This window comes from Pelobates fuscus, chromosome 5 (genome assembly GCF_036172605.1).
Source record: "Pelobates fuscus isolate aPelFus1 chromosome 5, aPelFus1.pri, whole genome shotgun sequence".
Classification (NCBI taxonomy): domain Eukaryota; kingdom Metazoa; phylum Chordata; class Amphibia; order Anura; family Pelobatidae; genus Pelobates; species Pelobates fuscus.
In genome coordinates, this window is record NC_086321.1 from 382,949,912 (window position 1) to 383,062,999 (window position 113,088).

The 113,088-nt window shown below is 42.9% G+C and overlaps 4 protein-coding genes and 2 long non-coding RNA genes across 8 annotated transcripts; 2 read left to right on the forward strand and 4 right to left on the reverse strand.

Moving 5' to 3' along the window:
• Positions 1–308: 308 nt before the first annotated feature.
• LOC134612332 (uncharacterized) lies at positions 309–6,604 on the reverse strand. Its single transcript, XM_063456670.1, has 4 exons — positions 6,585–6,604; positions 5,953–6,085; positions 3,532–3,702; positions 309–1,118 (listed from the first exon to the last, which is right to left on the reverse strand). The coding sequence occupies exons 1-4, from the start codon at positions 6,602–6,604 to the stop codon at positions 411–413; spliced, it is 1,032 nt and encodes a 343-aa protein (XP_063312740.1). The 3' UTR covers positions 309–410.
• A 1,979-nt stretch (positions 6,605–8,583) lies between these two features.
• Positions 8,584–13,026, reverse strand: LOC134611968 (uncharacterized). The gene is made up of 3 exons (XR_010090921.1): positions 12,937–13,026; positions 10,275–10,402; positions 8,584–8,626 (listed from the first exon to the last, which is right to left on the reverse strand). It is a non-coding gene; the product is annotated as an uncharacterized LOC134611968 (long non-coding RNA).
• Positions 13,027–27,654: 14,628 nt separating this feature from the next.
• LOC134611967 (uncharacterized) lies at positions 27,655–34,445 on the reverse strand. Its single transcript, XM_063456345.1, has 5 exons — positions 34,296–34,445; positions 33,656–33,766; positions 33,059–33,132; positions 30,349–30,713; positions 27,655–28,730 (listed from the first exon to the last, which is right to left on the reverse strand). The coding sequence occupies exons 2-5, from the start codon at positions 33,709–33,711 to the stop codon at positions 28,623–28,625; spliced, it is 603 nt and encodes a 200-aa protein (XP_063312415.1). The 5' UTR covers positions 33,712–33,766; positions 34,296–34,445; the 3' UTR covers positions 27,655–28,622.
• An 11,988-nt stretch (positions 34,446–46,433) lies between these two features.
• Positions 46,434–76,152, reverse strand: TMC6 (transmembrane channel like 6). 3 transcript variants are annotated; one of them, XM_063456347.1, is made up of 21 exons: positions 76,094–76,152; positions 63,497–63,586; positions 62,133–62,227; positions 60,054–60,131; positions 59,652–59,798; positions 58,936–59,041; positions 58,747–58,825; positions 58,384–58,638; positions 57,445–57,632; positions 56,495–56,639; positions 54,736–54,885; positions 53,496–53,668; positions 53,295–53,376; positions 52,767–52,864; positions 52,584–52,679; positions 51,284–51,359; positions 49,973–50,106; positions 48,148–48,324; positions 47,103–47,181; positions 46,829–46,924; positions 46,434–46,616 (listed from the first exon to the last, which is right to left on the reverse strand). In XM_063456347.1, exons 2-21 carry the CDS (start codon positions 63,544–63,546, stop codon positions 46,590–46,592), a joined length of 2,331 nt encoding a protein of 776 aa, XP_063312417.1. In that variant the 5' UTR covers positions 63,547–63,586; positions 76,094–76,152; the 3' UTR covers positions 46,434–46,589. The 3 variants fall into 3 exon arrangements, with proteins under 3 accessions (XP_063312417.1, XP_063312419.1, XP_063312416.1); XM_063456349.1 differs by lacking the exon at positions 76,094–76,152 and adding an exon at positions 75,831–75,954; XM_063456346.1 differs by lacking the exon at positions 76,094–76,152 and adding an exon at positions 64,751–64,952.
• On the forward strand, positions 65,704–65,994 carry LOC134610474 (uncharacterized). The gene is made up of 3 exons (XR_010090859.1): positions 65,704–65,741; positions 65,812–65,851; positions 65,972–65,994. It is a non-coding gene; the product is annotated as an uncharacterized LOC134610474 (long non-coding RNA).
• A 157-nt stretch (positions 76,153–76,309) lies between the features above and the next one.
• On the forward strand, positions 76,310–93,788 carry TMC8 (transmembrane channel like 8). Its single transcript, XM_063456350.1, has 16 exons — positions 76,310–76,455; positions 78,002–78,094; positions 78,318–78,469; positions 81,304–81,450; positions 81,953–82,023; positions 83,439–83,578; positions 83,924–84,071; positions 84,470–84,643; positions 84,723–84,874; positions 88,278–88,398; positions 89,913–90,010; positions 90,668–90,851; positions 92,084–92,214; positions 93,105–93,263; positions 93,540–93,618; positions 93,702–93,788. The coding sequence occupies exons 2-16, from the start codon at positions 78,012–78,014 to the stop codon at positions 93,786–93,788; spliced, it is 1,926 nt and encodes a 641-aa protein (XP_063312420.1). The 5' UTR covers positions 76,310–76,455; positions 78,002–78,011.
• The last annotated feature ends 19,300 nt before the right edge of the window (positions 93,789–113,088 follow it).

Genomic DNA, 113,088 nt, shown 5'->3' on the forward strand with positions numbered 1-113,088 from the left:
TGGTATAAATTTTGCAGTTGATTTGTACATTTTGTACATTTACACTTTAGTTTTATGTATTGAAGGTAAAGGCAGCTGCTGAAGGTTTATAATGGCGGCGATTACACTCCGCCCATGGAATTTGACTCCTCCCCATCTTGGCATGGCAGACATAGTGATAACGCATCTCATCGCTTTGGTTAATGTAACTTTCATTCTCATTATATTAAACACACACAGTCTAATCACAATGCACGTTGCACACGATGACTAGGCACTGAATGCTTAACGTAATGTGAATGAATGGTTCTATAACGTAATGTGACCGGTCTTTGTCCTAAACACTAGAGAATAGGGCAGACTCTCTCAGTATAAAAATGTCTGTGAGAGGAGGCAAAATAAATGTGTGTTTGAGGTGAAAGTGATTTGCTTTAGTCTCCCATGTCTATCTGGAACAAAAGTGGTCTTTCTTGGATTCTGATATTCCGTGAGTCCAGGAGTTCTTTGAGTTTAGCTGACTGTATCTCCTCAGACCTCCTTCTGAACGTGTCCTCAATCTGTGTGATATCCATTTTGCTGCCATCTTTGTCAATTTCAGTAGAAATGCTGTTTCTTAAATCCTGGCATCCCGATATGAGCTTGCTGATCGATTCGTACTCTGCACAGTTTCCATAAGGCCACGTCTCATCCTTGTCAATTGTCAGACCCACGGGGTTAAATTTAACATTTGGGAAAGTCTTGTTACAGTTTGAGCAGGGAGGAAGCTCTTTGAAAACCTTGTTTTTCTGATCAAACCTATAGGCTTTACAGTGCACCTGATTTGGGAACACAATTGAAGGGCTGTCCCCCTCCTGGCACACAGCATACGAGATAGCCTTGGCCCACACGTGCAGAACAGATATATGTATCATGATCCTCCGCTGAGCGAGCCCTTTGCAAGAAATGGATGAACCGTGCGCTGTCTTCAGAACTTTGTCATTGGCGTCCTTGTAGTCGCTGTGAGCAATAACTGAGGCTGTGAAGTCATTGGCCACCGCCTGATTTGCTGGCTTTTCACTCAATTTCTGTAATGATATATTTACAGCCAAAAGCCGATTTCTGAGGCTCTCCGGGTCTGTATATTGCAAATTCTCTACAATCTAAGGAAACAAGCAAATATGTAATTAGAATATGTGGCATTGGATGACACTAGAAAACAAAGCTCCGAAGAGGGCAGCCACAGATTTAAACAGACACCATCAGATGCTCTCGCATTGTGCAAGCCATGTGAGAACGTCTCAACAGTATTCAGAAGTGCTAGCTCCAATGACAAGCCCCTTTGTATCCCAACCATTGGGAGGTTTGCTTACTGCACTAAGGCAATGTCTGAAGAATTGAACCACTCCATGCTATCCAACGCAGTGCTTGTGACTAAATGTGCATGTATTGTTCGTTTCAATGCTTCATTATAGAAATCATCTACACAGCGCTGTAACGGACCGTTTCACTCACAAGAGGATAAAAATCGTTTAGGCGATAATCCCCTTTTCCATAGACCAGCAGCTACTGCAAGCACCAATCTCCCGAACTGCAAACTGTACGAATTCACCAACTCCCGAACTGGAAACACACGAACCCTGGAATCAGCCGCTTACACTCCTGGCAGTCAGCATACAATCCAATTCCCCCAAAAACGAGACGACACATCGGTTTGAGGGTCAAGCAGAATCTGAGGTGCTGGCACACCCAGCCTGGTTTTTATTGCAGTTGTTACAAATACAGGTCCGCCCACAGGGAGGTATAAAACAACCACTCACACATCAGTTACATCCCACATATTCCCTCCCCTTATCCTGAGAGGAAACTCAATTATACATACAGTTAAAACATACTTTCTACCCAACTTTCATAACTCTAAAACCATACATCACATTCACATAAATATACATATCACAATCAATCCATTCAGGGGAACAACATATTAAAAAATGGCATGAATCAGACCAGGGGTTCAAAAGTTAGTAAAGTATCTTTTAAAACCCCTGCCAGCATGGCTTTCCGGCTCAGACCGGTTTTACAGAGCCCTCTCTCCTGGAGACAATGGAGAAGTAATGCAATTACCTCCCAGGACAGAGACAGACTCCATTGAGCACATGGGGACACAAAGACAGTAAAACACTTTAAAATACATAAAGTCACCTTTTACACATAACACACAGACATTTCACATATCCCCAGATAGCTGGGATCTGAGCGCACAAAACTATCGAATAGCGCGCAGATCCTATTCACACAGTTCAATTGCCATGGAGCCAAAGTCTTTAACTACACTAATGGGCTCCATGGCATAGCTATCTGGGTTAACACATGCACATAAAGTCGGGTCCATAGTCCAAAGGCAAGAGGCGGGCAAGCAGCCCCCTCCAAGGACACGTGGCGAGGTCAGTTTCGCCACAAGCGCTTTGTTGATGTTACTGTGACCCCTTTTAGGGATGCCATTAGTAATTGTAGGCTACCTAGGAAATCATTTTCTGACACACACATATTCACAAACACAAACACACTCTCATACACACTCTCAAAGATACACAAATTTTCATTTCTAAACAAACCCAGAGACATTTATTTACAGACACACTCACACACAAATACACACTGCCAAACATATACAAAGATTCATATGCACACTGCCAGACACACCATCACAGATACACACTGCCACACACACAGAAACACAATGACATACACACATTACAATTATTAATAGCATATATTAGGCACCAGCCTGTTTGTATAACTTTTGTGTGCAGAAGGATGTCTTTCCTGGGGTCTATTATTAGAGTGAACTGAACACAGTGATGGTTTATTTGTGTGCTGGGAGGAAACTAATTTAAACCCAAACACCCCATCTGAGTGATGCAACTCGAGGAGTTCCATTCTTCTCAGAGACCTGGGCCAATGCCGCTGATAAAATTAATCTGGTTTGGGTGATATTTCTTTCTCCCAAACCACATTATGTTAACGGGCTTCAAGAAAGTGCCAGTGCTTCACTGTGCCCCTGAGTAGAGAATGGTCTTTAATGTCCTTCGAGTGACCTTCCATCTTCACATGTTATGTAAGTACGCCTAATTGATCTTGAGTTTGGGAAAGTTCAATCTCACAAAACACAGAGGTATTAAACCACGACCCCTGCGGGTTCAAAAACATTGTTACTCCATTGGTTCATTTCCAATCTGTTTCTCAAAAAAACCATGGCAATACGGTTACTAACACCTGATGATGTAACCCATGGATACAAAATAGGAAACCAACATTTCAAATGAAAAAAAGTTAAAACTATTGCTATAGCTTGTAATTCTCATCAACATTAAAATATCTCACACTGATCACATGACAAGGTTTGGGGGACTGTCAGACACGAAAGAACATATTGTAGAACAGGTTGTAGAATTATCCCGGAATCTGGAAACCACATGAACACTTCTTTCCTTGAGCTATGAGGAGCTTGTTCAGAATCTGAAAAGGTTTTGGTGCCATTTCTTGGCTGGTGAAAAGGCTGAATGCAATACTTACAAACTCTAGCAGGATGGAATAAGGTGCCTGGAGGGGAACGTGGGTACAATATTCATCGAATGGCTGTGGAAACCGATTCTTGAAGTATTCCAACTTGTCTGAAGGAATAAAAGCCTCGGGTGGGATGGGTGGATTATTAATGTATCCAAAAAAGAAGATGGAATGCAGAACCTGAGGGAAAAAAATCAAACACATATCAGAATAGTTGGATAAAAGGAGCTTGTTCTAACCTAGTGAATGAGAACACTCATGGATATAGCTTATCGAGGTAACCAATATTAATGGATCAGCAGTACATGGAGCGATAACAACATCTTCAGGACTTACACTACAGCACAATGTACGTTAGGTTACAGTTAGTTATACTGGGTGGGTTTATATTATTAAAGGGACACTCCAGGCTCCCACACACGTTAGATGCACTGTGTAGGTTAGGTTACAGTTATACTGGGTGGGTTTATATTATTAAAGGGACACTCCAGGCTCCCACACACATTAGATGCACTGTGTAGGTTAGGTTACAGTTATACTGGGTGGGTTTATATTATTAAAGGGACACTCCAGGCTCCCACACACGTTAGATGCACTGTGTAGGTTAGGTTACAGTTAGTTATACTGGGTGGGTTTTTATTATTAAAGGGACACTCCAGGCTCCCACACACGTTAGATGCACTGTGTAGGTTAGGTTACAGTTAGTTATAATGGGTGGGTTTATATAATTAAAGGGACACTCCAGGCTCCCACACACGTTAGATGCACTGTGTAGGTTAGGTTACAGTTAGTTATACTGGGTGGGCTTATATTATTAAAGGGACACTCCAGGCTCCCACACACGTTAGATGCACTGTGTAGGTTAGGTTACAGTTATACTGGGTGGGTTTATATTATTAAAGGGACACTCCAGGCTCCCACACACGTTAGATGCACTGTGTAGGTTAGGTTACAGTTAGTTATACTGGGTGGGTTTATATTATTAAAGGGACACTCCAGGCTCCCACACACGTTAGATGCACTGTGTAGGTGAGGTTACAGTTAGTTATACTGGGTGGGTTTATATTATTAAAGGGACACTCCAGGCTCCCACACACGTTAGATGCACTGTGTAGGTTAGGTTACAGTTAGTTATACTGGGTGGGTTTATATTATTAAAGGGACACTCCAGGCTCCCACACACGTTAGATGCACTGTGTAGGATAGGTTACAGTTAGTTATACTGGGTGGGTTTATATTATTAAAGGGACACTCCAGGCTCCCACACACGTTAGATGCACTGTGTAGGTTAGGTTACAGTTAGTTATACAGGGTGGGTTTATATTATTAAAGGGACACTCCAGGCTCCCACGCACGTTAGATGCACTGTGTAGGTTAGGTTACAGTTAGTTATACTGGGTGGGTTTATATTATTAAAGAGACACTCCAGGCTCCCACACACGTTAGATGCACTGTGTAGGTTAGGTTACAGTTATACTGGGTGGGTTTATATTATTAAAGGGACACTCCAGGCTCCCACACACATTAGATGCACTGTGTAGGTTAGGTTACAGTTATACTGGGTGGGTTTATATTATTAAAGGGATACTCCAGGCTCCCACACACATTAGATGCACTGTGTAGGTTAGGTTACAGTTAGTTATACTGGGAGGGTTTATATTATTAAAGGGACACTCCAGGCTCCCACACACGTTAGGTGCACTGTGTAGGTTAGGTTACAGTTAGTTATACTGGGTGGGTTTATATTATTAAAGAGACACTCCAGGCTCCCACACACGTTAGATGCACTGTGTAGGTTAGGTTACAGTTATACTGGGTGGGTTTATATTATTAAAGGGACACTCCAGGCTCCCACACACATTAGATGCACTGTGTAGGTTAGGTTACAGTTATACTGGGTGGGTTTATATTATTAAAGGGACACTCCAGGCTCCCACACACGTTAGATGCACTGTGTAGGTTAGGTTACAGTTAGTTATACTGGGAGGGTTTATATTATTAAAGGGACACTCCAGGCTCCCACACACGTTAGATGCACTGTGTAGGTTAGGTTCCAGTTAGTTATACTGGGTGGGTTTATATTATTACTCCAGGCTCCCACACACGTTAGATGCACTGTGTAGGTTAGGTTACAGTTAGTTATACTGGGTGGATTTATATTATTAAAGGGACACTCCAGGCTCCCACACACGTTAGATGCTATGTGTAGGTTACATTATAGCTAGCTATACGAAATTTAACTTTTTACTATATACCGTAATTAATAATTCAGATCGGCCTATGAGGCTCCCAACCTTGAAAAATACTGCTGTACTGGAACTTGTATTTCAATATCTTTTATATCAGACATAAAGAACTGAACTACAACATACAGGAAACTGCAGAATGTGGGATACTGTTGCTGATGCAGGCTGTCTGCTGCTGACTTACCTTTTGCAGATACTCTGAACGAATTTCCTTGGAAACATTTACACTTTGAAGCAATGTAACAAATGTTTCTATGAAACGGTTTCCACTCTTAATTAAATGTGCTTTCTTCTTTAGCTTAGTATTTTTTTTTTTTCTGGAAGACACAAAAATTCATTATAAGAGAGATTTATCAAACGTAGTGCACAAATAGTCACCAATGGAATGTGCTGGTCGCTTGCGCTGGTTTCCATGGTGATAGGCCCAGCTTTAACACTTTTATGCCACGTTTTAGAACAAAACTCCTGATGTCTTCCCGCAGCTCCAAACAAAAATGGATCCTCAGGAAAAAAACAACAGACTCTGTAGGCACCCAGATCACTTCAGCTCATTGAAGAGGTCTGGGTGCTGTGTCCCTTTTGCACTTAGTGCTGCAATGTAAAACATTGAGTTCCAAAGAAGCTCTGTTTACATTGCAGCTCTAAGTCTGCCCACAGAGGATGTCTACCAAACAGCCACTGGGGGCGCTTCCGGAATTGAAATATATCTTTGGTCCAGTATCTGACGCTGGACGTCCTCACGCTCTGCATGAAGACCTCCAGCGCCAGATTTTTCCCCATTGGAAAGAATTGAATAATGCTTTCCTATGGGGAAACCCTAATACGAGTGTGGCCATTGCCGCGCATGCACATTAGGTCTCCCCTGCCAGCTTATGTCGGCGGAGAGGAGCATGGGCGGAGCCTGACCCAGTGCCGATGGACATCGGTGCTGGATACATGTAAGTGACTGAAGGGGTTTTAACCCCTTCGGCGTCGAGGGAGGGGGGTTGCAAGGCGGGGGGGGGGGGGGGACCTAAAACGTCTTTGTTTTCCTGGCACTATAGGATCCCTTTAAAAAAAAGACAATAACTTGCTAAATGTATTATTATCCAGCTATAGACACATATACTCCAGCTAGAGAGATTATTATTATTATAGCGCCAACATTTACAGCAGTGTTTCCCAATTATAGGGAACAACAGGTAATCAGCGTATAGGATATAACAGAGAGAAGAGGTGAAGAAGGCCCTGGAGCTTACAATCTACGAGGAAGGGGTAAAGACACAAAATGGATATCACAGCGCGTCACAGGGATATCACAGGGATTGATGGATAAGATGCCCGCGTTGATAAACGTGGTGTGTGGAAGAACCGACCAGCGACAGGAGAGAGAGGGGGCTGGGCTATGGAGGCGAGGGAAGTGATGGAGCAGTGAAATGAGAGAAACGTCAGCTTTACTAAATAAGTGAGCTTTCAGGACTTCATGCCTGGAGCCTAGGGGAGAGTCTGACGGCACAGGAGAGCCAAAGGAATGGGGCAGAGAAATCTTGTAGATGGGAGCTAACAGAGCGTGAACGAGAAGGTGACAGGAGAAGATAGCTCGCAGAGTGAAGGGAATGAAAATTTGTTAAAGAGTAAATGTAGTGAGGAGGTAAGTTAGGGAGGGCTTTGTAGTGAGTGGAAATATAGTGAGGAGGTAAGTTAGGGAGGGCTTTGTAGTGAGTGGAAATATAGTGAGGAGGTAAGTTAGGGAGGGCGGGAGGGCTTTGTAGTGAATGGAAATATAGTGAGGAGGTAAGTTAGGGCGGGCTTTGTAGTGAATGGAAATATAGTGAGGAGGTAAGTTAGGGAGGGCTTTGTAGTGAATGGAAATATAGTGAGGAGGTAAGTTAGGGAGGGCTTTGTAGTGAATGGAAATATAGTGAGGAGGTAAGTTAGGGAGGGCTTTGTAGTGAATGGAAATATAGTGAGGAGGTAAGTTAGGGAGGGCTTTGTAGTGAGTGGAAATATAGTGAGGAGGTAAGTTAGGGAGGGCGGGAGGGCTTTGTAGTGAATGGAAATATAGTGAGGAGGTAAGTTAGGGCGGGCTTTGTAGTGAATGGAAATATAGTGAGGAGGTAAGTTAGGGAGGGCTTTGTAGTGAATGGAAATATAGTGAGGAGGTAAGTTAGGGAGGGCTTTGTAGTGAATGGAAATATAGTGAGGAGGTAAGTTAGGGAGGGCTTTGTAGTGAATGGAAATATAGTGAGGAGGTAAGTTAGGGAGGGCTTTGTAGTGAATGGAAATATAGTGAGGAGGTAAGTTAGGGAGGGCTTTGTAGTGAATGGAAATATAGTGAGGAGGTAAGTTAGGGAGGGCTTTGTAGTGAAAGGAAATATAGTGAGAAGTGTTGTTGGTAGAAGGTGATAGGTTGGGATCGCTTGCTGATGATGTGAAGATCAGACACAGCGTTTCGGGGGGTGGGGAGACATGAGGCGGAGGTGGACCCTTGGCTGAGAACAATGCTCAGATATTCAGGATTTGAGAAATGTGAAGCACGTTCTAATGCAGTAAGCGGTGGGGGGTGATTATTTAGCGCTGACCAGCTGCTGAAAGTGATGGGAGACAATGACAGACAATGACTGACAATGACTGACAATGACTGACAATGACAGATAATGACAGACAATGACAGACAATGACAGATAATGACTGACAATGACAGACAATGACAGATAATGACAGATAATGACAGACAATGACAGGTATGACAGATAATGACAGACAATGACAGGTATGACAGATAATGACAGACAATGACAGATAATGACAGACAATGACAGACAATGACAGACAATTTACCTTTGCTCCTTTTTGTTCTCCTCCGCGGTAACATTATTCTGTGTAGAAATAGAAAAGTGGGAATTTATCAGACTGAATCCATAGACGGTAATGACCCCTCTCACTATCTCTACAGCTGAGACAGGGCGTTAACTGATGGGTATAACAGAGAGAGGCGGGGACATAACATAAAGAGGTGGGGTTATAACACAAAGAGGAGGGGACTTAACATAAAGAGGTGGGGTTATAACACAGAGAGGCGGGGACATAACAGAGAGAGGCGGGAGCATAACACAGAGAGGAGGGGTTATAACACAGAGAGGCAGGGACATAACATAAAGAGGAGGGGACATAACACAGAGAGGAGGGGTTATAATACAGAGAGTAGGGGACATAACACAGAGAGTAGGGGGCATAACACAGAGAGGAGGGGTTATAACACAGAGAGGCGGGGACATAACACAGAGAGGCAGGGACATAACACAGAGAGTAGGGGACATAACACAGAGAGTAGGGGACATAACACAGAGAGGCGGGGTTATAACACAGAGAGGAGGGGTTATAACACAGAGAGGCGGGGACATAACACAGAGAGGCGGGGATATAACACAGAGAGGCGGGGACATAACACAGAGAGGTGGGGACATAACACAGAGAGGCGGGCACATAACACAGAGAGGCGGGGTTATAACAGAGAGTAGGGGACATAACACAGAGTAGGGGGCATAACACAGAGAGGAGGGGTTATAACACAGAGAGGAGGGGTTATAACACAGAGAGGCGGGGATATAACACAGAGAGGCGGGCACATAACACAGAGAGGCGGGGTTATAACACAGAGAGTAGGGGACATAACACAGAGAGGCGGGGTTATAACACAGAGAGGAGGGGTTATAACACAGAGAGGCGGGGATATAACACAGAGAGGCGGGGACATAACACAGAGAGGTGGGGACATAACACAGAGAGTAGGGGCCATAACACAGAGAGGCGGGGTTATAACACAGAGAGGCGGGGACATAACACAGAGAGGCGGGGACATAACACAGAGAGGCGGGGACATAACACAGAGAGTAGGGGACATAACACAGAGAGTAGGGGGCATAACACAGAGAGGCGGGGTTATAACACAGAGAGTAGGGGACATAACACAGAGAGTAGGGGCCATAACACAGAGAGGCGGGGACATAACACAGAGAGTAGGGGACATAACACAGAGAGTAGGGGCCATAACACAGAGAGGCGGGGTTATAACACAGAGAGTAGGGGCCATAACACAGAGAGGCGGGGTTATAACACAGAGAGTAGGGGACATAACACAGAGAGTAGGGGGCATAACACAGAGAGGCGGGGTTATAACACAGAGAGTAGGGGACATAACACAGAGAGTAGGGGGCATAACACAGAAAGGAGGGGTTATAACACAGAGAGGAGGGGTTATAACACAGAGAGGCGGGGACATAACACAGAGAGGCGGGGTTATAACATAAAGAAGGGGAAAAAAGAGAGGGGAAAAACAGAAATAAACGCTGGCTGTTCATGCGCAGAAAGTTTATTTCCTTTATGTAACCCGGATTCCGTTTTATATGTAACCCTTTCACATGTGATTGAACTCAAATAAAACCAAATAAAGATTGTAAAAACACAATACTATCCATCACCATCACAGTAATTAAATTTCTACGTCCAGCAATGGACGCTACTCACTCCGTTCTTGTCTTGATTTCGGCAATAAATCACAGGGCCCAATGGTTCCCTTCCAACAGCCTCCATTTCCAAGTTAATCTGGTAATTGTTGACGTATTTAAAATGGCTCCCAGGAGACACAAGATGCCCTGAATCAGAAAGTCACGGTTATTAGTGAAAGCACAGGTAATCAACGCTGGCTTCATGGACACTAAAGTGCACCAACATTGCGTGGTCCTCTGGCCCACGTTTTACAAGGTGCCATTCATCCTAATATGGGGCACATTGAAAGATAAACATAAGTCAAAGTAGATTATTTATCTCATGTATGTCTCGGGAAATGGAAAAACTTGCTGTCACTTAACTGATAGAAAAGATGTCTATCCGGCCATTTGCAAGAAGACATGTGAATGATGCATGTTATAAAGATTAGGGGGTGGGGGGGTGGAGAGGAGGCGGAGGGCAGGTGGAGGGTGGAGAAGGGGGTAAGCGACAGAGCCACTTTAAATACACATTACTGGGATTATTATTGCTGGGGATCTCTGTTATACACACAGACACATTACTGGGAGTATTATTACTGTGGCGCTCTGTTATACACAGACACATTACTGGGAGTACTATTGCTGTGGAGCTCTGTTATACACTCAGACACATTACTGGGAGTATTATTGCTGTGGAGCTCTGTTATACACTCAGACACATTACTGGGAGTATTATTTCTGTGGAGCTCTGTTATACACTCAGACACATTACTGGGAGTATTATTTCTGTGGAGCTCTGTTATACACGCAGACACATTACTGGGAGTATTATTGCTGTGGAGCTCTGTTATACACTTAGACACATTACTGGGAGTATTATTGCTGTGGAGCTGTTATACACTCAGAAACATTACTGGGAGTATTATTGCTGTGGAGCTCTGTTATACACTCAGACACATTACTGGGAGTATTATTGCTGTGGAGCTCTGTTATACACTCAGACACATTACTGGGAGTATTATTGCTGTGGAGCTCTGTTATACACTCAGACATTACTGGGAGTATTATTGCTGTGGAGCTCTGTTATACACAGACACATTACTGGGAGTATTATTGCTGTGGAGCTCTGTTATACACAGACACATTACTGGGAGTATTATTGCTGTGGAGCTCTGTTATACACTCAGACACATTACTGGGAGTATTATTGCTGTGGATCTCTGTTATACACTCAGACACATTACTGGGAGTGTTATTGCTGTGGAGCTCTGTTATACACTCAGACACATTACTGGGAGTATTATTGCTGTGGAGCTTGTTATACACACAAACACATTACTGGGAGTATTATTGCTGTGGAGCTCTGTTATACACTCAGACACATTACTGGGAGTATTATTGCTGTGGAGCTCTGTTATACACTCAGACACACTACTGGGAGTATTATTGCTGTGGAGCTCTGTTACACACTCAGACACATTACTGGGAGTATTATTGCTGTGGAGCTCTGTTATACACTCAGACACCCCAACAATAACATGGAGCTCCTAGAAAAGAGAGACAGAGGGATCTGGTCCCAAAATAGGGACTGTACCTCCTTTTATAGGGATACATGGGTGGTTTGTCTCTTCAATTTGATTAACTTGATGACCCTATACAAAGCCTGTGTGAGGGGTCTAGAAATTGGGCATTTTTTCAAAAAAGGCCCCAATACCTTAACATGATTAGTTTCTTGGCCTCTCAGCAGCGACTCCAGCCATTGATATAGGGGGAAGAAAACTGCAGATAATATAATGAGAGACGCAAGATGTGTGTTTTGTTTTGTGTAGTTCCTGTAGTTATTGTTTGGCCGGTATTCAGGGCTGGATCAGTCAGTAAGCAGGTACCTACAGGGAGCTGCCTGTATTGCAAGCTAGCATTTATTCCATTTTACTTATATCTCTATCTTTTCTTTCATTAGTTTGGCAATGGCATATTTTTATTGTGGGGGTGAAGGAGAGGTGCACATGTGTACCTTCACTATATATATATATATAATTCCATTGTAACCAAATTATAGAAAAATACTGCACACTGTAACCACAACCACTGAGCTGTGTGCACGCAGGACTGGGAGGATGGACTGCAACTGCCATCACTCTTTCCTGAATGAGAATTAATGGGGTTTGCACACAGCGTATTGAGTACAGAAGCCTAGCTGAACCTACACTTCACATAGTACCGTATACATACTACTAATAATAATAATAAACAAGTTTCTACTTCCTGACATGCAACAGATAAATAATAATAATAATAATAATAATAATAATAATAATAATAAAAAACAAGGTTCTACTTCCTGACATACAACAGATAAATAATAATAATAATACGTTTCTACTTCCTGACATACAACAGATAAATAATAATAATAATAAACAAGTTTCTACTTCCTGACATGCAACAGATAAATAATAATAATAATAATAATAATAATAATAATAATAAAAAACAAGGTTCTACTTCCTGACATACAACAGATAAATAATAATAATAATACGTTTCTACTTCCTGACATACAACAGATAAATAATAATAATAATAAACAAGTTTCTACTTCCTGACATGCAACAGATAAATAATAATAATAATAATAATAATAAACAAGTTTCTCAGTCAGACAAGCTCCTGCCACACAGTAAGTGTTACTTTGTTACCTGTCCAGGTGGCTGCAGGTGAGGCTGTGTTGTCCCCTTTTCAGAGAGATACAAAGTGTCAGTTCAGGCAGAGCTGTCTGGAATATAAAGAACTAAATGGATAAAGAAAAGTGAAACTGCCTTAATGATGTGAATAGCTGCGCAGCTTGTACTTGGGGAATTCCCATTCTGTTCAGATTGTCAGTGTACTCAGCACTGTACTCTCCATGCAGTAAGACCCCCATTACTTTATAACCCACCCATCACGCCCATCACGCCCAGCCTTGCACTGAGCTCTTTGTTGGCTGTTTTTATTTAGATTGAAAGTGTTTATGATCAGCCAGGCTGGATGTTTTTGTCAAAGTTCAGTTATTTTTGTCTGTGTTTTGCAGTCAGTTCAGCACAGCTCACTGTTTAGTGAGCCGACCCCCTGGGATTTGTAGGATTTCTGTAAATAATCATGTTTTAACCCTTTAAATGGCAAGCCTCGCTTGTAATATGCAAATAATGCATTAAACAAATATCCAAAAATCTTATAAATAAGATAAAGCCTCTTAAAGGGACCATTCTGGCTCCAAAACCATTTGATGTCAATGAAGTGGTTATAGTGCAGAATGTGTACAGAAATATGGAGATATCGCCATGGAAACCAGCACAGATCTGATGGTCCGAGTTCTAGAACGTTCCCCCAGAATGATCTTTTATTAATAGAGAAAATAAACGCAATGAATGTTAAACAGCTCGCACCGCGGTCCACGAGTCTATCAATATACCTTTCGGAATTGAACTTTTGTTTTTTGGGACAGTAAGAGGGTTAATCACTAAAGTGAGAATTCAGAGAGATTTCGCGATTTATTCACTTCGCCTGATTTGACTTGGGGTAAATCACCCAGACAATGTACAGGCTACCCCTCTATTGGGTGCTGACTCTCTATACAGAGCAATACGGTAAATACTGGGCTGGGGAGGAGAGATATTACAGCTCTGATTTACTGGGAGTATTTTACTTTCCTTTCATCAGGAAACGAAACCTATTGCACTAATTGACCAGCAGGGGGCAGCTCTGAGCTGCACTGATATAATGCATTGACAGACATACCAAGTATCAGTTCTATGAAGGAAACATAGATACACACACAGAGAGATAGACACACACACACACACACACACACACACAGACATATATACTAGGATAGACAGACAGAGACAGACAGATATACTAGGATAGACAGACAGAGACAGACAGATATACTAGGAGAGAGAAATAATGATAGATAGATAGATAGATAGATGGATAGATAAATAGACAAACAGAAAGACATGTAGATACTAGATAGATAGACAGACAGACAGATATACTCACATAGACAGACGGATGGATAGATCTATAGATAGACAGAGAGAGACAGGCAGGCAGAAAGAAATATTGTTAGATAGAGAGAGAGAGACAGACAGAGAGAGAGATTGATTGATAGAGATAGACAGACAGATATAATCATATAGACAAACGGATGGATAGATCTATAGACAAAGAGAAAATGATAAATAGACAGCAATATTTGGACAGTGATACAATTGTCACCACAATGGATTTGAAATGAAACAACCGAGATTCAATTGAAGTGAAGACTTTCAGCTATAATTCAAGAGGTTGAACAAAAATATTGTATGAAACGTTTTGGAATTGCATCAATTTCCATACACAGTCCCTTTATTAAAGGGGCTCAAATGCAATTGGACAAATTAACACAATAATAAATAAAATGTTGGTGTTTATTACTTTGTGCAGAATCCTTTGCAGGCAATGATTGCTTGAAGTCTGGAACGCATGGACATCACCAAACGCTGGTTTCTTCCTCTGTGAAGCTTTGCCAGGCCTTTACTGTAACTGTCTTCAGTTGCTGTTTGTTTGTGCGTCTTTCTGCCTTAAGTTTTGTCTTCAGTTAGTGAAATGAATGCTCGATCGGGTTGAGATCCGGTGATTGATTTGGCCATTGCAGAATATTCAACTTCTTTGCCTTAAACTCCTGGGTTTCTTTCACAGTATGTTATGGGTCATTGGTCGTCTGTAAAGTGAAGAACCATCCAATCAACTTTGCTGAATTTGGCTGGATCTGAGCAGACAATATGCCCCGATACACGTCAGAATCCATCCGGCTGCTTCTGTCACATCATCCATAAACCCTAGTGACCCAGTGCCATTGGGTGCCAATGCCATCACATTGCCTCCACCGTGTTTTACAGAAGATGTGGTATGTTTCTTATCACAAGCCGTTCCAAGCCTTCTCCATACCTTTTTCTTCCTATCATTCTGCTACAGGTTGTTCTTAGTTTCATCTGTCCAAAGAACTCGGCTTTTTTACATGATTTTTGGCAAAATCGAATCTAGCCTTTCTATTCTTGAGACTTATGGATGGTTTGCACCTTGTGGTGAACCCACTGTATTTGCTCTCATGAAGTCTCTTCTCTTTATGTCAGACTTGGATAATGATATGCCTACCTCCGAGAGAGTGTTCTGCCTATGGCTGGACTCTGTGATAGGGTTTTACTTTACCATTGAAAGGATCCTACGATCATCCACCACTGTTGTCTTCCATGGGCGTCCAGGCCTTTTTGTCTATTAGAGCTCGCCAGTTCTTTTTTTCTCTCAGAATTTACTAAAGCTAAAGTGCTAAACCTTGTACGGTCAGCTCATTGGCTCGAAGTCCTGCCCTGTCAGGCTTACATCAGAGAGGTCCCGGCTCTGGCAGATGAAGAAGAGGCAGGAAATGGTGCCAGGCAGCCCTCAGGTAAGAAGTCATTTTAAAATATCTGACTAGTAACAGAGGAGAAGAAGGTGGGGGCACCAGTGCTCTCCTGAAACCATAACCACAACTATGTGCTGTAGCAGTTAGAGAGTTTCTTTAAACAAAGCTGAAGCGAATATAACCATTATACATAAAAGCAAGGTTTAAAAGTGAATTGAAGATTATGCTAGCTTCCGTGTACTAATAATCTTGATTTTAGTAATGACAGGAGACGGGTATTTTGCATTATTTCTCTTTACTAGCTCCACACAGCAGCATAGAAACATATAGAAAAAAAGACCCAATCACAAGAGAGTAGGATGTACATAAGGCATAGTGACCTCATCATTTCCGCTTTCAGAAAGCGACATCAAGCGGAAGTAAACATATAACAAGTAGTAATAATAATAATAACTCCTATAATAATAATAATAATAATAATAACTCCTATAATAATAATAATAACTCCTATAATAATAATAATAATAACTCCTATAATAATAATAATAACTCCTATAATAATAACTCCTATAATAATAATAATAACTCCTATAATAACTCCTATAATAATAATAACTCCTATAATAATAATAATAACTCCTATAATAATAATAATAACTCCTATAATAATAATAATAATAACTCCTATAATAATAATAACTCCTATAATAATAACTCCTATAATAATAATAATAACTCCTATAATAACTCCTATAATAATAATAACTCCTATAATAATAATAATAACTCCTATTGATGTAGAATTATTAAAAATCTTTATTGAACTTGTATTGAATTATTGCACTAACTCCATTTTAACCTCATACTGTGACACATCCTCCATTTTGTCCTCATAACCTGACTTCTCCATTTCAAAACTACATTACATGACAGAATTTCCCAGCACATCTAACACAATGGACAAAGACTGTATTTTCTATAAAGACATGACTAACTCAGGAACTGCTGAATTTCCCCTAACTCGCAACATAGTATAATTTGAAGGCCATGAGAACACTGTAGTAATGAAATGTTCTATTCATAAGAGACCTTGCACCTGACCACAAGACCTGACATCACTGACTGTGTAAAATGACGCTCAAGCCCCCCTTTCCACCGAGTAAACCTCATGCTAGGGAAGATGGCGCTTGAGCCCCTTGTCCCCACCCGTGTCCAAAACAATACCACCTCTCGGTGGGTGGACACTTAGCTAACCACTTAGTTTTTGAGCCAATTAATTATATTGATAGGTGGACACTAACCCAGACACTTAACAATTAATCCAATTAATGATGTTTATTTACTGATATCTTGATAATCAATGATGACGCAAAATGCCTCTTAAAAGGGCCTGCGAGCCGCTCTTGCTTCACTTGCCAATAAATTTCCTCGAAGTTATTTTAACCTGAACTCCGTGTGTCAGTCTGAATTACTTCAGCGTATATACGCAATTCAATTTTCTCTAATTTGGACAGGAACAGATAGACATTTAAACATTTTGGTTTACTGCTAAAAAAGTACCATAACACTATAATAATAACTCCTATAATAATAATAATAATAATAATAACTCCTATAATAATAATAATAACTCCTATAATAATAACTCCTATAATAATAATAATAACTCCTATAATAATAATAATAACTCCTATAATAATAACTCCTATAATAATAATAATAACTCCTATAATAACTCCTATAATAATAATAATAACTCCTATAATAATAATAACAACTCCTATAATAATAATAATAACTCCTATAATAATAATAATAATAACTCCTATAATAATAATAATACCTCCTATAATAATAATAACTCCTATAATAATAATAATAACTCCTATAATAATAATAATAATAACTCCTATAATAATTATAATAACTCCTATAATAATAATAACTCCTATAATAATAACTCCTATAATAATAATAATAATAACTCCTATAATAATAATAACTCCTATAATAATAATAACTCCTATAATAATAACTCCTATAATAATAATAATAACTCCTATAATAATAATAATAATAACTCCTAAGTCCAACATCCGACGGAGCAAACTTCTCGTGAAGTCCACACAAACAACCAAATGTCTTCAGAGACAATCCATACTGAAAAGAGAATGTGTGACAGGTTTAGACACATAGTCATGAACGTGGAAATCCAAGTAACGTACCATATACATCATCCCATAGAAGAAAATTGTAAATTACAATCTGATAATTGAATAACTATTATGTAAAATTCCAATGACAATTCCAGATTATTGGAAATACAATCTTCAATGTAAACACAAAACATGAAAGCCAAACCTACCTTAGACCCGTGATACATTCAAAGAAAACGAACAGAAAGGGTGGGAAGGGAAAATACTTGCCTCCTGTCATTAGTAAAATTAAGTTTATTAGTACATTAAAGATAGCATAATCTTCAAGGATCACTATACGGTCGGGAACACAAACATGTATTCCTGACCCTATAGTGTTAAAACCACCATCTAGCCCCCCTGTGCCCCTCATGCCTCCCTAAATATAGTAAAAATCTTACTGTATTCAAGCCTGAAGCTGTAACTCTGCATGCTGTTTGACTCAGAAAATCAAGCAGTCTGCTGACATCATCAGAAGTGGTAGCCTGATGCAATCATAATACTTCCCCATAGGATTGGCTGAGACTGACAATGAGGTAGATCAGGGGCAGAGCCAGCACAATTCAAACACAGCCCTGGCCAATCAGCATCTCCTCATAGAGATGAATTGAATCAATGAATCTCTATGAGGAAGGTTCAGTGTCTGCATGCAGAGGGAGGAGATAATGAATGTTTGGATGCATTTTAGGCAGCCATGACCCAGGAAGGATCTCTAACAGCCATCTGAGGAGTGGCCAGTGAAGTTATCACTTGGATGTAATGTAAACACTGCATTTTTTTTTTTTTAAAAGACAGTGTTTACAGCAAAAAAGCCTGACGGTAATGACTCTACTCACCAGAACAAATACAATAAGCTGTAGTTGTTCTGGTGACTATAGTGTCCCTTTAAATTTTACAACATGACATAAGGCTTCATATTTTGCATTTTTAAATGCTGAGAAAGGAATAGAAAATGAATGAAGAATCCAAAAGTGCGACGGGATACCTAGCACGTCGGGTCTACGGGAGGAACCTCCCCGTCGAACGGCCGAACATCCGGTAACTGACGGAAAGCCACCAGTCCAAGCATAAAAGTCCATCAGTAGATGCCAATCCCGTAGATAAAACAGAGAACGACCTCAACGTCCCATCAGCTGAAGGTGGATGTCACTGGGTAACTGGTACATAAGTTTTAGGATCCTTGTCCATTAGGAGTCCCCAGACCGGGACACGGGCCATAGAGCCGTCCAAACACCACATAACGGATCAAAGTACATTTCCAAACATCAATCAGACCGGGAACGCCCAGAAGGTGAGGTAGCATTGTCACGTCCTTCGGGCCCAAGAGACTCCTAAGAGGTCCCTATCAGCCTGAGATAGTCTGCCGATCTGCCTAGCAAGAGTCCCGGCCACCATGGTCAACCGACTCTCCAGGAATAGAAGAGGCATCAGTCCTGTAAGGTCCGGGAAACAAGGTTAACTGCGTCACAGTGGGACGGCTAAGGCCGTGTTATTCGCTGAACAACGAGATGATGGAAAAGTTTCACAATCATTGCAATGGAGGGAAAAGCATACGTCACCCTCGTGCAATGTGCCAATTGAAGAACACCGCATTCTGGCGGTCCCTCAGATATGTGTCTCCCTTGGGCGATAGGCCGACCTCGGGGTTCTGCAAGGAAGGCAGGAATCAAAGATGCCTTTCATGATGTCTGATAGAAGACGGGAGTTAGTTCCGTCCAGGCGATTGGTATACCTAACTGTCGACGCTCTGTTCATCCGTAGTAAGATGCAACCGATAGAGTACTCCTTTACCAGGCTGTGGGTAGTGAAGTACTGCACAAAGAATGCTAGGTCTGCAACGTGAAGGGAGAGTTGTAAACCCGTGTTTGGGGTGTGGTCTCGCAGGTCATCCTTGCAGCCCCTTGCCCCATACCCTGGCATCCGACGTCCGAACGAAGTCCGGTTGATCGTCGAGGTCTGCCTGACTGAACCCGACCAGGCCTCACTGCCTGTCCTGGTAACGTAGTCTGGGGAAAAGCCCCGGATGGAGGAAGGCAGTATCCAACGATCCGGGCGAGTATATGTAGGGTCACAGTGTTGCAGTGAAGGAACGTGTGAAAATTTCTTTAGGATAGAGGAGACCTATGAAAGGAAAAACTTATGTGTGCAAGGAGAGGAGTCACATACGAACCCTAAAAAGCAGCTCATCCAAAACGAAACAAGCCGATTTCAGTCAGACCACGGAGAACACGGAGTGTTGGCGCAATCATGAGTTCCTTGCATCGCCCGCAGGAGAATGTCCAGGATGATAATGCCACGTCTTCCCCAAACATAATTGATCACTGGTTTCGGTAGTTTCATTAAGCCCCCCAAGCATCCCAGTTGAGGGGCCAGGTGAAGAGCCAGGGCTGATCGTGTCACACTGGACCTAGATAACGTTGTCAAAGGGGATGGAAAAGGATCACCATGACGTATCTTCATATCCAGTTTTGACAGGCAGTCGTCCATGCGAAAAGTTCCGTATTGAGTTTAAATGCTCAAACTCCTGTGGGCAGAGTAGAAAGTACAGTCAATGGTTCCTTAGCGGCGTTAACCTGAGGAAAAACTGTATCTAGCGCATCTGCACGTTCTGTGTCCTCTGTCCGATCGTCCGAGGCACCCGAGGTTAACTCTCGCACCTCCTAGGTAATAGAGTTAGCGATAGCAGGATACGTGGTCAGATGTCCCAAAGTGGATGGTGACAAAGCCCCGCAGTCAGCCGGTACCGAAGAACACCTCTTAGGAGTTAGCACATAACACCTTCCTCCTGGAGGTGGGGGTCTTGATGAGGGCCGTCGGGAACAGTGTGCCTTGTGCCAGTGGTCCCAATGATTTGGCGCCCAGATCCGCCAACCATCCGTCAATATGAAGGAGTGCTGCTGTGCGCTTCCCATAGGAGAGGCAAACACTAGGTTTTCTGACGAAACGGACACATCTCTGAGTCCATTCACTAATATCGGGAGCCCATTCCCGGACTTTGTTGGTGTATTCCGTTATTTTACCCATGATAGGGTCGATAGAGTCCAGCAGTTAATCTTGGGTGTCTCTGATACCTCTCCTGGCTCCCTTGCGGAGTTGCGGTCGCCCAGAGCCATAAAGGACATCATCCGCTGGTCAAACTCAGCCGTCTGTGCCACTCCGTCCGGGAAGGAAGAGCATGGGTGGTCCGACCCCAAGCGCTTACAGGCATCTTATCTAGAGGTTACAAAAGCCACAGGTGCATAAAGTAGCCAAGCGATCGAGAGGTGATCAGTCTCTCAAACGTGGGTGAAGGATGTGTAGGTTACACAGCCATTGATCAGTAAGCGTGCAAGGCACTGTCATCTTACTTACCTGGGGATCCCCCAGAGAGAAATAGGCAGATAGTTTTATTGTGATATGGGATACCCCAGTAGGCAGTCTCGGGATGCAGGGCAAACAGTGTTCACAGAACAGGTAGTGTTCTGCAGGGTTGTACTCTGTACAATGGCCAAAAAAAATAGACTAGGGCTCACCCAGTAAATAGAGGTCGCAACAGCATGCCTACACTCAGCAGCACAGTGCAGCACACATAATAGGGCCTCACCCTAGGAGCACTGGGTATAAACCCTTAAGTGCTGGCACTTCCCCCTCCCTCCCTCCCTCCCTGTTTCTTTCTTCCCCCTCCCTCCCTGTTTCTTTCTTCCCCCTCCCTGTTTCTTTCTTCCCCCTCCCTCACTGTTTCTTTCTTCCCCCTCCCTCCCTCCCTGTTTCTTTCTTCCCCCTCCCTCCCTCCCTCCCTGTTTCTTTCTTCCCCCTCCCTCCCTCCCTCCCTCCCTCCCTGTTTCTTTCTTCCCCCTCCCCCCCTCCCTGTTTCTTTCTTCCCCCTCCCTCCCTCCCTCCCTCCCTCCCTGTTTCTTTCTTCCCCCTCCCTCCCTCCCTGTTTCTTTCTTCCCCCTCCCTCCCTCCCTCCCTGTTTCTTTCTTCCCCCTCCCTCCCTCCCTCCCTGTTTCTTTCTTCCCCCTCCCTCCCTCCCTCCCTGTTTCTTTCTTCCCCCTCCCTCCCTCCCTCCCTCCCTGTTTCTTTCTTCCCCCTCCCTCCCTCCCTCCCTCCCTGTTTCTTTCTTCCCCCTCCCTCCCTCCCTCCCTGTTTCTTTCTTCCCCCTCCCTCCCTCCCTCCCTGTTTCTTTCTTCCCCCTCCCTCCCTCCCTCCCTGTTTCTTTCTTCCCCCTCCCTCCCTCCCTGTTTCTTTCTTCCCCCTCCCTCCCTCCCTGTTTCTTTCTTCCCCCTCCCTCCCTCCCTGTTTCTTTCTTCCCCCTCCCTCCCTCCCTCCCTCCCTGTTTCTTTCTTCCCCCTCCCTCCCTCCCTCCCTCCCTGTTTCTTTCTTCCCCCTCCCTCCCTCCCTCCCTGTTTCTTTCTTCCCCCTCCCTCCCTCCCTCCCTGTTTCTTTCTTCCCCCTCCCTCCCTCCCTGTTTCTTTCTTCCCCCTCCCTCCCTCCCTGTTTCTTTCTTCCCCCTCCCTCCCTCCCTGTTTCTTTCTTCCCCCTCCCTCCCTCCCTGTTTCTTTCTTCCCCCTCCCCTACCTGTGTTGTAGCGTGGCCGAGCTCTGTATGGTCCGCGGGTACAGGGAGCTTTTGTTTCCTGTACCCGGCCGGACTAACAGGAAGTGCACACTCAGTGTGCACTTCCTGTTAGTCCGGTCGGGTACAGGAGACAGATGCTCCCTGTACCGGCAGACCATACAGGGCTCGGCCACGCTACAGTGAGGGAGTGACAGGAGGGAGCGCTGAGCGCTTCCCTCCTGTCAGCCCCTCTCCTCATGCTGCGCCCGGGCGGTGCGCCCTCATGGACGCACCAGCCCGAGCAAAGCTGCAGCCGCCTGAGGCTCTCTGCAGAGCGCTGCAGCATTAGGGGGGCCGGCGCTCCTTCCCAAGGGGCGCCCTAGGCGGCTGCCTAGTCCGCCTAACAGGTAGCGCCGGCCCTGATCGCACTGATGACAAATCACGGCTTGAACTATCTTGCTTTGCATGTAATGCGTCTATCTAATATATTAGTTTGCCCTTTTACGTTGCATTACTGAAATAAATGAACTTTTGCACGATATTCAAATTTTTTGAGTATCACCTGTAGAACCTAAACGAGTTCTCCACAATGGCTCACTGTCGGAGATATTCCGGAAGAGTTGAAAATCCTATTTTACAGAGGTTGTTTCAGTATGTCTTCCCTCAGCAGTATAGTGCGGCAAAAATATAGTAGGGGCCTCACCCGAGGTGCACAGGTTATGAACCCATACACAGTCCTGATAGAATGCATCAGTTTTCCAACAATTAGGTTCGCTGTTGAGGGAGAAATTCCTTTAAGCAGGGAGTGCTGAAAATCCTGTAGCAGCATGCCTCCCTGCAGCAGTGTTAGAGCACATCCAGTAGGGGCCTCACCCCAGGTGCACAGGTTATGAACCCTTAAGTAATGGCTTAGTAGTAGAAAGCCTCCCTCAGCTCTTCCAATAATTAATGCACTGTCATGGGAGATATCCAGTTAAGCCAGAAGTGCTGAAAACTGTGTCAGTAGCTAACAGAGGTCGTCATAGCCCGTCTCCATTCAGCAGTATAGAGTAGCGTATACATAGCAGGGATTCACCCCAGGTGCACGGGGTATGAACCCTTCAAATGTGGGACACTGTATAGAGTGCACCAATCTGTTGTGCAAACAGTTCTTCAAAGGTCATGGTTATATCCCTTTAAGTCACATTTACTGGAGAAACAGAGGGTATATCTCTTTAAGCCGGATGCCCTGGGAATCCTTTTGCAATACAGTAGGACAAAGTAGAACGACCTAGCCAGGGGTTATCCCCAGGTGTACAGCAGTACAGGATATGAGCACTAATGTCATGTCACCGTCCTGATAGAGAGCACTAATTCTAACAGTAATCTGAGGTATCCCTTTAAACATCCCATAACTGAAGTAATTCCACATAAGGTGTAGTCATACGGGACAGTCCTATAGAGCCCTGAACCGTGCTCTAACAGTAATCTGAGGTTAAGGTTGATATCCCTTTAAACCTGAAATACAACTGAAATAGTACAACATTAACATGTAATGATAGAACAGATTAGAATACTTACCTGTACCTGGATCCGAACCTGGGATCCTGAGACCCAACGCCTGTGTCAGAGCAGCTAAGGCTAAGCTGGCAGCACAAGCATAAGCTTATCCCGAGTGCCGAAATCGCGGTGCGCGGGTGTAGCAAGATGGCTGAATTCAATCTTGTGAGATTAAAGATGGCTGCCACGGCTCGTGGGTGAAGCAAGGTGGCCGCTCGCAATCTCACGAGACTAAAGATGGTCACCACGTCTTGTTCGCGAGTCCAGCTGCCGCCAAGCTGGAGTGTGCGGCCGTGGGAAAAAGGCCAAAGTCATGCCGGGATATACTGGGGAACCAGGGGGAAGAGAAACAAATGCCCGGGAGCCGGCGGAACCAGCGGGAGGGTAGGGATTAAGCCCCAGCAAGGCCCAAAAGCTCCTTGAGACCCTTAGAGAAGAGAGGGGAGAGGGCCAAGCACCCAGAAAAAGGTCAAAGTAAACTAATAATAAAGAAAGACGCCCAGATGCCCACAGCATAGAAGCACAGCAAAACATATTAAAATACAATCCCAAAAAGGCAATATAAATACAAAGTAATGGAGGAGAGTAATACTGACCTGTGTGCTCGATGGAGCAGCAAAGAAAGAGGAAATGATGAGGTCACTATGCCTTATGTACATTTTTCTCTCTTGTGATTGGTTCTTTTTTTTCTATGCGTTTCTTTGCTGCTGTGTGGAGCTAGTAAAGAAATATTATGCAAAATACAAAGCCTCCGGTCATGTAAAATTTCAAATTTTAGGCCTTGTATCTGCTTGAGGAGCGGAGCAGCATAATTTCATCGCTCTGCATCTACCCAATCGATAGCCATCAAGTGCACTAGTACCTGAATTACCTTTCCTACCCACATGCTCTTATACCCCACTAACCAGACGAGACACGAAGAGGTTGCTTACTTATTTCCAAGCATACACAGCAGACGAACTGTACGAGCGCTTCTGGCTCATCAAAGACAGCGTTGCAGTCTGCGTGGCATGGACATATGTGGTCAAGGAGAAAATGGACGATACCGACCTCCAAGAGCAGCTCTACATCCTGAAGGGGTCAGCGAAGATCTAAGTAACAGAACCCGCTAGAACAATATGCGGATTATGGCCTACCAGAATTGCTCTCACTGGAACACACTTACAAAAGTATTCAAAGGCCTCTTACCCGACACCACTACAGATATATTGATGGGCAGAGCCCACTAGGCCTTAAGAGCTCCCAGAACCAACCCGACCTCACCGCTCAACGTCATCGTGCAAATGCACATCTTCCATATAAAGGAGCAATTGATGCAAGCTGCCAGAGGACTCCCCAGTCCAGTTTTATCAAGACCTTCGCCAAGCATGCTGCGGCGACAGAGGAACCTACGCCAGCTGACCCAATTGCTCACATAACATGCCCTACAACCCTTCTTAACTATGTGACTTCCCCACTCATCCCCCTTACTGTTCTACACCGCATGCTTACCAGTCAATAGATTATAGAAACATAGAATGTGACGGCACATAAGAACCATTTAGCCCATCTAGTCTGCCCAATTTTCTAAATACTTTCATTAGTCCCTGGCCTTATCTTAGTTAGGATAGCCTTATGCCTATCCCAGGCATGCTTAAACTCCTTCACTGTTTTAACCTCTACCACTTCAGCTAGAAGGCTATTCCATGCATCCACTACCTTCTTAGTAAAGCAATACTTCCAGATATTATTTTTAAACCTTTGCCCCTCTAATTTAAGACTATGTCCTCTTGTTGTGGTAGCTTTTCTTCTTTTAAATATAGTCTCCTCCTTTACTGTGTTGATTCCCTTTATGTATTTCTATCATATCCCCCGTCTTGTCTTTCCTCCAAGCTATACATGTTAAGATCCTTTAACCTTTACTGGTAAGTTTTATCCTGTTATCCATGAACCAGTTTAGTAGCCCTTCTCTGAACTGTCTCCAAAGTATCTAAGGTCATTACAACACTCATGGAGCACGGCACACAGCACTGCCTTTTCCCCCACCTCCCTATACTGACATGCAACACAAAACTCCCTAAACAACCACACTAACCTGGACAGTTGTCATTGCAACAACCGACATATGCCCAACCCACACGACTAGAAATACACACAATCTGACAGGTCGGACGGTCTGCCCAGCTTCCATACTCTATATCTGTATCATATACTGTATGTTAGTTTATCTATCACGCCTACCTGGGCTATATACTATGCCATCACCGCCAGAACCCCCTCAATAGAGGTTTCCTATTCTAGGCGGGTAGCTGGAACAAACCGTACACCATACTCTATTTGTTGTTGGACACTTGCAGGATTTTTTTTTTTCTTTATATGTAACCAATGCATCCCTTTTGTCAGATTGCCCGACTGTCTCACGCTTCCTTGGGGCAGGGTGGAAAGGGCACGGCCCTACCAACACCTAACAATATTGTACCAACTTATAGAGACAGGCTAGTCCGCACCTTCCAAGGGCAGCTCTGGTATGGACTCGGGCCCCATAAACAAAGACCCAACACCAGGACATGGAGTCCACACTTGACCTGCCGTGCTACCCACATGAGTCAGTTTTCAAATTTAAGTAGCAATCACCTAAACTTACCCAAAAGAAACTGTGAGCTTACGGTGGCTAAAAGGGAACCATATGGCACCTCTCTGTGATCTCCCCTGCTCCTAAAAACCATATAACCAATGCAATAGTTTAAAAAACTGTACCAACACAAATTTGGAAACCCAGGCATACGGCTAACAGTGTACCCCCCTCAAACCGCTAAGAGAAAAGGCAGTGTTTACAACAAAAAACAACATACTATTGACACTATCGCTATAGTTGTTCTGGTGACTATAGTGTTCCTTTACATTTCTTTCACTTTGAATTAACCCTTCAGTTAATAATATACAATCAGTTAATATTTCTTTTTATTCTACAAATATATATAAAAAGAGTAAAGTCTGTTTTTTTTCATTTACCCCCACAGTTTTTTTCCAATAACGTGTGTGTGTGTGTTACTTTAGTGAGAAACCCTGTATTAGACTTGGGGAAACAAAACAAGAGGTTAATGTATAAAGACAAACACAGGAGATTAAATAAAACTGGTGTAGGACACGCTAAATATGTTACACAGCTTGTTGCATTGTGTGAATAAACACATTTAGTGTCCTCTAAAACAAAACAATAACTAACCCACCATATTACAACAAAAGGAAAACAGGCCACAAAGTTATAGGAAAAAATATTTTATTTATAAAAAATATTTTTAATTACATCGCCCACATTAGATGGAAGCTATGTACAGCTTATGTATGTATATTCTTATTGCGATAAAATAAATCACTTTTGTATGATGACTTGGATAAGTACCTTGAGCACAGCATTCAGGAAGCTTGAACAGGCCCAAATGACAAACACGGCAGCCGAGCGCTCTCAGCCTGCCACTGCCCATCACTGGTATGGTTTAGTAGGAAAACTCCCTTCCATTACAGGGGACCTAGACACTGTGCGCCCAGGGTCCCTGGTAAACGTCTCAGACTGAAATGGGGACAGCACACGCTGACTTATGATGCCTAAAGCACCCCTTTGAACTATTGTTAATTTTAATATTTTCCTATTTAACGAAAAATAACATTATGGATATAAAACTATAACACCCCCACCCGTTGCAAGCTCAGAAAAATGACTAGGTGCTAAAAGGTTTCCTGTCTTCATCAAGCCGTTAAGATTAATTAACTGTACTAGGTAGTTGAGGATTTATCATTGCTAGCAGACCATCTGTCATTTTTGTCGCTATGTGCTGTAATGGCCAGATCTATATAACCGATCATCTTGCATCTCTTCAGTCCATCGACTTTATCACTTTTTCAACGATGGGTGTGAGCTAGCATTTAGATTATTATTCACCTACTTGTTTTAAAGTATATTTTAGCTCGGCCTACAGAAGCAGGTTTAATATTTGTTCACACAGTGTACGAGTGTTGTGTCTCACACTTAATAAAGGGTATATGGTTCACGTTAGTCTATTCCCACACCCTCACCATTTTTCCATCTATTGACAGGGCACAATATTTTCCTCCTTTTGTTCTTAACAGTTTTGCCTATTGGGATTACTCCCTTTTTTTCTGTCTGAAATAGAAGGCACCCCCATCTCTATGCAGCCCAACTCATTTGCCTTCTCTCCTCGTGTCTAGCCGTTGGTATATAAATTTTGGCTGTTAGATATTAATACACTCATCTCCTCTCCAGGGCTCCTAACCCCAACTCCCCCTATTTCTCATGTTCCATATTTACTCTACAAGCAGTACTAAGTGAGGCTATTCCTGCAGGTCTATCAGTTGTACATGGCCTTATCTGACACCAATAGATTTCAGGGACCTCCATTCAGGTGTATGATGCATCCAAACTGCACTCCGCAGGGGGTGAAGACAGTCGAAACTATGAAGATATCCTGGTTCAAGCACATTCTGGCTGTTCAAAGAAAACATTCAGGAAACGATTATCCATTTTGCAGTCACCAAGTACTTATTTACAGCTTTTTACAAATTAGCCAATTCCAATCAGAGAAGATCTTTCTTCTTGTACAATAAACAATGAGGATGGTTAAGTTGACCCATATCATACACAATGTCTTTAAACTGAAGGGAAATGGCATAATAAACCTCTGAAGATTTGTACTTAAAAAAAATCCAACATTTTGTCAAATGCCTCTGAACTTTGATTCACAAAATCTTTTGTTCTTTGTCTGATTTTTTGAACTTCCTCATCGCTATGAGTTTCATCTTCCTATTAAAAAAAAAACAATAAAAACAAAAGAAAAAAAACAGTTAAGGCAATTGTTCATACATACAGGTTACGAGCTCTCTCTCAGGAGTCTCAACATTCAGCAGGTATACAGGTTAGGTTACGAGCTCTCTCTCAGGAGTCTCAACATTCAGCAGGTATACAGGTTACGAGCACTCTCTCAGGAGTCTCAACATTCAGCAGGTATACAGGTTACAAGCACTCTCTGAGGAGCCTCAACATTCAGCAGGTATACAGGTTACAAGCACTCTCTCAGGAGCCTCAACATTCAGCAGGTATACAGGTTACAAGCACTCTCTCAGGAGCCTCAACATTCAGCAGGTATACAGGTTACGAGCTCTCTCTCAGGAGTCTCAACATTCAGCAGGTATACAGGTTACAAGCACTCTCTCAGACGCCTCAACATTCAGCAGGTATACAGGTTACGAGCTCTCTCTCAGGAGTCTCAACATTCAGCAGGTATACAGGTTACAAGCACTCTCTCAGGAGTCTCAACATTCAGCAGGTATACAGGTTACGAGCACTCTCTCAGGAGTCTCACATTCAGTTACGAGCTCTCTCTCAGGAGCCTCAACATTCAGAAGGTATACAGGTTACGAGCTCTCTCTCAGGAGTCTCAACATTCAGCAGGTATACAGGTTACGAGCTCTCTCTCAGGAGCCTCAACATTCAGAAGGTATACAGGTTAGGTTACGAGCACTCTCTCAGGAGTCTCAACATTCAGCAGGTATACAGGTTAGGAGCACTCTCTCAGGAGCCTCAACATTCAGAAGGTATACAGGTTACAAGCTCTCTCTCAGGAGCCTCAACATTCAGCAGGTATACAGGTTACAAGCTCTCTCTCAGGAGTCTCAACATTCAGCAGGTATACAGGTTACAAGCACTCTCTCAGGAGTCTCAACATTCAGCAGGTATACAGGTTACAAGCACTCTCTCAGGAGTCTCAACATTCAGCAGGTATACAGGTTACAAGCACTCTCTCAGGAGTCTCAACATTCAGCAGGTATACAGGTTACGAGCACTCTCTCAGGAGTCTCACATTCAGCAGGTATACAGGTTACGAGCTCTCTCTCAGGAGCCTCAACATTCAGAAGGTATACAGGTTACGAGCTCTCTCTCAGGAGTCTCAACATTCAGCAGGTATACAGGTTACGAGCTCTCTCTCAGGAGCCTCAACATTCAGAAGGTATACAGGTTAGGTTACGAGCACTCTCTCAGGAGTCTCAACATTCAGCAGGTATACAGGTTAGGAGCACTCTCTCAGGAGCCTCAACATTCAGCAGGTATACAGGTTACAAGCTCTCTCTCAGGAGCCTCAACATTCAGCAGGTATACAGGTTACGAGCTCTCTCTCAGGAGTCTCAACATTCAGCAGGTATACAGGTTACAAGCTCTCTCTCAGGAGTCTCAACATTCAGCAGGTATACAGGTTACAAGCTCTCTCTCTCAGGAGTCTCAACATTCAGCAGGTATACAGGTTACAAGCTCTCTCTGAGGAGTTTCAACATTCAGCAGGTATACAGGTTAAGGGAACTCTTGCATGCAAATAGTTTTACGGAAGTGAGCAGACACAGGTTGTGTACACACACACACGCGTTACCTCATCGCTCAGCTCCTGTAAATCATAGAAACATGGATTTTTTTCTAAACCGTCCTGAACCAAACTAGGTAAACTGCTGGCTATGTGAACTAGTCTGTCTTCCTCATAAGCATACATGTGTCCGTTATCCGCCACTAAAATAACCAGCTGAAGGCCGTGATAGTTGTCAATAGCTCCCAGCACCTCCATTTTGGTCTCCTTGGGTAAATAGAAGCTTTGCCAGGATTCCAACATATGATCTTGTCCCATGTATACAGTCCCATTAAGATCACACACCCTCAGGATGAGTTGTTCGTTATTTGAGAGTTGGAAATCTTCCTCTTCATTGGCCTTCACAAAAGCAGAGATTGCATCGAGGTCACCAGCTGTGGAAGAGATATGGTGGGATTATTTTCAACATCAGTTATTTAAAGGACCACTAAATTTACTTCATCGCAATGAGTGGTCTGGGGGTTACTGGCAGGTTTCCCCAACGGTCCCACTTTTAGCAGGACAGGCCTGATTTTGGGGTCATTTCTCACTTTAGTTTCCTGGTGCCCTGTATCCTGTGACACCAGGGAAGTATCCCCCCTAGCAGCAAAGCACGAACATATAATCACAATGTACAGTCAGACCGCTTACCAGGGCATGATTATTATGGGTGTGACTAATGATGATGGTTCCTTCACCAGCAATTACCCCCTAAGGGCCCCATCCAATCATTTTAACCCAATTTAAAACATTGCCGTCGCCACCTTCTGTGACCACCTAATGCCGCTGACACGGATCCCACATGAAGGAATGAGGTGACTAACCAGCCTGCGGGCGATCATCCCCACATCCATAAAGGGACGCTGCCCAGACAAACATGGACGCTGACTCTGTATGTCATACTGCCTCACGCTTAAAGGGACACTATAGTCACCTGAACAACTTTAGCTTAATGAAGCAGTTTTGGTGAATAGAACATGCCCCTGCAGCCTCACTGCTCAATCCTCTGCCATTTAGGAGTTAAATCCCTTTGTTTATGAACCCTAGTCACACCTTCCTGCATGTGACTTGCACAGCCTTCCATAAACACTTCCTGTAAAGAGAGCCCTATTTAGGCTTTCTTTATTGTTCTGTTTAAGATTTTCTTATCCCCTGCTATGTTAATAGCTTGCTAGACCCTGCAAGAGCCTCCTGTATGTGATTAAAGTTCAGTTTAGAGATTGAGATACAATTAAGGTAAATTACATCTGCTTGAAAGTGAAACCAGTTTTTTTTTTTCATGCAGGCTCTGCCAATCATAGCCAGGGGAGGTGTTGCAAGGGCTGCATAAACAGAAACAAAGTGATTTAACTCCTAAATTACAGTGAATTGAGCAGTAAAATTGCAGGGGAATGATCTATACACTAAAACTGCTTTATTTAGCTAAAGTAATTTAGGTGACTATAGTGTTCCTTTAATTATCTTTATTCTTATTTTTCACACATACGTATCGACAGAGTCCTCTGCAACTGCAGCCACCAACATGGCTATCCTACACAGCATGAGCTACCAAGTGATAACTCAGCTAAAAATATCACTTTGTAGGAACAAGCCACCCAACCCGCAACTTACAGCCTGCACTTGTATAGCTGCTTAGCGAATACACCCGACCCCATCTTAACTACTAATGATCAAACCACCCCTACCGCATTGAGTTTGTATGCCTATGCTGAGTCCACTGAGATAGAATTAATGATTAAAGCCCTTTATACCTGTTTTAAGCTTAATAACTATCTTGTTAGACTAATCAGCCTGTGTCTATAGCAGTCAGACAGTTACTGTCCTATCGAATGCATGTCTATTCAAATCATAATCTCAGTGGTAATATAGCCCGGTGGTAGAGCAGAATGTTATAACTATACCACACATAACTCACCTAGCCTGATTATCTGCTAGTTAGACCAGACTGGAACCTTCATAAAAGTTAACCCTTGTTTATATTATTATAAAATTGTGCTTGTATATCATATTACTCCAATTGTACTGCAAAATGCCGAACCTGTGGATTGCCGTTGGGGTACCTCAGGTCTGTATGTATCAACTTCATGCACAGCAAAAAAAAATAAAAATAAAACATTGCCGTTTTGTAATCAAGGCAATGTTTACATGGAAGGGTTGAAGCGGCAATGTCTCCACTCCCCCCCTTTTCAAAGTTAGCATTTTATAAAGAGAATTTTTATGAAATATTCATAGTTACTGTATTTAAATTTCACTGATATCCCAACCCAGTCAAAAGATTTATGGAGACAAAGTAGGGACTAGAAAACAATTGCATTTAAAGGACTCCTCCACACACCTAAAGCACTGTAGCTTGTTGAAGTGCTTAATGTGTGAAGATTGTGTTCTTTTTTTATTTTACAAAAAGAGCAGATTTCAATAAAACAAATTGGCACTTTGAAAAGTAACCTTGTTAGAGCCCCTGTTACTTCCTGGTGGTTTTGCTCACTGGAGCTAAACTCAGGAGACAGCTATTTTATTATGCAAACACTAAACCTTTGGCAATGCCCCATAACTTCATCTAATGTCATAAACAAACTTGTTTTCACCATTATCTATCCCCGCTCTTTTGGTTCAATATTCCACAATTCTCTATTGAGTGGATAAATAAGCCAGCCTTTATACTAGTCATTCATGCAACGGGAGCACAAATTCAGCTGAGATTTTTTTTTAAAGCCAATCTAATATTCTCTTAAAGACTTACGTTTTTTCTTGAGTTTCTCTAGAAGATCGACTGCATCTGCCAAGTTCTTGTATTTCTTTGTATTTGTGTTTTTCCTAATAACAATGAGAATCAAAATATAAATATATATTTTTTATTTTTGGAGGCCACGATACAAGCCTGCTGGACATCGTATTGCTTTTATTGCAATGATAACCCGTTACGGTGGGCTCTGTAAGTTGCCAAATCCACATCTTATAGCCTGGTGGCCATTTTGGTTTCTATGACAAATTATGCAAAATCCCAAATATATTTTAAATCTCAAATCTTTCCAATTCACCTCTTTATATTCAGTATCTACGTATGTGAAGCATACAAGCTATTATGCTTGGCCTACTCTACTGGTTAACCAGTCCCGTGGTTGGCAGCTATAAAATGTAAATAACCTATTCAAGTAAATCCCCCAAATCAAAACTTGACAAAGTCGTAAAATGGGTCCCATGATAAATGTGTACAGTGTGCTATCATGGGGTCTGTGCTCCATATTGGATAATATACAGATCTTTGCCATTTCATTCTACTCCTGCAATAACTGCTCACATCTATAGTTTTATTTAGAAATGACCCCTGAATGCTTACTTTGGGTTATTCTGTCTCTTGTTATTTGAGGGAGGTGTGATGATAAAGCACGGCATTATTGAAGTCTGTTTCTTCAACTCCTGAGCGTCAACCTCACAAGGGACAACAGCTCTGAAAGAAACCACAAAAAGGATTGACTGTTAATGGTACAATGGGTTAATGAGTGTGAGTCTCACCCAGGGGAGGTGTGACCAGGGCTGTATAAACAAAGTCATTTACCCCCTAAATGGCAGAGGATTGAGCAGTGAGACGGCAATGGCGCGATCTGTACACCAATACGGCTAATTTAAAGGAACACTATAGTCCCCTAAATTACTTTAGCTAAATAAAGCAGTTTTAGTGTATAGATCATTCCCCTGCAATGTCACTGCTCAATTCACTGTCATTTAGGAGTTAAATCACTTTGTTTCTGTTTATGCAGCCCTAGCCACACCTCCCCTGGCTATGATTGACAGAGCCTGCATGGCCGCCATTTTATCGGACAGGAAGTTAGTAAATAATAAAATATTAATATCTCCCGCCGGGGTCACAGCGAGCTATAATAATAATAATATCATAATTAATGGATGTTTATATAATAATTAATAACTATATTAAATTGATATATATATATATTGTATTATTATTATTGTATATTAACCTGGTGGCGGCGGTAGTTGACGGTCGGTGTCCGAGCTGGAGCCGCGTTCCCCCGGTTTCCGCCGATCTCAGGACCGAACAGGTAACGAGGTGACGCCGCTCCGACCGACCGAGAGGGAGACCGGAAATAGACTGACACAAAATGGCGCCGCACCCTGAGTGAAAACAACGCCACATCGACACACAGAGCGGGGCGCGGTCAGAACAGAGAGCCAGCCAATGGCAGTGCAGGGCGGGGTCAGAACACAGAGCCAGCCAATGGCAGTGCAGGATGGGGAAAGAACAAACAGAGCCAAGCAATGGCAGTGTAGGGCGGGGTCAGAACTCACAAGCCAGCCAATGGCAGTGCAGGATGGGGAGAGAACACACAGAGCCAACCAATGGCAGTGCAGGGCGGGGTCAGAACTCACAGAGCCAGCCAATGGCAGTGCAGGATGGGGAGAGAACAAACAGAGTCAACCAATGGCAGTGCAGGGCGGGGTCAGAACTCACAGAGCCAGCCAATAATAGTGACGCACACAGCTCGCACACCATAGACATATTATACATAGACGCCGCACTGACCTCTGGTGGTCGAGAAATGCGGGCGCCATTTTGGGCCGGTCGTAGTTCCATAGACATATATATAATAATAATAATATATAATAAAATATAATAAATATAAATAAATATATAATAATAATATATATAATAAATAATAATAATAAACAATAATATATAATAATTAATAATAATATATAATATTTATGTCTATGGTACTTCTAGTTGTGTAAATTAAGGAATAATGGTAATAAAACAAAGTTGGTGAATGTTAGTGTAAACTTGATAGTCTGATATTAATGTTTTGTGTACACTGTAGAAATAATATTTAATACCTATTCTAACGATTAGCAACGTACAGTCTGCACTGGCCCCTCGCTAGCCACAGGAAACAAATATTATTAACAATCTGATCACAGAAGAGACATTATAATAAATATTTATTTTTCCATTTAGAAAGTGAACTATACGCTTATTTATATAATTTTTTGTTCTATTATTTTATAATGTTAAAGGACCACTATAGGCACCCAGACCACGTCAGCTTAATGAAGTGGTCTGGGTGCCAGGTCCCTCTAGGATTAACCCTTTTTTTTTTTATAAACATAGCAGTTTCAGAGAAACTGCTATGTTTATAAATGGGTTAATCCAGCCCTCAAATCCTCTAGTGGCTGTCTCACTGACAGCCGCTAGAGGCGCTTGCGTGATTCTCACTGTGAAAATCACAGTGAGAGCACGCAAGCGTCCATAGGAAAGCATTGCTAATGCTTTCCTATGAGACCGGCTGAATGCGCGCGCAGCTCTTGCCGCGCGTGCGCATTCAGCCGAATGGGAGGAGAGGAGGAGGATCGGAGGAGGAGAGCTCCCCGCCCGGCGCTGGAGAAAGGTAAGTTTTAACCCTTTTCCTCTCCCCAGAGCCAGGCGGGAGGGGGACCCTGAGGGTGGGGGCACCCTCAGGGCACTATAGTGCCAGGAAAACGAGTATGTTTTCCTGGCACTATAGTGGTCCTTTAAAGGGACACTCCAGGCACCCAGACCACTTCGGCTCATTGGAGTGGTCTGGGTGCCAACTCCCACTACCCTTAATCCTGCAAGTGTAATTATTGCAGTTTTTTTTAAACTGCAATAATTACCTTGCAGGGTTAAGTCCTCCCCTAGTGGCTGTCTATTAGACAGCCACTAGAGGGACTTCCTGCTTCATAGCACAGGTTTTCTGTGCTAGAACGTCGCTGGACGTCCTCACGCTGTGTGAGGACCTCCAGCGTCGCTCTATTCCCCAGTCTCGCCCACCGGCCGACATAAGTAGAAGGAGGAGCGGCAGGGGAGGAGGAAGCAGCGACGTGGGACCTGTCGCTGCCCCTGGTAAGTCACTGAAGGGGGTTTCACCCCTTCAGCAACTGGGGATTGGGGGGTGGGAGGGAGAGGGACCCTCCAGTGCCAGGAAAACTAATCGTTTTCCTGGCACTGGAGTTTCCCTTTAACATTTAAAACATATGGAATACGGAACCTGCTTGAGCTCCTAGTTTAAAGAGATTTTTTTTTCCACTACAGACAAATCTCTAGTTAACCACGGCTTAGACACTTCACACATACATTTCTTATTTGTGTGTCATTGTTATATCTACTATAAGGGCCCCAAGTCCTTCTGCTACATATTGTGTAATGGTTCATTGCACAAAACACTTACATAGAAAGATTCGTTTTTCACAGTTAGCCTTAAGAAATAAAGTGGTATAAGGAAAAAAGACGAGAACAAAAGTGCATCAGCTGCTAAAACTGTTGATTAGTTATCAGTTAATATTATTTAATATCCCAGGATTAAACATCATGCTCATGTATTCCAGTCACTATATTTCACTGGAATATATGAGCATAAGGATCAGGTAAGTCTGGAAATATTCGTCATGCTACTGGATCTATACACCCTCCGGGATAGAAACATAGAGACATAGAGAAACATAGACATAGAAACATAGAGACATCGACATAGAAACATAGAGACATAGAGAAACATAGAGACATAGAAACATAGAAACATAGAGACATCGACATAGAAACATAGAGACATAGAGAAACATAGAGACATAGAAACATAGAAACATAGAGACATCGACATAGAAACAAAGACATCGACATAGAAACATAGAGACATAGAGACATCGACATAGAAACAAAGACATCGACATAGAAACATAGAGACATAGAGACATCAACATAGAAACATAGAGACATCGACATAGAGACATAGAAACAAAGACATCGATATAGAAACATAAAGACATAGAAACATAGAGACATCGACATAGAAACAAAGAGACATAGAAAAAGAGACATAGAAACATAGAGACATGGAGAAACATAGAGACATCGACATAGAGACATAGAAACAAAGACATCGACATAGAAACATAGAGACATAGAAACATAGAGACATAGAAACAGAGACATAGAAACATAGAGACATCGACATAGAAACAAAGACATCGACATAGAAACATAAAGCCATAGAAACATAGAGACATAGAAACAGAGACATAGAAACAGAGCCATAGAAACATAGAGACATCGACATAGAGACATAGAGACATAGAGACATAGAGAAACATAAAGACATAGAGACATAGAGAAACATAAAGACATAGAGACATAGAGAAACATAAAGACATAGAGACATAGAAACATAGAGACATCGACATAGAAACATAGAAACAAAGACATCGACATAGAAACATAGAGACATAGAAACAGAGACATCGACATAGAGACATAGAAACATAGAGACATCGACATAGAAACATAGAGACATAGAAACAGAGACATAGAAACATAGAGACATCGACATAGAGACATCAACATAGAGACATAGAGAAACATAGAGACATAGAAACATAGAGACATAGAAACATAGAGACATCGACATAGAGACATAGAGAAACATAGAGACATAGAAACAGAGACATAGAAACATAGAGACATAGAAACAGAGACATAGAAACAGAGACATAGAAACAGAGACATAGAAACATAGAGACATCGACATAGAGACATAAAGACATAGAAACATAGAGAAACATAGAGACATAGAAACATAGAGACATAGAGACATCGACATAGAGACATAGAAACAAAGACATCGACATAGAAACATAGAGACATAGAAACATAGAGACATCGAAACAAAGACATCAACATAGAAACATAAAGACATAGAAATATAGAGACATAGAGAAACATAGAGACATAGAGAAACATAGAAACATAGAATGTGACGGCAGATAAGAACCATTCGGCCCATCTAGTCTGCCCAATTTTCTAAATACTTTTATTAGTCCCTGGCCTTATCTTATAGTTAGGATAGCCTTATGCCTATCCCACGCATGCTTAAACTGCTTTACTGTATTAACCTCTACCACTTCAGCTGGAAGGCTATCCCATGCATCCACTACCCTCTCAGTAAAGTAATACTTCCTGATATTATTTTTAAACATTTGCCCCTCTAATTTAAGACTATGTCCTCTTGTTGTGGTGGTTTTTCTTCTTTTAAATATAGTCTCCTCCTTTACTGTGTTCAGGGCTGGATTTAGATGAAAAGAGGCCCTAGGCTATTCCACTTATGAGGCCCTTTCACCTCCCATTTTTAAGTTGGTAAATTACATGAGAGACAATAAAATACATCATTACTGTGATATATATCAATATGTTAAATGAAACATGTTGTGATTGGTACTAACCTTTATAAAAAATGTGGCACGGATAATAAATTTAAAAAAAGTCGAGATGAGGAGAGGGGGGGGTGATTGTGAGAGGGAGGGGGGTGATGAGGAGAGGGAGGGTGATTGTGAGAGGGAGGGGGTGATGAGGAGAGGGGGGGGGTGATTGTGAGAGGGAGGGAGGTGATGAGGAGGGGGGTGATTGTGAGAGGGAGGGGGTGATGAGGAGAGGGGGGGTGATTGTGAGAGGGAGGGAGGTGATGAGGAGAGGGGGGGTGATTGTGAGAGGGAGGGAGGTGATGAGGAGAGGGGGGGTGATTGTGAGAGGGAGGGAGGTGATGAGGAGAGGGGGGGGTGATTGTGAGAGGGAGGGAGGTGATGAGGAGAGGGGGGGTGATTGTGAGAGGGAGGGGGTGATGAGGAGAGGGGGGGGTGATTGTGAGAGGGAGGGAGGTGATGAGGAGAGGGGGGGTGATTGTGAGAGGGAGGGAGGTGATGAGGAGAGGGGGGTGATTGTGAGAGGGAGGGAGGTGATGAGGAGAGGGGGGGTTGATTGTGAGAGGGAGGGGGGTGATGAGGAGAGGGGGTGATTGTGAGAGGGAGCGGGGTGATAAGGAGAGGGAGGGGGTGATGAGGAGAGGGGGGTGATTGTGAGAGGGAGGGAGGTGATGAGGAGAGGGGGGGGTGATTGTGAGAGGGAGGGGGGTGATGAGGAGAGGGGGGGTGACTAAAAAAATTACCTTAAATCCCTGGTGGTCCAGTTGGGGCTGCCTGGTGGTCCGGTGGGGTCCCTGGTGGTCCGGTGGCCCTCATTTACGGTCTGAAGCTTCGCAGAGCTGCAGACCATGGATCTTGCAAGACCCAATCAGAGCGTTGCCGTGGTGACCCGCGGCAACGCTCTGATTGGGCAGTGCACGCGAGATCCATGGTCTGCAGCTCTGCACATTGCGGAGCTGCAGACCGCCGGTCTCGGCGATCGCGGCAGGAGGGGCATTGCAGTCTGCCCCGGACCACCCCCTAGTAAGTGGCACCCGGGGCGGACCGTCCCCCCCTGGCCCCCCTTAGTACGCCACTGGTCATATCATATGCGTAGAATTTCTCCTTATTTTCGGTTCAGTGTTTTAGTGTTCACTGTTTTTAGAATAGTGTAATTTTAATTTTGCTAACAATTTGAATGTAGGCCCCTCTTGATCTTGAGGCCCTAGGCTGAAGCCTAGTTAGCCTATAGGAAAATCCGTCCCTGGGCACCTCCTGCAATTAAACGCAGCAAGCACCCCCAATTACAACCCTGGCACACCAAGCTGACCCATTACCTCCAAAAATGCTCCAGAACTGCTGAACGCTGCTAGAGAAAGTCTCACTGAATTTCTCCACTATAAATTTATGCTGCGCTCCTACACTCTGGCTCTTTCCTCTGCAAAAGGAAATTACTTCAACATTCTCATAAGCACACTGTCCCACCAACCCAAATGGCTATTTAACACTTCTAATGCTCTCCTTCGCTGTGTTGCTCCCCCTCCTCCTACCTCCCTGTCCGCCTCAAACTTTGCAACTCACTTCACTGAGAAGATTTCTACAAACATAGCATGTCTAACGATTCACTGCGAGGAGACGACCTGTCGCTTACCAGCACCCCGACCAGATCTAATTCCCAGACGAAGCAAACCGTTGTAACCAGCCCAGCACCCAGCTACAGATCTTGGACAATTCCAAAAATCACAGCAGAACTTAAAAGAAGGAACATTCCCTTTCCGGCTACAGCCAGGAAAGCTGAACTGTTTCGTTTGTTAGAAACGTCTAATGATAATGAAATGCCTAGCCCTCATTCTGAATGTAATATCCCAAATAGTTTGTCAGAACTGCATAACATGGTGTCCTCTCTGGTGGCTTCTGTAGCCACTATTAACAACCGGTTGGATAATCTGGAATCCACTAACCAAGCAATCATTCCGGATGTCCAACTTCCCGTAGCTCAGCCAGAACCAAACACCGGAGGTAACTCTACGCCTCCAGCCGCTAAAAGTACCAATATCATTAATCCAGTACATCTGATCCCACAAAATGTAAAATGTGACATATTAGAAGGTAAAGATGTTGATTTAGATTCTCTCCTAATTGCTTTGCTGGATATAATAGAAAACAGATAATACACGTTTGACGATTTATCTGTGGTAATGAAGTCTAGAGACCCCAGACTTAACAGAAAACTAAATATTCCAGAGTTTGTTTTAGCCTTTGGAATATATAGGGACCTTATTTTCTCTTCTTTTTCCCACCGTAGAGAAGAACAAGATTTATATTTGCACGAGCTGGTGGACCTAGCTTATAAATATGGAGGCTTCGGGTTCTGCGATTACCATAAGTCCTTTTCAGCAAGATCCGCTACGTCACTGGCTCAGATTAATACTCCTACTGACTGGGGCCAATTAGACACAGAATTATTTTGCAGACATTTTGCAGGACTTAAAACACCAGCTTGTGCAATATGTTCCTCAGCATCTTAAACTGCAAATTTCTGTCCCAATAATGTTGCTTTACCTTCCACTAGTATTGCCAGCACAGAGTATCAACCTAATACGATCCAAAGAGACATAAAAGATAAGGCAGGCCTATTGTTATTATTGTCAGGTGTGGAATAATTTCAATGCAGGGGGATGTAGATACAGCGCCTGCGGACTCCTTCACGTTTGCTCACTTTGTTATAGAGCACACGCTGAACCAATGTGTCCGAACAAATTATTCCCCCAAAAAATCTGTGACAGACCCATCTGTATAGACCAAGATTGCTAAATTCGTCTGTTTTGCCTTATTCATGTATTTACCTGTTCGTATGCCTTTGTATAAGTGAATGGACTTTTCTGCCGAACAGAACTGCCGAACGGACGGCCACCCAGAAGAGAAGTGTGCTGCTGATTAACCTATTGATCCCAATTAGAATGTTGCGGTTAACCACAGACACTTCTCAATTAAAACCGAATACCGGGTGGTCGTTGTTCGTATGTCGACCACGAGGCGGCGGCCATTTTAAACCATGCGAAAGACCAGCGGTGTTCAGCATTGATTTCATGGAATTGAAAACGGACACCTTTTCAACCGAACACCGCTGAAGCCGTCAGCCTCCCTTCTCGATCGACAGAAGTGCACGAACACCGGCCGTTCGGGAGGTTTAAAGGCACGAATGGACTTACCCCAGATAGCCTTCCCATGGAGTCAATCGCATACCGAAGAACTGTAATAGACTTTGACTCCATGGCGATTGAACTATGCGTATGGGATCTGAGCGCTATTCGCCAATAATATGCACTCAGATCCAGGCTATCTGGGGATATGTGATACGAATGGGTAGCGTACGACAAATACAAAGTTATATATTTTATTGTGTTTTTATGTGTTGAATGTAAAATGGCGATTTGCCTCTGTCCTGGAGATAATTGAATTACTTCTTGATTATCTCCAGAGCAGAGGGGAGGAAACCCGGATGCATTATGGCAATATTTTGTGCCTGTGTGTCTAAAAGTGCCATATGTCTGTCTGCCATTACAGTCTCCCATTTGGTCCCCTAGGGGAGTGTCCACCAAGTGGGAGACCTGCATAAATACGGGCGGGTAGCCCACAGTAAAGCCAGTTTGTGTTTTACCCTCAATGCGGAGCTTGGTCTCGTTATTGGGGGGATTGCTACTACCAGCGATTAGAGACTGCTTATTGGAATTATTTGCCGCTTGGGAGATATTGGCGTTCGGCTGATATTGCCGGTTCGTGAGCTTAGAGCTCGTGGAGGGAAGTGACCGTACGGATACCGTTCGGGAGTTTGGAGTGTTCCCTTACTTACGGTTTGCATGATTGTAGTGAGTATGCATACAGCCTACATTATTGCGAACGGGGAGCATTCACTAAACGGCGGTTTGTACATTTCATGCTGAGGGTACCGTAAAAAAATCTTTAACTTCAATAAATGTACCCAATTTACAGAATTACTTGACTGATCCTCCTTCTTCACATCTTGTCGAATTTCTCATCTCTGGTTTCTCCACTGGGTTTCACACTGGCTTTGTAGCACTCCCCACAGGTATTCTAGAATGCCCCAACCTACAATCGGCACTCAAAGACCCGACTAGTCTGCAAGAACTTCTCAGTAAAGAGATTGAAAATGGTTTCATGATAGGGCCCTTCACTACACCACCCGTCACCTCTTAGAAAAATTTAATAACAAAAAGAGACTGATTATCGATTTTTCAGCCCCTCACTCTTCCACTAACCCTAGTTTAAATGCATTAATACCATCAGAGGATTTCTATTTACATTACACAAAAATTGACAATGCTATACAAGCTATTATTAACTTATGCAAGGCAGCCTGGTTAAGCAAAACAGACATCGCAAATGCTTTTAAACTACTGCCAATTCATCAATCACTCTGGCATCTGGGCATCTGCATGGCACTAAGTGCGGGGATAAATACTATTTCGCTATAAGACTGACTTTTGGCTCCAAAAGTAGCCCCCCAAAAAATGACTTTTTCGCAGAGACGTTGACCTGGCTCTTACTTAACAAACGCAGGTGTCCAGTCCAGTACACTACCTTGACGATTTTCTCTCCATTGAACCACACTATTACACACCGTACAGCTTACAACACACACTTTCAAGGATTTAAGGATTTTGGAGTTCCGGTAGCCCCAGACAAAACAGAAGGTCCCAGCACTGAAATAACTTTCCTGGGTCTCACGCTAAATTCAGTATCCAAGCAAGCTAGCCTGCCTCAGGAAAAGTTAGAGAGGATTTAACCTATGTCGAAGTCTGCACCACTAATGGGTCTTGCACCAGGAAGGAATTACAGTCACTTTTAGGGTCACCTAACTTCGCTATGAGGATTATTCCTCAAGGAAGGGCCTTCATCTCTAGAATACTTTCTCTTCTACACGGTCTCCCTGACAATGACTCTAGAACCATTTTAGACGCACCAGCTAGGGCCGACCTAACATTTATACATATGTTTGAGTTGTTTGTCATCGTGACATTGTCATTGTTTTATTGTCTATAGATCTGTTTTTTAGCTTCTTTTATTGTTTGGTGTCTTCTCCTGGAATAAATAAAGAATTTAAAAAACTGTTATCTCTACAAGGGAAACCTCTTACCAGGAAACAATTCATGCTATACATACGCACACTCAGACTGGGCCACAAGCCAGCCTCCTCCTCGGGTCATTCATTCCGCATTGGGGCAGCCACAGCAGCTTCTAGTAACCATGTTCCGACACATATTATTAAGAACATGGGACGCTGGAAATCCTCTGCATACGACCGGTACATTCCAAACCCAGAGTAGGAAATCAGACTCGCTTTCTATAAAATGTCTAAATAATTGTTACTATATATAAAAATATAAATAAAAATAGTTTTCCAAATTTTTGCCCTCTTTATTGCAGGCCTAACCTCTTGTCAGTTTCAGCACACCTCAACCGATTTTTGTTCTTACTGAATTACATAATTTTAATTATACGTCCTATTATTACCCCGTACACAAGTGGAAGGCATATGCCTGAAATTGTGGGAGGGGTTATTTGTCCTATTTAAACCCCCAGTAGCCCCTGCTTACCTGTCTTTGCCTTTTTCGGCAGTTCCCCTCCTACCTCACCCTTTATTATTTATATTAATATATTGCAGGTCTGACCTGTCATCTGTTTCAGCACACCTCAACCGATTTTTGTTCTTATCGAATTACATAATTTTAATTATACGTCTGTCATGATCGCCACCGTGACATCCCGACTGCCAGACGTGGTCACCCCAGAAGTGGCCAACAGGGGATTTGAACCGTGGTTCTTCTGGACTGTATCCTGCTATGTTACCTCTGAGCCATTTCAGGACTTTGGATAACTCCTGTTTATTCTTGAATTGCCTGCAGCACTAGGGGGCTAGACTTCACAAGGCTCAGACCTGTCAGTAACTCTCCAGCTGAATCTGATACCTAATTAACAAGGGATAAGACACTGCCCCTCCCTAAGGGCAGTGTCAGTTCATTGACTCTGGTTCGAGTATTGCTGTTCCGTGTTCTCCTGACCGTGGATTGTTATTTCTTTGTACCCTGACCTCTGGCATCCTCTGACCTCTGGCATCCTCTGACCTCGGCTCTCTACTCGTTTATCCTGATTTCTGGCACCCTCTGACCACTGGCTTACCCACGACGATTCTCCTGCTCTAGTCCTTGTCTGTACTTTGACCTGGTTATCCTGAACAGCCCCCGTGCACAGACTCACAGGCCAGGTGAGTTCTTCCCTGACCACCTTGGCCTGTGTTTAATTGCAAGGGTGAGCATATCTCTGCATACTGCACTCCCACCAAGGTAAGCCGTGACAACGTCCTATTATTACCCCGTGCACAAATATTTATTTATTAATATCAAAATACAGTAATAATGACATATTTACTCAGGGTGTGACTGTTCTGGGTCTGAAACATTGACTGTGCTCTTCTTCTTTCACATTATATGTAAATAAACTAAGTGGCTCAGATCACCACTGAGAGGTGGTGATCTGAGCCAATCACAATGCTTTTCAGCCAATCCTATGGGAAAGAACTGTGATTGGCTCAGATCACCACTTCTGATGATATCAGCCAAGGAGGCAGATCAGGGGCAGCAGACTTGAATAAAAGTAAGAATTTACTATATTTAGGTGGGCAATGGGGGGGCAGGTGGTGTATAGGCACAGGAATACAAGTTTATGTTTCTGACCCTAAAGCCGTTTTGCAGTTCAGTTTTCTACAGTTTGATGTTTAGTAACTGAACCTCAGAGAGTGTCAGGCACATTGGGGGGTTTCACAGTGTACAGAAATCCACACTTCAAAATGTAGGCTAAAATAACCTGTTACTATAGTGGAGTTGGATCATTTTTCCAAATCTGCTATTTTGGCCTACATTTTACAATGAGGGTTACAATTCTGTGTTTAGCTAATAAACCCTGGCAGCATTTAGGAGATAACATGCCAATAGAGGTAGTTTATAAAATACACAAAGATAAATACTGATGCAGAAGGGGTAATGTCGGAGGTTTGGAGACCGACGGTGAAGGCACGGGATGGAAGAGGGACATTATGTAGACGATACATCGGGCAGATTGTGAAGCAGTTGGTCAGATAGTTATTATTATTTATAAAGCACCAACTAATTCCACAGCGCTTACAGGCAGCTCTGGAAGAGACCAGGAAGAGTCTGAGGTTTGTCAGCCAATCCGCTGCTCACAGTGTCTCCAGCTGAATCTTGGGGCTCAGATTTCAGAGAGTAATGAGAGGCACGGAAGATTTAGTAATACAATAAACGGGGTGCTACCTGCTTTTTACCACCTCAAGAACGAAAACAGAAGTTTAGGAAGTAACCCCAGTAATTAAACGTTTTATCTATTGTGTATTTGGATACATACTATAAATGGACCTTATTAGTAAAATGGGAATTCGAACGGAATTTTCACGACATGACAAACAAAGTGAAAACATAGCTAGCTTGAAAGGAAAAATGTACATATACAATTCAATATGATATTTAGGCCTAAAAGGTTAAATTCAGTTTGAATTAATTTTACATTTCAGTCAATTCACACCTTAGTGAATAATCCTCTCTATGGGTGTATCTCACAGATAAGCCAGCTTTAAAAAGGGTATTGATGGCCGGGGCTCGCTTGGCAGGATGTCCGTACAGAAGGAGAACATGCTGGCGATTTGTGCACACGCGGTGTCTGCAGGACGTTCCTTCATATGCAATGGTTTGTCTGTATGTTGTCATAGTCCTTGCCATTCTCTCGCCTGCAGGTCACGATGTGCACATGTCAGTGTAAGCGTTCCAGCTATATCCGTATACTTCAAATTTCAACATGTTTAATTAGTGACGGAGGCAGAATTGTTTAGTAGTTTTATTAGATAAATATACAAGTATAAAAAGTGGTTTTAGAAAGTGTAATGTCCTTTTCACTATCACAGGGTCAGGTCTTTGGCACATGTCAGGGGTCTGTCGTCCAGTGTTAGTGCAGCATTTGGGGGGGTTGAGATATCCAGATCAGATCTTACCAGTGGCAATATTTTGCTGAAAATACACAATAGATAAATAATCATAAACAGCAGGCAATGCAATTGAACACCCAAAGTCTACGCAGCTGCCTATAACAATACCGTTTATGGGACTCGCAGGAGTAAAGGGCACTAGAACACACCGGATTTAATGTGGGTTCTGAAGATAAGCTGCAAGCTTAGACACACGAGGTAGGTGGTCATTTTGGCCTGTAGTACAGTCCTCACCTTTTGTAGCATTGCTTGACGTCTCCCAGGGCCTCTGCTCTTCTTCTCATAAACTGAATGAAGTTTTGAGATCAAGAAGCGTTTGTCTTCTCCTTCCTGCGAACATTAGGATGTAAAAGCTATTATATGCGACCAAAACTGTGGATTTGGACCAGGAGATCATTGAACCCATAAAACATGAAAGAGAGTGGTAAAATAAAGCAAGTTAAACTATGACGGTAAATTGTTGGTTGGCACAAACCACATACAATCAAAAAAACATGAAAATACTTACGTTTGAAATTTGCTCCTTTAATAATTTTATTATCTTCCGCTGTCCATTTACAATTTGAATATGGAAGTAAATCACAACCCTGGGAAGAAACAGAGAACTCTTAACCTCGTCTGTTACTCGATTTGACATCTCATGGTATCTGTAGATGCCACCAACGCAAACTAAAAACTTGCAGGGGTTTTAGTATTAATAGGAGTATTACTGGTCACGGAAACATACGATATCAACAAAACGTCAAGAGAAACCAGAAAATTTCAAGGAGGATAATTTCACACATTGGTGTGTAGTCCTCTGTTGTGATATTAAAGAGACACTATAGTCACCTGAACAACTTTAGCTTAATGAAGCAGTTTTGGTGTATAGAACATGCCCCTGCAGCCTCACTGCTCAATCCTCTGCCATTTAGGAGTTAAATCCCTTTGTTTATGAACCCTAGTCACACCTCCCTGCATGTGACTTGCACAGCCTTCCATAAACACTTCCTGTAAAGAGAGCCCTATTTAGGCTTTCTTTATTGCAAGTTCTGTTTAAGTAAGATTTTCTTATCCCCTGCTATGTTAATAGCTTGCTAGACCCTGCAAGAGCCTCCTGTATGTGATTAAAGTTCAATTTAGAGATTGAGATACAACTATTTAAGGTAAATTACATCTGTTTGAAAGTGAAACCAGTTTTTTTTTTCATGCAGGCGCTGTCAATCATAGCCAGGGGAGGTGTGGCTAGGGCTACATAAACAGAAACAAAGTGATTTAACTCCTAAATGACAGTGAATTGAGCAGTGAAATTGCACGAGAATTATCTATACACTAAAACTGCGTAATTTAGGTGACTATAGTGTTCCTTTAACATTGGAAGCCAAATCTCAGATATTCTCGTTTCCTCATTTAACAGCAGAGCCATCTGGTTCTCACCCAGAATATACATTTTACACTATAGTTTCCCTTTAACCCCTTAAGGACCAAACTTATGGAATAAAAGGGAATCGTGACATGTCACACACGTCATGTGTCCTTAAGGGGTTAAGAAATCTCTCCTCTCTGTAACTCACAGCAGGACTCCTGTTGCCAAGTAAATGAAGAAGGTGTTCTCCCAGAGGTAGTGATGGATCCAGTTTATCCAGCTTAGTTTTGGGTTGGTCTTCCCCAACAGCTGAACATAATATTTTCCAGCCTCAGACATGGTCCCGAGAGAGCGGAATGGACCACAGGAGTTTGAGGGTTTCACCCTAAGGATGAGAGATGAAGCAAGCTGGTCACTAAGGTAAGAACAAGAAGACAGAGGCAAGGGTGGAAGTATAGATACGTGAAGAGACCAAGATTAATCAATGTTTTAAAGCCTCCACGTTGAGCTGTAGGAAGGGTCAAACAGTAATTCTATTACAAGTTCCATGAAGCTTTCCTAGTTGTAGGCAACAGCTGGGGGCTATTTTATGGCCACTCTGGCCACCCGTGCTAACACATTCTAACTGGATACTGTGGCAGGCGTGGGCAGGATTAAAGTGTTCAAGCTTTGTCATTGTGAGCTTGGGAAGCACATGTTTCTTTGGATTTGACCCGTTGTCCTATGTCATTAGGATGGTCCACACAATAAGGAACTCCTTACTACTGGCTAATCTACAAAGAATGCATTTACAATTCAACCTCCCCCATAAACAGCCATTTGTACTCTTAAAGCACCTACTCTTAAAACATGCTACCTCCACCTTTACACATTTAAACCTACTGGACAGTCTCATACCTTCTATCACAGCCTTCCCTCCATCTCTAGTCTATATTCAGCAATTAGTTTAATGTTTTTTTCCAGAATCTTCCAAACTTTGTATTTCTCAAGGGATCACCAGGAAGGAATTACAGAACTACTCTGTAAATCTAAACAAATATCAATATAGGTTCTCCGTTACGCGTATATAGGCCTCCCTAACCACAGTTCCAAACGGGATTGAAATCCCCTGAGCACTTGCTACAGACGTAACATGCCTCAGGGGGAATTCAGTTTATTTCACATTTAAAGGCCAAAATAGCCGAATTGGAAAAAATATCTGTCAGCCATGCTTCTAATTTGGTCTAAAATGTGAAATTTACTTTGAATTCTCACTTTAGTGAATAATGTGGTTACATCTTGAATGGAGTTGTTGGGTAGTTTTAAGGAGCACTCCAAGCCCCATTTCATGTTCTACCATTGATTGTCTCCACTGGAAGGGATTCAAAAAACAAAACAAAACAAATTCATACACAAAAACTGGCTTTCAATACCAGGGTCAGCCAGCAGGTGGTGTTCCAGCTGTCATGACTTCTAAGAGGCTAGTAACTAAAAAATACACATTCAGATTGGGGCATCATTGGCCTCCTGGGTGCCTTAGCCTAGCAAGAGGCAATCTAACTGGAGGAAGTGGTCCAGGGTGGGGGGAAAGGGACACGATAGTGATAAGAATACAAACATGTATTCCTAACACTACAGTGCAGTTCTAACTAGTTAGGTTATGTTTCCGTAAGATATAATTTGTGGGAGGAATGTGAGAAGTGTTTCGTCACGCCGTTGTTACCGTGGGTTTTATTTTCCCGTTAGATTGTAAGCTCACAGTCTGTATAGAAGTGTTGACAGTCTGCCTGTGTGTAAGTACACCGATTCCCTGGATATGGGCGCCATACAAGAACTGATCGATATTCTTCATTCACATGACTTTATTCACTAAACCGGGGATTGTGGTGGGTTGACAAAGAAACTGCATTTTAAGCTGAGGAAACTTTCCATTTCCAATCTTTTAGCATAAAATGTGCATTTCCCGGTTGTATTTATTCCCCAGTTTAGCAAATAAACCCCACAGTCTCCATTCTGCTATTTCAAGGCTGATATTGGGGATTTTCGCTACTTACGACCACACAGTGTAGGAGAGGAACACAGCGGCTCCCAGGAAGGAGGGGAAGCAGAGGAGGGTAAGAAATATTGTATTCATGTGAGAAGCTCTCCAGGGCTTTTTTGGGGAGCGGCAGTTCGTCATCAGGCTGGCCTGTTACAAAGAAAACAAACATGAATAGTATGTAGTCCAACCACACCGTGACCCTATCGAAAGACTAAACTGCTCCCACATGGAGGCCACACATGGCTAGGAGATAAATGGCTAATAAATCAGACGTCCAACAGTAATCCTATAATACTAACAAAGTATCAATTCTTGGAAACGACAGTTCTGTATCTAGATCTTTAAATGTTTTCTGGAACAAATGAGTAAGAGAGTCAGGCCCCAGGGAGAGTGCTCAGCTTAGCGGACAGGGGCACATGTATGAGTGTGGGATGGATAATGCATGATTGGCTATATGCTACATGTGGGAGTGTGAGATGTGAGGAAGTGGGTGGTGACAGATTAGACTGACCTCAGTGCCACTTAGGAGCCGGGCCAGCAACAAGTTTCCCGCCCACCCTCCCTTTGCTGTTTTGGGCCCGGGGGGTTGTCACAGCGAGGCGGGGGTGTGTCCTTGCCAAATAAGGGATGGTTTGGTAGATTAGATGAAAAAGGGGGATAATGGCCGGGTCTCATCCTCCCCCTGTCTCTTATGGTGAACCTGGAGGAGGTACCAGGTTGGACGTGTCCCCACTGGGTTGTAAGTCGACCAGTGGGGAGCATTATGGTTGGGCCCCACCGAGTGGGTGGGGAGCCCTGAAAAGGAAGATGTTTTTATTATGCCGAGGGGGGGAGGTGAGAGCCTTGGGGAAGTTAGATTGGCAAGGACGGTTTCTTTGGTTACTGTATGACTATATGCAAATTGTTTATGTTAATTTATGATAATTTAGGATAATTATTATTTCGTTATATGTTAAAAGGAGTTATACAGTATTTGGTTGTGTTAATAAATGCTGTGGCCTGTTTTCTCCAAGAAGTTGTCTGTCGTTATTTGAAGGGGTAAGTTATGGTTTTATGGGGGATGAAGGGAATGCTATCCAATTCCCACTACGTACATACATGTAAACAGTGGCTGTCCAATGAAGAGAGGCATCGGATTATAGAACTGGTGCATCAAGTTAAAGAAATAAAATGAGAAATGTCTGGCTTGTATATTGATCCACAGAGACCAGATACATAGTGAGCTACCCAACTGTCAAAGTATCTGAAAAAAATAAACCCAAACACAACAGACAACGCACTGTGATTGCATTATAATAATTTCTAATAACATCACAAATCTCACCTTCTTCACGTAAAATAGCAGTAAAAGCTTGATAATCTGGACAGCTGGAAGGAGCGGACAGAAGAGGACCCCGAGCCTTCAATGGACACAAAACAAGAGGGGCAGAGAAGATTTTAATCTACTATTTATTTATTATTAAAATTTAAAAAGCAGAGAAAATGTCAAGGAGGAGGCAGTAAAAGGACCTAACCAGAGGTGCCCAATATGTTGGACCTCCGCCTGTAATACGATCACAACTCCCCGCACTCTCAGGCATTGTGGGGCTTGTAGTCCTACTCCCAGTTGGCAGTCTGGCTCTTGGCTGTCCCTGAGCTATAATGTAAGTGTGTGGAAGCTTGTGTCTTACAGCGATTAGGTCCAAAAGGTAAAAACATGGCCGTACGATGGTTAGATTAGATCCAGAACTGATCAGGTTATCCAACAATATTATCTGCAGTAGCACCGTCTTGTGGTTAGCAAAGAAATATATAATGGAAGTATCCTTAAAGGGACATTAAGCACAAAAAACACTACACAACGTTTGAGCAGGGCCTTTTTCACCTCGTCTCTGTTCTATTCTGTGTCAGATATCCACATTTTACAATTGTAAATTATTTTGCAATCTGTTGGCGTTCTATAAAATGCTAGTAGTGGTTTTGGTGCTAACATCCTGTCTCTGCAATCTGACAAATATAATAACTGCCATTTCTGGGAAACAGCGATGTTTACTTCTGTACGAGGACATGCAGTCGCCCACTACAGACAGTACCTCATGAAGAAGACCTTCGATAGTCTTCACCTGTGGCGTCATCATGGACAGAACACTGATAATTGATCTCACGTTTGGATAACATGAGAAGCGTCCGATTGGCAGAGTGCTACATGTACTTATCTAGGAGTTCTGACTACAGATCATCTCAATGACAGCACTGGATAAAAAGGCGGTTTATATAGTTTCTATAGCGGGTGGGCTGGATATAAATGTTAAATGAAACACTAACATTATAAATAAATTATAAAAAGTTTAAATGTTCTTTTAATAAATAAATACAAATCTTAAGTACTCTACAAAGCACGAGGCCGATCAATTTCCATATTAATGATATCCAATAAAACTATGTTTAGCACGCAGATAATGAGACAGTTCTGGATAAATGTGATATCCCACATTATACAAGCTGAGTGATGTGTATATTTATCAAGGTCTACTCTGGGGAAAATTCTAAAAGTAGAGCTATCGCCATGGAAACCAATGGAATGTCCCCCTTTTAGAACTTTGCCCCAGATTACTCCCAAATGGGTAACAATGTAACAAACTCACCATGCCAAGGTCTGCCCATAGATCAATTCCAGGACATTCCGTGCAATGTCAAACTCTGTCCTGCGCTTCTGTCTATGTCTCCTCTCCAGGATGGTCCTGCCACAGAGAATAAAGGGAGTGAAGAGGATTGACACGCGATGGGTCACTAGCACCGCCACGGACTGAACAAACGCAGTGACTTACCTCCAGAGGAGCTCCCCAAAAACAGTGTCCAGCAGCGTAAACACCAGATCCATAATTACAAACCGATATAGCTCCTGCCCAACAAAGGTCTCCCAGCACTGCGTGAAAAACAGAGTTTGCAGACTGAGAACAGGGACATTCGAGGAGGAAGAAACTAGCAGCTAAAAAGTTGGTACGGCCATGAGCTAGATAAATTACAGCAAGTTTAATATTTTCATAAATGTTGACCATTTGGCTGTGCAGGAGATATATGGGAAGGTCTTCTGCTGCTAATGCCGAATAGAACTATTGGTGAGTGTCTGCAAAATGGAAATAAATAAACCAACACAGAAATTAGAAACTGTACGAAGGGGTATATTTGAAGGACACAGGGATGCTTCTTCTCTCCTTATATTCACTGGCCTACGTCTGGCTCGTTCTTGCACCATGACAAGATAACATACAAGGATGTAGGTCAGAATACTGTAGAATTGTCAGAGTTAGTTTGATGTGACATTCATTCCATAGTAAACTGGGAATTTGATTCACCTTGTTCTCCATATAGCTCGCCTTTCGACTCAACCAGTGGTAGCACAATACGCCAAGGATGACTATCTTCAGAATAAGGTTCCTGAAGCAGGAGAACAGTGTCAGAAGATATCGGGTGGAACAGGAGGCTTGACAATACACCGTAGAAGAGTGTGAGTGTTGGGGGGGAATCACAATAAGATGAGGCTTCCATGTCCATACCTACAGATGGCGACATAGACCTCCAGAATAGGGGAGCCGAGTTTCTCCCACAGTCCAAGGCCATGGTATATGTAGGGCAGGAGAAGGTTACATGTGGACACTGCTAGTGGTAGTGGTAAAAGCATTGCCTCCACCTCCTGCTCCCCCCTCGTCCTCAGCCTTACACGGTGATCCTGTAAGTAAAGCACCAACCACATTTACCATATAAATCGTACCTGAGCTTCTCCTTTCTTGCCCTGACCTCCAGCTCACTATACCACCCCTGCTTCTTTGTAGTCTTGTCTCTCCCTGAAAGACTGTCTCTATGGTAGACTTTATAGTATAACCACCTCGCTTCCTGTATTTCAACGTGAACAGAATAGTTAGGGTGTAGCTTCCTGCACACCATCTCGTACCCCGGGGTACATGTAAATAACAACGTGTAAGCTCACCTACCAACAATCAGGGAAACCTCATAACGGAGTCTAATGCCAAAAGGTTTCCTAAAAAGGTAAAATATCCAGACTGTTCTTCTAAACACAGGAACACTATAGAGGTCACACGTGGAGGAAGGTGGTCGCACAGTAATACGGTTTAATCCAAACTACAATGAGTTTGTATAGCTTTAAATAAAATAGAGATTTTGCATTTCAACTTACAGCGAACAAACTAATTTAGCGTAGAACCAAAACTGAATTTAGGATTTGTAGACTCATGTGATAATATTTTACCAGGTCACTAATATAAACAATTACAATGGCAATCGATAGTGGTGAATACAATGTGTGAGCATTTCACTAAATTCCCCCAAAATTCAATAATTCTAATAAACCATCTTCTGCAAATTAGAATTCTATTGCAATATATTTCGATGGAAGGAAGTTCTCTTTATTGACACAATCTGTCGTGGCAATAGATGTTAATGACTGTACGCCTTGAAATATGGGCTAACTCACAACCCCAGCTGACAAACAAGCAGAACTTTGGAAGAATATTTATATTCCCCCTCCCTTCATGTGACAAACATCACATCTTTTATGGGAGGGTAGACAGGAGAGATAGACAGGCAGGTAGGATAGACACACAGACACGAAGGGCAAGAGGAATACGTGCACAGGTAGAGCATACCAGGGGATTTATGTTACTGTGTGTTCTTTTATCTTTCCCAGGACCTTCACCTGTGCTGCTTTTATTGTCCCGTCTAAGTTTATTGCCCCCTCTCACATCCAGATAGTTCCCATCCCCCCCGGCGTTGACGAACCTTGTGCAGTTGTTCAGACAAGATGAACACAGCCACCGCAGACCCCAGCCAGCTACACAGACACAGGGTCCAGGAGAAAACGTGGACACAGACACTCTGCAGCCGCTTCCTCATGTAATGGGGATGTTGGGTGTCCTCGCATAGCATCTCCTGGTACGGGGAGAAAACGGCTATTTCATGACGTGGTCTACACACACAATTAATGAGCTTTTCAGGTTCCGAACAATTATATACTTATTACACTCAGAGTTCTATTTTACAGACACAATTTGATTAGTCCCTCTATGCCAGGTCTCAAAATGGCACTTTATAACCCACTAGCCTCGCTTCAAAAGTTACTTGCCACCACAAATATTTGCAGAAACTTGTTTATTGTTATATTATTCAATGTTTGTTTGCGGTATTGAGTGTCATTGTGTGTGTTACTGGAGTTGTGTATATGAATGCAGTAATATACCCGTGTAGAGGGTCAGCGCATGTGTTTGTGAAGGGAGGGTGGGTAAGTGTGTGAATGCTTGTGAGTCGGTCCATAGGTGAATAGAGGAATGCAGGGTGTATAAAAGAATATTAAGGGCTGGTGTGAATGTGGGTAAAAGTGTGGGTGTTCAGGGAAAGTCAGGGTGCATTTGATGTAGTTAACATTGCACTAGGTGTGTGTCTATATGTAAATGTTAGTGGGGTTATAAGTCAATATGCACATAGAATGGGCTCGTATACTATGTGTACTTATGTGTCTGTAGCAGTACGTCTGTAAATATGTGTTTAAGATTTCTATTCTGCATATACGGGTATGTACAGATGTCTAGGAGAGTGTCCATGAGGATATTTCTCTGAATGTGTGTGTGTGTGTGTGTGTGTATATATATAAATAAATGTCCATGTGCAGATTTGTGGGTTTGTGATAAAACATTATGCTGATGAGACCCTGAAGGTCAAAACTGCAATCCACGGTCGGATTCTGGTCACTGATCATTATGGGTCATATTTAGTGCTTTGTTTAAAACAGGTCAGTATGAGGTAATTTGCATGTCAAGCTGAGAACTCTGGGTAGTTGTGGAAACGGCATTCATCAAGTCTCCGTGAATAGCTTGAGATATGCAGATAATGCACGTCTGAAGCTCTTCTCCCTGCAGCTGCGCACAATTAGGGAGGACTTTGCTCCCTCGCCAGGACGCAATATCCACTCATTGCACGCGAGAACGAAAGTGAAACATTCTGAGCTCTGTCTTCAAGCTACTGAAACACAAACAGGGTTATTTACTAAAGAAAGAATTGCTGGGGATTCAAATTTAGGCCAAAATAGTCAGAAATGAAAAAATGTTCTAAATTCTATTTTGGCCTTTTTTTAGAATTCACTTTGAATTCCCAGCTGTTACAGACTTTATCCCTGGAAAGTTTTTGCAGATTTCAAGAAAGAAGAAAAGAAAATCAGGGACATTAGGATAGAAAAAGAGGGATTTGAGCCCTAAACAGGGACTGTCATTCCTAAACAGGGACACTTGGGAGGTATGTGAACGCTGAGAGTGGAGCAGGGACACAATTATACACTAAAACACTTCATTCATTAAAGTTGTTTTGGTGCTTAGAGACACATCCGAGTTGGTTCAAGTTTGGTTTTAATGGAATTGTCCTCATATTTCACGACAGTTGTTCTTGAACTCAAACCAGTAACATTGATTGTTGGAAAATGGTTGGATTGGAACTTCGTGCATGATGTAGAAATGAAAATGGATATTACACAGGTAATCGTATTCCTTACTTTTAGCTGCATGTAGATATTTTCTCGCTGTCTCTGCACAGATCGAATCCGAGTCACTTTAAAATCCCAGGAACTGAAAACTTTAAGGGCCATAACTCCCGAGAAATACCCGATCCGAAAACTGTCTCCGAAAGAGCAAGACATCCTGGAAGAGACAGATTAGGAACACTTTAAGGCATTGTGTAAAATTCATGTAGATAGAATGACTTGTGAATAACACCAAATGCACGGTTTATGCAGAAAACGCAGACTGTGCCAGAATCTTGGATGTCAATGACGGCACGGCAGTTATAAACTTAGATTGGACAGGTTACCTATAGAGGCCCCACAAATCCAACAGGGGAAATCGTTCATTTTTGCTTGTGTTACGTACCACTTGTTTAATAACTTGAAATGGGTCTCCATTGCAACAATATAAACCTTGCATGTATGTACACAGCTGCATACACGCAATATCACCCCATCCCCTCCCAATCTCAAACTATGAATCAGGACGCCAATTGGCAGGATAAGGGCGGTCGGCCAGGGATGTGAATCGTGACACTGGGCTGCCCAAAGGAGGCAGACTGACCCAGAACGTGGGCAGGTCCAATGCAAGAGCTGGCATGTCAGCCTTGTGTGCAGGGCCCTAGTGTCCTTAGCGTAGCGCAAGCGTGTAATGAAAAGCGTTGGAACAGACTGTCCAGCCAAAATTGGGACGATTGGGAGGCTAGCAATATACTTCTAGGTTCGATACATTAAATGAAAAAAACAAAACGAAAAAACGCCTGTGTACTCAGAGTTACATTCGCGAGAAGACTAATTATTCAACACAATGTATCGGCCAGGCTAGTGAACCTTTATCTCGCGGAGTGGTTTAGAGCCAGAGCGTTAAAGTGTTAATTACTGCAACGGGAATAGGAGGAGACAGGAAAACAAAGTAAAATATAAGAAACATAATGAAAAACTACCTGTAGACCAGGATAATGCACGTGCTGAGGAAAGCTGCACCGATGGTGTATAGATATGCTAGTGGCATTTGGTAAGGGAGCCAAGTCTTGGTGCTCGGACACGTGGTGGAATTATATCCAGAACACTCATCATTCAGAGTAAGGTTGCTATAGTAACCGTAATACATAGCAGAGCTCGAGAAATACCCCTAGGGAGGAAAAGAGGCAGTTAGTGTCTCTAAGCATCATAACCATTATAGTGCGCTGTAGTGTTTGTGGTGTGAGTTGTAGTATTTATGGTGCCAGGAGTCCCCTGGTCGAGACATTCAGTAAATTGTCAAATCATATACGTGCAGGCATCAGCTAATTACTTTCAGACCACTAATATCAGTCCATCTTGACAAGATAAAACCCGAAGGACTGTGGGCACATGATAGACCGGCAAACATCAGAACATTCTTAAAAGGTTAAGAGTTTAAGGTCAGGCCACACCAGTGGACTCCTGAGACCATAATCATTGCAGTGGGCTGTAGTGGTTATGGTGCTTATAGTAACCCTTTAAGAAAAGACAAATCTAAATTATAACCAACCGGGCTACGACATTAGCAGTAACACATTTTGCCCACACAATGGAAGCCAGGGGTAATGTCCTTGCAAAACTCCGACACAAGATCCAGTTATTATCCGATTATGCCCAGATCATGAGATAACTGAAAATCCAGGGCTGTCTCCGAGTATTAATGCTGGTCATCTCATGACTACTTTGGGCTGTCAGACTGCCAGCCTGGTTTGACAGGATGCCATTTAATTCTGTGAGTTATTGGGCTGAGATTGATGCAGCCCGTGAAAGATTCATTGAATAAGATTCTAATGCCCTGAAAGTAGCTTGTTTTACACTAATGTTTCCAACCATCGGAGTTCTTCTCAGAAAGCGCTCTGTAAATGGTGAGGGACACTTACAGCTCCAGTGAGTAGCTCCAGGCCAACAAACGATCGTGGATTGAGGTCCATCTGGGGGTGCACGGCTTGTGGGGTGACAATGAACAGAATGCACAGGAAGAACATGAAGATGTTGAATCCAAGAAGGGTTTTTAGAAAGACAAAGTATGAAAGAACGCTGGAGCCAAAGCGTCCCCCGATCTGTTTTAGCGATTTTTGCCATGGACGTAGCGCATACATTGCAGACAGACAGGACAACCAACACTGATGATTTGCCTGGAGAGAAAGACAGTGCATCTTAAGGCGTATCTCCAGAGAAGACATTCGGACTGTTTAGTGGGATATTACACGGTTACAAAGGACAGCCAATGTGCACAGTCTCACCATGCTCAGGTCGTCTCGCAGTCCGCTGCAGCAAGGGATCACGTTCTGTTGCCTCCAGCTTCCTTCAGTCGTTAAGTGCCTGGGAGAAAACGGAATAGTATGTGGTGCTACTGGTATGGGTACGGCTGGGGGGCTTCAGAATGGGAAATGGGGTGAGGGGCTACAGTTGGTCAGTTCCGGAATACTCACCTTAACTGCCTCTTCACACGAAGACTGAGAGGGAAGCTCTTCAGTAAGTGTGTCCTCTGGGCCCCCGACGTCTTCTGAAGTTCCGAAACCAGCAGCTGCTGTTGCTCTGTTGGGAGACTTACAATCAAAATACATGCCGAGAACTTGGGGACTTTCAGAGACACTTCGGGTTTTGTTCAAAACATTCAAAATGCATGTTTCTCTTAGTCCTCGATTTTATATTTTTAGCTAAACTTTTCAAAATGATTTTATATTTCGAGATATAGAGATTATATATATAGAAGGCTTGGCCTGTAATTGTGCCAATCCTCTCTCTCTCCAATCCTCTCTCACATGGAGGCACTATGAACCCTATTTAAACCCAGGGAGCCCCTGCTTACCTGTCGTCGACGATCTCGGAAGTGACCCTCCCACCGCACCCTCTATTTATTCTCATATCACCTAGGTGGGCCCTCTTTTACAGGTCTAACCTCACGTCAGTTTCGGCACACCTCAACTGACTTTGCTCTTACTACTTCTGCTTCTTTTATTATAGTTCCATTCGTCCTCGAAATGTGCCGTACACAAATATATATATATACACACACACACACACACATTTCAAAAATATAAAACCGAGACCTTTAATCAGTTGCTCTTCACTCTGTGCCAAGGTCCCCTACAACCTCCCTTTGTAATTCCAGTTTTCGATCTTTGCATTCAGCCTCTGTGCTTACCCTGTTCTCCCTCTGTAACCTCATCCCTGTGCCGCAGGCTGGGCCTGGAGGAGCGCAGTAAATTATAAACGGATGGCCTTTTTTTGGATCGTCGCTTTATCACGGTACGGTTGTAGTACTCACAAAGCGTTGCTCCCATGCAGCGGCCTGAAATGAGAATAAAAAAAAAAAAAAAAAAAAGACAGTCACCAAACATTCACAAGTCAGTCATGCTACTAGAAGACAGGTCACTGTCCGGTAATATAGCGAATGTCCCTTGATAGAGCGACTGTCCGTTAATATAGCAACTGCCCATTAATGTAACGACTGCCCCTTGATAGAGCGACTGTCCCTTAATGTAACGACTGGGCTGGTTTCCCTCTTAACGAATATAAAACACAGGTAGGTATAAATGATAATTACCAATTGTCCGGCTTGGCATATCTGCCAGAATTTTCAAGGTGGCCGCTTGATATTCAGCTGGTCTATATTGCACATCACCTGTCAGACATCAAAACAACAAGACAATCAAACACATGAACTAACATACAGGAACAAAAGTGACACAAATACCAGTGACAGCCCATGGATACATTCTGTGATTTCCTCTGTACAGCTTGTATATTGTACATTTTATCACACCGTACCTGAAAATGCCCTGTTACAGGTACTTCATCCCTGTATCTGTGTGTAATGTTAGTGAATGTGGATAATGCCCACGCGTTCTTCTGAATGTAGAATTACTACAGGGTTGTAATGCCGACTCACACCTTGAAAGGGGCCATTTTTAAAGTGACGTAACAAGGAGGAAACGGACATTGTAGTTGCTGGGCTCACACGTTTTATTAGAGAAAAGCGTGGCCGATTGATATATTTTCACATTTATAAGAAAAAAATAAATAAAAATAACATATATATATATATATATATATAATATTTTTTTTTTCCCCCAAGGCTGGCCTGGACCTGTAGTTGTGCGAGGGTCTTGAGTTCCCCTTTAAAAGGGCCTCCAATCCTCTCTCACATACTGATATTGGTCTGACGAGTTTCCCCTCTTTTCACATCACCCTCTAAGGTGGGCCCTCTTTTATTACAGGCCTACAGCACTGTTGGTTCCAGCACACAACAACTTACTGATGTTTAAAAGTTATGTTATGCTATTGGTATATGTTATCTAACCATTACGGCTTTATTGCTCTGACCACAAATGTAAATGTAAATTTGCAGTCGGGGACAAAGGCTGAGACTGAAATAAGTCGGTTGTGTTGTGCCAAAACCGACGTTCGGGTAAGCCTGTATGAATAAAGAGGGCTCACCAAGTAGTGTTTATTATTGGGTGAAGTTGGGTGGGGTGCAATCGAGCAAAGACAGCTCACACACAGAATGGGAGATGCAAGGCTTTATTTACTAAACAGTGAAATGAAAGCAAAGTTGAACAATTTAGGAAAAGTGTGTGGATTTGGAAAAATACGCCATCTCAGTTTTGAATTGATCAGTTTTTCTTTTTTTACTAAAACGCACTTTTTAGTCAATAAGCCACAGTAGCACGAATTAGTAAAGTCTGCGTTTTGGCTAAAGGGTCAGTAACTCAGACACTGGAAAGTCAACTGAACTTGTGTATAAAACAGCTCTGACATGTCAGCACATTCTCTGTTTGCCAACGTGCAGCAAATCGAGATCTGCCGAGCCAACTTGATAACCTTTTGTTTTCAGCGGGAAATTGTGTTTTCAGGTAAATCCTCTCGATCTCCACAGTCTGAACACTGAGAGCAGCAGTCTCTGCGCAATAACCTCGTCTGCTCAAAAGACAGACCTGCGACTCCCATGTGGATGAGCAGCATATCACACAATGTGTTATTAATCATGTTAGCCATGAGCGTGCCCACAGAACACGCTTTAAAATCAATATTTACTAACACGTCTCGGGATGCACTTGCCGGACAATAGAGACGGATTCAAACATTTTGGAGCATTTTAACATCCCTAATCCTGAGCTGCCATCCGTGGTATGTGAGGGCAAACGGCTACATGCGCCAGGCCCCTGTGGACAGACTGTGTGTGAGCGAGGAGGCGGAGCGGGAATAGAAAGTGACATCACACAGAGCGCTGTGAAGTTGTGTCTAAATGTACATTTATCCCTCAGCACACCACTAATGATGGATACTCATAACAGCCACTAGGGGCACTTCCTATTAAAGTTCTGCCATTTTTGCAGCACTGGCATTCAGCATCTTCACAGACATACATTGGGATAACTTCAATGAGGAGGCGCAATCGCCATGCACATTAGGCCATCCAAAGCGCGTCTATGGAGTATTGGATTGGCGGAGATCAGAAATGGGAGTGGTTAGTGAGACCACACCCACAGGGGTGCTAATAAACTCTGTATACACCCAGAAGTCACCACCCCATGGAGAACCCCTGGCCTAATTAATCTAAAAAAATTAATCTAAAAATCGGCATTACGGCTCATGCACAAAGCATACTGCGCCCGGCTTGTACCTGTGTCAAGCTGTTGTAGTTCAATGTCTCCTCCATTTTCTAAATCTTGAATCACACTGCAGAAGGAGTTGTGTACGTCAAATTCATCGGTCGGGCTGCAAAGAGAGATAAATAAATGTACAGCTAGAGCCACACTGTATGCATGCCTCCCAACTAATCTAGGAGGGACAGTCCCAATTAGACAGCTCGTGCTTCCCTCAGGGTACTAGGACCAGGAGACTGTTCTCAGCCAATGGCCGTCATTCTGTGCGTGAAAAGTTCCAGAAAGTCTCCTTCCAGGCTGGATAATGACGCTCCCATGACACTACCGGAGGTTATTTACAGCAGAGTAAGCACTTACTAATGAAATGGTACACTTACAGACTCCAAGCACCAGGACTACTTCACATCACTGAAGTGGTCATGGTGCCAGGAGTAGCCCTTCAAATCATTAAGCAGCATTATGTATTGATTTACATAAAACACTCACACTAATCTCAGACAGCCTGAGAATATTCTGTGCTTCCCTGGGATTAGGGACTGGGCACTATACAGTGTCACACCCACTAATCTCAGGCAGCCTGATACATGAATATTCTGTGCTTCCCTGGGATTAGGGACTGGGCACTATACAGTGTCACACCCACTAATCTCAGGCAGCCTGATACATGAATATTCTGTGCTTCCCTGGGATTAGGGACTGGGCACTATACAGTGTCACACCCACTAATCTCAGGCAGGGTGACACATGAATATCCAGTGCTGCCCTGGGATTAGGGACTGGGCACTATATAGTGTCACGCCCACTAATCTCAGGCAGGGTGAGACATGAATATTCTGTGCTGCCCTGGGATTAGGGACTGGGCACTATACAGTGTCACACCCACTAATCTCAGGCAGGGTGAGACATGAATATCCAGTGCTGCCCTGGGATTAGGGACTGGGCACTATACAGTGTCACACCCACTAATCTCAGGCAGGGTGAGACATGAATATCCAGTGCTGCCCTGGGATTAGGGACTGGGCACTATACAGTGTCACACTCACACTAATCTCAGACAGCCTGAGACATGAATATCCAGTGCTGTCCTGGGATTAGGGATCGGACACTATACAGTGTCACACAGGGCCGCCATCTGGGAGTGACAACCATGACAGTTGTCTGTATATGTGTGTATGTCTGTTTCAGTATGTGTGTATCTTTGTTCTTTTGTATCAGTGCATGTGTTTGTGCCTATGTGTGTATTCCAGTGGGCAGGATTTGGAGGCAGGCCCTGTGGGCTGGCTTGGGGTTGTATTAGGGGCCCCCAAATTTCTGATAGCGGCCCTGGTGTCACAATACTGAACTCAGTATTTGGAAAAAAAAAAAAAAAATTATTGCTCACCTGGTCTCCTCATAATCCTCAGGTATATCGACTAGGAATCCTACAGACATGGTAATACTGAGTCAAGACCTGTCCACAAACGGTTAATACCTGAAAAAAGGGAGTGTCAGGATATTAAGCTGCAAGAATTTTGCCAAAGCAAAATATTTAGAAAAATCAATGCATCAAAACAACAGACACCACAATCTACATACCAATCCCTGATATTAACCAGATCACAGCACCCAGAGCCCCCACAATGATACAATGTACCTACCTGTCCCTAATATAGCAGATCACAGCACCCAGAGCCCCCACAATGATACAATGTACCGACCAGTCCCTGATATAGCAGATCACAGCACCCAGAGCCCCCACAATGATACAATGTACCTACCAGCCCCTGATATAGCAGATCACACCACCCAGAGCCCCCACAATGATACAATGTACCTACCAGATCACACCACCCATAGCCCCCACAATGATACAATGTACCTACCAGCCCCTGTTCTAGCAGATCACAGCACCCAGAGCCCCCACAATGATACAATGTACCTACCAGATCACACCACCCATAGCCCCCACAATGATACAATGTACCTACCAGCCCCTGTTCTAGCAGATCACAGCACCCAGAGCCCCCACAATGATACAATGTACCTACCTGTCCCTTATATAGCAGATCACACCACCCAGAGCCCCCACAATGATACAATGTACCTACCAGTCCCTGATATAGCAGATCACAGCACCCAGAGCCCCCACAATGAAACAATGTACCTACCTGTCCCTAATATTAACCAGATCACAGCACCCAGAGCCCCCACAATGATACAATGTACCTACCTGTCCCTAATATTAACCAGATCACAGCACCCAGAGCCCCCACAATGATACAATGTACCTACCTGTCCCTAATATTAACCAGATCACAGCACCCAGAGCCCCCACAATGATACAATGTACCTACCTGTCCCTGATATAGCAGATCACAGCACCCAGAGCCCCCACAATGATACAATGTACCTACCTGTCCCTTATATAGCAGATCACAGCACCCATAGCCCCCACAATGAAACAATGTACCTACCTGTCCCTAATATTAACCAGATCACACCACCCAGAGCCCCCACAATGATACAATGTACCTACCTGTCCCTGATATAGCAGATCACAGCACCCAGAGCCCCCACAATGATACAATGAACCTACCAGTCCCTGATATAGCAGATCACACCACCCATAGCCCCCACAATGATACAATGTACCTACCTGTCCACACACACCATCACTGAGAGGTTCTACAGGAAGCCCTGATAGTTCCATCCTCTCTCCCTGTGTGCCTCATGCACCCCTCCCTTCCTATTTGGTTTGTTCCACGCCCTAAGGACACTCATTCCTTATTATTCCATAGGGGGGAGGATTGCCCGGAGAGAAAGTTTGTGGTCACATGACTCACACCCCTCCCACTCAACCTGCCTGGGCACATAGTGAGTGTGAGAGCAGGTGGAATGTGCACTCAGGGTCTGCTGAGAAGGGACACATTACAGTGTATTCTATTCTAGGTTATTATATTACAGTGTATTCTATTATATTACAGTGTATTCTATTATAGTGTATTCTATTATAGTGCATTATATTATATTACAGTGTATTATATTATATTACAGTGTATTCTATTATAGTGTATTCTATTATAGTGCATTATATTATATTACAGTGTATTCTATTATAGTGCATTATATTATATTATAGTGTATTATATTATATTACAGTGTATTCTATTATAGTGTATTCTATTATAGTGCATTATATTATATTACAGTGTATTCTATTATAGTGTATTCTATTATAGTGTATTATATTATATTACAGTGTATTCTATTATAGTGTATTCTATTATAGTGCATTATATTATATTACAGTGTATTCTATTATAGTGTATTCTATTATATTACAGTATATTCTATTGTGGTGTATTCTATTATAGTGTATTATATTACAGTGTATTTTATTATAGTCTATTATATTATAGTGTATTATATTATAGTCTATTATTTTATAGGTTATTATATTACAGTGTATTATATTATATTACAGTGTATTCTATTATAGTGTATTATATTACAGTGTATTCTATTATAGGTTATTATATTATAGTGTATTCTATTATATAGTGTATTCTATTATAGTGCCTTATATTACAGTGTATTATATTAGCAGTATGTACCCAGTGTAGTATTATAGTGTATTATATTACAGTGTATTATATTATAGTGTATTATATTATATTATATTACAGTGTATTATATTATAGTGTATTATATTAGCAGTATGTACCCAGTGTAGTATTATAGTGTATTATATTACAGTGTATTATATTATAGTGTATTATATTAGCAGTATGTACCCAGTGTAGTATTATAGTGTATTATATTATAGTGTATTATATTATATTACAGTGTATTATATTATAGTGTATTATATTAGCAGTATGTACCCAGTGTAGTATTATAGTGTATTATATTATATTATATTACAGTGTATTACAATACAGTGTATTATATTACAGTGTATTATATCATAGTGTATTATATTATATTACAGTGTATTCTATTATAGGTTATTATATTACAGTGTATTATATTATAGTGCATTATATTACAGTGTATTATATTATAGTGTATTCTATTATATTATAGTGTATTATATTACAGTGTATTATATTATATTACAGTGTATTACATTATAGTGTATTATATTATAGTGTATTACATTATAGTGTACTATATGACAGTGTATTATATTATAGTGTATTATATTATAGTGTATTATATGATATTACAGTGTATTACATTATAGTGTATTCTATTATAGGTTATTATATTACAGTGTATTATATTATATTACAGTGTATTATATTATAGTGCATTATATTACAGTGTATTATATTATAGTGTATTCTATTATATTATAGTGTATTATATTACAGTGTATTATATTATAGTCTATTATATTATAGGTTATTATATTACAGTGTATTATATTATAGGTTATTATATTATATTACAGTGTATTATATTATAGGTTATTATATTATATTACAGTGTATTATATTATAGTCTATTATATTACAGTGTATTATATTTTAGTCTATTATATTATAGTGTATTATATTACAGTGTATTATATTATAGTGTATTATATTAGCAGTATGTACCCAGTGTAGTATTATAGTGTATTATATTATAGTGTATTATATTACAGTGTATTATATTATATTACAGTGTATTATATTATAGTGTATTATATTAGCAGTATGTACCCAGTGTAGTATTATAGTGTATTATATTATAGTGTATTATATTATATTATATTACAGTGTATTACAATACAGTGTATTATATTACAGTGTATTATATCATAGTGTATTATATTATATTACAGTGTATTCTATTATAGGTTATTATATTACAGTGTATTATATTATAGTGCATTATATTACAGTGTATTATATTATAGTGTATTCTATTATATTATAGTGTATTATATTACAGTGTATTATATTATATTACAGTGTATTACATTATAGTGTATTATATTATAGTGTATTACATTATAGTGTACTATATGACAGTGTATTATATTATAGTGTATTATATTATAGTGTATTATATGATATTACAGTGTATTACATTATAGTGTATTCTATTATAGGTTATTATATTACAGTGTATTATATTATATTACAGTGTATTATATTATAGTGCATTATATTACAGTGTATTATATTATAGTGTATTCTATTATATTATAGTGTATTATATTACAGTGTATTATATTATAGTCTATTATATTATAGGTTATTATATTACAGTGTATTATATTATAGGTTATTATATTATATTACAGTGTATTATATTATAGTCTATTATATTACAGTGTATTATATTTTAGTCTATTATATTATAGTGTATTATATTACAGTGTGTTCTATTATAGGTTATTATATTACAGTGTATTATATTATAGTGTATTCTATTATATTATAGTGTATTATATTACAGTGTATTATATTATAGTCTATTATATTATAGGTTATTATTATATTACAGTGTATTATATTATATTACAATGTATTATATTATAGTGTATTCTATTATAGGTTATTATATTACAATGTATTATATTATAGGTTATTATATTATATTACAGTGTATTATATTATAGTCTATTATATTACAGTGTATTATATTATAGGTTATTATATTATATTACAGTGTATTATATTATAGTCTATTATATTACAGTGTATTATATTATAGGTTATTATATTATATTACAGTGTATTCTATTATAGTCTATTATATTATATTATAGTGCATTATATTACAGTGTATTTTATTATAGTCTATTATATTATAGGTTATTATATTATATTACAGTGTATTATATTATAGTCTATTATATTACAGTGTATTATATTTTAGTCTATTATATTATAGTGTATTATATTATAGTGTATTACATTATAGTGTACTATATGACAGTGTATTATATTATAGTGTATTATATTATAGTGTATTATATGATATTACAGTGTATTACATTATAGTGTATTCTATTATAGGTTATTATATTACAGTGTATTATATTATATTACAGTGTATTATATTATAGTGCATTATATTACAGTGTATTATATTATAGTGTATTCTATTATATTATAGTGTATTATATTACAGTGTATTATATTATAGTCTATTATATTATAGGTTATTATATTACAGTGTATTATATTATAGGTTATTATATTATATTACAGTGTATTATATTATAGTCTATTATATTACAGTGTATTATATTATAGTCTATTATATTACAGTGTATTATATTTTAGTCTATTATATTATAGTGTATTATATTACAGTGTATTATATTATAGTGTATTATATTAGCAGTATGTACCCAGTGTAGTATTATAGTGTATTATATTATAGTGTATTATATTACAGTGTATTATATTATATTACAGTGTATTATATTATAGTGTATTATATTAGCAGTATGTACCCAGTGTAGTATTATAGTGTATTATATTATAGTGTATTATATTATATTATATTACAGTGTATTACAATACAGTGTATTATATTCCAGTGTATTATATCATAGTGTATTATATTATATTACAGTGTATTCTATTATAGGTTATTATATTACAGTGTATTATATTATAGTGCATTATATTACAGTGTATTATATTATAGTGTATTCTATTATATTATAGTGTATTATATTACAGTGTATTATATTATATTACAGTGTATTACATTATAGTGTATTATATTATAGTGTATTACATTATAGTGTACTATATGACAGTGTATTATATTATAGTGTATTATATTATAGTGTATTATATGATATTACAGTGTATTACATTATAGTGTATTCTATTATAGGTTATTATATTACAGTGTATTATATTATATTACAGTGTATTATATTATAGTGCAGGGGTAGGCAACCTTTTAGCAGCACTGTGCCGATATAGGATTGTGATGTCCCGTAGCGTGCCGGTCCTATTTTTATTTTTTTTTAATCAAGGTGTGTATGTTGCCGTATTCTGCTTGTGTTATTTTTACCGTAATTGCTTTGTATTGTTGTATTTGTGCGTATATGCAGGGCCTTCTTTAATAGTGACTGGACCCTGGGCAAAGCATTTGCTTAGGGCCCCCTGGACCCTGTCCCTCCTTCCCAGGCATGCAATCACGTCCTCCACCTCAACGCAGTGGCGGACCTAAAGTAGAGAGGTGCAAGAATTTTTGGGGGTCTCCCTGTTGCACGGGTGATTAAAAGGTAGATCCCCATCTGTCGTGCAACTCCAGAAATGCATTGATAGCTGGGGCTCTACCATTTACCCATGTTTGCAGGTCTGTATTTAGCACTAAGCAGTTTTTGTTTTTGAATGTAAACAGGTTTTTGTATGGAATTTGTTTGTACGTGGTGTTGGCGTGATTGCAAGCATGTATTTGTGTAGTGTTGGTTTTTGAATGCAGGGGTGTATTTACATATAATTTTGGTGTGTAACACAGACATGTGTTTGTACGTAGTGTTGAGATTTGAAAGCAGAGGTGTATTTGTGTGTAGTGTTGGTGTGTGAATGCTGAGATGTATGCACATATACACACACAGAGATATATACACACTGAAATGCGCACACACACACACAGAGACATACTGACACACACACAGACATGCTGACATACAAACATACTGACACACACACCCACAAAGACATTCTGACACACAGATATGACACACATACATACAGACACACTAACAGACATATTGACACAGACATACACTTTAAAACCCACCCTCCAGTTTCCTACCTTTCCTGCTGGTGGTTGAAGGTGTTGGGAGTTGGGGTCTAGCGCTCTCGGCCAGCCCCCCTCCAATCTGCCTACTCTTCTTTCCCACGCGCTCCTCTCTTTGTGGGAGGAAGTGATGCGCGGCCGTCACTTCCTCCCAGCCTGCTGCCGAAAAGCAAGGGGCCCGCTCGTGCTGTTAAAGCGCCTCAGCGTGCGGCGGGCCCCTGCTGACAGAAGCCCACCAGGTCCTTTGTTCATGTGCCACCCGGTGGGCCTCCTTAGTGTGCAGATTACCGGCCAGAGGGTTAGAAATAGTTGAGGCCAGCAGGGCTCACGGTGCAGCTGCCCAGTTTGCCCCGCGTTAAAGATGGCCCTGCGTATATGAGCTATTATATTGTTTATGTTCATGAGTAGTTTATGGTATTGTGTATGATACATATGAATGTGGGCTGTGTATGGGGGCCGCTTGTGCAATTGTGTGTGTGTGTGGATGGATATGTCACAGTGTGTGTTTGGTAGTGTGTGGGGGCTTTTTGGGGTATTGCATGTGAGGTTGTGTGCATGTATGTGGATTGTTAGTGGTGTTTCGTTTGTGCGGATTGTGTGTTTGTTTGTGTGTGGGCTGTCCGTATTATTTGTATGAGGGCAGGGTTATTCTGCATTTCTGTGTATATCTAGCAGTGTGGGTGGCTTCCCTGGGTTCCAGTGGGGGCCAGGCTGGCCAGGTAGAGGTCAAGGACAGGAGCTGCAACAGCAGCTGCAGGCTGCTCTACTACAGTGTGGATTCCTATTCACAAGTGCTCTGAGATCACTACCTCTACGTGCTGCAATGCATAAATTGAGGATTGTCCTTCACCACCTTCTCGGATTAGCAGATATCTGAAGTTTTACTGGGACTCCTGATAGGCCAGAGCCTGTTTGGCTCTAGCAGCCTTGAGTGCCGTGCAAAGACACCTCGAGTGCCGTGCATGGCACTAGTGCCGTAGGTTGCCTACCCCTGTTATAGTGCATTATATTACAGTGTATTATATTCTAGTGTATTCTATTATATTATAGTGTATTATATTACAGTGTATTATATTATAGTCTATTATATTATAGGTTATTATATTACAGTGTATTATATTATAGGTTATTATATTATATTACAGTGTATTATATTATAGTCTATTATATTACAGTGTATTATATTTTAGTCTATTATATTATAGTGTATTATATTACAGTGTGTTCTATTATAGGTTATTATATTACAGTGTATTATATTATAGTGTATTCTATTATATTATAGTGTATTATATTACAGTGTATTATATTATAGTCTATTATATTATAGGTTATTATTATATTACAGTGTATTATATTATATTACAATGTATTATATTATAGTGTATTCTATTATAGGTTATTATATTACAATGTATTATATTATAGGTTATTATATTATATTACAGTGTATTATATTATAGTCTATTATATTACAGTGTATTATATTATAGGTTATTATATTATATTACAGTGTATTATATTATAGTCTATTATATTACAGTGTATTATATTATAGGTTATTATATTATATTACAGTGTATTCTATTATAGTCTATTATATTATATTATAGTGCATTATATTACAGTGTATTTTATTATAGTCTATTATATTATAGGTTATTATATTATATTACAGTGTATTATATTATATTATAGTGTATTCTATTATAGTGTATTATATTACAGTGTATTACATTATAGTGTATTATATTATAGTGTATTATATTACAGTGTATTATATTATATTATAGGTTATTATATTACAGTGTATTATATTATATTACAGTGTATTATATTATATTATAGTGTATTATATTACAGTTTATTACATTATAGTGTATTCTATTAGTGTATTATATTATAGTTTATTATATTACAGTGTATTCTATTATAATGTATTATATTACAGTGTATTATATTACAGTGTATTACATTAGTGTATTATATTATAGTGTATTATATTATAATGTATTATATTACAGTGTATTATATTATATATTATATTACAGTGTATTATATTATAGTGTATTATATTACAGTGTATTCTGTTATAGGTTATTATATTACCGTGTATTCTATTATAGAGTATTAAATTACAGTGTATTATATTACAGTGTATTACATTATAGTGTATTCTATTATAGTGTATTATATTACAGTGTATTACATTATAGTGTATTATATTATAGGTTATTATATTATAGTGTATTATATTACAGTGTATTCTATTATAGTGTATTGTATTATAGTGTATTATATTATATTACAGTGTATTACATTACAGTGTGTACCCAGTGTAGTATTATAGTGTATTATTTTAGCAGTATGTATCCAGTGTGGTATTATAGTGTATTATATTAGCATTATGTATATATGTACATATTAGTTTTCCTGGCACTGCAGGACCCTGGAGTGCCCCTCTCCCTCCCACCCCCCATCCCAAGTTGCTGAAGGGGTTAAAACCCCTTCAGTGACTTACCGTAGTCAAGTGCTGATGTCCCTCGGCGCTGGTCAGGCTCCGCCTACTCTCCTCCTACTCTCCGCCTCCGCCATCAGCCGGCGGGGGAGACCTAATGCGCATGCGCGGCAATGGCCACGCATGCGCATTAGACCTCTCCATAGCGTGAGGACATCCAGCCTTGCTAAAAAAACTTTTCGTGTTCTAAGAACACGTAGGTCCATCTAGTGGCTGTCTGATGGACAGCTACTAGAGGAGGACTTAACCAAGCAAGGTAAATATTGCAATTTATGAAAACTGCAATAATTACACTTGCAGGGTTAAGGGTAGTGGGAGTTGGCACCCAGACCACTCCAATGGGCAGAAATGGTCTGGGTGCCTGGAGTGTCCCTTTAACTCACCCTGTGTCAATTGTGGGTGCAGGGTGTGTATGTAATGCGGTTGTTTGGGGTTAAATGTTAGTGTGCTCTCCTGTCTTGCTAATGCTTGCAATGAACTTGGTGGATTTGTCTGTGGAGACTGTACAGCGCCACCTGTTGGTTGCAAGGATCTAGTAACCTCTGCATGCACTACCTGAATAGCAAGGCTTGCTAATTTGCATAGTTGGGTAGATTTGCATATTGCTAATTCTGCTAACAGGAGAGATATTTTCTGTTAATTATTGTCTTTCCCACCCCTTTATAAATATGTTATTATAAGTTCCTGCATGCTGTCTAAAGTGATTTGACTGTTTGTATTTTTATTAAGTCGTCACAGTAATCTATGCATAATGATCATATGGGCTAGTCCCGAGAAAAATAAAGTTTTGTATGTAAGTTCCTATTGAAAATTGTGTCCTCTGTGGATTTGTAGGAATCCTAGTGACAGTCTTCTGACCTGGTTGCATGATTCTTCTAGCCCTGGTATAAAGCAAGTGCATTTGTAAGACAATGACTATAATCACTGTAAGCAGAGGTCCAGAGGAATAGGCAGAGGAGAGGATACCTGCATTGAAGGAAAAGCTGCAGAGAAATAGGCAGAAGGGATGATCTCTGCTTGGAAGGATGGATCCAGCGAACTAGGAAGAGGGGACAATATCTGCCTGGAAGGAGAGCTGCAGCCTGGTCAGGAGAAAGAGCTCTGAAGTTTTCCAGGGTCTTAGGAAGTGGACTGAGTGGAAGTCCTCGGTCGGAGTACAGGAGCTCCGTCACATTGACCAATCAGTATCTCCACATAGAGATACATTGAATCAATGCATCTCTATGAGGAAAGTTCAGTGTCTGCATGCAGAGGGTGGAGAGGCTGAATGTCAGTCACACGGTGCAGCACTGCCCCAGGAAGCACCTTTAGTGGTTATCTGAGGAGTGGCCATTGGAGGTACCCCTAGGCTGTAATGTAAACACTGTATTTTCTCTGAAACAGTGTTTACTGCTAAAAGCCTGAAGGGACTGATTCTACTCACCAGAACAAATTCAATAAGCTGTATAACCGTACATTAAGCTGTACACTGTACATTGAGCTATATACCGTACATTAAGCTGTTTATTGTACATTAAGCTGTATACCGTACATTAACCCCTTAAAGGACCACTATAGTGCCATTAAAACATACTCGTTTTCCTGGCACTATAGTGCCCTGAGGGTGCCCCCACACTCAGGGACCCCCTCCCGCCGGGCTGGACGGAGAGTAAAGGGTTAAAACTTACCTTTATTCCAGCGCCGGGCGGGGAGCTCTCCTCCTCCGATCCTCCTCCTCTCCTCCCATTCGGCTGAATGCGCACGCGCGGCAAGAGCTGCGCGCGCATTCAGCCGGTCTCATAGGAAAGCATTATCAATGCTTTCCTATGGACGCTTGGTGCTCTCACTGTGATTTTCACAGTGAGAATCACGCAAGCGCCTCTAGCGGCTGTCAGTGAGACAGCCACTAGAGGATTTGGAGGCTGGATTAACCCTAATATAAACAGAACATAACTGCATACAAGGGAATAAGGTAGCACTCCAAACTCCCAAACCGGAACCTCACGAATAGCTGCTAGCAGACGAACAGTAAAAGCTCCCAAGCGGCTTACACTCCTGGCAATCAGTCTCTAACAGCATACAGTGAATCCCCCAAGAACGAGACAAGGCTCTGTGTTGAGGGTCAAGCAGTGGTCTGGTTTATTATGGGCTACCCGCCCCTGTATTTATGCAGGTCTCCCACCTGGTGGACACTCCCCTAGGGGACCAAATGGGAGACTGTAACAAAAGACAGACAGGTATCAGTTTAGGACATACAGTCACAATACTTTCCCACAATGCCTCCTGGCTTCCTCCCTTCTGCCCTGGAGATAATTGAGAAGTAATTCAATTATCTCCCAGGACAGAGACAAGACTCCATTATGCACGTGGTGAGCACAAAGCATTTAAAATACACAAAGTCACATTTTATACATAAAACACAGACATGTCACATATCCCCAGATAGCTGGGATCTGAGCGCACAAAACTACCGAATAGCGCTCAGATCCTATTCATACAGTTCAATTGCCATGGAGCTAAAGTATTTAACTACACGAATGGGCTCCATGGCATAGCTATCTGGGTTAACACATTCACATAACATAAAATACCGGATGAACCTGTGTTCGGTTCAATCGGTACGAATAAGAACCAGGAGGCGGACGGCTCAGCGGTGTTCGTGCAAATAAGTGTCCGTTTTTAGATCCATGGTGTAAGCGCTGAACGCCGCTGGCCGCTCGGGACTTTTAAAATGGCCGCCGCCACGTGTTCGGTAAACGAACAAAGACCACCCTGTATTCGTTAATTAAGCTGCGGTTAACCGCAGCTTCAGGGAGGTAAATTGGCGGCACACTCCAGCTCCCAGGTGGTCGCTCCTTTGGCAGTTTGTTCGGTAGATAAAATCTACCGAACACCCCGGCAGAAAGGCACGAATAAGCCTTTCTGCAGGCAAAATAAAGTCTTTTAAAGTCTGGTCCATAGTCCAAAGGCAGCAGGCGGGCAACCAGGCTTCTCCAATGCAATGTGGTGAGATTGCTCTCGTCACAATTGTTCCTTTAAATTTGAAATTTATTTTGAATTCCTGACAGCAATCATTTTGGTGAATAAACGGTGAATGTTGCAGCACACGACCTCACTCCTCAAACCCCTCGAGCGGAGACAATGACATTCTTTGTGTGGTGGTTATGGTGGCGAGATTTGGCGCTGATGCAGAGCGGCAGTTGTTGTAATGTACACTGTCCGTGGGAATGGTCTGGGGACACATCCTAATACTGTGAAACGCTGTCTGACAACATGACGTCAGCTGTGTGGTAATAACAATAAGGATGCTATAGGGGTTAGTTAGCTAAAATGGGAATTATTTGGGAATCTGCATGATCATCTAAACATTATTACCAAACAAATCACACATTTCAAACCAAATTCTTTGTTGTTATTGTTCCCCCATTAGCCCTCAGTGAGAGAACTTGCTAGGAAATGGGGCCTGCGGTACCTGCACTTCTGGGGTTCTGGGGTCCGTCTGGTGGGACCAGTGGCACGTCTACAAGGAACCGGGCCTGCTTCAGTATCTGTTTATTTCCAGAAGTTCGTGGCGTTTGCCAGGAAACAGTTGCAGGTAGCAGAGAGTGCTGACTAAACGCTCTGCTGAGAAGGTGTTTAATGGAAATATTCACTATTGGTGATACTTGCTTTATAAACAAATACTCTGCCAATCCTCCCTCCCTTACCACAATGACCGAGACGATACGTTCTTACCAGGGATCGCAGTGAGACGCGCTGACACTGCACAGGAAGTCCGTTCCAGTCCACCGTTGTCCCAAGGCACTATTCAGGTAGTGAATCCGTTTCTAGAGCACCATTTAGGAAACAAGTAATTTCGAGGGCCCAGCTAGGCTGTCAGTGCTGTAAATTTATATTTCCTCCATTTCTGAGTGGTTTTAACCCGTACTATGCGTATTGTGAGCAGGATATGAGGGCAGCAGCGACGATCACTTCTCTTGTGGTTTCCTGTAATGCAACAGCTTTGCATCTCGACTTCCTTTCCAACGAAACTCTCCTCTTGTTATTGTACATGTAAACAGGAGCCAGAGGTGCTGAAAAACATCCCTTCGAGAAACGTGAGTTGGGGGACGGGGGAGGCTTATAATGGACATACAAAGCTGGCCATATAAACGGATAGAGCAAGAAATGGAATCCAGTCTGGCGCATGTAAATAGCTTTCCCCACACCGTATAATATATTCCGTACTAATTTACAGTAAACCTCTCACACTAAAAGCTTTAAATGCAGAATCTATAAATAAAATAGTCAATAGACATTGTGCCGTATCAGAATGAGAAATTACACGTTATCCTCCATTATATGCATGTTAAATGGAATATCTGCACACGTGTACAGGTGAGCTGTTGTAACCTGTAATATAAAAGGGGCACTTTTACAAAGTCTTTTGCTGATAACCCACCGGAATTAGTCCATTTTTCTGGGTTATCGGCAAATCAGCGAGTTAATGCATTAAGGTATAATTTATGAACCAACCACTAAAGGTGAAAGCTCTATGGCTCGGCTTCCTTTAATCTACAATCTGTTCATTGCTGAATTCTCCCAGATAATTAAGAACGCAGTAATGTAATAGCAATCAGGGTCTTCTATAGCAGCAGTTCCTAATCTATTTGTACCAAGCTGCACTGCATTGACGGAAGCATTTATAAGATGCACTCAGGGCCAGCAGAGTTTAAAGCAGCGTGGGGTCCCATCACCATATGTGATATAAGGCCGAGTAGGCACTGGCTTCCTGAGAGGATGGCAGTGATATATCTGTGCTATGGCTGCATAGCCTCCTGGCACTCTGGAACGATGCCAAGAGCTGGGATGTGCCATCACTCCCTGGCCTTAGTAATAGGCGCACAAGGGAGAAATCTGACCCAGCGATGTCTGCGGCTCCCAAATGACTGCCAGAGAGAGATTCAACGACATCTCCCCAGGCTGGGAGGACCTTGTTATAAAAAAATAAAAATAATTAAATGGTGTGTGAGAGTGTGTGAGTGAATGTATGTATATCTAGTGGTTTGAGAGGGTGCACCCACAAATTTTGCATTGAAACTAAATCTGGACTTTTGGGACCAAGACTATTTAGGCTTTACCGCAGACAGCCTGGGTGCAGGACAGAGCCCTCATGATATCTGTGTGAGAGCGGCATATTTGAAACTCCCACACTTGTAGGAAACAGAGCTCTGTCAGGGGAAGTAGGTTACTGGAATATGATGTCAGGCATGACCGTATGTGTCTACATGTGATTGTCTGTATGTATGTGCATGTTGGTGTGTGTCTGCTTGTGTAGCATTGTGAGTCTGTTTCCCCTCCAGGCCAGTCTCGGCACCCAAGGAAACTGGGCACAGTATTAAGAGAGGTGTTAGGATATGATGATACATCATGTCTCCGTCCTCCCCCTCTCAGAGTATGACCGCAAGTCATGGGGAGTTGAAGAGTTGGAGCTGAGCAAGAGGGAAAAAGCAGCATTGAGCACTAGCAGGTCGGCCAAGCTGCAGGCCTGTCTAGGCATGTTGAGCTACAAACGGTGTCTAGATATGAGTATATGTAGGTTTCGGTCTATATATTTAACTGTTTCTAAGTAAAATAATATCTGTTGATTGTATACTGTCAAAGGGATAACGGAATGAGTAAAGCATCCCAACGATGGACGAAGCACATCTACCTCCGGGACCATCCAATGACCATACAGGAGAAACGCAGATTGAGGTAGAGTCCTTCATATGTTCCCAATATTGGTCATTTTCTGGTTAACTTTTATCTTCAGAGATTCATATTATGCCTATCTAAATGTGAAAATTTAATTTGACTTTTTCCAATAAACCATGATGATCTCATTTTGGTAGATTTGATCTCAATATTCTTCAGGCTAACACACATTAAGGTTATCATGTGCCAGACGTCTTCAGAATAAAGTCTCTCTGTGTTCTAGGGAGGAGATGCAATTTAGGAATTTAAATAAAACGTTTTTGGGACCATGGCAGAATTGTGGACAGTGCTCATACGTCCACCCAACATTGGAGCAATTACAGCAAATCCTGAGAGCCTGCAAACTGTGGGAGAGGACACTGATTTCCATCAGGGGTAAGAAAAAGCACCCTGTAGTTAATAGTTAAACATGACAGCTCTCCATCTCATCCAATCAGTAGAGAGCATAGGTTAGAACCCGCCACGCCAACATTATCTTTCTTGTGGACATAATAGTCCCGGCTCCCTGATATACATCTGTAAAAAAAATAGTTGTCCTTTTGATTTGTGTTTCTGGATCATTACAAAAGTAATTTAGCTTGGGTAGACATTGGGTAAACATGGCTAATCCAGGCCCAAGTTTTCTGGCCGACATTTTTAAAAATGGCGGATGTGTTGCAGTGATGATATAATATTTCAGGAGTCATGAGGCCTATTTACTAATATTTGGTGTCAAAACATTTCTGCCTCTATTCTACTTGAGACTGAACCAATTGCAGTGTTCAATCCATAACGGCACTGCAGAGGTTTGTGACATCAGCCAGTTAGGTGGACTGAGATCAAAGGCTTTATCAGATATCTCCAAAGCAATTCTGGAAGTTTGACTTGGAACGTAGCGTTTCAGTACAAGCAGAACATCTTCCTGGTCTGGCCAACTTCATCACGGATTGGAATTCTTGAAATCTCAATAATAATTCACATGTTCTCCAATAACTGAACAGCAAAGAAAGAGGATATTGGAATGTTGACACTTCCTGTTATAACCTATGCTGCCTACTGATTGGATGAGATGTTGTGATGTCATATTTATGTAATACTGTTTCGGTTAACTGATAACATTGTTGAAAACATTTCTGGCAAAGAAAGAGTTAAAGGGTTATTCCAATTGGGTTTTCAACTTCAGCTATTTTTGCTTATTTTCTTATATTGTACATTTCTTACTTAGTCCATTTTTTGGTAAAAAACAATTAAGAACAGGTTAAAACGTTGACTCGAGTGTGTGATCATTTCCGCGAGTTCTCTGTCAATGCGCTGAATCATCCTCTTTCAGCATGTAGTCAAATCAAATACTTCTCAGAGAGAAGCAATGTTAGATCTTTGGCGCATGCGCGGTGAGAGAGTCACAAAGGCAAGAATCCGCTTCTTTTGATAGTGAAGCATTAAATCCAATTCTTCCATATCAGACGCAGTGAACACTGTGTGCATTCAAAAGCAGAAAGACAAGCTGAGTGGCACCACCACGACCCTGAGGGGATACCGGTAGGTAGAGACAGGGCCTTCAATGGGCCTTCAATAGAAAAGGAACTGAACCAAAGGTATGCAAGGAATGACAAGGTGACGAGGTCAGATGGTCCGATGGTGTCAGGATCGGGACAGGGATCCAACACGCAGAGTACAAACAGTAGCCAGATACGTATACCGGACCTTAGAATGGCCGGACTAACGTAAGTAGTACAGTAGAGAATGGTCAAAGACAAGCCGAGGTCGAGGGTAACAGAAGACAGGTAAGCGAGAGACAAGCCGAATCAAGGGTAAGAGAGATAAGCAGAGTAGAGCAAACAAGCCGGGTCAAAACCAAAAGGGATAACTAGAATACACGAGCACTGAGTGACTAGAACAAGCTAGAACCACGACAGGGCAATGAGCTAACGAAAGAAGCACTGTTAAATGCCCTGTTCAGATAAGTAAACACGCCTCCGAGGCGTCCTGATTGGTCCTGAACCAATTGAGTGACAGGTCGTTCCGGGTTGGCGTCCTGACGTCGACTTCCGGACGTCAAGCTATAAAAGGGAGTCACTCCCTCGCGGCCGGCTTTGCATGACCGGATGGACCGCGAGGAAGGGGGAAATCAGATCGTCCGGATGGATGAACGACTAAGTCTCTACCTCTTTCGGAGGTAGAGACCTCAGGTACCCTGACAGATGGTCAGAGCAGGCAGAGAGGAAGCAGGGTCAGGAGACATCTAAGCAGTGTTAGGGGGAACACTGGGTTTAAGAAGGATGTGTGATTCGCATGACCAAAACCCCTACCCATAGCAGAGCACTGTGGTGATATGGAGTGCATTTAGGGACTCTGCTCCATCTTGGCTGCATGAATGTCCCTGTTCTGCTTCCTCATAATGCCTAAAGCCCTTCCCACAACACCCAGATATAATGTTGTATTGTCCACATGGCATGGTAGGCGCCATCTTGCCAAGGCAGAGTGATCACCACAAGCCCCCATCCAGTAGCAATGACCATGGACATTGTGGGCAACCTGGGACGGTTGACTTCTGATAGGACCTCAACATAGTGCTCTCCCAAAAGAAGACACCAAGGATGCTTTTTATAATGTGTTTTATAATTACCTTTAGCAAATATTGTGGCGCTTATTCTCTAATCGTGGTGTTGTAATGAATTACCATATTTTACGCTAAAGCAACTGAGTCAGAAAACTACCGAAGAATTTTGTTAATTTCTCATACATTTTGCAAAAAAAGAAATAAACATCTGATTTTGGGATTAGGTTTTATTGAAACAGTTAGTCACTTAGATTACAGATCACATAGACATTTTGGGGATATAGTACTTCTAAAAATAAAACTTATGGGATATAGAACCCAGACAGAGCAGCGCACTATTATCCCACTGTTAAGCAATTTTTTCTGTTTGAACTTCACGTTTAGTTTTTAGTTTAGGTGATTAAACACTGGTTTGGTGGCTGCTTTCCGCAGCATTTTCACAATATATTTTATTTGCTGTAGTATTTCTGTTTATGGTTCCCAGTGGGTACCAGTGCCTAATAGCAAGGAGCTGCGAAGTTACAGTATCAGGTTCAGTAGAAGGTGACCAGGAGCGGCTGGCCCTGATGGATAAATGTTATGCAAATTATTAGACTGACGTGTTATATATTAGGGCGAGAGATTTAGGGTTGTTGGGTGTGAGGTTTCACCTTGTTTCTGTACCCCACAGCGAGGTTCGGTTCTGGTATCTCCTCTTATTTCTCCTTCCTTCGCTTCCTGATACTCCTGAATCTTGTTTCACTTGTTTTCACCTTCGGATTACTTGTTGTCCCAACCATCGTCTTCACCAAAGAAGCAGCTGGTCAGACACCACCAGGTAAGAGCTTACTTTCCTATATGTATACTTTCTAAAGTAATTTAGATTTTGGCAACATACTACTTAAAAAGATGAAATAGCAATTATCTCTTCAGGATCAATAATGGCTACCAATAGGTGTAATCCATCGATCATCTGGAGAACATGGGGTATGGCTTTCAAAAAGGTTAAACAGCCAGTTTATAGTCTATCTATAGTCTATCTACTTAAATATTTAAAGAAAGTCTCAGAGCTGACCGGTCACTCTCCAAACCCCTAACTGTACAGAGTGTGGTTATAATTCAGGCTGTGGGGGTTTAATAGCAATGTCTATAAAACAAATTACTGCATCATATATCGATGAAGCACATGTAGGATTCATTATAAATAAGATATAATGAATTACACATTTTAGCCAAATCTGCTGAATTGAAAAAGTAAAATAAATACATTAATAAGCTATTTTTCCTGTTGTTTTGGCCTAGATTTATGTTTTTACCCTATCTCCATGATTTACTTTCAGATGCTCAGTGTATAAACTTTCGGCATCAAAATAGCACTAAGGGTGTGTTCATAGATCTTTTTACTGGAGAGGTGAGTATCTGATATTTATTAATTTTGACGTAGGGTTGTTGGTATGCACTCCTTACACTCTGTGTAGATGTTGAAAGTTCACACTGCTCGTTATTGCACCGTGTAATGCGATATGGCTTTCTATTAATATAAATGATGAGAGAAGGTTTTCGCTCAGTTTACTGAGAGCAACTCTCCCTAAGTCTTATTGACGTTCCAGGTGTAGACCCCTTGCTCACTGTGAATTCACTGATGAGGCCTTTCAGAGGCTGAAACGTGGTGTGAGGTTGCTGTAACTTTTTAAAACACTGCTGAGGTTCAATTTCTAAGTTATTATTTTTATGATGATACAGATCACGTCTTCTGTGGTAAGGGTTCCACGGATGATTCCAAGCTATGGATGTTTTATGTAATGAACAAGCTAGTTGTATGATGACAAATGGTTTCTTGTGTTTACACTAATAATAAGCCATTCCTGTGGTCCTGAGTCCTCCTCGTCCACGTTCCACCGATATTTAGAGTATTAAAGGGGACGTGGACTACGTGGGCAGGATTAGAGAACAGAATGGGAATTGTATAGAGTGTGTTGGTGTCAGGAATCCTGGAAGCTGAACACATTGACAGAATCACTAAAGGAATAAGTCCGTTATACTGGTCCTTAGAATGGTCGGGTTAAACAAACAAACAGAGTCAGTATAGCAAGCCGGGTCAAAGGAGCACAGAGATCAGAATATACGATTAAACAAACCGAGGTCAATGGATAACAGAGGACCGGAAAAAAAATAGACAAGAGTCAGAACAAATACCAAGAAACACAAGAGGAACAGTTAGTATATATAGGCATCAATTACACCTGATTGGTCTTTTTCCATTTGGAACTGACCACTATTCGTGGAAGGTACTTGACCTTCCTAATCTGACCTCTGACGTCATTCATGTACGCCGAATTCGACAGTTTGTTCGGTCGCACATATACACAAGATGCACGCTTCGGATGGAATGCTGGAGGGGATCACGGCACTCGGAGCTTCGGCGGGAGGTAAGTGTGATAAGGAAGACTGATAGTTTGTGCCCATTGGCGATATTGGCCAACAAAAGGCTGAAAGTGAGCAGAGCCTAGTACTGCTATAGATGGAGCAGGATTGTCACTGAGCAAGTTCTCTAACAGTATGTCTGTTTGCTTGTGGAAGGAAGGTGGGTTCAGCAAGCCAAGAGCACTTACGGCCCATGTGTTCTGCCAAACCCATGCCTTGTTTGAGTTATGAAATGTTACATCATCACAATACCGCTTAGAGTGGTCACATGTTTATGGCTTTGCTTCCCTTAATATTTATTATTATGTATTGTACAGAGTGTGTTGGTATAACTGATAATATTATTAATAACATTATTTTAAATAGACATTTCTTCACTAATTGCCCATTTCTTAATTCCAGGGTTTTTTGAAGAACTCCTTATTTTTTTACGGCTATTATTCTGAAGAAACCACCGATTTGTCTTTGTTCGATATCCGCCTGGCGTATCTGCTGATCCCCCTCGTCTATTTGCTACTCTGTGGATTATACCTTTTGCGGTGGTAAGAAATCGGTATATAAATACATTCCTATCCTGGTCCCTATTTTCTCATTTTTGATCCCATCTCCCTTCAATCATCGACCTTCACAAATAATGAACCCCTCAGTTTGATACAACAGAAAATGTGACCAATTCGTTCATGTTTCAAATCATTCCCCATAATCAATTTATTATCGCTATGTTGTTGATTTCTTGACCGTGTTAATCCAGACTTGGTCCAGACATTACGGAACCTGCGTGCCTGCTGGTATACATTGATTTAATGAGATTCTGTGTGAGCTGGACCATATTTGTTTTTCTTCTTTTCATCATTTGTCCCTCCTAACCGAGTTCTGTGTTTCTCCAGCACTGTACAAGGCATTACCACTCGCCGGGTGAGGAGCAGAGATTACAAAACACCAATCAGCACCAAAGTTTTTTCGAGTTGGGACTTCTGTGCACAAGGACTGAGGATGTCTTCCCTAAAACAGCAGAGTCTGAGCTATGAGATCAAGGTGAGCTTTAATTCCAAGGAGTAATAAACAATGTATACGTCCAATTAAATATATCATTTATACATCCAGAAAATCCCAATGTAAATATTTTAATCCACTTGTCCAATGCCCTGCCTTAAAATGTTATAAAAATGTCTTTACATACGTGTTTTCATTGTAATATAGAGTGCAGGAATTTAAACCCCATACACACCAGGTATCTCCATTAAAGAACTGGTCATTAAAAAAATTTATTCTCTTAGAAGAAAAGTTAAACTTTGCAGAATGATGTGTAAAGAAAAGAACATTCGATAAGTAAATGAAACAATGTTTATCACTCTAAGTGTCCCTTTAAAGTCTCCGACTATTGGTTACTGTGTCTGTGCCGCTTGGCGTGTTCACGTGTCTTTTTGCCATAGTCTCATCTGGCGGAGGAGCTCTGGCTGTTGGACTTTGAAAGACAGGCTGTTGGTAGAAGGGCATGTGTTATTTCCACACGCGTGCTGATTAACTGTGTAATCCTGGCATTGCTGGGCGGTGCGTTCTATTCTGTACATCTTGCAACTGGGGTATCATCCCCGGACTATCACAAGGTGAGTGGAACCAATGCCTAAAATCTTATCCTTATCCTTCAGCAACTACCTGACCTCTGACCTCTCTCCTATCCCTCAGATAGAAGTGCCTCCTATCCTGGGTTTACTGAGACACTACCTCGTCCCTTTCGTGATCTCTTTGGTACATCTTATCCTCCCACCCATCTTCACGTTATTGGTAAGATTCGAGGGTCACTCACCCAGCGCAGAGATTACCGTGACCCTGATTAGGTAAGAGCTGCCATCTTGTCCTGTCTATCATTTAACTATCTCCCCATGACGTATTGCATTCCGAATTATCCCACTATCTCCCCATGATGGATTGTGTTCCAAATTATCCCACTATCTCCCCATGACGGATTATGTTCCGGGTTATCCCCCTATCTCCCCATGACAGATTATGTTCCGGATTATCCCACTATCTCCCCATGATGGATTGTGTTCCAAATTATCCCACTATCTCCCCATGACGGATTATGTTCTGGGTTATCCCACTATCTCCCCATGACAGATTATGTTCCGAATTATCCCACTATCTCCCTATGACATATTGTGTTCCACTATCTCCCCATGACGGATTGTGTTCCAAATTATCCCACATCTCCCCATGACGAATTGTGTTCCAAATTATCCCACTATCTCCCCATGACGAATTGTGTTCCAAATTATCCCACTATCTCCCCATGGCGGATTATGTTCCGGATTATCCCACTATCTCCCCATGACGGATTATCCCACTATCTCCCCATGGCGGATTATGTTCCGGATTATCCCACTATCTCCCCATGACGGATTATCCCACTATCTCCCCATGACGGATTGTGTTCCAAATTATCCCACTATCGGGGGGGCCGGGCCGGGCCGCCGAGCCGAGTGGCAGCAAGCCATGTCAGCTCTGGCTCTGGATTGCCTAAAAACGCTTAAAAACGCTATAAAAATGAAAAAAAAAAACGCCACAACACTGCACCAAAACCCATCCGGAGAAGGGGCAAAAACAAGCCCTGAGCGGGGAGAGACACAGGAGCAAGTTACAGCGACACCCACTAAGCCACAGCCGCACGACCCGACCGAGCTGAGCCCATGGGACATACCCGCACAAGGAGATGGCAGGAGCCACGAGATCGGATGGCTGAGGGAGAGGAGGGGGTCCGGCCCAGTTTCCCCCCCCCCCTCGGGCCGGCAGGGGTGATCCCGGCCCACAAGTCAACACTCCGGAGACTGGAGGCGGAGGACCTACACACTGGGGAGCCCTTTCCCACGTGGCGCCAAGATGGCTACTCTGCGCACACACTACTGGGAATCAGGCGGGGTCGCCCTGGCCTACCGGGGAGACTGATCCCACAGTTGGACCCCTCCGGGCAGCAGAAAGGTCGACGCGGAGCCAGCTCTAACCCCTGGATTTGGTGGTGGTTCAGGGAGGCCTGCCCCCAACTCTGAGAGCCCTGTGGAGCCGGGGCGAGCTGGACCCCCGGCGGACCGGTAGCCGGGGAGGCGAACACCGGCGACAAGTATGTGACCGGAGAAGGGGGAGGCACAACGGAGCTGGAGCTTCACCGGGGAACTGCAGGTGATGGGGAGGTGCAGGGGACGAGGGGCCCGAGGACTTTTCAGGGGTGGGAGTCTGCCGGGCTGCTGCTATCCTTGAGTGCCCACAGCACTACTACTCTCCGGGCCGACCGGCCGGAGCAGACCTGGAGTGGAACAAAGGGGGGGTTGGTCACACCGGGGGAGCGTGAGGGGCCCTGCACTGAATAACCAGCTAGGCAAGCATATACACCCGGACACAAGCCTGCAAGAGGCCACGGCAATGCTATACCGGGTGGGTCCATTGGCCCCGTGCTGGACAGTGCTTCACATCAGGCATTACATCGCCACCTCCAGTGGAGAGACTCTCAAACTAGTTCCACGGAACGATAACTGGTGAAACACCTTAATGACTGAGCAACAGGACACTACAATGTCATTCAGTTTTTACTTAGTATGCCTATTTGATTCCAATTTGCCATTACCATGCTAACTTAAAATGCTAAAGGAACCCAGTCTATGCTATAATGCCCCTAGGGACCAAAGACCGACGCTGCCTATTGCCGCATACATAATAGCTGCCAGATACATGATAAGCTGTAAAGTCGCATATCTCTGCATACTGGAAAACCAGATAGCTTCACTATACACTATGCCAGGCAATTCCCAATAATTAGAATGCGTTTGAAATGTTGATAGCACTAGCACTGCAGCTTATATACTGTCTGACTCGCAAATGTTCTTAACACTCTGCATTCGAAACATAGACAGAACAACTGTTTAGATACCTGCTGTTAATGACCTTTACTATAGTCGTATAAATATGTTTATCAATGTTGATTTTTAACCAATATGCCTCCTTTATTATTGCATGCATGATGGCTATTTAAGAGCTGTTACACGACAAACGACTAGCTCATACCATGGCCATGAGGCACTGACATGATACAGGGTGTTAACTATGCTCCTGCTGTTAATGATGCAAAAATGATAAGGGATAATGCGTATACATTGTTCTGTTCATTGGCGCTGACTCTTAGTTTATCTGCCCTCGTTTACCCGCTTATCTTATTACTGCCTACCTACATGCCTATGATGACTCATACGCCTCTGCGCAGGCAATTACATGATATTCAGACAAATCCCCAATATGTTTGCCCCATGTTAACTGAAACTTTAATAAGCACGCCTCTGCGTAGGCGACTACCCGCTTTAACCGTATTATACTTGAAACCCGCATTTCTATTGTGATAACAATAAAAATATTTAAAACAAATTATCCCACTATCTCCCCATGACGGATTATGTTCTGGATTATCCCACTATCTCCCCATGACGGATTATGTTCTGGATTATCCCACTATCTCCCGATGACGGATTATGTTCTGGATTATCCCACTATCTCCCGATGACGGATTATGTTCCGGATTATCCCACTATCTCCCCATGACGGATTATGTTCTGGATTATCCCACTATCTCCCGATGACGGATTATGTTCCGGATTATCCCACTATCTCCCCATGACGGATATCATATTGTCATACCTTGCGTCCCGCGCCGTCCCGGTCCCGCCGTCCGCCCTCTCCCGTCGGACGGTGTCGATCGCCGGAGGCGCGCGCGCTTGTCTGGGAGAGCGTCCACGGACGTGCGCGCACACACAAGGTGCCCGGCAGGGGTGGCGTGTATTCTATTAAAGAGATAGTAGCCAATTACTACTATCTATTTATACCTCCTTCTATTTCTGTCCCTGCCTATCAGAATTCACCTTGCCCTATATTAACCTCCTACTGACATCACTTACTTGCCCTGTCATGGTTTATTGTAGCCCGAGAGTGCGTTCTGATTAGTTGTCTTTTCTCCGGTTCTTGACTTCGGCTTGATATTCGTTTTTTCTCGTTTCTGGCTCCCTGACCTTGGCTCTGTTTATTCGCTTTCCCGTATTTCTGTATTCCTGACCTTGGCTTGTTTGACTATTCTTCTATCATTCCTACGTTAAGTCCGGCCACTTTAAGGTCCGGTAATACGTCTACCTGTGTTCGCCTTTATTGTTCCCTGGTTTGCGTGTTGGGTAGTATTAACCTTGACACATATGTCTATTTCGGCCCTAGGTATGTCTTCCTGAAGCTGGGGACCTTGGGGATTTTGTTTTTTTCTCTGGGACAGAAGATTCTGTGTTTGGGGAGCGCAGAGCCCTCCTGTGGAACGTGCGGCTACAACACAGATTTTGAGGTGACATTGTCTGTTTCTCTGTGGATCTGTGCAGGGGCACCCCAAAAACATGTCTTCACCTGCTTAGGCCTGTGTGTCTATTAGCCCCCTTTTACCCGTTCTGAGTATCTTACTCCCTTTTCATCTCTTCTCCCTTTTTACTTATTGTCTCCCCCTTTTTCTCATTTGTATTTATGCTTTTACCTCTTTTTCCTACGTCCTCATTGGTCTCTGTCCTCTCTCTCTTATTGTATCTCTTAGCCCTTTAGTGGGTCATATCTCCCCTTTTCGCACATCTTTTTTTTACCCTCCCTGTGTCTAACTCTCCATGGGTGTCTCCCACCGTGTCTCTTACACCCCCCACCTGCTGCCCAGACTGTTTGCACTGCACTATCTGTGGAGGTTTCTTGAAAAACATCCAGTCCTGGTTTTTAGCAGTTTGTCCATCCTGTATGAATACTTTCTGGACTGAGGGCATTGATCCCATTAGGGTGACGGACAGCCGTAGGCTGCTTTCTACTGCTATATAATAAGGCTAGGTAAACGAGCCTGCCCCTGGGCTAAACATTGACTGTATTTAAAGAGATAATAATAATAATAATAATAATAATAAGTTCCAACATCTTGTGCAGCGCAGAGCAATGAGTAAATAATTCATACAAATAATTGTCAAAAATAAACTAAGTTTGACAGAAACAAGTGCTGAAGCTTTTGCTTAAAGGAACGTATGACATGAATGGAAGAGAAAAAGGAATCTCAAGCAGTAATAACTCCGTGATTATATATTGGGGATCAAGCAGTAATAACTCCGTGATTATATATTGGGGATCAAGCAGTAATAACTCCGTGATTATATATTGGGGATCAAGCAGTAATAACTCCGTGATTATATATTGGGGATCAAGCAGTAATAACTCCGTGATTATATATTGGGGATCAAGCAGTAATAACTCCGTGATTATATATTGGGGATCAAGCAGTAATAACTCCGTGATTATATATTGGGGATCAAGCAGTAATAACTCCGTGATTATATATTGGGGATCAAGCAGTAATAACTCCGTGATTATATATTGGGGATCAAGCAGTAATAACTCCGTGATTATATATTGGGGATCAAGCAGTAATAACTCCGTGATTATATATTGGGGATCAAGCAGTAATAACTCCGTGATTATATATTGGGGATCAAGCAGTAATAACTCCGTGATTATATATTGGGGATCAAGCAGTAATAACTCCGTGATTATATATTGGGGATCAAGCAGTAATAACTCCGTGATTCTATATTGGGGATCAAGCAGTAATAACTCCGTGATTATATATTGGGGATCAAGCAGTAATAACTCCGTGATTATATATTGGGGATCAAGCAGTAATAACTCCGTGATTATATATTGGGGATAGAAGGTAGAGGATTGTATTTATTTGCCAGGGTTTATATCCCGTTTTAGGACAGTTTGAGGTGGACACGTGGCTGCAATGAATTATATTCTTCCTGCAATCGTTACTAAATCCCTTTGTTTTCCCCTCAGTGCTGGGAGACATCGGTGGGACAGGAGTTTTACAAACTGAGCCTCTTTAACTTCCTGTACTTCATGATGGATTTCTTGGTTTTACAAGTTCCACGCAGGTAGGACAGACTGACCACCTGTCTAACGATGTGAAGCACGGACTATTCCCATTAATGTCCGCCATACATTACAGGATAAAGTATATGGTCCAGACTGTCCATTCAAAATAATGACTACTTAACAAAATAATACTTCTCTTTGTCAAGTTGACCTATTTGGCCATCGTCACGGTAAATGCTTCTGACCCATCCTCTCATATCGTTTTTTACTTATTTTCCATTAATTGACAGTTTTATTTTTTTTTTAAAACACACCAAGCACCATAACCACTGCAGCACTCTATGGTTGTCACAGTGGCAGGGTGTCCTGGCAACCATACCAGTATAAGTAGTCAAACCGTTTGCTAACAGTTTGTTTTTTGACCCGGGTTCCACTGGGCACCGCTCGCTGCCGGTACGAAGAAGCAAAAGGTCCCGTTATATCGCCTCCGATAAGTCCTACATTGGGTGAGAGCGTCAGTCAGAAAGCGTCCGATGCAGTAAATCCAATGTAAGCAATTAAACAGTTCACTTACAGTGCAGGGGGTGCCAGCTATCTGTAGTGGTTCTGGTGCTTGGAGTATCTTCTTATTATGTAAAGCGTGGGTTTCTGTGCCGCTCTGACCCTTTACACTGTCTTGGTCTTTTTTAAAGCCTGGTAACTCTTGTCTCCCCTAGTTTCCTGGTATCACGGGTCAAACTGAGTGTGATTGTTTGGCTTGGCAAGGAGAAATTCCATCTGCCCCAGAATGTCCTGGATACCGTGTATGGACAAACATTGGTGTGGGGTGGTCTGTTGTATGCCCCCCTTCTTCCACTGCTGAACATCATCTTTCTCATCATCACTTTCTACGTTAAAAAGGTGACTGAGGATTTGTGTGTATCTGTCGACACAGAGGGTAGATGGCTTGTAATGACACCTACCCTAGCAACAAGCAAAAATAAAAGTTAAAATCTAAAAAAAAATCCCCATGATTTCTAAAAAGACACAATACTCACCCAGTCCCCCTCATCTCAATGGTGTATCTCAATGACACAACCCAATGACAGAGTCCAGCCAGACCAGGGCTTAGAGTGCAGAGAGACCTCAGTCTGTGGATGGTTCACAGGGATGACCCAATGACAGAGTCCAGCCAGACCAGGGCTTAGAGTGCAGAGAGACCTCAGTCTGTGGATGGTTCACAGGGTTGACCCAATGACAGAGTCCAGCCAGACCAGGGCTTAGAGTGCAGAGAGACCTCAGTCTGGGGATGGTTCACAGGGATGACCCAATGACAGAGTCCGGTCAGGCCAGGGCTTAGAGTGCAGAAAGACCTCAGTCCAAGCACGGTTCCTGGGGTTCGACCCAATAATAGAATCCAGTCGGGCCAGGGCTTAGAGTGCAAAGACATCTCAGTCCAAGCACAGTTCACTGGGCGACCTAATAACAGTGTCCAGTCAGGCCAAGGCTTAGCGTGCAGAGAGACCTCAGTCCAAGCACGGTTCCCGGGGGCGACCCAATAACAGAGTCAGGTCAGGACTTAGAGTGCAAAGAGACCTCAGTCCGAGCACAGTTCCTGGGGGCGACCAAATAACAGTGTCCAGTCAGGCCAGGGGTCAGAGTGCAGAGTAGTAGGAATGCAGTAATACGAAGTATAGGCAAAACACTAAAAACTTTATTAGAATCACAGAAGAACCGAGCAACCCAGCAGGGAAGGAACCAGCAGCCGGGTTACTGCTAGAAACCCCCACGGGCTGCAATAACGTTGCAGTAAGTGAAGTACTGAAACCCAGATCTGGGCACTGAGTGGATAATTTGTGCAAAGAGCCTGTATTAGGTGCTGGGTGTCCGGGCACAGGCCGAGGGTGAACAGCAATAGCCGTCAGATGTAATATTTATTTACTCTTGTGCCACCCTAGGCCTAGTCCCTACTCATGCACACAACACAATGTATATTTTCTGATTAAATAACTCGATGGTGTGACTTTGTGTTCTAGTAATTAAGACGTTCACTGACATTTCACAGTATAAGGAAAGGTCTCAATCCAGAGAGTGTGACGTAGACCCGGGATGTCTCTCCTGACGCACAGTCTAAATATTCTGTGTTCCCGCAGTTCTCTCTTTACCGGCTCTGCGCTGCGTCCCAGAAGTTATTCCGTGTGTCCTCCTCCAGGATCCTCTTTTACTTCGTCCTGCTGCTCGGACTGATAACAACTTATTGTCCCTTGATTTATATGGTGACCAGGTGAGTGAGTGTGGACGGCCTGGGAGAATGCACTAGCTGAGTAGAGTCATGTGAAGAACTGATGTGTGTGTGTGTGGTGAGTAGGCAGGAACACAGCAATGTCAGTGGATGGTGTGTGTGTGTCTCACTGCTCTATTCTCTGCCATTTAGGAGTTAAATCACTTTGTTTATGCAGCTCTAGGCACACCTCCCTGCATGTGACTTACACAGCCTTCCTAAACACTTCCTGTAAAGAGAGATCTAAAGCTTACAATTCCTTTATTGTCTGTTTAATTTAGTATTTCTTGTCACCTGCTCTGTTAATAGCATACTAGAACCTGAAGTAGCTTCCTGTGTGTGTATTCAATTAACAGAGCAGGAGATAAAAACTTCTAAAGTAAACACACTGTGCTGCTAGTTTTGATTGAAAATTAAATATTTATTTTTCATTTAGGTTGTGCGAGTCAGGAAGGTGTGGCAAATGTAGCATGGAAAGAAACAATTGAGCAGTGAGACTGCAGGGGCTGATCTATACACCAAAACCACTTCATTCAGCTATAGTGGTATTGTTGCTTTTAGTAACGTTTTAACAACACAATACAGAACACAATAAGCACCATATCCACTACAGCATGCTGCATTACTGCATAGCTCTTTCCGTCGCTATCTCTGTGCCCCCTTGCACTCCCTGCCTTGGTCAGTTCCTCGGAGTACGTGGGGCCAGTCGGTGCATCTAATGGTTATGGCTGGTAATGGCTAATTCTTGTGATATCTGCTATTATAATTGTTACATTCTGACTTTCCTCTATTTTTGCATCTTGTATTTTGTACTGCGTCTGATCGTTAAGATATGAGGATGAACGTATATATCGCCATAAATATATCCAAACCCGGTTTTCTTTTTTGAGCAGTGTCCGTCCATCTCGAACCTGCGGCCTGTTTACAAATCACAGCACACAGTGGGAGTCCGTCCAGCACAGTATGTGGTCATCGCTGTCTCCAGGGACCAGTACAATCCTAAATTACATCACATCAACCTATTTTCCTTTTACTCTTCTTATGGTCTTCAGGTAAGACAATCATTTAGTAGAATCCTGTAAATCCTAAAGGTTTTTTTAAAGCGGAATTTAGCATTTTCCCAATAATTCAGCAGATCTGATACACGATAAACAGATAAGATAGCTTGCTTCGCTTACTGTATCAACACGTTGTACTGACTCCCTCCACCTTGGAAGCTGCATGTTAGTAAATGAGCAAATCTAACCGTATGTGATGTAAAAATATTTAGTAATGACAGAATAACTGCCGTCACCATTATGTCACATTCTCCTTCCCTTTTCTTGTAGCATTACGCTCACGTCGTACTTCTCCAATGTCCGTCAGTATGAACAGATGATTGATAAACTGAAGGATCATTTGTCCTATGTAAGATTTTTGGGGGGTTTGTAATAGACCGTAGTGTGTCCGATATTATATTATAATCATATTTTTTTTTTTTATCTTGTTAGCAAATTCTAGACAAACAGTTTCTGGTAAGAAGACTAAAGGAAGAGGACAATTTGAAAGTGACGGAGCAGCAATCTGATGGCTCCTGACAGGCAAAGAACTTGACAGGGCAAATTATGCCCTTTACATATATTGGGGTATAATGTGCCCAGCACTGGTTTCAGTGAGAACAATGTATAATCATCCAATACAGTATGAAGGGACATGCATCTACTGGACTTCGACCTGAAAAAATTAATTATTGCTGTTTGTATATGTTTTCATGGGTCTCTAATGGACTCCCTATGACCTCCTACGGCCAGCATATCATCCTTAGTAAGACAACATGTGGTCAACACAGCCTGCAAGCAGTAAGGCTTCATAGGGGCCAACACAGCCTTCAAACAGTAAGGCTTCATGGGGTCAACACAGCCTCCACAATAATACTTCATGTGGTCAACACAGCCTGTAACGGACAGTTTCGCTCACGAGAGGATAAAAAACGTTTAGGCGATAATCCCCTTCCAGATAGACCAGCAGCTACTGCAAGCACCAATCTCCCGAACTGCAAACTACATGAATCCTCCAACTCCCGAACTGCACACACTTGAATTCCCCAATCTCCCGAACTGGAAACACACGAACACTGGAATAGCTGAACAGGAAAAGCATACAATCTGCTTACACTCCTGGCAATCAGCATACAATCCTATTCCCCCAAATACGAGACGACACTTCGGTTTGAGGGTCAAGCAGAATCTGGTTTACTGGGGTTAACTGCCCGGCTTTTATGCAGGTCTCCCACCTGGTGGACACTCCCCTAGGGGACCAGATGGGAAACTGGGAAACATATAGGACACTGACCAATCACAGACATACACCTTTAAACAATCCCACAATGCATTCCAATCCCTCCTCTCTGCCTTGGAGATAATTGAGAAGTAATCCAATTATCTCCAAGGACAGAGGCAAAACTCCATTACACACATGGCAGACAAAAAGACAGTAAAAGACTTAAAATTACATACTGATACATTTAGTACATAAAACATATACATTCTACATATCCCCAGATAGCTTAGATCTGAGTGCACATTATTACCGAATGGCGCTCAGATCACATACATATAGTTCAATCGCCATGGAGCCAAAGTCTTTCACATAGTCTTTCGTTACACGAATAGGCTCCATGGCATGGCTATCTGGGGTGAGGCTGTTCATACGGTCAAACTACCGAATGAACAGCCAGTCGGTTCCACTACCGAATGGCGAGGTCAGGAGGCTGGCGGCTCAGCGGTGTTCGCGCAATAAAGTGGCCGTTTTCAGTTCCATAGTTTGAGCGCTGAACACCGCTGGCTGTTCGGGAGTTAAAATGGCCGCTGCCACGTGTTCGGCAAACGAACAAAGGCCACCCAGCATTCATCAATTAAGCTGCAGACAATTGACGGCACACTCCAGCTCCTAGGTGGTCCCTTGTACGCTAGTTTGTTCGGTAGCTGGAATCTACTGAACACCCCGGCAGAAAGGCAAGAACAAGCCTTTCTGCGGGGAAAATAAAAGATTTAACCTGCAGGGCCATAGTCGCAAGGTAGGAGGCTAGCAACCAGGCTTCTCCAGTTCACAGTGGCGAGGTTGGTTTCGCCACAAAGCCTTTAAACCGTAAGACTTCATGTGGTCAACACAGCCTCCAAACTGTAAGACGTCATGCGGTCAACACAGTCTCCAAACAGTAAGACGTCATGCGGTCAACACAGTCTCCAAACAGTAAGACGTCATGTGATCAACACAGCCTCCAAACAGTAAGACGTCATGTGGTCAACACAGCCTCCAAACAGTAAGACGTCATGCGGTCAATACAGCTTTCAAACAGTAAGACGTCATGCGGTCAATACAGCCTCCAAACAGTAAGACTTCTTCCGGTCAACACAGCCTCCAAACAGTAAGAAGTCATGTGGTCAACACAGTCTCCAAACAGTAAGACGTCATGCGGTCAACACAGCCTCCAAACAGTAAGACGTCATGCGGTCAACACAGCCTCCAAACAGTAAGACGTCATGCGGTCAACACAGCCTCCAAACAGTAAGACGTCATGTGGTCAACACAGCCTCCAAACAGTAAGGCGTCATGTGGTCAACACAGCCTCCAAACAGTAAGACGTCATGTGGTCAACACAGCCTCCAAACAGTAAGACGTCATGTGGTCAACACAGCCTCCAAACAGTAAGACGTCATGTGGTCAACACAGCCTCCAAACAGTAAGACGTCATGTGGTCAACACAGCCTCCAAACAGTAAGACATCTGCTAAGGAGCAGCCCCTACATTAAAACTAAGACCGTACGTGGCCTCTTTAACCATCACAGGAGACTTTACATGGCAAACAGAACCTCCACATTAAGACCTTTAATGGCCATCACAGCTTTTACAACAGGACTATACGTGGCCTGCACAGTCTCCACTCTGGGACATAAAGATATCACACACGTGGTCATAAACTGCTGTGTTATTGGGACCTTGACCTTAGTCTTTTCTTTTTAATAACCTTGTACCTAAACCATGTTTACATTCCCTTACTGTACTGACCTCTCCCCCATCAGCTGGAAGGTCATACCATGTATCTACTATCTGTTCTCAAATTACAGTGTTTAATGTGAGATAATATATCAACTTTGATTCTTTCTTTCATTTTGTTTAATTAATGGATCTGATGTTACACAGGTTAAACTTAGTCTGTCAATGCAGTAACAGTTACCAGATAAGTGAAACAATGTTTTTAGGTTCTAGTTAGGTATAAAAGCAACCAAGAATATTAAGAATGTCCGCTGTTAAAAATCACATTATGAGAGGTATACCGACATGAAAAGGCTATGGAAAACCCTAGAGGCAAACTGACAGAGCCATAGACACTCCACACATTAAAACAATTACAAAACAACATGCCTGGAACAGGGCTCAGCATCTCTCACACCTGGGGAGAGCTATGGTAAATGGAGAACATAATCTTAAAAACAAACATAGGATGGCAGCTTAAAGGGACACTATGGTCACCAAAACAACTACAGCTGAATGTACTTTATACAACTTAAAGGACTACTATAGGCACCCAGACCACTTCAGCTTAATGAAGTGGTCTGGGTGCCAGGTCCATGTAGGGTTAACCCCTTTTGCTGTAAATATAGCAGTTTCAGAGAAATTGCTTTGTTTACCTATGAGTTAATCCAGACTCTAGTGGCTGTCTCACTGACAGCCGCTAGAGCCGCTTCCGCGCTTCTCACTGTGATTTTCACAGTGAGAAGACACCAGCGTCCATAGGAAAGCAGTGAGAATGCTTTCCTATGAGACTGGCTGAATGCAGGAAAAGAGGAGGAGAGTCCCCAGCGCCGAGGGAGCCCGGCGCTGGAAAAAAGGTAAGGGATTTACCCCTTCCTCCCCCCAGAGCCTGGCAGAAGGGGGCCCTGAGGGTGAGGGGGACCCAAGGACCCTATAGAGCCAGGAAAACAAGTGTGTTTTCCTGGCACTATAGTGGTCCTTTAAAGTAGTTGTTCTGGTAAGTATACTAGCTTTCAGAGAAAATGCAGTGTTTACATTGCTCCTAGGGACACCTTCAAGTGGCATGGATTGGCTAAAATCTGCAATTTTAATGATGTCACCAAGGGGGCAGGGCCAGCGACAGCGGATCCATGCGACGCTGGAAAAAAGGTAAGTTTTAACCCCTTCTAAGAAGGGGGGTGTGGGGGGCACCTAAATGGTGAGTTTTCACTATAGGGTCAGGAATACATGTTTGTGATCCTTTAATTCAAAACTTCTCAAACATGGTATAGAACAGAATATAAGGCAATACTCCCTCAAATGCCAAGTCCTGAGATAAAGAGTGTGAGCCGGGGGCGCTGTCTAGCTGGAAGCACATATCGGCAACATGTGGCATGGTTGAGGTTTTTGTCACTTCATGTGCGTAGGTAGAGGGTAACTGTGTCTGGGCATAAACCTGACCCTTTGTCAGGATCGGGACAGGGATCCAACACGCAGAGTACAAAGAGTGGAAAGGTACGTATACCGGGCCTTAGAATGGCCGGACTAACGTACCGAGAGTAAAGAATAGTCAGAGACAAGCCGAGGTCGAGGGAACGAGAAGACAGATAAGCGAGAGACAAGCCGGGTCAAGGGATAACAGAGAAGCAGGGTAGTACAACGAGCCGAGTCAAAACCAATAAAGCAAACTAGAATACCAGAGCACTGAGTGACTAGACAAGCTAGAACCACGACAGGGCAATGAGCTGAAGTAAGGAGTAAGCTTAAATACCCTGGCTCTGGATGGAAATCACGCCTCTGACAAGTACCGATTGGATATCGGACACTTGAGTGACAGATAGCTCGTGATAGCGTCATGACGTCACGTATTGAGCGTCCTGCTAGAAAAGGACGTGGATTCCTCGCGGCCGGTGTTTAAGTGACTGGATGAACCGCGAGGAACGGGAGGAACAGCTCGCCTGGATGGATACACCACCAAGTCTCTACCTCCCTTAGAGGTAGAGGCCTCAGGTAACCTGACAGTACCCCCCCTCTCAGATACGCCCACCGGGCGGAATGAACCGGGGCGAGATGGGAAGCGGAGGTGAAATGCTCTGCGAAGACGAGAAGCATGGACGTCCTCCTGAGGTACCCAACTCCTCTCCTCAGGACCATATCCCCTCCAGTTGACCAGATATTGCAGTTTTCCCCTTGACATTCTGGAGTCAATGATGGAGCTGACCTCGTACTCCTCCCGACCCTCCACCTGAACAGAGCGAGGTGAGGAGACCTTAGAGGAGAATTTGTTGCAAATGAGGGGTTTCAACAAGGAGACATGGAAAGAGTTAGGAATGCGTAAGGCAGGTGGCAGAGCAAGGCGATACGCAACCGGATTGATACGAGTGAGAACCCTGTAAGGGCCTATGTAGCGAGGAGCAAATTTCATGGATGGAACTTTTAGGCGAATATTCTTGGTACTCAACCATACCCTATCCCCAGGAACAAAAACAGGAGCCGCTCTTCTATGTTTGTCAGCGTGTTTCTTGAACAGCGAGGAACTATGTAATAGAATTTGCCGAGTCTGATCCCATAATTTCTTCAGGTTGGCGACATGATCATCAACCGACGGTATCCCCTGAGAAGAGGAAACCGAAGGAAAAATCGAAGGATGAAAGCCATAGTTCATGAAGAAAGGGCTAGAGCGAGTTGAATCGCAAACAAGGTTATTGTGTGCGAACTCCGCCCAAGGAATCAGACCGACCCAATCGTCCTGGTGTTCGGAAACAAAGCAACGCAGATATTGTTCGATCTTTTGATTAGTACGTTCAGCAGCTCCGTTAGACTGAGGGTGATAGGCAGAGGAGAAGTTCAATTTGATGCCCATTTGAGAACAAAAGGATCTCCAGAAACGTGAGACAAATTGAGAACCTCTATCAGAAACAATCTCTGAAGGAATCCCATGTAGGCGAAAAACCTCTCTCGCAAAAATCTCCGCCAATTCAGGAGAAGTCGGAAGTTTAGGTAATGGCACGAAATGGGCCATCTTAGTAAATCTATCCACCACCGTGAGAATAACAGTCTGTCTCTTGGAAGCAGGCAAATCAACGATAAAGTCTATGGACAAACAGGACCAAGGTTTCTCAGGAATGTCCAAGGGGTGTAACAGGCCACATGGAGATGCATGAGGTAGTTTAGTTTTGGCACAAGTCTCACAAGCTGCGACGAACTCCTCAATATCTTTTCGAAGTGAAGGCCACCAGAAATCCTTGGATATCAGAGAGTATGTCTTGCGAATACCAGGATGACCAGCTATTTTACTTTCGTGAAAGCATTTTAAGAGCTCCAGTTGAAGTTCAGGAGGAACAAAGTTTCTTCCCTCAGGAGTGTTGCCGGGAGCTAGATGTTGTGACTTCAAGATCTGGTCAAGTAGCGGAGAATGAATTTTGAGACTGGTATTAGCAATAATATTGCATTTGGGTACAATGGAGGACAAAAGTGGTTCAACTGAAGCAGAGGGTTCATATTGGCGAGATAGCGCATCGGCTTTAGAATTCTTTGACCCAGGTCTGTAAGTCAGAACGTAATTGAAATGGGTAAGAAACAACGACCAACGAGCCTGCCTGGAGGACAGACGCTTGGCCTCTCCGATATAGGACAAGTTTTTGTGGTCTGTCAGGATGGTAACAGGATGTAATGTACCTTCCAATAAATGTCTCCATTCTTTCAAAGCCTTGATAACCGCTAGTAATTCTCTGTCACCAATGTCATACCTGCTCTCAGTACCGGTCAGTTTTTTAGAGAAAAATCCACATGGATGTAATGGTTTATCAACACCCAACCTTTGGGATAGAACAGCACCTAAACCAGTCTCTGATGCGTCTACCTCGAGCAAAAAAGGCAGAGAAGTGTCAGGGTGAACTAAAATTGGAGCGGAAGCGAAAAGCTCCTTGAGAGTCTTGAACGCAAGGAGAGCTTCAGTAGTCCAATTCTTAGTGTCAGCCCCCTGTTTGGTCATGTTAGTGATAGGTGCAATAATGGAAGAATAGCCCTTAATAAAGCGCCTATAATAATTGGAAAACCCAATAAATCTCTGTATGGCTTTAAGACCTGTGGGTAAAGGCCATTCTAGAATGGATTGGAGCTTATCCGGATCCATCTTAAATCCCTCCCCAGAGATCACATAGCCGAGAAAGGTTACCTGGGTTTGATCAAAGCTACATTTCTCCAACTTGCAGTACAAGCCATGCTGGAGAAGCTTGTGCAAAACCCTCCTGACTTGCTTGTGATGAATCTCAATGTCACTAGAATGAATGAGTATATCATCTAGGTATACAATGACGCACTCTTGCTGAAATTCCCTAAGAACCTCATTAATCAGATCTTGGAATACTGCTGGCGCATTGCATAACCCAAAAGGCATGACAGTATATTCATAGTGGCCATATCGAGTATTGAATGCCGTCATCCACTCATGTCCCTGCTGGATTCTCACCAAGTTATATGCCCCTCTGAGGTCTAATTTGGTGAAAATTGTAGAGCCCTTCAAACGATCGAAGAGTTCGGTGATCAAGGGAATCGGGTAGGCATTTTTAATGGTTATCTTATTCAAGCCTCGATAATCAATACAAGGTCTCAAAGAACCATCTTTCTTTTTAACAAAAAAAAATCCAGCCCCGGCAGGGGAGGAGGACCTCCTGATGAATCCCTTGTCTAAATTCTCGTGAATATATTCCTCTAGGACTGAGTTCTCCTTTATAGATAATGGGTATACATGACCTCTGGGAGGCATGGTACCAGGGAGTAGGTTAATTTTGCAATCAAAGGACCTGTGTGGAGGTAAGGTATCGGCTTTCTTTTTGTCAAATACTGCCTTTAAATCTAGATACTGAGGCGGAATTTGTGTCTCTGTAGACTTGTCAGAGGTATTTGATGTATTAGTTAATCCAAGAGGTAAGACCTTCCGCAAGCATTTTTCTTGACAATCCTCTCCCCACGAAACTATCTCCCCTGATTCCCAATTAATAATAGGGTTGTGTCTCCTCAGCCAGGAGTACCCCAGAACTATGGGAATAGACGGAGAAGAAATGAGCATCAAGGATATATCCTCCTTATGCAGGATGCCAACAGTCAAGTTAATCGGTATGGTCTCATGGAAAATAACAGGCTCAAGTAACGGTCTACCATCGATGGCCTCGACAGCCAGAGGTGTCTCTTTTAACTGGGATGGAATAGCATGCTTGGCAGCAAAACCCTGATCTATAAAGCTCTCAGCAGCTCCAGAATCGATTAGTGCCATAGTCTTAACTACTCCCTTCTCCCACTTTAAAGAAACGGGTAACACAAGCCTGAGCTCCTTGTAGTTGTGAATAGAGGACAAAGTAGAAACACCCAAGGCCTGTCCTCTAGAGGAACTTAGGTGCGAGCGTTTCCCGAACGATTGGGACAATTTAGGCGTAAATGACCCCTGACTCCACAATACATACATAAACCCTCCCTTCTCCTGTACTGTCTCTCCCTTTCAGTGAGATGAGTACTGCCTATCTGCATAGGTTCAGGAATACGTAAGTCTTCGAACTCAGAGATTTGAAAGGTAGGCGCTAGTTTAAAGGAGGGTCTACGGGTCCTATCTCGAGTGTTCTGCCTCTCTCTTAAGCGTTCATCAATACGAGATATAAAAGAAATTAAATCCTCCAAATTTTCAGGGAGTTCTCTAGTAGCGACCTCGTCAAGGATTATATCTGATAACCCATTCAGAAACACATCTATATAAGCCTGTTCGTTCCACTTAACTTCTGCCGCCAAGGATCTGAACTCTAGTGCATAATCCACAAGTGTTCGATTGTCCTGTTTAAGGCGCAACATTAATCTAGCTGCATTGACCTTTCTGCCAGGAGGGTCAAAAGTTCTTCTAAACGCAGCTACAAAGGCATTATAATTATAGACGAGTGGATTATCATTCTCCCATAAAGGATTGGCCCATCTCAAAGCTTTTTCAATGAGTAGAGTAATAATAAATCCAACCTTTGCTCTATCTGTAGGATAAGAGCGGGGTTGTAATTCGAAATGGATGCTAATCTGGTTTAGAAAGCCACGACACCTCTCCGGTGACCCGCCATAACGTACTGGTGGGGTAATACGGGAAGAAGCACCTACAGTGGCTACCTCTAGACCTGAGACTGCAGGAGAGATAGAAGGAGTACGTGTCTCCTCAGGTGGATTACTAGCACGAGACAAAAGTGCCTGTAGTGCCAAAGCCATCTGATCCATCCTATGTTCCATGGCGTCAAACCTGGGATCCGAAGAACCAAGCTGACTGTTTGTACCTGCAGGATCCATTGGCCCTGTCGTAATGTCAGGATCGGGACAGGGATCCAACACGCAGAGTACAAAGAGTGGAAAGGTACGTATACCGGGCCTTAGAATGGCCGGACTAACGTACCGAGAGTAAAGAATAGTCAGAGACAAGCCGAGGTCGAGGGAACGAGAAGACAGATAAGCGAGAGACAAGCCGGGTCAAGGGATAACAGAGAAGCAGGGTAGTACAACGAGCCGAGTCAAAACCAATAAAGCAAACTAGAATACCAGAGCACTGAGTGACTAGACAAGCTAGAACCACGACAGGGCAATGAGCTGAAGTAAGGAGTAAGCTTAAATACCCTGGCTCTGGATGGAAATCACGCCTCTGACAAGTACCGATTGGATATCGGACACTTGAGTGACAGATAGCTCGTGATAGCGTCATGACGTCACGTATTGAGCGTCCTGCTAGAAAAGGACGTGGATTCCTCGCGGCCGGTGTTTAAGTGACTGGATGAACCGCGAGGAACGGGAGGAACAGCTCGCCTGGATGGATACACCACCAAGTCTCTACCTCCCTTAGAGGTAGAGGCCTCAGGTAACCTGACACCCTTTGATAAACCCCAACTTTGCTTAAATGAAACAGACCAGACTGTGCTTTGGATTAAATAGGCCACAGCTTTATTAAAATATAAATATATAAATCTTTAAACTTCAACATTATAACATAAAACACTATACACATAATTACTCAGTAAATGGATGAGTACCACATTGCCAGCCAACCATAACTTAGGGCAGCTGCCCCCATCCCCCCTCGTTCCAACCAGTACAAGGCCTTTCTTGGGCCTTCCATTGCGTAATGCTAACCACTAGCCGGTTAGTTGGCCCAGTGGGCATGTCCGTTATCCATCACTGTACCTGAGGTTAGGGGAGGGATAGCCCTACTCATCCACTTTCCACAGACCGCTGGTCCAACCCCCGGTTGACAAGGGCCATATAACACCACACGACGGTTAGGCATCCACAAGCCCGCTGGGCTCCCACATACTCACTGGGCACCCATATAGCCCACTAGGCTCCCACAATGCCCACTGGGCTTCCACCACGCCTTTCTTGGCAAACAAGCTGCAACAAACAAAACATACAGACAAACAGACATAAAACAATTAAAGGTAGGGTGGGAAGCTGTTCCCAACTGATAATTAAGGTGGCTGCTATACTGTAAGATGGCAACCTATTTATACTAGCCTACCCATCCCACCTCCCTGTACCCCGGCTGGGTACCTCCGCCAAGGACCACTTACTAGCTGGAACAGGGGACAAACAACAGCACTTCTTTCCACAGTCGCCGTGGCTTGACTGGGGCTCTGGAACTGCTCCATCCTAGAGCCGAATGGGGAATTTGCTCTAGTCCTTACAATGACTTTCCTTGTTGAATCTCCTGCAAGCTGGAACAGCAGACACAGGAGTAAATCTTCTTTCCCTCCAATAACAGGACGACACAAAGTTTTGGAGTGTAAGCTGGAATAGAATTTAATGGTGCCGCACTTTTATTCAAGTCCCCAAGCAAGGGGTACGCCCACATGGACCTTGTTGGGGACAGGGACACAAACTTACAAACTAATAATAACACATTTACAATGTAAGGCACTCCCGCACATGACACACAATCCCTCGCCTCTGCTTGGGAGATCATTGCATCAGTAACTGCACTGATTCTAATCCAATTATCTCCAAGCAAAGAAAAAACACACATTTCTAATAAGTCCCAAATGTACCCCACAAATGTTACATCCGCTGATAGCCCCGATCTGGGTGAACAACATATCCAAAAATCACCCAGATCAGTTGTTCAGGAGTTCAGGAATTTCCTGGAAGTCATAGTTTTGACCGACCGTGCACAGTTCCAGGGAAATCAGTGGTAACAGCCGGTCAAGTTCCGTAGTCTTTTACAGGTTTCCCTGCAGGGCCCATAGTCTGTGGGCAGGAGGCTGGCAAGCAGGCTCCTCCAGGAGTTCATGGCAAACTCACTTGGAGAGGGGAGTTTGTCACACCTACTACTCCACCAACATCCAAAACCACTTTACCACATTCCTCTGTACACACTCCCTTCAGACTCACATGTCCCTGTTCCTGCCTAGGCCTTGCCCTGCTCCTCAGGGTCTGTTCAGAACTATTAGTAACCAGACCCTGTGTCTATTAATTGCAAGCTCACAGGTTTAATAGGTAAAACTAGAAGTGTGCACCACTTTAATTTAGATGCAGTCTAGATCAAGCAGGATGGCTGTGGGTGATGTGGTTTATTATCCAAAACAACAAGAGATTCAAAGACTGCTAACCTACACACTTTAAAAGACTTAAAGGGACACTATAGGCATCCAGACTATTTTATCTTATTGAAGTGGTCTTGGTGCTGTGTCTTTTTCTTTTTAAACTACCAAACACCGACCACCCCCTGGCTCATTAACTTCAAAGAAGACCGCCAATTAAGGGTTCTCTCTGTGTGGCCGCCGTTCGTATAGCCGAACGCCATGTGCGGGAGAAAACTGCGGCCATCTTGGTCGCACGAAAGGAGACAGCGGGACTTGGTCACTGAGTGTCTGGAACTAAAATCGGACACTCGACTTCCTGAACACCAGTCAACTTCACGAACGCCTGCTTCTTTTCAGCGACCAGCCAGGAGATCGCTATTCGGTAGGTTTGTTCCCACGAACTAGGGGAACAAACGCTACCTATGAGCCAGGGGATCCGTTTGTGGATATGTTCAGTTTTTATACTTTCAGAAATAAACCAACCTAATTTCATGAAACTCTGTCTGGGCAGGTGCCTCGTGTGCGGTCGGTCAAATTAAGACTTCCATGAAACTCCTGGATCCCTGAACTGATCTGGGTGATTTTTGAATATGTTGGTCCCGCAGATAAAAGCTATCAGGGGATATGACTTTTGTGGGGTTTCCATGGAGTTTGGGGTACTTTCTGAGTTTTGTGGAAATGTGTGTTATTTGTGTTGGGAGATAATTGAGTTTAGTATAGTGCGTGACTCAATTATCTCCCAGGCACAGGGAAAGGACTATATTATTGTTGTAGTGTAGGAGTGTCCTGGACCTGAGAGCCAATGTAACTGCAGAACATATGTCACTGTCCCCTCTCAGGTCCAGTAGGGAATGCCCCAGGAATATGTCACCGTAAACCCTGTACATTTGTAAACTGTTCCTGTTATACCCAGTGGTGTATCCTGGTTTTGTGATGCCCTAGGCAGGACAAAACTCAGCCCCCCACCCCCCTGCACCAGCCCCACCCAACCCTTCCCCCGCCCCGCCTTCTAAATACACACACACATTCACTGACAGATATGCATACACTAGCTAACAGAAACACACACTCACTAACAGACACACACACTCACAGGCAAACACACTCACACTAACAGACACACACACACAGTCAGACTCACACACACACACTAACAGACACACACACACTACCTAACAGACACACACGCTCACACTAACAGGCAAACACACACACAGTCAGAGACACACACACACAGTCAGACACACACACACACACAGTCAGACACACACACACAAAGTCAGACACACACATTAACAGACACACACATTAACAGACACACACATTAACAGACACACACATTAACAGACACACACACTAACAAACAGACATACACACTAACAGACACACACTAACAGACACACACTAACAGACACACACTCACACTAACAGACACACACTCACTCACTTAAAACTTTTTTTTTTTTAATTTAACCTCCCCCCCCTGCCTCCTTACCTTTGGGAATGCTGGGGGTGGGTTCCCTTTCTCCCTGGTGGTCCAGTGGCTGCTGGGCGTGCGGGCGGTGCTGGCAAGGGATCACTTCCTCTGAGCACTTTGCTCAGCTCCCTCGCACGCTGCCCGCAGAGTGAGGCTGGGAGCCGGAATATGACGTCATATTCCGGCTCCCAGCCTCACTCTGCGGGCGGCGCATGAGGGAGCTGAGCAGAGTGCTCAGGGGAAGTGCTCCCTCGCCAGCACCGCCCGCACGCCCAGCAACCAGCCCAGCATGTCAGTTAGCCGCAAGGCCTCGCGGCTAAAACGTCCCTGGTAATACCCTTCATCTAGTCTAGGCTGATGTTTGGGTATCCGTCTGATTTGCTGGGAGAATATACTTGGATGCTGTACTTCGTCTGGAGAACGTTCGGATCAACACCCGAACTGCGAGCTATAATCACTCAGCCTTTAGCAGTTCAAGAGGAAACAGTGGAGGGGGTATCTGCAATACCAGCGTTCTTTACACACGCTATTTAAACGTTCCCTGCCAGGATCTCGCTGCGCTATCATTGCATCTGTTGCGTTTAGGTGCGTTATTGTCATCTTGCCTATCATTGTTTTCATTTTCCATGTTTCTATGTTTCAGGAATTTATTTTTTTTTAGCCTACATTTTTCCACTTTCCACAGACCGCTGGTCCAACCCCCGGTTGACAAGGGCCATATAACACCACACGACGGTTAGGCATCCACAAGCCCGCTGGGCTCCCACATACTCACTGGGCACCCATATAGCCCACTAGGCTCCCACAATGCCCACTGGGCTTCCACCACGCCTTTCTTGGCAAACAAGCTGCAACAAACAAAACATACAGACAAACAGACATAAAACAATTAAAGGTAGGGTGGGAAGCTGTTCCCAACTGATAATTAAGGTGGCTGCTATACTGTAAGATGGCAACCTATTTATACTAGCCTACCCATCCCACCTCCCTGTACCCCGGCTGGGTACCTCCGCCAAGGACCACTTACTAGCTGGAACAGGGGACAAACAACAGCACTTCTTTCCACAGTCGCCGTGGCTTGACTGGGGCTCTGGAACTGCTCCATCCTAGAGCCGAATGGGGAATTTGCTCTAGTCCTTACAATGACTTTCCTTGTTGAATCTCCTGCAAGCTGGAACAGCAGACACAGGAGTAAATCTTCTTTCCCTCCAATAACAGGACGACACAAAGTTTTGGAGTGTAAGCTGGAATAGAATTTAATGGTGCCGCACTTTTATTCAAGTCCCCAAGCAAGGGGTACGCCCACATGGACCTTGTTGGGGACAGGGACACAAACTTACAAACTAATAATAACACATTTACAATGTAAGGCACTCCCGCACATGACACACAATCCCTCGCCTCTGCTTGGGAGATCATTGCATCAGTAACTGCACTGATTCTAATCCAATTATCTCCAAGCAAAGAAAAAACACACATTTCTAATAAGTCCCAAATGTACCCCACAAATGTTACATCCGCTGATAGCCCCGATCTGGGTGAACAACATATCCAAAAATCACCCAGATCAGTTGTTCAGGAGTTCAGGAATTTCCTGGAAGTCATAGTTTTGACCGACCGTGCACAGTTCCAGGGAAATCAGTGGTAACAGCCGGTCAAGTTCCGTAGTCTTTTACAGGTTTCCCTGCAGGGCCCATAGTCTGTGGGCAGGAGGCTGGCAAGCAGGCTCCTCCAGGAGTTCATGGCAAACTCACTTGGAGAGGGGAGTTTGTCACACCTACTACTCCACCAACATCCAAAACCACTTTACCACATTCCTCTGTACACACTCCCTTCAGACTCACATGTCCCTGTTCCTGCCTAGGCCTTGCCCTGCTCCTCAGGGTCTGTTCAGAACTATTAGTAACCAGACCCTGTGTCTATTAATTGCAAGCTCACAGGTTTAATAGGTAAAACTAGAAGTGTGCACCACTTTAATTTAGATGCAGTCTAGATCAAGCAGGATGGCTGTGGGTGATGTGGTTTATTATCCAAAACAACAAGAGATTCAAAGACTGCTAACCTACACACTTTAAAAGACTTAAAGGGACACTATAGGCATCCAGACTATTTTATCTTATTGAAGTGGTCTTGGTGCTGTGTCTTTTTCTTTTTAAACTACCAAACACCGACCACCCCCTGGCTCATTAACTTCAAAGAAGACCGCCAATTAAGGGTTCTCTCTGTGTGGCCGCCGTTCGTATAGCCGAACGCCATGTGCGGGAGAAAACTGCGGCCATCTTGGTCGCACGAAAGGAGACAGCGGGACTTGGTCACTGAGTGTCTGGAACTAAAATCGGACACTCGACTTCCTGAACACCAGTCAACTTCACGAACGCCTGCTTCTTTTCAGCGACCAGCCAGGAGATCGCTATTCGGTAGGTTTGTTCCCACGAACTAGGGGAACAAACGCTACCTATGAGCCAGGGGATCCGTTTGTGGATATGTTCAGTTTTTATACTTTCAGAAATAAACCAACCTAATTTCATGAAACTCTGTCTGGGCAGGTGCCTCGTGTGCGGTCGGTCAAATTAAGACTTCCATGAAACTCCTGGATCCCTGAACTGATCTGGGTGATTTTTGAATATGTTGGTCCCGCAGATAAAAGCTATCAGGGGATATGACTTTTGTGGGGTTTCCATGGAGTTTGGGGTACTTTCTGAGTTTTGTGGAAATGTGTGTTATTTGTGTTGGGAGATAATTGAGTTTAGTATAGTGCGTGACTCAATTATCTCCCAGGCACAGGGAAAGGACTATATTATTGTTGTAGTGTAGGAGTGTCCTGGACCTGAGAGCCAATGTAACTGCAGAACATATGTCACTGTCCCCTCTCAGGTCCAGTAGGGAATGCCCCAGGAATATGTCACCGTAAACCCTGTACATTTGTAAACTGTTCCTGTTATACCCAGTGGTGTATCCTGGTTTTGTGATGCCCTAGGCAGGACAAAACTCAGCCCCCCACCCCCCTGCACCAGCCCCACCCAACCCTTCCCCCGCCCCGCCTTCTAAATACACACACACATTCCCTGACAGATATGCATACACTAGCTAACAGAAACACACACTCACTAACAGACACACACACTCACAGGCAAACACACTCACACTAACAGACACACACACACAGTCAGACTCACACACACACACTAACAGACACACACACACTACCTAACAGACACACACGCTCACACTAACAGGCAAACACACACACAGTCAGAGACACACACACACAGTCAGACACACACACACACACAGTCAGACACACACACACAAAGTCAGACACACACATTAACAGACACACACATTAACAGACACACACATTAACAGACACACACATTAACAGACACACACACTAACAAACAGACATACACACTAACAGACACACACTAACAGACACACACTAACAGACACACACTCACACTAACAGACACACACTCACTCACTTAAAACTTTTTTTTTTTTAATTTAACCTCCCCCCCCTGCCTCCTTACCTTTGGGAATGCTGGGGGTGGGTTCCCTTTCTCCCTGGTGGTCCAGTGGCTGCTGGGCGTGCGGGCGGTGCTGGCAAGGGATCACTTCCTCTGAGCACTTTGCTCAGCTCCCTCGCACGCTGCCCGCAGAGTGAGGCTGGGAGCCGGAATATGACGTCATATTCCGGCTCCCAGCCTCACTCTGCGGGCGGCGCATGAGGGAGCTGAGCAGAGTGCTCAGGGGAAGTGCTCCCTCGCCAGCACCGCCCGCACGCCCAGCAACCAGCCCAGCATGTCAGTTAGCCGCAAGGCCTCGCGGCTAAAACGTCCCTGGTAATACCCTTCATCTAGTCTAGGCTGATGTTTGGGTATCCGTCTGATTTGCTGGGAGAATATACTTGGATGCTGTACTTCGTCTGGAGAACGTTCGGATCAACACCCGAACTGCGAGCTATAATCACTCAGCCTTTAGCAGTTCAAGAGGAAACAGTGGAGGGGGTATCTGCAATACCAGCGTTCTTTACACACGCTATTTAAACGTTCCCTGCCAGGATCTCGCTGCGCTATCATTGCATCTGTTGCGTTTAGGTGCGTTATTGTCATCTTGCCTATCATTGTTTTCATTTTCCATGTTTCTATGTTTCAGGAATTTATTTTTTTTTAGCCTACATTTTTCCACTTTCCACAGACCGCTGGTCCAACCCCCGGTTGACAAGGGCCATATAACACCACACGACGGTTAGGCATCCACAAGCCCGCTGGGCTCCCACATACTCACTGGGCACCCATATAGCCCACTAGGCTCCCACAATGCCCACTGGGCTTCCACCACGCCTTTCTTGGCAAACAAGCTGCAACAAACAAAACATACAGACAAACAGACATAAAACAATTAAAGGTAGGGTGGGAAGCTGTTCCCAACTGATAATTAAGGTGGCTGCTATACTGTAAGATGGCAACCTATTTATACTAGCCTACCCATCCCACCTCCCTGTACCCCGGCTGGGTACCTCCGCCAAGGACCACTTACTAGCTGGAACAGGGGACAAACAACAGCACTTCTTTCCACAGTCGCCGTGGCTTGACTGGGGCTCTGGAACTGCTCCATCCTAGAGCCGAATGGGGAATTTGCTCTAGTCCTTACAATGACTTTCCTTGTTGAATCTCCTGCAAGCTGGAACAGCAGACACAGGAGTAAATCTTCTTTCCCTCCAATAACAGGACGACACAAAGTTTTGGAGTGTAAGCTGGAATAGAATTTAATGGTGCCGCACTTTTATTCAAGTCCCCAAGCAAGGGGTACGCCCACATGGACCTTGTTGGGGACAGGGACACAAACTTACAAACTAATAATAACACATTTACAATGTAAGGCACTCCCGCACATGACACACAATCCCTCGCCTCTGCTTGGGAGATCATTGCATCAGTAACTGCACTGATTCTAATCCAATTATCTCCAAGCAAAGAAAAAACACACATTTCTAATAAGTCCCAAATGTACCCCACAAATGTTACATCCGCTGATAGCCCCGATCTGGGTGAACAACATATCCAAAAATCACCCAGATCAGTTGTTCAGGAGTTCAGGAATTTCCTGGAAGTCATAGTTTTGACCGACCGTGCACAGTTCCAGGGAAATCAGTGGTAACAGCCGGTCAAGTTCCGTAGTCTTTTACAGGTTTCCCTGCAGGGCCCATAGTCTGTGGGCAGGAGGCTGGCAAGCAGGCTCCTCCAGGAGTTCATGGCAAACTCACTTGGAGAGGGGAGTTTGTCACACCTACTACTCCACCAACATCCAAAACCACTTTACCACATTCCTCTGTACACACTCCCTTCAGACTCACATGTCCCTGTTCCTGCCTAGGCCTTGCCCTGCTCCTCAGGGTCTGTTCAGAACTATTAGTAACCAGACCCTGTGTCTATTAATTGCAAGCTCACAGGTTTAATAGGTAAAACTAGAAGTGTGCACCACTTTAATTTAGATGCAGTCTAGATCAAGCAGGATGGCTGTGGGTGATGTGGTTTATTATCCAAAACAACAAGAGATTCAAAGACTGCTAACCTACACACTTTAAAAGACTTAAAGGGACACTATAGGCATCCAGACTATTTTATCTTATTGAAGTGGTCTTGGTGCTGTGTCTTTTTCTTTTTAAACTACCAAACACCGACCACCCCCTGGCTCATTAACTTCAAAGAAGACCGCCAATTAAGGGTTCTCTCTGTGTGGCCGCCGTTCGTATAGCCGAACGCCATGTGCGGGAGAAAACTGCGGCCATCTTGGTCGCACGAAAGGAGACAGCGGGACTTGGTCACTGAGTGTCTGGAACTAAAATCGGACACTCGACTTCCTGAACACCAGTCAACTTCACGAACGCCTGCTTCTTTTCAGCGACCAGCCAGGAGATCGCTATTCGGTAGGTTTGTTCCCACGAACTAGGGGAACAAACGCTACCTATGAGCCAGGGGATCCGTTTGTGGATATGTTCAGTTTTTATACTTTCAGAAATAAACCAACCTAATTTCATGAAACTCTGTCTGGGCAGGTGCCTCGTGTGCGGTCGGTCAAATTAAGACTTCCATGAAACTCCTGGATCCCTGAACTGATCTGGGTGATTTTTGAATATGTTGGTCCCGCAGATAAAAGCTATCAGGGGATATGACTTTTGTGGGGTTTCCATGGAGTTTGGGGTACTTTCTGAGTTTTGTGGAAATGTGTGTTATTTGTGTTGGGAGATAATTGAGTTTAGTATAGTGCGTGACTCAATTATCTCCCAGGCACAGGGAAAGGACTATATTATTGTTGTAGTGTAGGAGTGTCCTGGACCTGAGAGCCAATGTAACTGCAGAACATATGTCACTGTCCCCTCTCAGGTCCAGTAGGGAATGCCCCAGGAATATGTCACCGTAAACCCTGTACATTTGTAAACTGTTCCTGTTATACCCAGTGGTGTATCCTGGTTTTGTGATGCCCTAGGCAGGACAAAACTCAGCCCCCCACCCCCCTGCACCAGCCCCACCCAACCCTTCCCCCGCCCCGCCTTCTAAATACACACACACATTCCCTGACAGATATGCATACACTAGCTAACAGAAACACACACTCACTAACAGACACACACACTCACAGGCAAACACACTCACACTAACAGACACACACACACAGTCAGACTCACACACACACACACTAACAGACACACACACTACCTAACAGACACACACGCTCACACTAACAGGCAAACACACACACAGTCAGAGACACACACACACAGTCAGACACACACACACACAGTCAGACACACAC

What these genes read in the sequence shown, in the direction of transcription:
- LOC134612332 (XM_063456670.1), bottom strand. Translation starts at nt 6,604, where the DNA reads ATGGCCACACTCGTATTAGG. An exon ending in GTTCAGAGTATCTGCAAAAG is followed by an intron (nt 3,703 to 5,952) that starts GTAAGTCAGCAG and finishes TTTTTCCCTCAG; the next exon opens with GTTCTGCATTCCATCTTCTT. An exon ending in ATTCCATCCTGCTAGAGTTT is followed by an intron (nt 1,119 to 3,531) that starts GTAAGTATTGCA and finishes TTGTTTCCTTAG; the next exon opens with ATTGTAGAGAATTTGCAATA.
- LOC134611967 (XM_063456345.1), bottom strand. Translation starts at nt 33,711, where the DNA reads ATGCCGTGCTTTATCATCACACCTCCCTCAAATAACAAGAGACAGAAT. An exon ending in AAGAGACAGAATAACCCAAA is followed by an intron (nt 33,133 to 33,655) that starts GTAAGCATTCAG and finishes CATTGTTATTAG; the next exon opens with GAAAAACACAAATACAAAGA. An exon ending in AGAGAAACTCAAGAAAAAAC is followed by an intron (nt 30,714 to 33,058) that starts GTAAGTCTTTAA and finishes TCTCTTCCACAG; the next exon opens with CTGGTGACCTCGATGCAATC.
- TMC6 (XM_063456347.1), bottom strand. Translation starts at nt 63,546, where the DNA reads ATGTCTGTAGGATTCCTAGTCGATATACCTGAGGATTATGAGGAGACC. An exon ending in TATGGGCAGACCTTGGCATG is followed by an intron (nt 51,360 to 52,583) that starts GTGAGTTTGTTA and finishes TGTCCATTGAAG; the next exon opens with GCTCGGGGTCCTCTTCTGTC. An exon ending in TGCTATTTTACGTGAAGAAG is followed by an intron (nt 50,107 to 51,283) that starts GTGAGATTTGTG and finishes TCTTTGTAACAG; the next exon opens with GCCAGCCTGATGACGAACTG.
- TMC8 (XM_063456350.1), top strand. Translation starts at nt 78,012, where the DNA reads ATGAGTAAAGCATCCCAACGATGGACGAAGCACATCTACCTCCGGGAC. An exon ending in CAGGAGAAACGCAGATTGAG is followed by an intron (nt 78,095 to 78,317) that starts GTAGAGTCCTTC and finishes TCTGTGTTCTAG; the next exon opens with GGAGGAGATGCAATTTAGGA. An exon ending in GTCTGAGCTATGAGATCAAG is followed by an intron (nt 84,072 to 84,469) that starts GTGAGCTTTAAT and finishes TTTTTGCCATAG; the next exon opens with TCTCATCTGGCGGAGGAGCT.